The following is a 144,179-nucleotide window of genomic DNA, read 5'->3' as shown; positions in this document are numbered from 1 at the left end:
TTTTTAGAGAAATTTAAATAAGTGACTCCTTCGAAAGAGGACCTAAGGTTTGGGCTAACTTTCATATTACAGTTGCATTTTATAGCCACTCTCATTTGTCCCATGACATTCTAAACAGAAGTTTGAAAAGACCTACTTCTATCTTTGGTCTTAGTCCTAATGGCAAAATCTGTGGTGAAACCCAGCCATTAAAAATAGAGCACATGACAGAACCCAACAACAAGACTAGACCCATTCTGAAGGCCACGGACTCAAACCTGTTTGTTATCTCTTAGGGCTTGCACTGCTTTCAGAGGACTCCACACTAACTGGGATACAGTCTAAGGGAAATTATACAACATAACTATAACCTTTATGAATATTTGGTACCATAAAGTTACCAAACCAAGAACAAAGTACTCAGGTTCACATATAAGATTCTAATAAGCACTGAGGAACTTACCTAGATTTATCCAAATTCCTCCTGGCTTGAGTATTTTCCATATTGTGTCAATATAATCAATGACATTGTGAGCTGTGTCTATGAAGAAACAGGTAGCAATGCAGTCCCAGGTATCTATTCGAGGAAAACCACATTACTACATTCATTACGTTAGGTTGCCTTTTCTTTTAATTACTTCTACAAATGTTACCTCTTACGGATAATGAATATTTCACTTAACCAGAAGAATACAGAAGCTAAACTTGTCCAGTCAACACTGAAGTTAGGGTAACCCAACAATCATTTATGAGCTGCTTTGCAGTTCATGAAAGTTTTTACTAATAATTTGATAATCAACTTGGAAACCATTTTGATAATCTATATAACTAGGTATCTTTACCAAATGTACCTGTATGAGTTTTGTTTGTAAATCTACTCAATGTCTAGCCTTCGTTTCAAATGGGTTAAGATGAAATAATTGTCATTTCAGTTTTAAACTGATTTAAGCCACTGTTAACCACCAATTCTGGCAAGTTTCAGAAAGGCCATATGCCCTTGTTGCCAAGTGAGAAACAAACGGCATAAATATACTTAAACTACTCACCAGTACTTCCGATAATCACCAGTGGAACAGGGGAACGAGGCTGTCAGTGCCCCGTGGAGGCCGTGACTGGGCACAGGGACAGAGGTTGGATTCTACAAATCTCAGCGCCGTGAAGGCACTGATCCCACCGAGGATGACCTTCATCAACTGCTCCCCCAAGCCCTGCTGCAGAACAAGGTCACCTGTACTCGCCTAAGTGATGTCTTCCATTATGTCACCCCTCTCTTGAGAACTCGCTCTCTGGCCTATCCCCAGGACCTAACATTTTCCATCTCTCTCTTTCTACCTTTGGAATACGGGTTTTCAATGTCAGAGTTCAGGGAAAAATAAATAAAAGCTTGACTATCTCATTACTCCCCTGCTCAAGTCCCTCCAATGGCTTCCCACTTCTCTGAGTACAAAGTCAGCCTCACCAAATCCTCCCCGATCTGATCTCCCACTGCGCCACTGCTCATTTCACCCCAGCCAAAGTGGCCTCTTGCTTTTCCTTCAGCAGAACAAGCACGCTCCCCCGCCTAAATTCACCTGCCCTTGCCACTGCTTCTGTGTGCAACATCTCCCCTCAAATAGCTAATGGTTTGCCTCTTCACTTTGAGGTACTCTGCTCAACATTTTTTTTTTTTGAAAGTCTGCTTAGGGAGCCTTCCCTGGTAACTCTATAAACAGCAGCCTCTCCCCAGTCACTCTGTACCCCGTTACCCTGCCTCAGTACTCCTCCTTACATTACTAAATTTGTCACTGCCTCGTCTCCCTATTGGAACAGATTCCCCATGACCAGGGGCTTTGCGTTGTTCACTGCTCTCTTTCCCATGCCTAGAACATACCTGGGAGTTAGGTGCTCCAATAATTATTTGTTGAATGAATGATCTTGCTGACCTCTAAGGATACTATTTTTCTTCTTCCTTTTACTGCCAATCCACTCCCCAACCACCCCTCTCTCCATTACCATCTCCCTTTCTCTAATGCTAGCTAAAACTTCAAGTTTTTCAAGGTGAAGTCCCAACTTGATAGCCTGATTGTAAAGGCCTTCCACAGTCTAGAACCACTCTACCTTTTCTAGCCATATCACCCATTAAACTAGCTAACCAACCTCTCTTTCCCTCCCAGTCAGGCTGTCCCACCATCCCTGATTACCTGATTACCTTATTCATTTATATCTTCCTACCTCTGCCTTCCCTTTTTTTTTTTTTTTTTTTTTTACGTTTTTATTTATTTGACAGAGAGAAGAAAGTGAGTGTGCACAAGCAAGGGAAACAGCAGAGGGAGAGGGAGAAGCAGGCTCTCAGCTGAGCAGGGCCCAATGTGGGACTTGATCCCAGGATCATGGAAGAGTGACCTGAGTCAAAGGCAGACACTTAACCGACTGAGCCCCCCAGGCACTCCTGCCTCCCTATTCTTGAAGTCACGGCCTTCTCTCTACAAAAGTCTCCTTTCCCACTAATCCTTTACCTTTACTGTATTCATTATTCATGAACGTTTTTCACATGTTATCTTATATTAATTGACCCCGCAGAGTCTATATTTCTTAATGGTGGGATCTTGTACTTCGTATTTCCCATCATTTCCTTATACAGGACTTTGAAAATATCCTAACTTGTCAATGAATGACCAATACTTTGACTTAGTATAAAATCAGCTCATTAAATTTAGACTAAAGAACAAAAACTTTTAAATGCTTGTTTTGGACTTACTGCATTCTGAGTAGATCTCCTGAAAATCTCCTGCTGTCATAGAAAAATTAGAACCAGGAGGAAGACTGTGGGGATCAACATCAGGGAAAAAGATGGGTCGAATCTGATCAGCTGACCTCCGGTTATTGCTAAACTGATGGATCCAGGGATAAAGCTTATACTTATTAACTTCGGAACATCTGCAAAATATGAGCACAAAATTCAGTGTTAACTAAATATTTTACCAAGAAAGTCTACTTTAAATACTAAAATATAACCTGATTGAAGTTTTACTTATGTAATTCATTTATACTTAAGGTGTTACCACTATACCCCAACCAATTATCTGAAAATGCACATACAGATGTAGATGAGTAACCAATAGTGAATTAAAAGACAGGAAAAAAAATTAAAGTAAATTCAGAAATATAAATGTGTTTCTCATTCACATTTTAAAAAATGTATTCCCAAACCTCAAACTCAAGTAAAAAACAGGCCAAACTTTTCTCAAACAAGTGGTATGGGTTTTGTTTGCTACCCAACTATTCTAATTCTCTCCATTTTTAACTTCTCACCATTCCCTAACCCATACTGGACAACATATTATTTAAACAAGGCAGCTAGTTATTTTTTCCAAAGCCCCTCTTCTGGCTTTAAAAATAACAACTCTTTTCCACTGTTTTCTAAAAGAGGCCACAGAAATTCTAAGAGATGTTTCCAACTCAGTCATATGAGCATACATGGCCGTCCTATCAGAATTTGATTACGGGAAAAAGTTATGATCGCTACACTGAACTTACTCCACTAAAGAAACAAAGGGGTGAAGAAGTTTAAGGAACAATGAGAAAATACTCCAAAGTCTTGAAATTCTGCACAGGGAGCATTTCAGTTTTGTGGGAGGTCCCATGATTTTCTAAAAAAGTCACTTACCCATCCCATTTCAATATTCTGTTAACTAAGAACTAATTAAAGAGTGGTAATTTGTATAAGCAACTTGATTTTAATTTAAGAAACACTTATGATACATATCATAATTAAACACTATGTATTTATCTTCAAATTCAGAATTGTTCAAAAATAGGTAAGTCAATCTGATTCTGAGAAATTACTATTTCCAGCAAAAAGTAAATTAAATACCTGTTGAGTACAAAGTTGGAAGAAAAGAGCATAAAAAAACTCCATTCATTTCCTTGACAAGCATAACCTAGCATAGCTACTTCCCAGGCCAGTCTTCCTAGTCCAGCACCAGGTACCAGAATATTTACTTTAGAAGGATCCCTGAAATGAAATAAGGCAATTATGTCCAACCCCTCAAAGGAAAAAAAAAAAAAGAAAAAAAGGCAAAATCCACATTAACAACTAGAAACTTAGATATTCAGTAAGAATAAGCTCACTCAAAATTGACTTTTTAAAACTAAGAAATACTTCTAAATATAAATGAAAAATAAGGGTAGGAGGAATTATCATATGTTTAAATATCTGATGAGGGTTTTATGCCCTAAATACTTTTTGGGGAAAAAAAGGAGTCGCCTTATATCTAAAGACTTATGAAGACACTCATACTCCTAGCATAGCTGTCACTTGAAAAACTATCCCAAGAAGACAAATTATCCCAAAGGGAACCCAATACACACAAAGATTGAACAAAATTATTTTATCATAAGACAGTGAAACAAAACGTTATTTCTAAACTCTATAACTAATACAGTAGTTTGTGTGATTAAATAGATGAAATATACGTAGATTTTTATGGGTTAGTTATAGCTTTAAGATCCTGTATATTTTAGCTGGCAAAAGAATTTGGAAAGAAGGTATTCTCAAGAGCAAAATGAGGAATTGCCTTCTAACCGAGCATAAATAATGGCAAGTACATCACACCAAACCACAGACTCACAACCCAACTGCTCTCACTTAGTAGTATCATACTACAGAAACAAATTCTCTTCACTGTAAGATCCACCATCCATTTTCAAATTGCTAAAAAGTCTTAGCAAAGCAAGGGACTTTCTCAGAAATTCCAGCCAATCAATATAATCCTAAGGAAACCAAAATGGAATTCTTATAGAAACCAAAGGCAAATGTATATAATCATCATGTCAATTAAAAAAAAAAAAAACTTCACTATTATCTGTATTCTCCAAATTTAATTCATAAATCATAAACAATTTCCAAACCTTCCCATGTATAATTCTCTTTTTAATCTTTATACTACATGGCCTTTAAATTTGGTGTGCTCCAAACAGCAACAGGGCTTTTTACTAGTGGCCCATACAGTAAACCTCTGCCATTTCCCACTCTGAAATGAAGCACCAAACAGAACTAAGGGGCTTTTGAAAACCGAGTCTATAAATACAGTAACATGGGAATTTGTCCCAGGTCATCCATCTGAACTACGTGTTACTTGAATAAAAACCTTCACAAATTCTATTTAATTTTATTGTTGAATTTTATATATACAGTAAGACATAACCCAAAATTTGTTAAAAGGGACTCCTGACAAATAGGCTCATTATGATTAGGAGACATTCTTTAACACTTGACATGAGGAAACTGATGCCAACCGGCCATATAAAATGCTTTCTTCTCATTTCAGATTACAATGTTTGTGTGTGAATACTTTAATTTTTAATGGACTTACTTGATTAAATTTCTCATGAAGAGAATGGGTAACATCCTCCCATGTGGTTTAGACCTACCTGTATCATTTATCTAACAAGTATATAAAGCATATATATAATTTTAGTATTCAAATTGCAAAAGCTACTGGCCACGCTCTATGCCACCCTTTGTAGGACAGACCTGCCACTGTGGCACCCCGCCGGGGCCTCTCTCTCCTCTTCTACTCCCTATCAGAGTACATAGGGAGTATCTTCTCCCTAGCGAGTATCTTCTCCCTAGCTACTCTCTCTCTCTACTACTCTCCCTACCTACTTCTCCCTTCTACTCCCACCAAAACCCGTACTCTCCCAGAAGTACCTCTTTTCTTTTCTCAGTTCCCATTTGCCCAATCAAAACATGCATTTTTCGCCTTAATGTAAGGCTGTGCTCCCCTTAGATTAAAAAAAGGGGGGGCAAAGTAATGTAACAAGAGTAAATATATTTAGAAGTAAACTCGTAGAGTACTTAAATCGTTATAAAATATAATCACTAACAATGTTTGGATGGCTGATGAGCTGAGTAGAACAAGAATTTTGAAATCATGCTAACCCTAAGGCAAAGTTGTGTTAATATTGGTACTGACCAATTTTTTTTGGTCAACTTATGGAAAGTTAACTTGATGACTACCACTATCAAATTCTCCGTACCCAAACAGGCCCAGAGAACTCTCTACCCCCACCTTGTGGAGGAGAGCGCTGTATACAACTGCTATTAAAACGCTGTCATCAAGCTGAAGAAGGCAGACCGTAAGCCCTTGATTAGTAAAAGTTAACAAAGATTATGATCTATCACCTACATTATGACAAAAGGATTTCTGTGGACATACAAAAGGAGACACATTAAAACAAAAGCCACAGAATTGAAAAAAAAAAAAAGAAAAACTCAAGTAATGAATGAGCAAGATGGAGAGAATTTTTCCCTATGTTTTTGTTCTTGGACTTTTTTCATGGTCATTTTTGAGGGACAGTAACAGCATAATGGAAAATCCCTCTAATTATAGTGTGTATAAAACTAAAGCATTTAAATAGGCAGTTTCTTCTATGACTGCATGTTAACTCTAGGGCATTTCTATGAAGGTATTTCTGGTGGAAAATAAGGGAAATAAAGTCTACAGATAGACCTTTAGTGTGATGGACTGTACATGTGGCTAAACCTTAGAAAACCAGGAATAGAGGCATATAATATGGGGCTCAATGCTGCCACTAGAGATTCTTAGCAAAAATAAGTAAGCAAAACGTTTACCTAGTTATTAAGGTCCAAATATGGAGAAGCAGTGTATCTACTACAAATGTGACATCCCTGATAACAGCAGGAACAATTTCGACAGTTTACTCCAGACAAGCAAGAAGGAAGAGAGTACACCTACACAGACAAAATGTGGAGCTCCTGTGTATCTAGAGAATGTGGGACAGGCTGGTATCGCCGTTCTGTGCTCCAAAGATTACCAGCAGGAAATGATCCTGAGAGAGGCTTCTTTTATTAGACATGGAATGGTTTTTGCACTGCAGATGGAGATTAGCAAGTTCCAACACACAAAATACTCTCTTGAGTCCACATGTTGACGTTTAGCTGACCCCGGGCAGTTCGGTGTGTGCACACTTTCAAGCCCTCCCAGTGTTCAGTTCTATCCAAATCCCAGCAGTTCTCTGTTCAACAACAGGAAAAGCCACTCACCACTTATGGCCACTGAACACGTAAAATGTGACTAGTCTAATGTGATATGAGGGCAAAACAGATGACAGATTTCAGTATAAAAAGGGAATGTAAAATACCTTCTTAATAATGTCACATACTGATTTTATACTGAAATAGTATTTCAAATACACTGAGTTATTAAAGTATATTATTAATTTCACCTGTGACTGAGCAAATTTAAAATAACATATATGGCTTGCATTATATTTCTGTCGACCAGCACTGATCCACACAGGGAAACAGTAAAAACACAATTCTGAGCAAAAGTCAATTGTGAAATGACACCACAACCATTCTATTAATCTTTACACTATAAAAAACAATAAAGTGTTTTGTTTAAAGGTATATAAACATGTAGTTATTATACGAAGATAAAGTTAGAGAAACAACTTCGTATTAGTTGTTATCTCTGGAAAAAGAGAATATACTCAGCGTGTTTTACAGGGCACGGTTTAAACTGTATCTGTAATATTTCTTTTAAAAAATTTATCAAAAACAACCTCACACAAACAAAACCAAACACTGAATGAAGTAAGTATGGCAAAATTTCAAGGATTAACAGAGCTAGGTATTGAAATATTTTTTATTCAAAGTAGTGAATGGAGGGGGTTGCCTGGGTAGCTCAGTCTGTTAAGTGTCTGCCTTTGGCTCAGATTTTGATCCCCCAGGATGGAACCTGGGATGGAGCCCTACATCGGGCTCCCTGCTCAACCAGGAGCCAGCTTCTCCCTCTCCCTCTGCCTCTCCATCCTGCTCATGCTCTCTTTCAAATAAATAAATAAAAATTCTCCTTAAAAAGGTAGAAAATGGGTTAGAAATACCATTAGTGCCTAGTCCCTTCAAAAATATCCCAGTTTACCTCTTAATTAACTCTCAACAAAGCACCCCCATTATTAAACAACTTCTCACCAATTCCTTAATCTTTAGACTCCTATACACCCACAGAAACTCAGTTTAAATTACCACCTTATCTATGATGTTTCCCCAAATATCCCAGGCAAAGCTTGGACTCACTTCTCAATAATTTCAGCACGTCATACCTCTGCTATAGTTTACATACCAAGTTTGTCTATGACTCACAGGCCAGAGACCTATTTTTGTAAATAAGGCTTTACTAAAATATATTCATGCACATACACAAATTGTCTATCGCTGTGTCCCACAACAGAGGTTGTACCCAGAGACTACTCTGCCTGAACAGCCAAAATATTTGCTGGCTGGCCCTTTAAGAAAAAGTTGGCTATCCCTGATTTAATGCATCTTGAACATCTTTCCTATTTGTACACAGAGCTTCCTCACCTGTTTTATAACTGAATCAATAATCCACTACATGACTATACCATATAGTCTCCAAATCCTCTAATTAAGGACATTTAGATTTTTTCCCAATCTTTTATTATAATGTTAAAATCTTTGGCATATATGATCTTCCAAATGCAGGAATGATAGAAAGCTTCTGCAAAATGAATTCCAAGAGTCAAAAGATATGCATTTAAATTTTGTCAGCTATTACCAAGTTGCCTTCTAAAAATTTTACTGATTTATTTTTCCTTCAGCAAGCTATGTTTCCTCATACCTTTAGTTAAGTTATATAACTTTTAAACTTTGCAATGTAAGAGGTGAAAAATGGCATCTTAGTGTGGTTTTCACATTTACATATTCTTATGAGATTGAGGATCTGGTATTTCCTTTTCTGTGAACTGTCTAGTTACACTATTTTTCCACTGAGTTATTACTCTAGATTTATAAGCACTTGAAATCCTGAACTTTAAGAGCTTAAGACTTTGTTTGAAAGATCTGAAATAAATATTTGTTTTGGGCTAAGAGGGCTTTCAGGATAAGGGATAAATCTAAATTTTCAGTCTCTATTCCTGCATTACTTTAGTCTACATTTCCTCCCTTTTCTCTTTTTAAATGGTCTCTTTTAGCTACGAGAATCCTTTCATAAATTACAATTTATATTCTTTAATGTAGGTAGACAAAAAATGCTTCTTTAAAGCTTACCATATAGTTTCCTAATGTCCAACTATATGAAAGAACTGTATTCAACTGGCCAACCATCTATCTGTTTCATTTTGGAGTGAAATGCAAAGACACAATCGATTTTTCTCCTACACACAAAGTATCACTTCATTTTCTTCTAAAGTGGGGTGGGTTAATGAAATTACCATATAAAAATATAGTCCCAACAGTTTTCAGGATTCACAAGAGAATATGGTTCTACACGGCTGTGATTTCATTTCTGGTGGGACTCAAGCTTAAGAATCTCCTTCCTTAGCAAACTATAAACTTTATAGCACAAAATTTTAAAATTCAAATGATAACATGATTAGTCACCTGAAAAAGTGAAACTCTCAATGCATACTGTTCAGGCCATCAAATGAAAAGCTAGTGTGCGTATGTTCATATTTGAGAAAAAGGTTTAAACTTTGAGCTCATACTTCAAGAAAAGTTATACTGCTAATTTCAATGAACTGCTCACTAAAGTATAGTCCTAATCTATTTAAAACCAAAACAGACCAGAGGCTAATAACTACCCTGGTAGTAACTACCAAAATGGTTGTCATTCAGCACAATTAAAATAGCATTTCCTTAATTAGCCAGTAGACTGCAATACAGATGTCAATCTGTGGCTTCAAAGCCACTTGTGCTTGCAAACTCAGGCACTTAAAAACTCTAAGTACGGGCGCATGGGTGTGGGTGGCCCAGTCGGTAGATCTTCCAATTCTCTATCTCCGTGTCATGAGTTCAAGCCCCACACTGGGCATGGAGCCTATTTAAGAAAACTAAAAAGCAGAATAAAGTAAAACTCTAAAAAGAGACAAATTGGACCAACTAATAAGACAAGTGTGTTTTCACAGGAAAAAATACTTTAATGCTCAACAGGTATAGCTACTTCTACACATATTTAAGGATTCTTTCTTTTATAGACAGCTCAGTTAGAAAAGGCCTTCACTGAAATTTCAAAATGAAAAAAACAAAAAGCAAAAAACATACAAGCTGACATAAATGTGGATCAAAACCAGCCAAGTGTAAAGACATCAAATTCCCATATGCTTTACCGTGGCATAAACAGGATCCTGGAAACTTAACTGAGACTCAAAGTTGACCAGGATTTTCCTAAAAATCAATTTGGATGCTGAAGGGCTATTAATTAATGTCCCTTTTTCAGGACTAGAGGTTTACTTCTTTATGGCAAAATTATTTAACACGGACACGAACTTTACTGTTTCATTAGTTTTATTTTTTTTTTAAGTTTTTTGATAGCTCATCCTATCAACTATAAGGAAACCAGTATAAACTTAAAAAGCAAAACAAATGACATAGGAAGAGATAATGAAATTTTTCCATTGTGTCCAAGAATAGCACACACAAAAAACAGTTTGACAGATATCTTGGCACGCTTCATTTAAAGTTTATCTGCCTGTCTACCCTTATAATATGGATTATTTTCATGGAAGGGAAATGGGTAACCGAGTAACAGTTTTAGGAAAGCAACTTTAAATCTTGTGAAGTTTTAAAAATTTGCAACACTGTGGGGGTACCTGGGTGGCTCAGTGGGTTAAGCCTCTGCCTTTGGCTCAGGTCATGATCTCAGGGTCCTGGGATCGAGCCCCACATCGGGCTCTCTACTCAGCAGGGAGCCTGCTTCCTCCTCTCTCTCCGCCTGCCTCTCTGCCTACTTGTGATCTCTCTCTCTCTGTCAAATAAATAAATAAAATCTTAAAAAAAAATTTAAAATTTTCAACACTGTGATGTGCTTTACCTAATCAAAAAAATTAATTTTGTTTTAATTTTAAAATAACCTAAGGGCACCTAGATGGCTCAGTCGATTAAACATCTGCCTTCAGCTCAGGTCATGATCCCAAGGTCTTGGGATTAACTCCCACATGGGGCTCCTTGCTTGGCAAGGAACCCGCTTCTCCCTCTCCCTCTGCCACATCACCCGTTTGTGCTCGCTCTCTTGTCAAATAAATAAAGATTTTTTCAAAAAAATTAAGTAAAATAAAATGAACTATTAAATTCATTAAGAGTTAATTCTTTCTTCACCAGTCCACATTTTATCTGTCAATAACAATAATAATAAAATAGTAGCTAGATAACAGTAAAACAATACTCTGTGTAAGTTCACTAAGTACTTTTAACAATAGCATGCATGGCCTTTGGTACAGCTGACATTGTTATGCTGTTTGGACAGCATGGTAATATACATGATTCAATGATCACCATTCAATGCATAGGAACAAAGTCATGTTTGAAGACGGTAAAAATAAAGCTAACATAAGCATTTGGCATTCAGCCCTCCAAATATCTGCAAACTTTTGTACATTCCAATTACAGTGTCTTACTTTATAATCTACTTCTCAAAAACAGAAATATTTTGAATTTTGAGAAAGACCTGGACTTTATGTTTACAGAAGCTATTCAACTATTATCTATTATTTTTACAGCACAGCACTGAATATATACATTGACAGAGAGTACCAACTAGAAATTTTAAGACTGTAACATCCTACAATATAATAACATATCCCACCATATATCAACATTTATAAAAGTTCATAATAATTATATCATAATTCTAACAGTTGTAGAATATTTAATGTAGGACTACTGATAAAAAGACTAACCTGTAGCATTCATTAAAGCAAATACAGGAGCCTTTAAAAACTGTGTCATTTTTGGCTATTCACTCCAACTAAGGCCTACAGTTTTCAAAAGAAGCATTATTGAGGAAGGCCTCATATCCTAAAGAAAAATTAAAAGCGTATTTTAACATTTCCACCTCAATATCCCATCGTTAAAGACAAAGATGTCTCCCAACAAAGAAAAGTCCCGACCAGATGGTTTTAGAGGTAAATTCTATTAACTATTTAATGATGAATGAACACCAAGTCTTCTCAAACTCCCAAAAAATTAAAGAACACTTCCTATAATTCATTCTATGAGGCCAACATTATCCTAAAATCAGATAACATCTCAGGAAAAGAAAATTCACAAGAATTTTCACAAAAGAAAAAGAGAACAGGTTAATAATACCCTTTATACAGGTGTAAAAATCCTGGACAAAATATTAGCAGATTGAATCCAACGACACATTAAAAGGATTATTCACCATGACTGAAAGGAATTTATGCAAGGAATGCAAGGGTGGTTCAACAAAAGAAAGTCAATCAATGTAATATATCACATTAATCGAACAAAGAAACATGATCATTTCACTTGACACAGAAAAGACATTTTCTTTTCTTGATAAAAATGTTCATGAAACTAGAAACAGAGGGAAAATTCTTTTTTTTTTTTTTTAAGATTTTTATTTATTTGACAGAGAGAGACACAGTGAGAAAAGAAACACAAGCAAGGGGATTGGGAGAGGAAGGAGCAGGCTTCCCACTGAGCAGGGAGCATGATATGCTGGGCTGGATCCCAGGACCCTGTGATCATGACCTGAGCTGAAGGCAGATGCTTAATGACTGAGCCACCCAGGCACCCCAAATTCCTTAATATGATAAGGGGTATTTAAGAAAAACTTACAGCTAACGTCACACTCAACGGTGAAAAACGAAAGTTTTCCCTCGAAGATCCAGAACATGATAAGGATGCCCCCTTTCACCACTGGTATTTAACACTGTATTACAAGTTCTGGCCAGACATATTGAAGGGGAAAAGAAGAGGTAAACCATCTCAATCCCAGATGCTATGAATCTGTATGTAGAAAACTGCTAAGAATTCACAAGAAAGTCCCTCCAGCTAATAAATTAAGCAAAGCAGCAGGGTTACACAATCAAGACATTAAAAAATGTGTTTCTATACAACAGCAATGAATAATCCAAAAGGAAATTAGGAAAACAATTCCGTTTACAGTAACATCTAAAAGAACTAAATACTTTAGGAATAAATCTGACCAAGGTCAAGAAAGACTTGTACACCGAAAACTACAAAACAGTGGTGAAAGAAATTAAAGATCTAAATAGACATTCTGTGTTCATGGACAGGAAGATTTAACATTGTTAAGATCTCAATACTATCCAAACCAAGCTAACATAATGCCTAATAAAACTGCAATAGCCTTTTCACAAAAATGAAAAAGTTCATTCTGAAATTCATATGGAATTGCAAGGGGCCCCAAATAGCCAAAACTATCTTGAAAAAGAATAAACTGAAAGACTAACGCTTCTTGACTTCAAACCTTACAAAGCTACTAAAATTAAAATACTATGGAATTGCTGTAAGGGGCAACATACAGACCAATAGAACAAAGAGCCCAGAAATAAACCCTCACATGTACAGCCAATTGATTTTCAACAATAGTACCAAGACTATTCAATGGGGAAAGACCAGTCTAAAAAATGGTGCTGGGAAAACCAGTTATCTCCATGTAAAAAAATATATCACATACAAAATGAGCTCAAAATCGATCAAAGATACAAACTTAAGAATTAAAACTATAAAACTATTAGAAGAAAGTACTAGGGAAAATCTTCATGACACCAAATTTGAAAAACACTAGTTTGAAAAATACTAGCACCAGAAGAAAAAAATAGATTAATTGGGCTTCATCAAAATTATACAATTTTATACATCAATGGACATCAAGAGAGTGAAAAGACAACCTACATAACTGGAGAAAATATTTGCAAATCACATATCCAATAAAGAATCAATACATACAAAAAAAAAGGGTCAAAGATCACAAAGACCACACAATTTCATCTCTGACAAGTCATCTTCAATCCAAATATAATAAAGATGACAAAAAGCATGAAGAAAAGAGTCAGTGTTATAAGAAATTAGGAAACCCAAGCATACTATAGCTTCACTGATAAAACTGGGAATCATAAAATTTGTTAACAAGTCTGTGGACACTAATAATATAAATTAAAAGCTTCTTAAATGAGTACTATATATCTTAAGCATTTCTAATAGCTGAAGTATTTGAAATGTGCCTAGCTTTGAAGCCTATGAATAAACTTCTGTCCAGAAAAACATGTCATTAGAAACTTCCTAAATTTTACCTTTTTTTAAAAAGTCAGTGAATTATTATTACCACATTACTTCTGAATCTGGTACATCAAATATTTGGACATGTAGAAATAAGCAATGGAAGCACCAGTTTTTTGTTTGTTGTTGTGTTTTTTTTTTTTTTGAGTGATAACGTGGCTGGAAAAATAATTTCACCTGAGCTCTTAATGTCACTCACTACCTGAGTTATTTCTGGGTCTCAGACTCAGGACACTATAAATCAGATTGAAGAATTATTGTTTTTAGAATTGATCATCAGTGAGAGGCCCCTGGATGGCTCAGTCAGTTAGGCATCTGCCTTCAGCTCAGGTCATGATCCCAGGGTCCTGGGATTGAGCCCCATGTTGGGCTCCCTGCTCACCAAGCAACCACCTTCTCCCTCTCCTGCTTCCCCTGCTTGTGCTCTCTCTCTGTCAAATAAATAAAATCTTAAAAAAGCAAGAAAGAAAATCAGTGAAGTGTCACAATTGTCATCAACGATGGAATGAAAATAATGAAAGTTTTAGGTGACACAGGAATCGCACGTCTATAATGAATTATCCCATCGACTGTGTGTTCAGCAGGTTACTATAGCAGCGCATGTCAAAAATGTACTGGCCACAAGTTAAAAAACCAGTGGGTGATTTTCATGGCACCCAGCTACAGATAATCTACATGGCATTCCCATGCAGAGGTCCAAACCAGGTGGATTAGCAGCCATTACCTGTTAAAGGCCAGCTAAAAGATACAAAAGTCCAAATCCTATACTTTACAGATGATAAGTCCAATACACCAAGGGTTTCCTGTGGACACAGCAGTTCATTTACTGCTGAAGAAATAACTATATTTTCATGCCTGAGAGTCTGTTTCTTAACATTGCAAAGATTTTTCTATTACTCTACCACAGGAAAGATACTAAAATCAATGTACAAGAAGTAAATGGTGAGATGCAGAGGAAAACTTAGGAACTACTTCATTTTCTAGAAAGCAACAATTGTTACATTGCCATATTTCTAGATGAAAGGTCTATAGACTATTTTTTCTTAAGTGATTGAAGTAACTAATATATGTAAACATTAAAAATTAAAAACACAAGTACTTACCCCTCCAAGCTCACAGCTTGCAAAAGGAGAATGCCTTTTTCCTAGTTGTCATTATTATTTACTTCAATTTCTGTATTCTTTTACATACATCATCTGGCATTCAACAAAAAATGAGACATGCCAACCAGAACAAAAATGTAACCCACAGATATGAAAGGAAACCATCATCAGAACTGACCCACAAAGAGCACATATGGTGGAATTATCAGACAGGGATTTGAAACTAACCATAAAAAATACATTAAAGCATCAAGGAGAAAAGGTCGATCACACGCACAAATAGGAAATATGAGCACAGAGAGAACACACGCAGAAATGTATGTGTATATGGAAGGCCTAGACATTTTTTTTTTAAAATTTGGCAGCAGAGTTAAGTCTTTCAATGAGTTTATCAATACACTGGGATAATAAACAATCAGTAAAATTCAAGTAAGGTCAATAGAAATGATCCAAACTAAAATATAAAGAGTTAATGAGAAAAGAGTCATCTGACAGGTACCTGAGACACATTGTCAAGCAGTTTCATATACAAGCAACTCAAGTCCCAGAAGAGAAAAAAAAAATAAGAGCAAACAATCTCTGATTTGGTGATACTTACCTACCCAAACCTTCCAAAGTAAAACAAACATCAAACAGGATAAACTCAAAGAAAAACACATCTAGGCGCCTCATAGTTAAACTGCTGACAGAGGTCAGGGGTGGGGTAAGGAGAATGGAAGATCACTACTAATGGGTACGGGATTTATTCTGGGCTCATGCAAATGTCTTCAAACTCTGTAGAGATGATGGATACACAATACTGTGCATCTACTAAATACCATCAAATTGTTTACTTTAAAACCATTGCTTTTGCTCTATGCATTTTACCTCAACTTTATTTATGTATTTTTTAAAGATTTTATTTATTTGTCAGAGAGAGAGCGTGCACGCAAGTGAGCTTGTACAAGCAGGAGGAGTGGCAGGGAGAGTGAGAAGCTCCCTGCTTGGCAGGGAGCCCAATGCAGGATTCACTTCCAGGACCCTGGATCATGACCTGAGCTGAAGGCAGATGATTGAACCACCCAGGCACTCCTCACCTCAATATTTTTAAATGAGGGGGAAAACATGAACATGTATGTAGTTCTCAAAACACATTATAAAATGGCCCTTAAACATATGAAGATATTCAATTTCATTCATAATAAGAAATGCAAATGAGAAGTAGGCCAAGATATGTTTCTCCACCCATTAGATTGGCAAAAGTTCAAAAACTTGGTAGTATGATATCTGGCAAAGCTTTGAGTAAACAGGCACTTTCATAAATAGCTGGCAAGAAGGCAGAACAGTACAACCCTTACAGGCATGTGTGGCAATAACTGGCAGAGACCCGAAAGTGGCCCCCACCTACCGGTGTCCACGCCTATTTATAATCCCCTCCCTTTAGTGTGCACAGGGATCTATGACTTGCTTCTAACCAACAGCCACCCTTTTGACGACTCCACATTATAGAAGACTCTCCTAAAAGCCTGCTTGCTCTAAGACTCTCCTTGCCTGCTTGATGAAGTGACCATTTTGGGAAAGCTCACAAGATGAGGAATGGCAACTGGGCTCTAGGAGCTGAGGCAGGTTTCCAAGGCAGTTAAAACAAAGCCAGAGCCCTCAGTCCTACACACACACAATGAAGTCAAGTCTGCAAACAACATGAGTGAGCTTGGAGACAGGTATTTCCACAGCCAAGCCTCCAGATGAGAACACAGCCCAGGAGACATCTGGATTGCAACCCTGTATAATCCTATGCAGAGGATGCAATTATGCTATGCCCAGACTTCTGACAAAGAAACTGTGAAATAATAAATGTATGCTGTTTTAAGCAGTTAAGTTTGTGGTAATCTGTTGCACACAAAAGGTGACTAACATACCACACTACATATGCATTTACCTTTTAGACTCAGCAATCCCATGTCTAAGAATTTATACTATAGATACACTTCCAACAGTACAAAAATACCCATGCATATGGTTATTAACTGTAACATAATTTATAACATAATTAATATATGATACTGCCAACTACTTAAATAACCACATACAGAAGATTGGTTGAAGTACTTCACAGCTGTAAAAAAGGCTGAGGAACATCTCCATGAACTGCTATATAGCTATTTCTAAGACACACTGCTAAGTGAAAAAAGCAGAGTGCAACATAAAATACACAGAATACTACTGCATTTTGTGCATGAAACAAGAGTTAACTAAGAAGAAAGCACCTGTATCTGCTTACATAAGAAACAAAAAATAGGGGTGCCTGGGTGGCTCAGTGGGTTAGGCTCGGGTCGTGATCCCACAATCCTGGGATCGAGCCCCGCATCGGGCTCTCTGCTCAGCATGGAGCCTGCTACCTCCTCTCTCTCTCTGCCTGCCTCTCTGACTACTTGTAATCTCTATCTGTCAAATAAATAAATTTTTTAAGTATCTTTAAAAAAAAGAAACAAAAAATAAAAACAAGAAGGATAAACAAGAAATTAATGATACTGATTACTTACACGGGATGTGGTATTGAGAATACGGTGTTGAGATGGCTACTAAAGGAACAGGGAAGGGAATACCACTTTTTCTGGATATCACAAGTTGATAACTGATAGCACACAAATCAAAAAGTAAATTTAAATGAACAAGGATGGGGAGTGGGGGCAAGACAGAACCCTAAAAATGGGAAGCAAATAGAAAAATAAACCTCGATATACTGATTTTCAAATAAAAAAACACAACCACACTGAGGATAGGGGGTTGAAGCAAAGCTTATGTCAGTAACTTGTGAAGAATATTTTTGCGAATACTCTTCACTTAGGGGAAAAATAATTGGTAGCAAATCCTAAACACCTGCTGGCAGTTTGTTTCTCAGAGTAGTATGGAGGCAGCAATTCTGAAACCATTATGTGAGTACTACAGGACTGAGTGAATGAGTGAATGTACTGATGTTGTCCCAAGCCAGGCTCTCACTGTGGGAAAAGGCAGACAGATGTAAAGAACAGGGGAAGCCAAGAAGGAAACCTTTGGGGTTGGACTGGAACTGAAGGAATCAGTACGAATGAATGCTTTCCAGTGTGTGTCTATGTATGTGTTCTCTGCCTACTGAAAGGCTCAAAAGCTGTGACACCTTAGTAACAACGAACATGTCTAGTGCCAGATCTTGGTTCCTACATACAATTCCACATTAAAGGAAACAGGTTCTTGGAAAAATATCCAATTCCAGAACTAAAGTAGGGAAGATACATGATGGGACTGAAATACCTTATTGTGCCAGAAAATAAGGACACGCTCAAAAAGAATTGGGCCACGTGACAGGACACAGGGGCCAAATTGAAGGGATTCCCACTTGCTAAATCTGAGGCAGCAATGACAATAAACAAACAAAAGTAACGGATCATAACCCACTGAATAAAACAGAAACCATTTGTCTTTTCAGATAATAGTTTATAGATACAGTAGAATGCTGACTGATAATTATAAATTTAGAAAAGCACCATTCCATAATCAGCACAGGACAGACCAGTTCATGCAAGAATCATCAATGGCTGACAACTCTAAGGCAGACACTATATGACTTTCAATGGGATATCCTGAGAAGAACGATCAATTACATATCAATTATGTATTATTTTGAAAAGGGGCATATAATCCAGATCCAATCATAAAGAAACATCAGATAGGGGCACCTGCGTGGCTCAGTCGGTTGAGCCTCTGCCTTCAGCTCAGGTCATGATCTCAGGGTTCTGGGATCGAGCCCCGCATCGGGCTCTCTGCTCAGTGGGGCCCTGCTTCCCCCTCTCTCTTTGTCTGCCTCTTTGCCTACTTGTGATCTCTCTCTGTCAAATAAATAAATAAAATCTTAAAAAAGAAAGAAAGAGGGGCGCCTGGGTGGCTCAGTGGGTTAAGCCGCTGCCTTCGGCTCAGGTCATGATCCCAGGGTCCTGGGATCGAGCCCCGCATCGGGCTCTCTGCTCGGCAGGGAGCCTGCTTCCTCCTCTCTCTCTGCCTGCCTCTCTGCCTGCTTGTCATCTCTCTCTGTCAAATACATAAATAAAATCTTTAAAAAAAAAAAAAAAAAGAAAGAAAGAAAGAAAGAAACATCAATAATCTTAAACTGATGAATATTCCATAAAATGACTGCCTTATCTTCTTCAAAAACCCCATCATGGTCAAAGAAAGGCTAAGGAACTGTTCCAGATTAAAGACTAAGATGTTATAATGAAATGTAATATAATATCCAGGGCTGAATTCTAGACCGGACAGAAGAGTGTTATAAAGAACATCTTCAGGATAATTTTATAAGACTTGAATACAGACTGTAGATCAGAAAACAGTATTCTCAGTTAAATTTTCTCAATCTGATAAATACACTGTTTTTATGTAAGAAAATATCCTTGCTCTTAAGAAATGAATTCTGAAGTATTAAAAGGTAAAAAAAAAAAAAAAAAATATATATATATATATATATATATATATACACACAAACTGATCTTTCAAATGGCTTAAGTAATAAGTGTGCATACATGTCGTTTTAGACATAATCATAAAACAGGGGAAGGAGGGAGGGAAGGAGGAAGAAATAATAAAATGTAAAACGTTAAGAATTGGTGATTAGGTAGAGTATATGAGCACTATAAAATGCAACTTAACTTGAAGTTATTTTGAAGTTGTTGAGATTCTCAAAATAACACATATTGTGGTATTTTCAAAGATACAGTAATTACACTTGCTGCTAGATCTTATTTAATGCGATACAGGATACAAAGCATGTTCCGGCATAAATGTGCTTTTTAATATTTTGATAACTAATCTTCAAAATTGGTTTCTTTGCAATCTTATGCATTTTATTTGATTCCTTTATAAATGCTATTCTGAAAAGTGGACTGCTGAGGCTTTTCATGGCACAAAAAAGAAACTCTGCTCTAAGCTACAGATCCCTTATCGACTTACAAGTTTGTCATAATGAGGAAAATGCAAAGTCTGCAGCTTCTTGCATTGCCATTGGCAAATTATCAAAGAAAACATCATTGATAATGGACACTCAATCTAACCTTATTAATTTCCAGATGGAGTGATTTCCCTTCAGTGCTAAATCGAGTATTCAAAATATTGACTACAACCTCACACAAAGCATCTACGAACACAGACAACACCACACACCCTTATGTGGAAAAATACAGGCATGCAGCAACTATAAACATGAATCAGGACTGTGGAATTTCTTACAGAGAAACTGAGTGCTTATGTATCTTTAAAAATTGGTTAAAAATAAGATACTATTTACCATCTTTCTTTTGGAAAATTTTTTAAAATTTCTTTAATGATTGGTTGGTAGCAGGCGTCCCTCTCTGCTTTCCCGGTTTCACTCCAGTCTCTCACAAACTGTTTCAGTGTAGATTTTAGTTTATCCATGTCAAATGTAGATGCTGGCATAATCTTTCCATTCCCCTGTTTAAAAAAACAGAAATCAATTAGCTTCTGACCAAGGAAATCAGTCTTGAATATGATCAAACAGACATGCTACTACAGGGCTATATGGATGGTTTAGTGGATACATCACTAGCCTCTCACCTCAACCAGGGTTCAAGTGCAGCTTGAGATCCTACACGAAAAGAGTTTGGGGGTCTCACTTCTACCCTCAATAGATTTAAGGTCCATTAATCATGAAACCACCATATAACTAAGCAGTCTTTACTCAGGGAGGACCAGAACTGAGCTGCTATGGAGACGGAACATCTTTTCTCTCTAAGAGAGGGAAGGAAGTCCCTCCAGGTCATTGACGGGGCAGCATGGAGAGGCTCACACAGGAGTGACCCAACTGTATCCATCCTGTGGATACAAAAAAAGGACTTCAGTCTTTATTACTGCCAGTCCCTTGAGATTTATAAGTGAAAATAACTTCTTAAAGTAAAAGATAAGTATCGATACAAGATACTGAAAATGAATTTAAGCAAAGGAAATTTTACACAGCTAAAGAGTTGGTTGTAAAAGTTAAAGTCACTAACTCTATATGCTAGAACAGTTAGAACACAATGTGAATCAAACAGCAATATGCCAGCAACTACCTTACTACTTCTAGGGGGAAAAAAAAAATCTGTGAACAAATCCAGTTTCTGGCATACTATTCTAAAAAGTCTAATCAAATACTTGAACATGTAAGTGAAAACATTCTCTGAGTAGAGCAAATGGCCCATGCAAAATATAAAATGAAATCCAGAAAGATAAAGACCTCAAAATGCAGAGATTAAACCCTAAAATAAAAATAGAACAAACTTTCACATACATCTTCTCCATATTCTTTATTTTCAAACATATGTATGCAATCATTCACAATGGTCAGTAGTATTTCTTGATTATGATCAATGCATTTCCGAATCTTGTCCAAGTGAAGAAGAAACTGAGGAAGTAGTTTCTGTTGATTATCTGGAAGTGATCGAAATTGTCTTTCTGTTCGGTTCACTCGCTCATGCATACTGGTGCTAAAACATAAAAGGTGTTTTTTAAATTGGCAAAAGAATTCTCATGAGGGCCAATCTTATTTTAAGGTTGTCTTTCTGTACAATTGTTCCTTTATAATGTCGGGATACTGCCTTGTGATTTACAGTCTTTTGGTTTCTTAAATGATATCAACTTAGGAAGTTTTATGTTTTTACCTTATTACAAATTCTCTAAGCAACCAAACAAAAGACAGTTTATAAGAAAGTAAACATTTGCACCACTTAGAAGGGAAAAAGAAAGCATAAAGAGGATTAATGTACAATTAGTTTATTTTTATGATTTTCATTTCCAAACTTAAAATTTTCAGCAAAATAGATGAATACTTTAAATTTCTCCATCAAACAGCAGAACACTGCTCTGAAATTACTTTAGAATATACAAAATGTGTTTTGAAATTAAGAACCAACCAAGATGAATTTTTTTAAAAACACAAAGGATCTTATGTACTACAAAAGTAGTAAACAGAGGAAAAATTGAAATTCTATAGCATTTTACATGATAGTATTCACAATTTGCATTCCAGAAGTTTCCAAATAACTCTAAAGGTCACTTTGGAGATAACCAATTTACAAAACCTGAAAACAGGGGCACCTGGGTGGCTCAATGGGTTAAAGCCTCTGCCTCAGGCTCAGGTCATGATCCCAGGACCCTGGGATCAGAGAACACCGCATCCAGGCATCAGCATCGAACAGGGCTCTCTGCTCAGCAGGGAGCCTGCTTCCCTTCCTCTCTCTCTGCCTACTTGTGATCTCTGCCTGTCAAATAAATAAATTTTAAAAATCTTAAAAAAACAAAAAACAACCTGAAAACAAACAAAAAACCCCACCATTTAAAAAAGCTGATTATTATATTTGTAATGAATGCCATTTTACATCAATCAGATGGGCAAAATCTAAAAGCCTGACTATAGGAAATATTCCAAAAATATTGAGTAACTTGAATATATATACATACTGATTGATGAGAAGTGCAATAAATTAGTACAACCACTTTGGAACATAATTTAGCATTACCCCAGTAAAGCTTAGTATGCACATTCCCTAGCAATTACAGTCCTAGACACATACTCAAGAAACTCTTGCAAATGGGCACCATGAAACATAAACTATCTTCTTATTAGCACAGTTATATATAACAAACAAGAAATCTGCAAACAACCTAGTGGTTCATCACCAGTAAAATGAATGAAGTGCAGTACAATGGAATGCTATTAAATTAATCAACTACAACTATACACAATATGGAGAAAACTCATGAATGTAAATATTTGTTGGAAAAAGCAAGTTGAAGAAAAACACACAATGTACAATTCTATCTTATATAAAAATAATATTACAGGGACTGAACACACATAAAAAATAACTACAAAGAAAGCAAGGAAATGAAAATGAAAGAAAGTGATGTTCTTTCAGGGGAAAGGATTTTTTTGCATACCAGGTGTGGGGTGCATGGGTATTCACTGCATCATTCTTTGCATTTTATATATACAAACAAATAAGTAAGTGTTTGTGTTTCTTCTCAACGTTTTTTGGCATTTACTCCATACTATTTCATTTGGTTGTCCGAATCTTTCTATTCACCCAAGTAACTGTCACTTTTATGCCAAATTACTCTCTAATTTCTGGATAATAATTAAGAAGCTGTGAAGAAGGGGGTGCCTGGGTGGCTCAGAGGGTTAAGCCTCTGCCTTTAGCACAGGTTATGATCTCAGGGTCCTGGGATCGAGCCCCACATCGGGCTCTCTGCTCAGTGAGAACCTGCTTCCTCCTCTCTCTCTGCTTGCCTCTCTGCCTACTTGTGATCTCTGTCTGTCAAATAAATAAATAAAATCTTTAAAAAAAAAAAAAAAAGAAGAAGAAGAAGCTGTGAAGAAGCTCTTGAGTGAAGCAATAACCTGACCAGGTTTTTAGAAGCTTGTGTGTGGTGGCTGTGGTGCTCAGGGACAAGGAGGGAATGGCAGGGTAATGGGAAAAGATTACGTTGCCAGCGGCTCCGTCGATGTTTGCTTTTGGCCCCCCAAAGAGACAGTGTAATAGTGAGCTGTGGAGTCCAACTGGGTTGAAATCCAGGCTATGCCACCTATTGCTGTGCAGCCCTTGGGAAGTTACTTCCTTTCTCTGTGTCCCAACTGTCTCACATAAAAAACAAGGTAATACATAACAAAACTGATGATGATTAGAGAAGCTAACATTTACTGAGATTTAATAAAAGCCAGGCCCACCACTAAGTCACTGAAAATGGATTACTCTGGAAAATAGCCATAAAACCCCACAAGGTTATGTACTATTATATTCTTCTGCCAGTCCAATGGGATGTCATTGAAAATGTAACAAAGTAATGCACACAAATCACTTAGCCCAGGGCCTAAATAACATGGTAGGTACACCTCAGTTATGTAACTAATACATTCACAATGAAAATACAAAAAATGTAGAGAATTAAAAGTACTCCAGGAAAAAAAGCTACTAATAATCCCTCTTTAAAAGGAATCACTTCTAACTTTTTGGCATTATTTCTCCTTGCTATTGTTAAAACAAAGCCATTTAAGTGCCTCTCTAGTCAAAATGTGATACAGAGAACCGCACTTCACTTGGAGATAACTAGAAACCAAGCAGCTCAGTCAGGCCCCACCTAAGACCCCTGAAATGCAATCTGCCGTTTCACAAGCTCTCCAAATGGTTCACATGCATATCAACTTTTTAGAAGCACTTGTAATTCTTCATCTTTATCAAAGAATTTGCCCAGATCAGAAAAAACTTCTCTAATGACTACAGGGCAAAGGACTGTAATGACTGTTCATTATCCCATCTATGCAACCAAAATTTACTTAGTACTTTTCCCTAGGCATCTAGATACTTTCACTTGTCTATATGATGAACTTTTCTGTGTTCCAAATCTGTCTATATTCTAGAAAGACAAAAACAGTACAAATTCCCAAAGGAAGAAATACCAACTTAGAAAGGACAAGTATTGAGGTGCTTGGGTGGCTCAGTCAGTTAAGCGTCTGACTCTTCGTTTCAGTTCAGGTCATGATTTCATGGGCTGTGGGATGGAGCCCCAGAGTGGGCTCTGAGCTCAGTGGGGAGTCTGCTTCTCTCCCTTTCCCTCTTACCCTGACCCTCCCCACCCCCCCACCTCCTCTACCCCACCCACCCCTGGCTCACTCTAAAATAAATGAATCTTTTTTTTTTAAAGGAAAAAAGGTAAGTATTTTTAAGGTTCTTGATACAAACTGATTTTCAGAAGGATCATATCAATTTACATTCCTATAAAATAGAGTAGGACACTAAAGCAACTATTTAAGGTGACCATTATGTGTTAGGCAAACAGCAGAGTCGTGAAGGGTTACAACTCAGAGCCCACCTGGTTAAACAGTCTGCCAGTACTTCATTTCTAGTATTCTTGGGCACTAGATGCCCCATAATCTTCCTCTCAGCATATCTCAAAATTCAACATATCCAAACTGAACTTAGCACATGATCACCTCCTACCCCAATAAAACCCCTGCACTTCTTCCTGTATGGCTGACATTGATGAATGGTATACCATACATCCACTCAAGTCAGAAACAAATGAGTCATCCTAAAATGCCTCTTCTCACAGACCCCACAACCACAAGCTCCAGATCCTTTTGATTCTACTTCATAAACTCTCTGCAAATCACTACCTCTCTCAGGCCCTCATTAGGTTTCTCAAAGATTCCCAAAAGGCCTGCTCCCTAGGAATGCTGTCCCCAAAGTCTACCACACCCAACGAATTCATCTAAAATACAAATCTTGTGTTTGTCCCAACTGAATCTCCAGATTTCAGCCTATACAAATAACAATCAATAAATACTCAGTTATATACCCCCTTGGTGCCATTTTTCATTCTCCATGGGGATTACTTAACTTCCATGATTGCAGCATAGCTGAGATAAGTTATGGAATGGTCCATAGAGCCCACACATATCTGCTGTCAATTACTGGTAACAGAAGTGAGGTAACTATACAGAACAGGGCGAGTTGCAGCACATCCCCTAATCCTTGATTTTTTTTTTAAGATTTTATTTATTTATTCGACAGACAGATCACAAGTAGGCAGAGAGGCAGGCAGAGAGAGAGGAGGAAGCAAGCTCCCCGCTGAGCAGAGAGCCTGATGTGGGACTCGAACCTAGGACCCTGGGATCATGACCTGAGCCGAAGGCAGAGGCTTTAACCCACTGAGCCACCCAGGCGCCCCTCCTAACCCTTGATTTTTAATGGTCCACACAACTGTCCATAACATACATCCACAGTGAGTCTTCTGAAATAAATGAGGTCTTCCTGAAGCTGACACAAGAGTCCACTCTTTACACTATTTTAAATGCGGCTAACTTCACTATTCTGGAAATGCTTACACTACCAATGTAATTTAAGGCAGGGGTGGGTACACTATGTCCCCCGGCTACTAGGTCCATTTTGTAAAGACTTTTACTGGAACGTAGCCATATTCATTTGTTCACATGCTGCCTATGGTTGCTTTCACACAGGGGCAGAGTTGAATACTTGTAACAGAGACCACCTAGTCCTCTGACCTTAAGATATTCATTGCTTGGCCCTTCAAAGAATTTACCAATGCTGCTTTAAAGGAATGTTTTACAACCTTCAGACTCTCCTTGGTTCTGAACTCAATCAGCAGCAAGAGGCCATATCCTCTGGTGATTAAGGGTAGAAAATAGAGTGGCCAGCCATATTTCAAGGGTATCTCTACCTTCGGCTCTCTCTAAAAGGCTGGTCTTTTTTTTTTTTTTTTTAAGATTTTATTTATTTATTTGTCAGAGACAGAGGGAGAGAGAGCGAGTGACCACAGGCAGACAGAGAGGCAGGCAGAGGCAGAGGGAGAAGCAGGCTCCCTGCCGAGCAAGGAGCCCGATGTGGGACTTGATCCCAGGACCCTGGGATCATGACCTGAGCCGAAGGCAGCTCCTTAACCAACTGAGCCACCCAGGCGTCCCCAGAAGGCTGGTCTTGGCAGTGACCCCCAACTCTGTCTCCTTTCATCAGGGTGGGTCTGATACTGGGTCTGAGTCAAGGACCAAGGTCATAGACCCATTTCTTTGCACCTGTTGAACTACTCTAGCACTCTAAACAGGAAAGTGTATCCTTTCGGAAGGAAAATCTGACCCAATCCACTTCAAAATTTATTAAAATATTAAAATTGTCTTACTAGTATTGCTGCTTACTAATGCAGTGAACCATCTTGAATTTCAGGCCAGACTCTACCACAATTTGGTTGTATAAGCCTGGGCAAGCTGTTCACCTTTTTATATGCCTGTTCCTGCAAAAAAACTATACAAAAGGGGCGCCTGGGTGGCTCAGTGGGTTAAGCCGCTGCCTTCGGCTCGGGTCGTGATCTCGGGGTCCTGGGATCGCGCCTCGCATCGGGCTCTCTGCTCAGCAGGGAGCCTGCTTCCTCCTCTCTCTCTCTGCCTGCCTCTATGCCTACTTGTGATCTCTCTCTGTCAAATAAATAAATAAAATCTTTAAAAAAAAAAAAAAAAACTATACAAAAAAACTATATCTCAATTTTTAAAATCTTACCTAACTGCTATTTCTAAAAGTAGGCTGTTTCTGACAAGATGTTTAATTTTCAACTGTAGTATCTTCTAATGTGAGTATCTTCATTCATAACAAGACTGGTATCTTAGGGATGACAACCTTTTTTTTTTTTTTTTTTTTTTACTACTTGCTACAATGCTACAATCATTTTTGCCTTAATCAAAATATGTCATCTAAGCAAAACCCGTAGGCAACACAAAATTAGAAGCCATTGGAAAAATATTAAGACATCTCTTGCCCTGTGACCTTTAAGCTAAATCCCCTATATAACGACTAAAAGGCATTTAGCAGCGAAACTAAGCTCTCCAAAATTTAGAAGTACTTGCTAAAGGTTTAGAATAGATTGTCCATCAGAACTTACTGCAGGGCTTACATGTGCCCTGTCCAATATAGCTGACACCAGCCACATGTGGCTACTGAGCACTTGAAATGTGGCTAGTAAGACTGAGGAAATGAATTTTAAATTTTATTAAATTTTGATTAACTTAAGCTTAAATTTAGCCAGATGTGATTAGTGACTACGGTATTGAACAGCACAGGTCTAGATCAGAAAATGTTGCAATGGCAACCCAGTTTGTTTTCTGCTACAAAATGCTTTCCATATCCCTAGCTCTTCCACTGAGGTTTTTTTAAAGCATATTTTTAATACTATCTTCAGTCTACTGGAAGTGTTTTGTTTTTTTTTTTAAAGATTTTATTTATTTATTTGACAGAGAGAAATCACAAGCAGGCAGAGAGGCAGGTAGAGAGAGAGAGAGGAGGAAGCAGGCTCCCTGCTGAGCAGAGAGCCCGATGCGGGACTCGATCCCAGGACCCTGAGATCATGACCTGAGCCGAAGGCAGCGGCTTAACCACTGAGCCACCCAGGCGCCCTGGAAGTGTTTTTTTAATAACATTTTTTAAAGATTTTTAAAATTTATTTGACAGAGAGAGAGAGATCACAAGTTGGCAGAAAAGCAGGCAAAAAGAGAGGGAGAAGACACGACTCCCTGATGAGCAGAGAGCCTGATATGCAGCTCTCGATTCCAGGACCACCCAGGTGCTCCTATTGGAAGTGTTCCATAAAGAATACACACAAATAAAAAGGATTGTTTTTAAAAAATGAAATTATCCTCAATCTCATATTAAACTGCTAAAGGGGGATTAGAGTATAAGAAATTATACAACCATTAGAACATGCACACAAGCACTCTTCTCTCCACTGCCACACTTGAGCCCTACTTCCAGGTCAAAGGTCCCTATTGGCCCACACAAGGGCCCACTTGATACCTAATCTTAACTATCAATTTTAGATTAGTCTTAATATATTAGAGCCAGCACAGAAACACATCTTAACTATCTGGGTCCACTATCTTTCCCAAGCATAGTCCAGTACCCTTTTCTAGATTTTTCCACAGTAAAATATACCAGACTTTTCTGTATCTACCTCTCCCAGCAATCTAAATCTAGTGTTAGTTGTTTCTCCTCCCTGCACGATTCTTAAGACACAATACTTGCATCAAATTCAAGTCTGTGGTTGCCTGCCTTCCTGCCTCTGTCGATACCAAATAAAGTCCCCACACTAGTTAATTCCCTTTTGGGCTCCACAGGTAATGCAGTCTAGTTCCTATGCCTGGGTTTAGCCAGTAAATTATTTCAAGATCTTTGTACTTCAAAAAACTCATGTTACAAAAATGCAATGAGATTCTAAATCACTTTAGGCTTTAATTAAGCAAGTTTCCAAATTCAAATAGTAACAAACTACCGATTTGTCACAAATTCGCAAGCTATCTGGGAAGGGCAAATGTATTTCTTTGCTACTACTTGTCTTATTTGTTAAAAATAGAGCTTCAACAACATATGCCAAGCACTGGTGACACAAAAATAAATAAGGCTCAGTCCCTGCCCTTGAAGAGGTCATAGTCATTTAAAAAAAAAAAAAAAAAGGTAGTTTGCACTGACTATCACAACAGGAGCCCATCTAAGGGAACAGTTTTACTTGTGCGGGTCCTATCTCATTCCAACTGCAGACTCAACACATAGTCATCGGTGGGCTCAACTCTAACAGGAATAAAAGTGCTCTATTTCCCTGAAAATCTAAGTCCCTTTCAGATCCTGAGATTATAATGTTGCGACTACGCTATTTTAACATCTATCTAGAAAGAAAACTAAAGTTAGGGAGTTTAAAAGTCCTACCACAGTGCCCAGCCCATAGTGAGAATTCGATATATGTCTGCAGAATAAAAGATCATGAAAGCGGTTCTTTACTGTGCCTTCTCTCATTTCCCTCTTTAATAATTAGCAAATTTGAGAACATCCGGACCACCTTCGACCTTATTAGTTTCACCCACCAGTTAAAGACACTGAGCGCCATCATTCACCGCTAATGTGCCTGCACATTCAAAGCGCCAAGGGGGTTGGGGTGAAAATCTGATGCAGCTCTCACAAGAACTGGCAACAGTTTGGGAAAATTCGTCCTACGGCATCCCACGTGTAGGTGAACTTGGGTTCTCCGTGTGTTCGGTTTGGAGGACATCGACAACACATAAAGATCATGCCCAGCACCGGCCGATTTTACCACCGTCATCTTCTATCTGCAATTGTTAACAGCACTTTTCCGGTCACCCCCACCGGCCTCACAGCCAAACCTTGAACGAGGGATGGAAGGCAAGAGAGCTAATCTGATCCCGAGGTCGGAAGACACGAGGCTGGGCAGCAGACGGCGCGGCAGACACGCGGCGGGGCAGGGCCGGGAGGGGCTAAGGTGGTACGAGGTGACTCAGGGGCCCCGAGGTTAGATCTGGCGGCCCGGTCCCGGCGCCCCGGAGGCGTGGCGGCCGAGGGCGAGCGCGGCGGGCGCCCCCGTTCCGGCGGGTCCGCCGCGACAGGCGGGCACCTCGATGGGCTGCGCCGGGGTCCGCCACGGGCTTCTTACCCGTAGTAGCGGAAGGCATTAATGATCTTCCAGAAGTGCTCGCGCTCCAGCCGCTCCTCCTCCTCCTCCGTGCTGCGCGCGGCCGCCGCCGCCGCCGAAACCGCCGCGGCCGAGGCCAAACGCCCGGCGGAGAACTGCACTTCCACCTCCTCGCTCCCGCTGCGGCCGCCGCCACCTCCCCCGCAGCCCTCGGGCAGCTGAGAAGCCGGCGGCGGAGGGCGCCGCCGTCGCTGCATCGCCGCCGCGGCCCTAGGCCTGGCTCGCTTGCGTCTCGCCGCGACTGAGAGCGTGGTGGCGGCTGCTCGGCCTTCCTCTAGACGGCGCCCGCCGCGGACATGCCCCCAGCTCGCGGTGCGCTCCGCCCCCGCCGCCCTCAGGCCTCCATCCGCGCCGGGCTCCGCCAGGTCTTCAGGAGCGCCCGGCACGAGCGCGCATGCGCCCGCGAGGGTACGCCGGAGGGCCGCCGCCGCCGCCTGCGCTCATTTGCTGCGGGCCTTCGGCGACAGCGCGCTGCCGTAACGACGACGCGCCCAGTGGGCGGGGCGAAGGGGCAGGTGGGAGGAGTGAAGGAGGAGATCCCTGCTGGGGTGGGGCTGGCACCTGCGGGAAGCCGCGTGCGTTGGTTTAACAGCTTGAAAGTGCTGGATTCTGGAGCCAAGTCTAAAGGAAGGAAAGGTGGAAAAAAGAGTTCAGCTTTGATGAATTTATTAGGAAGTTTTATTTAAGAAAATCTAGTGGGAAGATTTAAGCTTTATTTTCTAAATCTATTTCCATTTTTAATTACATAGGGAAGAGAATCATCATCATCTTTTCAGTGTTTAGAGGCTTGCGAAAATCCTATTCCCGTCCTGACTGGTGACGGCGGCAGAGGAAAAAGATGTTAAAGCCAAAACCTACCCAGTATCCACGCTTTGGAAGACCACCAAAATGCACAGGAGCCACAGTGCCTCAACACTGGCGCCAGGCATCTCATGGTGGCCCTTAGCAGTGCAGGACTTAACGTCTTCCTCTTCATCTACATACACTTTCTATCTCATTTGTCTCTGACCTCGTAGTTAAAATAGGTGCCTCACACACATTTAATATTATTCTTAGGAAATAACTCATTTTATTCAATTTTATCTACACTCAGCATATCAGTTTTACAAAAAAGTACTTAAAAGAAAAGATTGCTTTATTCAGAACAGTTAAACATGCCCAGGAAGCAAAAATTCCATTAAAAAAAAAAACCCATAAAATCATACTGAAATGGAAGTGGTTTCATATTTTCATAATTTAAATTACTAATTTAAGGGCAAAGCTTTAAATAAACTCCTGTGGTTATGCTATGTTAATATTCCGTTTTTATACAAGATTTTTAGAAAAAATTTAAGTCTTTTTTTTTTTTTTTGACAGACAGATCAGAAGTAGGCAGAGAGGCAGGCAGAGAGAGAGAGGAGGAGGAGGCAGGCTCCCTGCTGAGCAGAGAGCCTGATGTGAGGCTTGATCCCAGGACCCTGGGATCATGACCTGAGCCGAAGGCAGAAGCTTTAACCACTGAGCCACCCAGGTGCCCCTTAAGTCTTTTTTTTAATAGTAATGCAGAAATATGTGGTCCAGAATTCAAAAGGAAACTACAAAGGGTTACAAATGTGGAGTTTCTGTGCCCTTCACCCTAGCCATCTTTATCCCCTACACAGACACAGTGTATCAAATTCTTGGCCATTCTTGCGCATTTTCTATCCACTGTGGATAGAAATAATCCAGTGTGGATTTTTCTTAGAGACCCCTGTGTGTTTGTAAATTATATATATAGTCTCATGCTATTAACTGTTACCTCTACTGTTTTCATATATACATGTACACATCAATATACAAATTATCTATGTAATAATTTTGATGCATTGGTATAGGTCTAAATGACCTAATAAAGACCAAAATGCCATGGATAATTATAATCAGCATAATACTTTTTATCATCCTGGGAAGTATAACAAACCTTTCTTTTTGAGAGAGAGAAAGAAAGATAGAAAGCTGGGGTGATGGGATAGAGACAGAGGGAAAGAGAGAATCCCAAGCAGCCTGCACAATTAGAGCAGAGCCTGACAAGGGACTAGATCTCACAACCCTGAGAGCAGGACCCAGGCGGAAATCAAGTCAGATGCTTAACTAACTGACCCAACCAGGTGCAACATTTTCAAATTAATTTCTTGATCCCGCCTCATTACTAGGTAAGAATCTTAGGGTCTGTGTCATTAAAGTGCTCAACCTTAATCTCAGTTGTGATTTCACAGATGAGGAACCTAGGGAAACAGCAATTAAGTGATTCCAGGGACAGAGTACATTACTGGCACTATACCTTCCTAGCCAAGTCTCCTGCCTATATTTTGTCAGTATTTGGTTATGATACTGACTGAATTTTGCGCTGTTCAACATTTTCCAAATTGTTTTTTTCCCCCTATTGTATCACCTTATTTGTTCACAACTCTGTGAAGGAGGTGTTATTATTGTCTTCCTTTAACAAATGAAGACACCGACTCAGAGAAATTAATAGTCTTGCCAAGGGATACATTAACAGCAAAGCTGGGGCACCTGGGTAGCTCAGAGGGTTAAGCCTCTGCCTTTGGCTCAGGTCATGTTCTCAGGGTCCTGGGATTGAGCCCCACATCCGGCTCTCTGCTCAGCAGGGAGCCTGCTTCCCCTTCTCTCTCTGCCTGCCTCTCTGCCTACCTGTGATCTCTCTCTGTGTGTCAAATAAATAAAATCTTTAAAAAAATAAATAAACAACAGAGCTGACATTCATCTATTCATTCATTCCTTTCAACAAATGTGCTGATTGCCTCCTATGTTTCTTGCACTGAGTTAAAGGCAGCTAGAAGCTGAGCTTTTTAGTCTTGACTTGCCAGTTTGCTAACTATGACTGTTTGAAAAGTAATTTGAGACCTCAATTACATTATTTCTTTAAAAAAAAAAAGATTTTATTTATTTGAGAAAGAGCAAGCACACCACCAGGGGAAGGGGCAGATGGAGAGGGAGAATTCGACTCTTCACTGAACAGGGAGCCTGATGTGGAACTCAGTCTCAGGACCCCAAGATCATGACCTGAGCCAAAGTCATGAGCTTAACCAACTGAGCCACCCAGGTGCCCCTTGATTACATTATTTCTAAAATGAACATATAACCCTTATTACAGGGTCATCAAGAGGAATAAATGAGATAAAGAATGAGAAATGACTGGTATATCTGCTCAATAGATGTTCGTTGTTTTTTTTTTTCTCTTCCTTTCAAAGGTCTTTAGGATAAATTTTTAGCCTTGTTTTAAAACACTTTTAGGACTTCCTTGACCTTATTTCTTTGCAGTGAGTTTCTCCTATAGAAATCTCCCCAAACCAAGGGGTCATTTGGGCTGAAACATTTTCATCAGAAAGAGATCAGTTAATCTCCAGGAATTAATAACCAAAAAGCCATCATTCTTCCTTCAGTTATTCTGAAAAACTATTAGTTAAACAGTTACAACTCACACACTCATATATACATACACTGCTGATGAGAATGTAAAATGGAACAGCCACTGTGGAAAAAGGTATAGCAGTTTCTTACACCCAGTAATTGCCCTCTTGGACATTTATCCCAAGGAAATGAAAAGAAAAATGGGTTCACACAAAAACCTCATTTCCATGAATGTTCATGGTAGCTTTATTTGTGAAGGCCAAAAATTAGTAACAACTCAAATGTCCTTTGGCAGACGAATGCTTAAAGAAACTGGGGCGCACCCATACCATAGGATACTTACTTGGCAATAAGAAAAGGAAGATTTATTTATACACCCAATAAATCAAATGAATCTCAAAAGAACTACGGTTGGTGGGGGGGGGGAATCTCAAAGGCTTACAGATACTATATGATTCCATTTACATATTTTATCTTGAAATGACAAAATTATGGAGTTGGGAGAACAGATTATTGGCTGCCAGAGTTTAGAGATGGTAAGGAGGAGGAAGGGTGGTGTCTGTGGCTGTGAAAAAGAAACTTTCTTTTTTTTTTTTTTTAAGTGTTTCATTTATTTGGCACAGAGCTAGAGAGCACTAGTAAGCAGAGCAGCAGGCAGAGGGAGAGGGAGAAGCAGGCTCTCTGCTGAGCAGGGAGCCCAATGTAGGGCTCAATCCCAGGACTCTGGGATCATGACCTGAGCCAAAGAGGACTATTAACTAACAGGGCCACCCAGGCGCCCCTGTGAAAGGAAATCTTGTGATAGAACTGTATCCTGACTATGGTGGAGGTCACACACATGTACGCTTTGATGAATTGCATAGAAACTAATATACATGCCATATATCATAAATGAATACATACCAAACTGGTGAAATTGAATAAGGGCCATTGATTGTATCAATGTCAACTTGCTGATTGAGATATTATACGATAGCTATGCAGGATATTGCTATTGCAGAGAAGGATATAGGGAATCTGTCTGAATTATTTCTTACAACAGTAAACCGATCTACAATAATGTCAAAACAAAAAGTCTTTAAAATGACACATAAACCTGTGACTTCTACTTTATTCTTATCGATACATTTTTACATTTCAGCCCAGAAGAAGTTTCTAAGTAAATTATGTTTCTTATTTTAAAAAATTTGAATTATGGGAATTTTCAAACTGAAAAATGTAGAGATAAAAACATAGGCAATTGGGGGCACCTGGGTGGCTCAGTGGGTTAAGCGTCTGCCTTCCACTCAGGTCATGAACTCAGGGTCCTAGGATCGAGTCCCGCATGGGGCTCTCTGCTTGGCAGTGAGCCTGCTTCCTCCTCTCTCTCTCTCTGCCTGCCTCTCTGCCTACTTGTGATCTCTGTCAAATAAATAAATAATGATTAAAAAATAGGCAATCTGGGGCGCCTGGGTGGCTCAGTGGGTTAAAGCTTCTGCTTTCAGCTCAGGTCATGATCCCAGGGTCCTGGGATCGAGCCCCACATCGGGCTCTCTGCTCAGCAGGGAGTCTGCTTCCTCCTCTCTCTGTCTGCCTCTCTGCCTACTTGTGATCTCTGTCTGTCAAACAAATAAATAAATCTTTTTAAAAATAAATAAATAAATAAATAAATAGAAAATAGGCAATCTATTATATTATTGTAATCCTTCATCCAATTTCACCAATTCTCAACAGTTTAGTAATCTTGTTTTATCAAACCCCACCTTGTGGATTGTTGCTTTTTCCCCTCTCCTCTTCTTATCATGCCCCTTTTCTGCCTTTTTTTTTTTTTTTAAGGAAGCTAGATCATTTAACCTGCAGAATATTCCATATTTTAGGGGCGCCTGGGTGGCTCTTTGGGTTAAAGCCTCTGCCTTCAGCTCAGGTCATGATCCCAGAGTCCTGGGATCAAGCCCTGCATCGGGCTCTCTGCTCAGCAAGAAGCCTGCTTCCCTCTCTCTCTCTGCCTGCCACTCTGCCTACTTGTGATCTCTCTTTCTGTCAAATAAATAAATAAAATCTTAAAAAAAAAAAAACACCAAAAAGCAAAATATTCCATATTTTGGATTTGGCTGATAGTTTTCTCATGGCACCATTTCTTGCTTCCTTTACTCAATACTATGTTTCAAAACTTTATCTACATTGTATAGAGCCATGAGGTACTCCTTGGGTGAACATATCACAATTTACTTTTTATTAGATGACCTCTTACTTTTTTTCATGTACACCCCAGCTCCCTTATCCATTTTTATTTTTCTTCAGAGCACTTAGCACTACCTGACATTGCACTCCTGTAACAGCTAATTTTAAACATCAACTTGACTGGTTAAGAGATGTCCGGAGAGCTGGTAAAATATTATTGCTGGGTGTCTGGACAACAGATTAGCATATGAATCAGGGGACTGAGTACAGAAGATCATTCTCACCAATGCAGGTGGGCTTCCTCCAATCTTCTGGGGGCCTGAGCAGAACAACAACAACAAAAACAAACAAACAAACAAAAACCAGCAAACAACAACAACAAAAACAGAAGAAGGGTGAATTTTCTTGAGTTGAAACCATCAGCCTCTTCCACCCTTGGACATCAGAGCTCTTGGTTCTCAGCCTGTCAGACTCAGACCTTGACGTACACCGTCAGTCCTCTATTCTCAGGCCTTCAGACTTAATTTGCTTCATTTCCATTTTCTTCTCAACTATGACTCTGCTAAAGGACTTTTATCACTAAGAGTCTGTTGGAAGCTACTCAACCTGAGTCAGATTTCTTAGCTACATCCAACAGAATCCATTTGAGCTGTTTGAAGCAGAAAATGATTTATTAAAATGCTGGCACACAAAATTTTTAGGAAAACCCTGGCAACCCAGCTTGAATACCGTACAAAAATAATATAGCACTATACCTGTTGTTCCAAGGGAAAGGGTTTCAATGGACACTAATCCCACTTCTGCCCACCATTCATCACTTATAACGTTAAGGACCAAATACAAATAACAAAGCCTGTGCTACAATCACCCTGAAAAAAACCAAATGCTTCTGCCATAAGATCAAATTTCCCCATATGCAGCCATACCATGTTCATGTCCGCCTTCCAAGTTAGAATCTTAGTTACAAAGGAGTGTGGGGATTGTTTTTCAGCTTTCTAACCTCTAAGGTAAAGGAAGGAATGCAGGAAAGTGGAAGGAGGTGGTGTTCAGAGAGCTGATCTATGTAACTGCCAGAATGACTATTTGTGTGTCACTAATCAGCACTGTAAATGCTGGCTGACTGGGTCCAAGTGACAAGCAGCAGTGCAGTGTGGAGTCAAAACACCGGATCTGGCTTAGGAGGTGTGGGCTATGATGTTGACCTGACTTGAGTAGGTATATGACCTTAGGGACAGCAACTAAACTCCCTGGACTTTGCCCAGATCTATAAAATGCAAAGACTGGGCAATTGTTCTTTTTTTTTTTTATTTTTTTAAAAGATTTTATTTATTTATTTGACAGAGAGAGAGATCACAACTAGACAGAGAGTCAGGCAGAGAGAGAAGGCGAAGCAGCCTCCCTGCTGAGCAGAGAACCTGATGCGATGTGGGGCTCAATCCCAGGACACTGAGATCATGACCTGATCTGAAGGCAGGAGCTTAATCCACTGAGCCACCCAGGCACCCCTGGACAATTGTTCTTATACCATCCTTCTATGATTCAAAAATAACTTAACAGGCAATATCTTTTGATTTCAAGCAGTCTTCTTCTTCTTCAGAAAAAGGGCCGTCAGTCAACAAGTTTTATATCTGCAGTTTTTTTTTTTTAAGATTTTGTTTATTTATTTGTCAGAGGAAGAGAGAGCACAAGCAGAGGGAGCAGTAGGCAGAGGGAGAAGCAGGCTTCCCACTGAGCAAGGAGCCCCATGTGGGACTTGATCCCAGGACCTTGGGATCATGACCTGAGCCAAAGGGAGACACTTTACCAACTGAGGCATCCAGGCTTCCCTATAAACTATTTTTTAAAATACCTTGGTATCCAGGATAAATCCCTGAACACCATTTCCAAAGCTGATCTTCCACTGATATACAGAGTGGATAGACATGATGAATTAAAAGAAGGAAACTCCATGCTCTACTATCTGAACAGTTTGAACTTGCTTTCCTACTTTTGATAAAATGCTTAATGAAAGCTCTTAGTTGTCCTCGTGTGCCAATGAAGTAACTCCCTCATAATTCTCAAGTCCGTTTCATAATGATTCAATGTTTGAAAATACAGGCTCAAAAATCTGAAGACCTATTCATCTACTAAGCCTAAGTATAGAGGATTATACTTACACAATGAGAAGATATTCCATTGGAAGTTTATATTTATATATTGTATTGGTTTGCCTTTTAATCGGCTGCTTCACCAAGTTTCTTTGAGGGTAGGAGGCATATTTGTTTTGTTCATGCCCAGATCCCCAACACCTGGTACAGTGTCTGGCACATAAAGATTTTCTGTAACCATTTTGTGAAATAAATAAATGCATTTATAACTTCCAGGTTCCATGCTGAACACTGCACATATATAATTGCATATAACTTATATACAATAGTGTTCCCATCCTTTTTTTTTTTTTTAAACAGATGAGAACACTATAAAGACTTCAAGTGACTCTATCAAAGTCACACAGCTATTGGATGGGAAAGCCCTGATTTGGAAGCAAGTCTACAAGTCCCAGAAAGCTACTAACCACTGAGTCTACTGCCTGTAGTGAAATTGGTCTTCTTCTCCTTAGACAAGTTTCATGAAGTCCCTTTTCTTTGGAAAACATTATTAACTTGGAAATAATTATTTACAGAGATTTAACACTCTTAAGTGGGCAAGAAGAGAGACAGATGTTGCTAACCAAAGCTGAGAGACTAGGTTGCCCCAGCAATATGTTTGTGGAGACTTATTCTTAATGTGAAATATCTTGATTTTATATCAACACAGACTCAAATTGCTATTGACCTAAAAATCTTATGGAAAAAGGAAAAGGTCACTTGGGACTTCCTTGGCTCACTAAAAAAGTTCCCATGTAATCATGAACCTTGTTCTAGGATTTATAATTTTTATTCTTGGAATTCCTCTTCTGTTTATTCTGCTCTTTATGGGTCCAGTCTTTATCTTAGAACTAGCTTATTTTGCCTTTGTGTTTGTGTGTTTTTTTTAAAGATTTTATTTATTTATTTGGCAGACAGAGATCATAAGTAGGCAGAGAGGCAGGTAAAGAGAGAGGGGGAAGCAGGCTCCTTGCTGAGCAGAAAGCCCCATGCAGCTCAATCCCAGGACCCTGAGATCATGACCTGAGCCGAAGGCAGAGGCTTACCCCACTGAGCTACCCAGGCACCCATGCCTTTGTGTTCTTTGTTCTAATACTTGGATCTAGACAAAGTATACCATCATTTAGTCTTAAAATAACAAGCACACTCTCCCCTATAAAACTAGAGATATGACTCCTATAAATAGTTTCCTTGTACTTTTTGTGAATTTCTATATTGTTAATCATAGGAGTCAAGAGCCAGTTGTAGTATTTGTATGCACATTTTATTTTAATGTTCCCAATTGTTATTCTCAAATTTGGCATGAAAATTCTATTTCTATTGTGTTTTCATTTTTTAAATAAAAAGTGAAGATGGATTTCTGTGTAAATTGCAAATGGTAGTTGGTTTACAAAATGTATCATAGCTTATCTACTGCTAGGGTCACTCTCTCTTCCCAGGAACACTAAAATGATCCTTACACAGTTATCTTTCCATCCCACAAACTCCAAATCTTTTTTGTTGCTGCCATTGGGGAACACTTCAAATTAAAGAGATGCTTTGAATTGACATTATTCTAAGCTTTCCTATCCAAAAATTTAGGGTTCAGTTACCCTATAAGCTTGCTCATGTCTGATTAAGCTACTAGCCAAGCAAATGTACTTCCAAAAATCATTTGGGAAGAATTATATAACTATTACTTCCAAAGAAAGCATCAAAGTAGTAATCATGGGGGGGAAAAAAATCAAGAGTTTGGACTTCCAAGTGTGTAAACCTGGCAATTCACAGACCTGTTCCCCTGGGGATAAAAATACATTGTATGTTTATAAAAAAAAAAATAAAAAATAAATTAAATTTAAAAAAAAAAAAGAGTTTGGGCTTCCTTACACTTATTTTACTGATTTTGTTTTTGCTGGTAGGAGTTCAAATGACCTACAGTGGTGAAGATGCGAGTGCCACTGAATTTTCAGGGCCAAAGGCCTATACAGTCATCTGAAAAGCTCCACAAGAAGCATGGATTTGTACTTTGTCTGGGGACCTCCCACAAGTAGGAAAGACACCTTCGGCTTCTCTCTTTTCTGCCCGGACAGTCTCTCAGAGCCTGTCCTTGTTCTACCATTTGTCCCTCAACTTTTCTGTGATGATCACGAAGACATAATACTGGCCTGCTCTATTTGAATGATCAGAATCACTATTATACTATGACTTCTGGCTCTCCCTTTAAAAGTCTGTCAGTTGCTGAGAGGTTTCCCCTTTGTCTAGCCTTCAATGAGCTACACCTGTTGCCTACATTTGCCACTCAAGAGCATGGTCTTTGCACCAGCATCATTGACATCTTCTGGAAATTTCTGAGAAATGAAATGCAGTATGTCAGGCCTTACCTCCCGAATCTGAATCTGCCTTTAAACAAGGACCCCAGGTGATTCATAGGCACACGAAAATGTGACAAGTCCTGCTTTAGAAACAACACAGAACATGTATCTATGAATCCATTTGCTGATAAACCAAAAGCTCATATGTATCCTTCTCTCTGGGAGCCTATGTCAGAATGAGCAGAACACCTAATTAAAAGAAGTTTCAGTCATAAGGACATTTACCCTCATAAATAACATGAAGTTCCAAGTTAAGACAGCTCCAGGTTGAGTCCTCCATATCATCAACCCAGTCCCTGCCTTCCTCCCTGTGCTTGAAAAGTATGTCAGCGTATCCCTCACAATCAAAATGGTTGCCACAGTTCCGGGCATCACACCCAGACACAACAAATCCAGCAGAGAAGAGAGTCTGTTTCCTCCTACACCTGTCCCTTTTCTTCAGTAAGTACACCTTTCCTGGAAGTCTCCCAGAGACTTCTCATCAGTGCGTCACATTCCCATTTCTAAAATAATCATAGGCAAAGGATATAGAATTAACTTGACAGGCTTAGACTAATTAGTATATTCTTCATAACCCTGAAACACATACCTGATCTACCTCTTATCAAGAAGAAAGATGAAGCGTGGGGTGGAGATGGGGAGTGCGGCGTTTGCGCAGGGGGTAACTGATAATAACTTTATCTTCAAGTGTAAATGGAAAAAAAAAGAATAGAATGGGGATGATGGAAATCCTCTCTAAGGAATGAATCCTCACTGATTTAATATAGGCCCATGTTAGAAGCATAACTAACTAAATATGCACATAATTAATGTTTGGCTTCAGTTTACTTTATTGCACTCGATGCTCTGTGCCAAATGAACCCCTAATATGTACTTTACTTGCTAATAAATAGGCTTACATAAAAATGATTTGGGGCAAGGCCTGGCCTAAGTAAAAAAAAATAAATCTGGTCTATTGCAACCCTTCTAACTTATCTGCCAGCCTTCAGACTTCCCGCCTGTGTATTAGATATGGAGAGATTTCATGTGATTCTTTTTTTTCAATAAATAATTTTCTTTTCCAAAAGTCAATTGATAATGTTGCTTTTCTGATTCAAATCCCTCAGTGGTGTTCCACTACCCTTCAGATAAATTCCAGGAGCATAACATAACCTCCTGCCCAGTGGGCAAGAGGCAGTCTTTCCTGTCGCGCCCCAGCAGTCAGCTCCCACCTGTCATCCTCACTCCCAAAAGTCACTCCTTCCTTTACAATTTCAGAGTTCTTCTTCCTCTGGTTCTGTGTTTCTCACACGGCTTTGTAAGTAGTTTTAAAAATATCTGGCTGCCCGATGTTGGTTTATGAATATAAATTTAAAAATTTTTAAAAATAATTAAAAAAGAGGGGCGCCTGGGTGGCTCAGTGGGTTAAAGCCTCTGCCTTCGGCTCAGGTCATGGTCCCAGGGTCCTGGGATCGAGCCCCACATCGGGCTCTCTGCTTGGTGGGGAGCCTGCTTCCTCCTCTCTCTCTCTGCCTGCCTCTCCGCCTACTTGTGATTTCTGTCTGTCAAATGAATAAATAAAATCTTTAAAAAAAATAATAATTAAAAAAGAGAGGCATAAATAAAGACTTATCTTTAAGTCTGAATCCCTAGCAGGTTGTGAGCTCATTTAAGGCACAGACTGGCCCTGCTCCCAGGACCATGCAGGTAAATCTAGAAACATTCAATGAGCATATATAGAGCAAAGGTTGGCAAACTTCTACAGAGAAGCAGATAGTAAATATTTTTGGCTTTGCAGGCCATAAAGTCTGTCCCAACTTCTCAGCTCTGCTGTTATAGCACACAAGCTGCCACACAGAACTTGTAAGGGGATGGGTGTTGCTGTGTTCCAACAAATCTTTGGTTTTTATTTTATTTTACTTTTTTATTATTTTTATTTTTTTTTAAGATTTTATTTATTTACCTGACATAGAGAGACCCAGCAAGAGAGGGAACACAAGCAGGCGGAGTGGGAGAGGGAGAAGCAGGCTTCCTGCCGAGCAGGAGGCCTGATGCAGGGCTGGATCCCAGGACCCTGAGACCTTGACCTGAGCTGAAGGCAGACGCTTAACAACCAAATAAGGTGCCCCAATAAATCTTCACTTAAAAAAAAAAAAAAACCCCAAACGGATGACAGTCTGTATTTAGCCCATGGAACATAATTTGTTTGCCCCTGTTATAGATGAATAAATGTTGAGAATAAAGATGTATGTTGCCATAAGGAGTTTTCCTCTTTTTTCCACACCATCTTATGGCCCTTGGGGGCCTCAGACATTATCTCTAGGTCATTCTTTACTGACCTGTCTACTGGATGACAGTTTCCCAGTGTCTGGACCTGTTGGCCCTTTCCCTGTTTCTATCCAAAAAAGTGGAAGGAAGCGAGACAGAATACAACCCAGAGCCCTAAGAAGGGTATTTCCCACACACCAAAGTTGACTCCAAGTTTTACAGACTTAGCAGTTACTCAGGTGCTGCTAATCCTGAGGTCTGAGGTCGGGGAATTGAACCAACCTGTAATATCAACTAGCTGAAACTCCAGATTTAAAATATGAAACACGAAGCTGGAGTCTTGGTTACAAAAGTGCCAGAATTTCACTGTCTTCCTAAAATCTCTAGAAAAATCTGGTTTTTGGTGGGAGGTAATGTTTCTTTCCCACTCTTGATGTGTCCCTCCATGAAAAGGGACTTGAGCCTAGCAGGACCCCCTGACAGTCCCTGTTTTCTACTCACTCTGCCTGGGCAAGGTGGGTTGTCTTATCTGATTGATACATTTGGGAAGAGTAAACTGGGTGCGCTTGACTCATCTCCTGACCTTCCCCCCCCCCCACCCTTGGAAGTAAGTCTGCTTGCAGTTAGCACAATTTCTTGTCTCTTGGGAAAGGTGTCCTGATCCAATGGTGCCTATGACCACATGAGTAAGTCTGACTAATTCTGGATGGAGTTAGAAGGTCTTGTTTGCTTCTCATGTTAAGACGCATTCTCCAGGGTGCCTGGGTGGCTCAGTGGGTTAAGCCTCTGCCCTTAGCTCAGGTCAGGGTCTCAGGATCCTGGGATCGAGGTCCGCATCAGGCTTTCTGCTCCACAGGGAACCTGCTTGCCTCCTCCCTCTGCCTGCCTCTGCCTACTTGTGATCTCTCTCTCGTCAAATAAATAAATAGACTCTTAAAAAAAAAAAAAAAGACACATTCTCCAGCGTAGGCTTTCTCAGTAATAGAAGAAGCATTTTGTCTACCACCAACCTCTCCTTTGTCTTATTGTTCAATGTGTTCTGAACCTGTGTTAACTATACGTTCTTAATTTCTGTATTGGTGATACTCTGCCATCCAGGACCTCCTTGACTGGGGCTAGACTGCCTTTCCAGGGCTAGCTAATTTCCAGAGATAGAAAGTAACTCCCGAGACCTTTCAGATGCAAACGGATGAATCCAGAATCCACTTCCCCCCAACCATCTCCTTTATCAAGCTCTTACACACTAAGCCAACATTCCCCTTCCCTAATCAATCCAGGACCAGGAACCAGATAATTTAGGACAGGCCTTATACCCTAGAGCTCGCTGGAATTTTTCAAACCAGCCAATCCTGAACCTGCTCACTCTGTCTTGCTTTCTTGCTTTGCCTTTCTTTTGGAGACCATGATAAAGACTGTCCCCTTGCTCCTTCTAGCTGCAGAAACCCTCTGTGCTTCTCCACGTGGCCCTGTATGGTGTGGTGTGCCCCCTCCTCTTGGGGACTGAGTAACCAACTATCTTTTCAGTGGCAGTCATCCCCTGATTTATTGGTTTCACCATCCCTGAATAAAAATGAAACCCACATTCTAGAACAGGCAGGTGTTATTGGGCCCCTCCAAAGGCTTGAAGAGATAGCTTCAGAAGTTGATGCAAAGTGTGACTTTATACCACAGTCACCAGTATCAAACCCCCTTCTCTCCCCCCATATTTGTTTTTAATCAGGAAGATGGGAACAGAATTATCCACAGAGCAGGGCTCTGATTGGCAACAATTTTGCCCACTTTTCATTTACTCTTGAGATTCTCACTGTTGACTTCCTAGGGCAAAGTAATTTAACCAAGGATTTATCAGTCAGTCTACATGTTACGTGTGAAACATTCTTAAGTGCTGTGAACACAAGAGAAATGATTGGCCCAACCTTTTAAGCACACCGGGAAAGCAAAACTAGAAAATACTAAACAATGGAGATGATCCAGTGTTAATGGAGTATAGATGAGGTAAAGTGCAGTGGGGATTAAGGGAAGAACAGTCCAGAAGTGGCGTGTGAGCTAGATCTCAAAGGAAGAATTTAACTCGAAGAGGTAAAGAGGTGGGAATGCTCTTTATGGACCGATTAAAGCGAGTTTAACCCCAATGGAAGAAGGATTTATCATTTCTTATTAATGAAAAGATCAGGCATAGGTAGATCTCGAAGCTCAAACTATATCCTCAGGAATCTGTTAGTTGCTGTTTCTTGGCTTTGCCAAATACTACTCTTTTTTTAAAGGTTCCAACAAAAAGTTTGGGCAGGGGTCTCATTGGATAGCTTAGTTCATGTGTTCTATATTGAATTGGCGGTTGTAACCAAGGGTTTGTGGTTTTCTGATTAGCCAGGGTCACACGTCCACCCCTGAGCTGGCTGTGGATTCAGACACGTCCGGAACTATGGACTTGATGGCCTTGATGTTTCTCAAAGGAAATTCCGGGTGATGCTCCTGAAAGGTAAAATCAATTCTGGGCGGGAACGTATGCAGATCTTTGGTGTGGTGGGTGAATAAGAGCTTGAGCAAGGTGGAAAGGAAAGCAAAGACCGTCTGATGATAATCCACAGAGAGAAACAGAAGGAAGTAAATTGCAGTCATTCAAGCAGTATGAAATTGTTAGAAACTTTCAAAGTCAGCCAGAAGAGTTTGGGTGAGCCACTCGGCGACAAAGAGTCATTTCAGATTCTGAAGCACTAGAATGATAACAATGAAAGTAGTATTATGGGAAGATTAATCAGGCAAGAGCCAGAGGATAAACTGCCATCAGGAAGACCAGATGAGGAGATTGTTCAAATAATCCTGAAATGATGTGATAAAGATTTATGCTCGACAGTAATAGTGGAGGAAAGAGAGGAAGGTAAATCCAGATCGCAATTCCAAAGGGGGAAAACAGGGGCAGAGTTGAGTATAGGGAATGAATAAAGAATCAAAAAGGATGACAATTGTTGTAGCTAAAGTTACCAAGATATCACTAAGAGAAATTTATAAGGAGAGTGGATTTCTCCTCCTTCCAGTGCCCCCCCGCCCCGCAAGCCTGCTCTCTTACCCTGTGATTTCCATCAGCAGGCTGGATAAAACCTGCCAGAGATCTAAGTACTGGGAGATCATGGAACCCCTCCTCCAGCACCGTGTGCAAGCCCACACTAAAATAGAAAATGATAGAATAAGTCAGAAGTCCAACAGTCATGATGTGTCACGTGACGACACTGTGATGTTTGCCTATAACCACAAATACTGTTTTACAGTTTTCTTTCACTGGAAATTTACTTGCTGAAACCCTAATTCATGCTTTATTTATGTAAGCTAGCACTGCTTGTAAGTAACAATGTCTTCCTTTCTCACCCTCAGGGTGAAAACACATATTTTTACACTGCACGTGTACTTTGGATTTTTTTTTAAAGGCAACTTCACAATGATGCTCTAAAGCAACGGAAATTTCCCACCCCAGGGGAAATGAAAACAAGGTATTAAAGAGATATCTATAGGTTTGTTACAGTATTGTTCAGAATAGCCAAGACAAGAAAACAACCTAAGTGTTCTTTAGTGGATGAATGGATTAAAAAGATGTGATATGTAGATATACATAGGTCTATATGTATGTGTGTGTATATATATATATATATATATATATATATATATATATATCCATGAACATATACCAATTCTAAAATTCTTATTTATAATTTCCAGATGTTTAAAAATAAAAGCATATCTAGCTAATCTTAGTAGTTAGGGCTATTTGATGGGGTACCAATTATATGTAGACGTAAGGAAAAGAAGAGGGAAGGGAAAGATGGCAAGTGCATTGGGTAAGACAGCCTCATGATTTGGGGGGAGAAGACCGACAGCAGCACTCAAGCAACCAGACTCACCTTCCTCTCCAGTTTCCCCTCTCTGCTCGCTAGATCTCAGAGGATGGATTCTCCTCCATTTTAGGAAACTGAAGAGATTCAGGATTTGGTTGGTAGAATATAGAGAATGTGAGGATCCCCTCCAGGAGTAAAGTCTAGAATGGGGAAGGATGACTGAGTACAAGTTCACAATTTCAAAACTACTGAGGACTGGATTAGTGGGGCACACAGTCGGAGTTATAGTCAACTGTCTCATCATGAACCTTCCACTGTTACAGATTTTAGCTTTTTCCTTTTTGGCTTTAAGTTATAGCTAATGTTTAACATAGCATGTGTCGGATTACTACACTCAACGTAAAGCATTTGCATGGGTTAAAAATTTAACATTCACAGCGGTTTTATAAAGTAAATGTTAGGGCGCCTGGGTGGCTCAGTGGGTTGGGCCGCTGCCTTCGGCTCGGGTCATGATCTCGGGGTCCTGGGATCAAGTCCCGCATCGGGCTCTCTGCTCGGCGGGGAGCCTGCTTCCTCCTCTCTCTCTCTCTGCCTGCCTCTCTGCCTACTTGTGATCTGTCTCTGTCGAATAAGTAAATAAAATCTTTAAAAAAAAAAATAAAGTAAATGTTAAAAAGGGGTTACATTTTTATTTATTTATTTATTTATTTCAAGACCTGGTGAGAGTTCCTGTAAGTTCACATCTTACCCCACGGTACCTGCCAGACATGCATCGATACCCCTCCCCACCCCATGTCTCTCTTCACTAAGCCTATAGTTGATTGGAATTTGATACAAAGGTACTCTCCCTGCCAGTGTGTCTCCTTTCTACCCACCCCTCAAAATGATTGTAGACCTCATTTTTAAAAAAAGATTATATTTATCTGTTTGTCAGAGAGAGAGAGAGAGAGAGAGAGCACACAAGCAGGGGGAGAAGCAGGCAGAGAGAGAAGCAAGCTCTTGGCTGAGCAAGGAGCCTGGGGTAGGACTCGATCCCAGGATCCTGAGATCATGACCTGAGCCGAAGGCAGATGCTTAACCGACTGAGCCACCCAGGTGCCCCCAATTTTTGACTTCAGAAAGGTTGTAAGAGTAGGGCAGAGCAATTTCATAGTCTTCATTCAACTTTCTCGGACTTCAGCATCTTGGGTAATGGTCAACATGAAGAAGCTGCTATAAAAGCATCAACTGTGGAATTTATTTGTCCTTCACCGGTTTTTCTAGTCATGTCTATCTAATGTTCCAGAAGCCAGTCCAGGACCTGGCACTACATTTCAACATCAGGCCTCCTTTGTCTTCACCAGTTTGGGACAGCTTCTTAGTCTTTTTCTGTCATAACCGTGACACTGTGGGAGAACACTAACCATTTGTTTCACAGCATGTCCCTCGGCTTATCTAGAGTTTTCTCACGACAAGACTGAGGCTCTGCATCTCTGACAAGAATACCAGATGAAGGAATGTGCCCTCCCTAGTGTATCATATTAGGGGGTACATGACGTCACAGACTTTTTCCATCAAGGGTGTGGCATGATACGATTTAGAATTTGCAATGACTACTCTGGCAGCTGGGTACAGAATGAGTTGGAGTGGAGGGAGCCTGTGGTCCAGACCCTGGGAAAGAGACTAGGGGTGAAGACAGTCTGAACAAAGGCTCTGGCTGTAAGGGTGGGGATGAACATCTGAAAATGGGATTTCTGAAGTGAAGCTAATAGGATTTAGGAGCTGTTTCCATAAGTGAAGTGAGAAGAGGAACTGAGGATAATTACTGGGATATTAGGATACAGGGAGATGGTTCACACCACTCTCAGCTGGTGGCCAAAACCTTTCTAATTAAGATTTCTTAAGATTTAAAAAATAGTAATTTGCTGGTGTGTGGTGCTGTAAGCGGCTGGTTGAATGTCTGTGGAGAAGATACAGAGAAAGGAGGAGATGCTCGGCCATGCATTTACTCTTGTTTTCAAGCTTCAGGTTTGGAAATTCAGCATCTTTGCTGTGCATGTTTGAGCGGGACAGAAGTGTCAGCATCTCGTCGTGACTCATTTTCTCCGGGTAAAACAGAATTTTCATATGTACTTGACAAATACCTGTGGAGCAGCCCACGAAAGAGTCAGTGTGTCTGAGTCAGGAGCAAAGGAGGGTTTGCAACAGAACGTGATGGGAGCCGCTGCAAATTGTCCCAAAGCCAAGCAGTGGTACATATACACCCGCTTTGTTCTTAAGTCAAAACAGTGAAGCCAAGAGGTAAATTCAAGAGGAAAGTAGTGAAGATGAGTCTTCCTGGCTCGCTTCTGTGTTAGAGACAGAGGGGAGAAGAACACCAGGTCGTCCTAGTGATGGGGCCGCCCACCTGAGCTTCCACGGGCTTAAAAGCCAGTCCTAATTTGTACAGTGCGTGGTAGAGGAAAGAATGCAGTTTAGCTGATTCAAAGCTAGTGGGTTGGGGAGCCTGGGTGGCTCAATGGGTTAAAGCCTCTGCCTTCAGCTCAGATCATGATCCCAGGGTCCTGGATTCGAGTCCCTCATCAGGCTCTCTGCTCAGCGGGGAGCCTGCTTCCTTCTCCCTCTCTGCCTGCTTCTCTGCCTGCTTGTGATCTCTGTCTGTCAAATAAAAAAAAATTTTTTTTCAAAGCTAGTGGGTTATAATTACACATTAAGTATTTATACTTCCTAATAAAATAGAGGTTTTTCACTGCACATCACATTCATCTATAGAGCTTTAAAAAAAAGTACAGATGCCCAGATTCATCCCAAGTGATTCAGATCGATTATTCAAAATGTCTTTGGCAGGAAGTGGCAGAAATGCAACACAAATCACCCTCAGCTGACGATATGGAGTGGGTGGTGTATCATGATCTAATGCTCCGTAACAAATTACCCAATCACCTCAAATGTAGCAGCTTGAAACACAGTGACCTTGTGCAGTTACTCAGAGGGGGTGTTAGGAGTGGGCTCTGCCTCAGAGTTTCTCACCAAGTTGAAATCAAGGTGTCCGTCAGGCTTTAGTCACCTAAAGGCTTGACTGGTGTCCAAAGCCCCATTTCCGGGGTGGCTCAGTACCAGGGCTGGCTATTGGCAGGGGGTCCTACTATTTGCTACATGAACTTTTGCACAGGCCTGCTTGAATATTCTCACCATATGTTGGCTGGTTTTCCTTATATCAAGTAATCTAAGAGAGCAAGGCCAAAACAGCTTGATCCAATATTATGGCTCGGATTAAGGTTTCTTTGAGGAAGGAAAAGGGGATGGAATTCATAGGTCAGATCATCTGCTGTTCACAAAGGCTGAAGACCCTTCGACAGAGTTTTGGGCCTGGAGCAAACCTACCATATGTTCCATTCATTTTTTATAGGGCAAAAGGATTAAAATGTGTCTCGAACGAGGTCTTGAAGGGGAAAGAATAATAATTTAAAAAAACACAAGGGTTATGTGCGACTTGCCTCTAGCCTTGGCTTTCATCTGTCATAATAACATGTTAACATTTGCAGAGCCCCGTAGATTCTGTCACACGATTTTTCTCACACCTTATTTGATCTGAAGAACAACCTTAGGTTTGTAGGATGGAGACAAGAGGTGGGACTGAAGATGGAACTAATAATAATAGTCAACACCCACCAGCTGCCAGGCATTTGACTGGATACTTTAGATGCACTAACTCTTGGCACCAAATACCATGAGGTCGATATTAAGAATTTCAATTTGGAGGGCAGCTTCGCTTCCTCGGGCTCAGAGAAGTTACATGGCAGCCCATGGTCAAGCCTCAGAGCTGGAATGAAAACCTGGGTTTTCCTCCTCACAGTTCCATGTGCTTTCCACGTGGCTGCTTCACCAGTCAGCATGAGCGACTATGGCGGCCACTTCCACTGTGCGCTGCGTCCTTGATTTGTCTTTGTCTCTGGCGGCCTGGAACTCCCCAAAAGCCAGGGAGCCCTGTCACCACAGGCCCACACTTACTGAGCCTTCAGCATGACTTGCATTTTGCTTTGGTGAGCACTTTATCGCAAGCCTGTTAGAAGGAAAAAAAAAGAGGACAGAAGAAAGTACATGGGGTTGGAAAGGAAATCAAGTTTACAATTTATACTGAAATAAATCCAATTCTCTGTGAATGTCTACCTTTGTTTGATTTTTATTAAAAATCTGGCTCCGATGCAGACTCCTTCAGTGGCCTCAAGGAACAAATGAGCACCTCATTTTCCTTTGTTGTCAAGTGGGGTAGTATGTCCTAAGCTCGGACCCAAATTCATGGATGTGGAAGGACAGGTTTGGACATGAATGATGGACATGATTCGTGTTTCTTGTGTTTGGGAGACATAATGGACTTTTAGGCTGTACACATCAGCCCTATTTCTAAAGATCTCAAACTTTCTAAAGGAGTTTACACTTTACAAATAAGCCTAAGTGTGATTTGAGACAAGGTTTCTAGCTGTAAGTAAACATTACTTCTCTATGCTGTTTGTTGTTTACTAAAAGCAATAATAGGGGTCCCTGGGTGGCAGAGGTCGTTAAGCATTTGACTCTTGATTTTGGCTCAGGGTTGTGAGACTGAGCCCCATGGTGGGCTTCACACTGAGGTAGAACCTGCTTTAGATTCTCTCTCTCTCCCTCTGCCCCCCATTCTCTCTCTCCCCCAATCAATCAATCAATCAATCAAAGCAATAATAATATAATAATATCTTTGATTACGTAATATAGATATCAAGGCTCTCATCCAATTAATCTATTTCTGTAGACTAGCTAGGCAATAGATCCTCAGTTCTGTATATGGTAAGCACTCTACAGGTTATTGCTTTTTTTTTTTTTAAGATTTTATTCATTCATTTTATTTTATTTTATTTTATTTTTAAAGATTTTATTTATTTATTTGACAGAGAGAGTTCACAGTAGACAGATAGGCAGGCAGAGAGAGAGAGAGGGAAGCAGGCTCCCTGCTAAGCAGAGATCCCGATGCGGGACTCGATCCCAGGATACTGAGATCATGACCTGAGCCGAAGGCAGCGGCTTAACCCACTGAGCCACCCAGGCGCCCTTATTCATTCATTTTAGAGATAGATAGAGTGAGAGCGAGCCCGTGAGTGAGGGGAAGAGCAGAGGAAGAGAGACAAGCAGACTCAACACTGAACTCTGAGCTCCCATGACCCCGAGATCATGACTTGAGCTGAAACCAAGAGTTAGTCCTCAACCAACTCAGCCATTGAGGCGACCCAATATGATAGCTATTTTTATCATTGAGTGTATTTTCCCTAAAGCTAGGTTACCTCCTAAGAACAACAAGATCCAGGCAAATGACTGTTTAATCAGCGAGTCCAATAAGCATCTATGTACTGCCTACTCGGATTAGCACAATTGGACTAGACAGAGAAGTCACGGAGATCAGCATGGATCTAAACAAAATAGCTTCAAGTGCTGATGTCATCCATTCCTGATGCCTTCGTGCCTTCTACCACATTCCCCATTTGTAAAACAGGAACGACAAAAAGTGAAAACTAGTGTGAGCAAGTCCCACCAGAGTTCCTGCTGGGCATGTCTTTTGCCCAGAGTGGGAGAGCCGCAACTCACTCATGGAGGTAAGTTCAAGGGGTGTGTTGAACGTGGTGTTTTGAATTGCATGGCTAACATTCCCAGGCACTCCTCACCTAAGGGACTATTGTGTTGACTTCTGTGGTATAACACAGTGAACGTAAAAGCTTTCAAAGCTAGAAGGCTACTTTGATTGGTTTTGGATTTCAAACTGTGAAGCCCTTTCGTAGTATGGAAAGTGGGTGGCCAAGAACATGGAGGTGTGATTGCAGGCCAAGTGCAATGGCGCCAGCAAGGCACATCACAGAGTTCTAGGACCAGCCTTGTAGGACAGTAAGGTATGGTGGTCAAGAGCTCCCTGCTTGGGTACCAAACCTGGTCCCAACAAGTGTGAGCCATGGAACTTTGGGTAGTTACTATACCTCTCAAAACCTCATTATTTCTGTGGTCACTAATGAGAGCCAACCCTTGTTGGAGAAGGCACTGCCATGGCTCACGAATGCCTGGAAAGCAGCTCTGGTGCCATGCTGATCTAACTCTCTAGAAATCCATCCTCTGGAACTTTCAGGAATCTCCCTCTTTAGGGTACCATGCCATGAAATGCAGCTCCACAGGGAGCTGCCTCCCCAGAGGTCCTCAGCTATAGTTGCCAACCCACAAGAACCAGAGAAAATCCTTTTCTTCTGCTGTGTCTCTCCAGCGCCTTCTATGCACAAAGCCTAACATCATTCTACCTGGGAAGGGAAAAATATATAAAGGGCCCAGATTAACTTTTGCAGATGAGGCAAAAAGGAAGAATCTGGAGTGATCAATCCAATAACTAGCACATGTGTGATTCTATAATATCTTTCAGGGCTGAGAATACTGATCCTTTCAGGCTGGTAGTGTCCAAGTAACAGCCAGCGGGGCCCGTTCTGGGTCTGTGAGCTGCTGTTGGTCCTCTGTGGAGCAGTCATTCTGAAAGTGTGGTCCCTAGGTCAGCACCATTGGCATCACACGGGAACTTGTTGGAAATGCAAATTCTAAGGGGTGCCTGGGTGGCTCAGTCAGTTAAGCAGTTAAGTGTCTGCCTACAGCTCAGGTCATGATCCCAGGACCCTAGGATCGAGAGGCTCACACTGAGCTTCTTGTTCACTGGGGAGCCTACTTCTCCCTCTCCTTCTGGCACTTCCCCTGGCTTGTGGTCTCTCACTTTCTCTCTCTGTCAAATAAATAAATACAATCTTAAAAAAAAAGAAAGAAAGAAAAAAAAATGCAAATTCTACTACCTTATCCCAGGCTTACTGAGTCAGAAACTCAGTAATGTGTTGAACAGGGCATTGGGGACCTGCTTCTCTGTTTTAACAAGCTGTCCGAGTGATTCTGGTACATGCTAAGGTTTGAAAACCACTGGTATAACAGTAAGTTCCGGGATCTTGTTGTGCAGGTTTGGAGGCAACAGTCAATACAGATTTCTTTGGCCAAGCTTTAACCAACTGAGCCACCCAGGCGTCCCTCTTTGGCCAAGCTTTAGTCTCAGTTTTTAACCTTGAAGAATGTGACCTAACTTCTCTGGAATCTGGAAGCTCGCAGGGAGCCCATTATTCTATCTCCAGGTCTGAGTTGACAATGTGTTTCTGGACTTGTGGGCATGCACATATCAGATATGCTCGCTTTGGTAAGAAAGTCTGTTTCTGATGTTCTCTTAACATTTCTTTGATGCTCTCAAGGTCATACTCCCCTGATTAGAGCCCTGAGCCAACTACTGCCATTTCCATCTATTTCTGCATGTTTGTAAAAAAGGAGCACAATGCCTGTTCTACTTTTCCCATATTCTTGCTCTTCCCTAACTCTCCACCCCCACGGATGGACGGTTGGAGGAGCCGCTAGAGCCTCAAGCCGAGGGTCAGCCCAGCCAGAGAGCAGCACGGAGCACACATTAGCTTCCCCCCTCGTGAGCAGGCTTGCCTCCTTGACCAGGTTCCAACAGCCCAGAGTAGGAAGTTTCACGTTTCCCTGACTCAGCCCTTGTCTTCCCAAGCTCCTCAATTTGCAGTCTTCAAAGGAGAGAGAACAGATGATGTAGTCTGGCAGACGACTTTTCTGCCCTTCTTTGCTTTGAAATTAAAATGTGTGCGTGTGTGTGTGCGCGTGTGGGTGCGCGCATGTTTGAGCGGTGTGGGGATGGTGGCCTGGCTCCGGTCCCTCCACTAACTAGCTGCGTGGGGCTGGGCAGGTCACCAGCTCTGGTTTTAACTTCCATCCTGAAATACAGAAGGTTGAACCAGCTGTTACTGCTCCAACATTTTATGATTCTGTGTACTGCCACAAGCATGGCCTTAAAAGGTTAACTTGGTTTGAATCTTACCCTGTGATAGTCTTTGTGATTCCCTCCTCTGTGTGATATTAAGTATGATGAAGCCTTCCTACAGCACAGTCACCTAAAAGGACTGAGGCTACTTACGTACAGAGAGTGGAGATGTCAGCCAGGATTGCTCCTTTCAATATATAAAGAGCTTGTGCTTTTTGAAGTAGATGTAATGTCTCATCAATTGTGTGGGTAAGAGGAGCTGCACTGTGAAAATACTCAGCCAGAAATCAGAAAGGAGGTAGTCTTCATTTTGAATTCCTGATTTATTTCCCACCGAGAGTAGTAAGCATAAAGATACTTATTGCCTCTCAAAATGATTCGGCTATTTTTATTTTTAATATCCTTTAAGCTTTTTCATCTCCACTTCAAGGTAAAGAGTCTTTCTCTGACCTAGATTTGCATGCTGAAGTGGGGAGAAAAGTCAAGTGTAGTGATCCTCAGTCAGCAGGGACATCCTTCTTGGGGGGAGGGAGGGGTGCCGGGAGAGAGGGTATTTCAGAAAATTCTTGGAAATGATGTTTAAAGAGTTATGTCTAGACTTTTAGTCCTTTTTTTGGTTGTTGTTTAAGATTTTTAAAAAAATCTATTTATTTTTCAGAGAGAGAGAGAACACAAGCAGGGGGAGCAGCAGGCAGAGGGAGAAGCAGGCTCCCTGCTGAGCAAGGAGCCCAATACGGGATTCGATCCCAGGACTCTGGGATCATGACCTGAGCAGAAGGCAGACATTCAATGAACTGAGCCACCCAGGCATCCCTAGATTTTTATATTTAAAAAATAATAATGATAAAATTAAAAAATTTTTAAAAATTCCTACTGTTTTGAAAACGGTAATTTGGAATGTGGAATTAGAGCAATCCAATCTTGATGAAATCATGGCCAGGGAGGGTAGGCAGAGAAAAGGTTGTGGTAGGCACTTTGGGTTGCTCATCTGTTCCCTCCTCCTTCCTTGCTAAAAGAGGCTTGATTTTGTTCCCGTGGCAACATCCCCAGACAATGAATCATAATCAGTTCAAATCTGTCATGACAGCCTCCGTCTCGCCTCCCTTGCAGTGAGAAGTGGCCATGTGAGCCAATCCTGGCTCCAGAGACATCTGAAGGAGTCTGCTGGGGACACTGTTGGGGGATGTTGGAAGACGTGGGGCTATCTGTACCCCCATACCCCCACACCATCTTTCTGCTTTGATAGCTGACAATATGTTGGAAACTTTCAATGCCTTCCTGTGACCTCCTAGTGATAGGGCCACAAGCTAAGGATGGAAAATCTTGCCTTTTCTCTGAATTTTCGAGTTGCTGCAAAAGCAGAGGTGCCGGATAAAACACAGACACCCAATTAAATTTGAGTTTCAGAGAAACAACAGTCTTACATATGTAGTATTTGGGACTTACTTATACTGCAGTTGTTTATAAATAACTCTAGTTTATCTGAAATTCAAATTTAACTGTGTGTCCTCTACTTGTGTTTTTGGGGATTCCCCCCCTAAACCTGACAACTCTATGTTGGACTGCCTGCCTTGAACTTTCTTCTTATGTAAAAAAAATAAATAAATCCCGATGAGTTTAAGCTACTACTACTCAAATAACATATTGGTTGCCTGTGGATTCATTCTTGGTGTAATAGGAATTTACTTTTGTACCCAATACTTCTTTGGGTGCTTCTCATGTACTAGACACTGTGCTGGCTCGCAGGGATGTGTGTGTGACTCAGTCACAGAGGCAAGACCTGCCTTTATGGAGCTTCTGTGTAGCTGGAAAGACTGTTGCTAAATGAGCGATTCTGGAAGTGGTAGTGTGATTCCAGGTGTGATGAGTGCTCTGAAGGACGAGTAGGGAGGCTTTGCCAGCATCTACAGAGGGAAGTTCTCCTTGAAGCAGGACATCAGGGCACTCTGAAGGAGGGGTGGAGGGGGGCAGGCTGATTGGAGGGGAGGGTTGTGGAAGTTTGCTCTGAGCCCCAGGAACAGCATGTGTGCCCACTACAAGGCAGGGAGTGTTCTGGAAAGTTTGAGGAGAGGAGGTCACGGTACTGAACAGCAATGGGTTGAGTGATGGGCAACGAGAATAGAGAGGCACAGAGAAGCTAGTTCAGGCAGTGACTCGGAGGCCATATTAAGGATTTTGAACTTGATCCTCACTCAATACTACACCCATACTAAGTACTGTTGATACCCCCATCTTACCAAGAGGAAATAGAGACTTTGAATTGTTTGCAGTAAAGACTTTCCATAATTTGATCAGAGTCACACAGTTGGGGAAAGAAGTGCCACTTGGGTTCAGGGTTTGTTTTTGTTGTTGTTGTTGTTTGCTTGTTTAGTGTGTATGACCAAAACACCCTCCTTAATTGCCACTGAGTGCAAGCTAGTTAGAAATACAGAAATAACGAGAGCTGATCAAGTGAATCTGTAAAGATCAATTAACGTTAATGTAACAATATATTTCTATTTGTAAAGATTGGGAGGATTGGGAGCAATCTCTTAAAAAATAAGAGGTCGATCAATACAGTAGATATTTAAATTCCAGCGTTGAAGAAGGCCCCCCAAAATTATACAATTCAGATCTTCTGAGTAACCATAAGTGGTTTCTGTGACTTTAGACCATTGGTTTGACAGAAATAAAATAAAACATCAACAACAAAAATACTCCCTATTATAACAAAGTATCAAAACAAGTGACACAATGATCCAGTGGTTTTACACACATGTAAGAAACAGTAACAAAACACACACAAGAAGGACACTCTAGGTAAATTGTTGATCTATTCAATGTGACTGCTACTCTCACTAAAGCCTTTATTTGTAGGAAATAGGCATTGATATTAGATGGTAAAGAATATTTAAAATGAATTTAAAAATAGAAAAATATCGGTGTGCATTGAATCTAAGGTAAATGCTTTGTGATACTTGATAGGTGTGTATACACACACACACACACACACACACAGCCACATTCAAGCACAAGAGATTACATAAATACTGGATTGTGATGAATCTTATTTTGTACTCTGGGTCCCATTCAGAAAAGTTTGACAATCATTGGTCCGGACGAACTGACTCATTGTGAGCTATGCTATCTCTCCGTACATCTTAGAGGAAGAACAACTCATGAAGGTAAATCCCTGTCTGGTGGTGTGTGGATAACCATTTACTGTTCCACATGTCAGAGAAACCACGTGTGATAACACAAACAAACGAACCAGCAGCTGTTATCAGACCAAAGCACTTGTTGAATCTTGGTTAAGGTTCTCAGATACACTCCTTTGAGTTTCCTAATTCATCCCAGGAAGGATTCCGCGCACTCCGACTTTATGTTGTTACTTGCAAGCCTTGGAAACAAACACAAGTAGAAAGAAATTAATAGAGAATTCCAATTTTCATTGTATTAAATCTTGACCTTATCAACAGTGAATCTTAATCTACTATTAAGATGACAGGGATTCTGGAGCCAGAAATGCTGCTTTTCCATCAAGAACTAAATAAAGTCTAAAAGAACTCATTCTTTGAATCCTTAGACTAAATTTAAGCCTATCTTAAGGTATCAGATATCTAACATCATTTGCAATTGGTGTAATAATTGCTGGCTTCAAGGAATGAAATAGTTTGAAAATTAGAAGAATATCACAAAGGGTGGCTGGTTGTAGTAGAATTATTGTTTTAGAGCATTTTCCTTGATCTGGGGAAAGAGCATGGGTACATTTACTTTTTTTTTGCTTAAACCAAGGAAGCCGAGTTGAACATTTGGTGACTTTGGTTTGAAACTCAACGATAAACCTATTGAATTCGTATCATAGAGTTAGTGTTGGAGAAACAAAGTTTTTTAGTGTAGTATTAATTTCTGAAGTATATACATATAGGTATGATTATACTCTTTGATCGTTACTTCTGAAAATTTTTTTTAAAGATTTTTATTTATTTATTTGACAGAGATCACAAGCAGGCAGAGAGGCAAGCAGAGAGAGAGGAGGAAGCAGGCTCCCTGCTGAGCAGAGAGCCCGATGCAGGGGCTCGATCCCAAGACCGAGATCATGACCTGAGCCGAAGGCAGAGGCTTTAACCCACTGAGCCACCCAGGCGCCCCACTTCTGAAAATTTTTAATAAAATTTCAGGAGAAGAAAATAAGTGATATGTGTAAATATTTTTATAGCATGTTACTTGCCAATGTGAAAAACTTGTAAAGGTACTAAACACTCAGCAGCTGTGAAATGGGTCATTAATCCTATGATAATTCTGGCTATTATATCAGATAATTATAGTATTACTTTTAATTGGACATTATATTTTAAATACAAGGTAGAAAAATGCTGAAAGAAAAATAAACACCTTTTACTAAATTTTTATTTTGCAATTTCTTATTCCTTTGATTTGAAACGAGACATGTGATCTCTTTCTTTTGCACTGAGATGTTAATGCCAAGTCTTTTAACTCATTCTTAATGAGGAAAGCAGAACTGGGCCTTCACTCCTTTAATTGGAAGAGCTGTTTAGTTTTACTCAGTTTCATTATATAATAAGCTCTATAAAGCTCCTTTAAGTATTAAATACTAGTGTAAAAACATTGCAAAAAAGAAATGCGTATGGCGATTAACCATGTAATCACGTAAGAGGCTGATGTGAACAGCAAAAATGCTGATTGTGTACTCACTAAGATGTTAACATTGCTGATTGGGGGGAATTCAAGTGATTATTTTCTTTTTAATATTAAAAGTTTTTCATAATGAATATGCTTTTATAATGAGATGGTAATAGACACTCCCTCCCCAACCCCCGCCTTTTCCTCTCTACATGTGGAGCCAATCTCCCATCAAGACTTGCCAGCTTCTATCTCGCTTATGTGGTAGAGTCAGGCTCCCTTGAAAACGCAACCAAGCGTGCCAGAAAGCAAGCCATCACCATGAAAATAAACATTCTCCAAAGGGATCTGAAATTTCTGGTAGCTAGACAGCCTTGTCCTTGTGAGGAGAGGCAATGATTAAATCTTGCCCCAAACACTGAACGTAAGTAAGGATTAAATTAACATATGACTTTATGTTCTTACTCTCTTGGGTCATTTGTTTCATTAATCATTAAATTCGATCTCTGTTTTCCTTCCATTATTGTGACTTGATCACAGTTACGATTTTATGGGCTTAGAATGGGAAGTTGGTGCAGCAGGTTTCGGAGAGGTTCTGAGGAGCCTACAGAGTGGTCTGTGGAAACCTAGGAAAGGCCTCCCTGCTCGCTCAGCCCCTGAGTGTGGGTTAAACCAGGCCATGGTTTAACCCTCCAGGCAGCTCTGCCAAGGCACCGCGGTTGTGAGAACTGGGAAAGGTGGTGGGTTACTATAAATAACACTGTGACTTATTTATGCAACTGGAAAAAAAAAAGCTGATATAGATCTTAAGAGGTAAGAAAAGCAGATCTGCTTTGGATTTTATGTCTCTTCTAATATTTGTTATGATTTTTTTTTTCCTACTTAACTTTATCTGATATCTAGAACCCAAGCAAGAGAGCCTGGAAAGGCTCAGGTGAACACTTCTCAGCGGCCTCTAGGACGTGAGCAAGGAGAGAGGGCTGCTGCCCGCACACGGACGTGTACTCCCTCGTGGGGTTTCGGTGTCTGTCAAAACAGACCTGCTGTTCTCGGGTCTCAGAACAGACGGGAAAGACCGGCATTCGATCTGCAACAAGCTGCGGTCTGAGCCACCTGGCAAGGGCTCCCTTCATCTTTATCAGTAGATGGGCCGCAAGGCCGAACTCCAGAGTATGACTTAGCCACTTAAAAATGGACTTCAGCGCTGGCCATTATCAAGGGATGGAAAGGCATGGGTGTCCAGCAGCTAAAACACCCTGAAGTATCTCATTAGGGTCAGAAAGGGGGACAGCCACTCTCAGCAAAGTGGCTCTGCCTCAGAGCTGGACTCCTCGCTTCACTCTATACTCTATAGCTCTTCACGTCGGCGCCCTGAGCTTCCCCGGGTTTCACCAAAGACACAGACGACAGGGGTGGGGTTGGGGGACAGGCATATCAGCCAAGGACTCTAAGCTCCACTTATAAGAAGCTTTCAAATGGTCCTGAAATTTCTCCAAATGGGAATGGCTACATGAAGGGCTGATGCTGGAATAGGAGTGTGTAGGGTCAGTGCATGGGCTGGGCTCCGTCCCCTTGTAACATAGGAATTTACTGAGAACAAGGGAAATCTAATTCTTTCTTTTTTCTTAGATTTTATTTATTTATTTGACACAGAGAGAGATCACAAGTAGGCAGAGAAGCAGGCAGAGAGAGAGGGGGAAGCAGGCTCCCTGCTGAGCAGAGAGCCCTGTGCAGGATCGATCACCCAGGTCCGAGATCACGACCTGAGCCGAAGGCAAAGGCTTAACCCACTGAGCCACCTAGGTGCGCCACAAAATCTAATACTTTTTTTTTTTTAATTTATTTGATAGAGATTACAAGTAGGCAGAGAGGCAGGCAGAGAGAGAGAGGAGGAAGCAGGCTCCCTGCTGAGCTGAGAGCCCAATGCGGGGCTGGATCCCAGGACCCTGGGATCATGACCCGAGCCGAAGGCACAGGCTTTAACCCACTGAGCCACCCAGGTGCCCCAGGAAATCTAATTCTTTTTTTTTTTTTTTTTAGGAAATCTAATTCTTATTAAGAGATAATTACATCTGGCCTAGGGGAGTTCTCAGGACTCACACTGTCCTCTTCAATGAGCGAATGACTACATTTTGCACATGTCAACTGTGAAAACCCTTTTAGTTGCAATAGTTCAAATACAACAGCAGCTGGGGGGCGGGGTGGGCATCTGGTGGCTCAGTCCTTAAAGTGTCTGTCTGCCTTTGGCTCAGGTCATGGTCCCAGGAGCGTGGGATTGAGCCTCATCTTGGGCTCCCTGCTTGCTAATAAGCCTGCTTCCCCCCCCCCCCCACCACTCCCCCTGCTTGTATTCCCTCTTTCACTGTCAAATAAATAAATAAACTCTTAAAACAAAACAAAACAAAACACAACAAAACAGCAGCTGGGTCTATAGTTTTGCTCTCCCAGCATGCTTTTCCAACCTCCTTCTGGTTTCTACCTCCTGCTGTTTTCCTTCTGGGGAATTTCTTCTGCTAAACAGAAGGCCTTAGGAGAGGCGTTCAAGGACAAGATGAGTCCATGAGTCCGCGATCCAGTCCTAGCCAATCAGAGTATACCATCTCCCTGGTTGAAGTGATTAGGTTAGCACAAGCCCTGCGACCCAAGCAGGACCAATCAAAATCTCCCGTTGGGTTAAAATGCAAAATGGCTTTTTACAAAAGTGTTTAAAATAAAAAATCTTAAACAAATGCTAAAGTAGTGAAAATTATAAACAAGCTCCTTGGAGCCCAACACTCAGCGCTGACATCCATCAATTCCTGGGAAAGCTAGAGAAAGGATGAACTGTCTTTCTCTACTGGGCACGCTGCATCTGGGAGCCTGGTGCTGCCAACAGCCAACGTATCTGTCGGTGGAGAGAGTCTGCCTCCAGAAGAAACCCCAAGAGCAGCGTGGAATTGTGGCAGAGCCTTGAAGGCTACATTGAGCTGCTCAGTGAGGCTGAGCCCGAATCCGCAGCTACCCTGTACTTTCTTCCCACTCAAGCCAGACAGAGGAGGGGTTCCGGTACTTGAAAAATGGGTCATCTAAGATGAAAACCTTAAAGAAACACTCCATAAATATATATATTTTAACATCCTGTGTTTATTTTTGAGGTATCTGGGAAAAATAAGTTCATGGGAAATCTTCAAGAGAACTGAAGCAGAAGGGGAGCTCTAGACATATTAAAAGGGGATCATTAGCCTTTTAACTTCACTCTGCCCAAAGGATAATGTCAGTCCCACTGAAATGACAGCCATCTACTAGAAAATTTAAACTATGTAACATAAGCATCGTTAAGGGCTGTAACGTTGGGTGGGCATTTTCACCCTTAAAAAAACAGCAACAACAAAAAACAAAGCCTCATAAACAAAATAATCAAGGCCTCAAACCCATTCGGAGTCTCTGATTTGAAATTGTCTTCAAAGCAACGAGGCAAAGGAGACAACCGCTCCTACAGGAGCATTCTGGGAAGCCGCTCTTGGGTGTGCAATGAACGCTTCTTCCTGGCTGTTCCTTCACCGTCCACGACACTTACACTTATGCTTTGCTAGTTCTTGTTTTAGCTCTTCATACACTTGTGAAAAGAGGTCCTCTTCTGATTTGGTTCCATCTAGGTAAACTGAGAAGGAGAAAGGAGAGTGGTTCAAATGCCAGGGGGCCTCTTAGCCGTGGATTCTTACTCTGCCATCTGCCATCCCTTAAGAATACTACCAGGTTCAGGTTCAGGGGCGCCTGGGTGGTTCAGTTGGTTAACTGGCTGACTCTAGATTTCATTCAGCTGAGGTCATGACTGCAAGGTACTGAGACGGAGCCCCTTGTCCGGTTCTGTGCTGGGCATGCAGCCTGCTTCAGATTCTCTCTCTCCCTCTTGCTCTGCCACTACCCCCTCAAAAAAAGAGAATATTAACAGGTTTAAATAAAGAACACAGGACCTTAGACACTTAAAAAGAAATTAATAGCCATTAAAGACAGAAATAGATTAGAGTCAGGAATAATAGGTAAAGAAAAATTGGTTTAATAGGGGGAAATCCATATTAACAGGTATGGAAATTATTTTTTGAAAAAGAAAGAGTTAAATGGCATTGGGTATGTGGTCCTTTAGCAGCCCTGAGGAATCATTCCAGGGGCTTGTTCTCCAACTGTCTTATATATCAGGATCCCTGTGAAGCTTTTTTTGGGGGTGTGTACAAAAGGTGATTTTCTTAAAGCACAGGGATAGGACCTGTGGGCAGAAAGAACCATGCAGGGGTCTGGGCTCTGCCATGTTCTCCAGGTCCAGGAGATATGCATTTTTACCCAAACTGGCACAGGTAATTTTGGAGAAAAAGTAGAAGTTATATAGGTTAAAGGAAGAAAAGAACACTTTTTAAAAAAAAATTTATTTATGACACACAGAGATCACAAACAGGCAGAGAGGCAGGCAGAGGGAGAGGAGGAAGCAGGCTCCCTGCTGAGCAGAGAGCCTGATGCGGGGCTCGATCCCAGGACCCTGGGCTTATGACCTGAGCCGAAGGCGGAGGTTTTTACCCACTGAGCCACCCAGGCGCCCTGAAAAGAACACTTTAATCAGAAAACTGGTGGTAAGAGATCAGTTTGCTTGTTCAGCAAGGGATGCACAGTTTGGAGGGGCTAGAATGTGGGAACCAGGGACACTAGAGAGATGAGATTTTAGAGCAAGGCTGTCTAGGCCTTAGTCTTTAGGGGCCTTGAAGCCTGACTGTTTGGATTTTATCCCAAAAAGTTGAAGACTCTTTGTAGGTATTTAAGCAAAGTGGGTGTGTGGTTAGATCTGCATTTTTTTTTAAAAGATTTTATTTATTTATTTGACAGATAGAGAGATCACAAGTAAGCAGAGAGGCAGGCAGAGAGAGAAGGGGAAGTAAGCTCCCCGCTGAGCAGAGAGTCTGATGCGGGGCTCGACCCCAGGACCCTGAGACTATGACCTGAGCTGAAGGCAGAGGCTTTAATCCACTGAGCCACCCAGGCGCCCAGCATTTTTTTTTCTTTTTTAAGGTTTCATTTTAAGCAATCTCCCCACCAAACATGAGTCTTGAACTCATAACCCTGAGATCAAGACTTGCATGCTGCACTGACTGAGCCAGCCTGGCAACCCCAGATCGGTAACTTAGATGGAGAAGGAGAGAGAGGCACCCTCCAAATCTCTTCTCTCATTCTGTTCTATTGAGCACCTGCATCTACGCTCACATAGCTAGGGGAATCTCACTAACACAATAATTTGTTATTTACCATGTCCTTGTTTAAAATCTCTCTGTGGAGGGCTTCCCATTTCTCCTACAATAAGGACCGAAGTCCTTAACTGGCTTATGGCCTTGCAGAGTTTAGATCTTCCTTATGTCTCCGGCATCACTCCTTCCTCTTGGTTCTCTACCAAAAATACACCAACCTTCTTTCAGATGCTATTCATTCCTTTCCTATCCTGGCCTTTTTGTGCACTGTTTGGGGTGATTTGCTGTCCACCCAACCTACCTCCCTTTGTCCAGTGGTTTAAGTGACTTCCTCAAGGAAGCCTTCCCTGGTGGCTGGGACTCGCATAATCCCCCTGGAACTTGGTGTCACAGCACTTAGCATAGCTAGAAAGGGCATGCTCGTGCAGCTAGTGTCCCCAATGCCTGTTTCCCTGAGAGAGTGTTGGCTCATAAGAGTAGTGGCTGGGTTTGTCTTATTTTCCTCAATATCACCAGGGCAGTGCCTTGTACACAGAAGGCATTCAGTTAATATCTGTTTCACGAAGGACCCTCTAGAAGCTGACAGGCTTTGACAAGAGCCTTAGAGAGAGAAACAGAAACCAGGACAGTCCATTGTGGAAGGGCCTGGAGTATTCTGTCTGGTTTAAAGTGTTCCTTTATAATGTAATCCATGAGAAAAATGCCTCCTAAAAATCCTTTCTCCTGCGGACTTTGAGCAACAACAAGCGAAGGCCTTCTGCGGAGGAAGAAAAGGTACTTACTAATCTCCCACGTGATGTTCTCTATTTCTTGTCTGTGCTTCAGATACATGGGCCACACGTGGCCATCAAAGTACCCTGGGACGTCTGGGGGCTCGTAGACCCTTGTACTATCAAAATACAGAGGAAACTTTATGTGGACAGAAACGCACAATTGATATAAGTAAAATAATAATGGTCAGAATAATGGGAAAAATCACTGAGACTTAACTCTAAACAGAATTAAGGGTATACATTTTAGATTCAACACTAGTTACAAAGACAACAAAATGGATTTAAAGTTCTGACCCAAACAAATTACTTTTGTAATTCGCTATCATTCATAATCATCTCCCCTGCCTTCAGTAGAGAATTAAGAGACAAATGTCAGTGTAAATAATGACAGAGAACTTGCTATGTTGGGTTAAGCTTTCAATTAATTGGTGTTCTTTGTGTCTGTAGCAGAGTTACGGCTCATGAATGGAAAATCGTAATCAACATATTTTTTTACTTAAAAATTTTTCATTGTTAATTGAAGTATGGTTGACACACAATGTCACTTTAGTTTTGATCGTACAGCATAGAGATTCAACTTCTCTGTACGTTAGGCTATGCTCACCGTGAGTGTAGCCACTACCCACTGTGTTGTTACAAATAGTACTGACCCGACACCCTATGCTGTGATTTGCACCCCTGTGTGAACTGTCTTTTGAATTAGGATCCACAAAGCTGATTTCAACACTCACCTCCTCCTCCTCTTACACTCTTCATAAGGAATTGTCAGAAAGTAGCTTCTGTTCCACAGAGCGTCAAGGGGCCTAAAATCACAGCATCTTTAGTTCACAAGGTTTCCCCCCCCATTCATTCTGAGTCAGTATTAGGTTGAGGACGCTTACTTATAGTTAAAGAGAAGGAAGCCTTCAATGATTAATATGGGAATTTCCTCGGTGCTACCGGAGTCTGTTGATACCGGAGAGTGTCTTGGGCTTTCCATCCAGCAGGAAATGGCAGACATCATTTTTTCCATGTTAAGCGCTTCAAGCACTTCAAACAAACATACAAGAATATGAAGTCAATATAACAAAATGTTTATGATGTGGCTTTCTATGATGAGTATATCCAGGGCTCTAAAAATATATAGAATAATGCTATTTTACTTACCCTTCAAAATATGGAATAAATATTTTAGACAAATTGGTATGTTTGCAACATTTCTAATATGGAACATTTCAAATCTATATATAAAAGTAGAGAGCAGGGTACAATGAATTCCCATGTCCATACTACCAGCTTCGACAATCATAAACTCATGGCCAATATTACTTCACTTATGATGTCTGTTCCCTCCTGACTATACAAAAGTTCAATATTTTTGGATGACAAAGTATCTATAAATTAGTTAGAAAGATAAATGACACACTGGGGAAAATATCCACTATGTATTTCACAAAGAGCTAAAAAAAATTTCTCTTAAAAAAAATATTTATTTATTTGAGAGAGAGAACCAGAGAGCATAGACAAGAGGGGTAGAGGAGAAGGGAGAAAGAATCTGAAGCCAACTAAGCACTAAGCGTGGAGCCCGACGTGGGGCTCCATCCCAAGACTGCAAGATTGTGACCTGAGCCAAAACCAAGAGTCAGGCGCTTAACCAACTGAGCCACTCAGGCACCCCAAAAGCTAATATCTTTAATATATATACGGCTCTTACAAGTAAATAAGAGAAAAATCATTAAAATTTTATAAAGGACACAAATATGTCCTTTTTAAACTCTAAAATGTACATACTTTTTGAGCTTACAATTATAGTTCTAGAAAATTATTCCAAAATACCAATTCTCAAAGTGTAGGACCTAGACCAGCATTGTTACTATCACCTGGGAATTGACCAGAATTACAATTTCTGGGTGCGTGGATGGCTTAGTCGTTAAGTGTCTGCCCTTCGGCTCAGGGCCTGATCCCAGGGTCCTGCAATCAAGCCCCACATTGAGCTCCTTGCGCAGTGGGAAGCCTGCTTCTCCCTCTCCCAGTCCCCATTCGTGTTCCCATTCTTGCTATTCTCTGTCAAATAAATAAATAGAATCTTAAAAAAAAGAATTATAATTTCTAAGCCTTACTCCAGAACTACTGTATTGAGCCATCTGGACTTAAGAGTCTTTTTAGTGGAAAGTTTATAAATTATGGATTAACTTACTCAGTAGACATAGGACTATTAGGATTTTCTCTTTGATCTGGTGTTAGTTTCGGTAAGTTGCATTCTTCTAGGAAATTGTCAATTTCATTAAAGTTTTCCAATTTAGCTGCACTGATTGTTCATAATATACTCTTTCAATGTCTGTTGGATCCGTGGTGGTATTACCTTTTTTGTTCTTGGTATCTGCAACTTGTGCCTTCCCTTTTTTTTTTCTTGGTCAGTCTTGTTTAATCTGTTTGGGGATCAGTCAGATTCTTGAATTTGTAAGTTTATGTCTTATGCCACGTTTGCAATGTTTTACACACATTTACTTATTTTTATTTTTATTTTTTAAGATTTTATTTGTCAGAGAGACAGAGAGATAGAGAGAGCACAAGCAGGGGGAGCAGCAGGTAGAAGGGGAAGCAGGCTTCCAACTGAGCAAGGAGGCTGATGCGGGACTCCATCCCTGAGCTCTGGGACCATGACCCAAGCTGAAGGCAGATGCTTAATGGACTGAGCCACCCAGGTGTCCCCATTTCCTTTCTGAGGGTCCAATGATATAAATGTAACAGCTTTTGTTATTGTCCCATATTTCTCTTAACTTTTTTTAAGTCTCTCTCTGTTGTTCAGATAGAGTAATTTCTATTGTTCTGTCCTCAAATTTCACAGATTCTTCCCTCTATCACATTTATCCTGCCGTTAAGTCCCTCTGGTGAGTTTTAAAATTTTGGTAACTGTATGTTGTCAATTAAAAAATTTCTATTTGGGACACCTGGGTGGATCAGTGGGTTAAAGCCTCTGCCTTCGGCTCAGGCCATGGTCTCAGGGTCCTGGGATCGAGCCCCGCATCGGGTTCTCTCTGCTCAGCAGGGAGCCTGCTTCCCCCCTCTCTCTGCCTGCCTCTCTACTTGTGATCTCTCTCTGTCAAATAAATAAATAAATAAAATCTTTAAAAAAAAATTTCTATTTGGTTCTTTTTATATCTTCTATTTCTTTACTGAGGTTTTCTAACTTTTTACTAGATTCAACAATGTTCACCATCACTCACGGAAGCCTTTTTATGAATGCTGCTTTTATTATCCTTGTCAGATAATTCCAATATCTCTGTTGTCACGGAGTTGGTGTCTGTTGATTGTCTTTCCTCACTCAAGTTGAGAGTTGCCTGGTTCTTGGTATGACAAGTGTCTTTCAGTCTCATCCTAGATAGTTGAGGTATCATGTTGTGAGGCTCTGGATCTCATTTAATCTTCTTTTTTATAGGCAGTGACCCAGCTTAGCTGTAGTACGCAGGTCCGCGAGGGCGTGGACGGTCACCCCCCTGCTGAGCCTCACCAACATGGAGGGGGAGGCTGCCACGGGAGGAGGAAGAGACCCGTGGAATGCTGGTGTGGCTTCACTTGGTGGGGACTGCCAGCGGCTGATGCTGTTTGGGTGAGGAGAGTGGAGAGCCAACGGGCACCACCTCACACTGCCTCATTCGGTCGCTGCTGCTAGCTGGGTGTGGAAATTCAGTTCGCCATCTGGCTCTACTGATAGGATCACTGTGGGGTTCCCTGCCTGGCTGGTGCCACGTGGGTCTAGAAGTCTTGCTCGCCACGTGGCCCTGTTGACGCCATGAAAGGAGGAAGGTTTTCCTTTTTATGTTTGGCTACAGTAAGCTGGGAGATCATCAAGACGATTTTCTGTTTGGTGTAAGCTGGGAGATCATCAAGACGATTTTCTGTTTGGCGTGCCCCTCTCTTCCCGATCTTTTGACTCCAGGGAACAGTCTTCTTGGGGACTCTTTTGTCTGTACATTGATGACATCATGTTCCACACCCCTTCAGGACCCCTTCCTGGATATATGACCTAGAGCATCACAGCTACATCGTTCCTCAAGTCCCAAAGGTCTAGCCAGTCTGCTTTCTTTTCCTCTTTGAGTCTCCCTTTGTTGCTGTGCTCCATCCAAGATTTTCAGTTATAAGAGGGAGCAAGAGTAAGGGACGGGGCTAATCCGTCTTAGCTGGAACCAGAAACATCATTAGTTCTAATATATTTTCATTATTGTTTAATTAAAAGTATCTTCTAATTTTCACCGTGACTCATTCCCTAACCCACAGGATGTACAGAAGTGCTTTGCTTCAGAAGAAACGTGATGGCATCTGGAATTTACTTCAAAAAATATAGAAGGAGAGAGTGGGTAAGGGCATAGATGAAATATATATAGGTCAAGAGGGCATCATTTTAAAAGATGGATGAGAAATTCATGAGAGCTCATTATACTTTTCTGCCTACTTTTGTGTATGTTTAAATTTTTCCAGAAAAAAAAAAGGGTACTGATTAATTTCCAAACAGGAATTTTCTACTTATTCTTTTGTTACTGATTTCTAATTCAGTTCTCTGTAGTTAGAGGATATCTCTATTTTACTCCAATCTACTGAAATGTACTAGGACTTGCTCCATGCCCTTGTGTATGCCTGCCATTTTAATTACTGTTCCTGTTTAAAGAAAACAAAAATGTGTATTCTGCTGTAACTGGCCACATGTTCTATGTATGTTAATTCCGTTAACTTTGTTAATTGTGTTGTTCAAATCTGCTATACCCTTACAACTTTTGTCTGCTTTTTCCATTAGTTATTGAAGAACTTGTACTAGAAATCTCCCACAATAATTAAAGATTTGTGTATTTCCCCATTTAGTTTTGTCAGTTTTTGCTTAATGTATTGTGAGGTTGTTATTAGGTGCACACGAATTTTAGATCATTTATCTTCCTGCTGCATTAACCCATTTATCTCTGTTTATCTCTAATAAAAGTATCTCTAGTGAAACTCTTTGTGTTTACTTTGTCTCATATCAGTAGTTACACCAGATTCTTTCAGTAGGTGTTCATATGGCAGATCTTTTTCTAGCCTTGTCTACTTTTCTTTGTCCTAATATTTAAATATATCTCGTGTAAGGTACTTATACTTGGGCTTTTCTTTCTTTCCTTCTTCTTCTTCTTCTTTTTTTTAATAAATTTGACAATCTTTGGAGTACTTTAGTTCATTTAACTTAATATAGCTACTGATATGTTTGGCTTAAATTTATCATTTAAATCTCATTTTCTACTTTTCTATCATCTTTCGACTTCTTTAAGTTCTCTATTTTTTATTTCTGACTTTGTCTTTATCAACTACATTTTAATGATTCCATCTCTTTATAAACTTGTCAGCTATACATCTTTAAACTATTCTTATGGTGGTTATTGTAAGGTTTCACCATTACCTTGATTTACTTTAAATTTGTACACTTACCTAAAAATTTCAGATTTTTCCTGGGATAGATTCCTGGAAGTGGGACACTTGACACATGGCATGAGTGTTTTAAGATCTTTGGGATATATGCTCAATCTCCCTTCCAGAAGGGTTATGTCAATTAATATTTCCATCTAAGAGAGTTTTTGTTTTACTGAGCCATCATTAGATAATTAGACAGCTGTGCCATCATTAGATAATCATTGCTTTAAAAATCTGTTTATTAGGTAAGTGAGAAAAAGAAGTAATTTACAACTCTTTGACTACTTCTGAGGTTGACTTTTTATTGTAATATTTATTAATCAAATAAACTTTCGCTTTTATGAATAGCTTATTTATATCCTTGGACATTTTTCAATTGGAATATTAGTATTTTTCTTATCAGCTTATAAGAACTCATTTGAACTACGAATAATTCTTTGTCAATTGTTGAAAACAGTTTTTCCTTGTTTAACGCTGTTTAAGAATCGTCCTCACTAGCCATGAGACATGGGACAAAAAGAAAAGCATATTCTGGCTGGATCTCAAGACACAAGAACAGGCAGTGAGTCAAGGATTTTGCTTCTCCTAAAACTATCAAGTGTCTGTAAGAACTGATTACACAACATTTTTCCTTAAAGGTCGTCGAAGTTAAAAATAACGTAGTTTATGGCTTTTTAAGAGAGATGTTTCTGTTGCCAGTTTGCTTAAGTACTCAGTGATCATTTTGTTCGTCATAAAAGTTGATAAGACCATTAAATATAGTTTATTAGCATGATATTCTCTGTAGCAAAATAAATATCTTCTCATGGACCTTATACTCTTCTGGCTTCAGTGTTAGATTGGGCAAGGGAGAGAGGTGAATCCATCTCAAAAACATCCACTAACCTTTATGAGCAGTGGAAAGAAGAAACCAGCTGTCCAGGGCCCCTGGGTCACTGGGAAGGGAAGCCCAGAGGAGGTGCTTAGAGTTTGCTTCAGGGGAGATTACAGGGACGGGGTGAGGGAAGTATCCTTAGTTCTGTGTGCCCCAGGCAGGGATGAGTGGAGTACCAGCAAACTTACCTTGCTCTACCTTTAGAAGAAAAATCTATTTTTTCAATGTTTTCAGTCTTACACATAAAACCGGGGAAAAGGTTTCATCTATTTAAATAGCTGGATATAAATCAGAAACCTTTACAAAGGTATGCGTAAAGTACAGCAATATATTTAAGCACATTTTTGAGACGGTCTTTATAGACAGAAAAGGTATTCAGGTTTGGAAAAGAAAATGAACATTGGCGAATGAGTCACAAACTCATCTACTTACCGTCATACTGCAGAAATCCGTTTGTATCTGTCTCTATCTCTGACTGTGGCTGGAATAAAGAACAAAGCACCCATCAAAACTGTGCACTGCAGAAATAACACAATTACAGAATGAAGAGGGCAAGAAACTTTTACTAAATACTCTGGAGAAGGAGACCAAATCAGAGCCACGCCAATAAGTAATGCCATCTAGTGGATAAGGGACGTTACTGCATGGAACCGATCTTCGCTACAAAAACTTATTACTCCGCAAACGCTTTTTGGATGTAATTTCTTTTTTCCTTTTTAAATAATGTAATTTCATTAACTTTGCTACTAGAACTTTGTTGTATTAAGTGAATTATCGAAGAAGTTTTTATAGATACCTTAAAGAAATCATCCTGAGAGATGACACTGCAGTTTGGGAGGTGTTTCTGCAACTTCTTAGCCAGTGTTGTCTTCCCGCCATTTGTTACCCTGAATAGAAAAAGGAAAAGAAAAAAGAAATTGAGCATACTAAGAAGGAAGATGCATTTAATATAAAAAGTTTATTTTATTTTTTTAAAAGATTTTTATTTATTTGTCAAAGAGAGAGAGCGAGAGAGAGAGCACACACACACATACATGTACATGCATGCACAAGCAGGGGGAGCCCTAGGCCAGACGGAGAAGCAGGCTCCCCATGGAGCAAGGAGCCTAATGTGGGGCTAGATCCCAGGACCCGGGGATCGGGACCAGAGCTGAAGGCAGACCCTTAACCAACTGATCCACCCAGGCATCCCTAAAACATTTTAAAGTGATCCCAAAAAAGGGTATTTAAAACAATATGTAATACCTAAGAAGAAATTATTTCTTTCATAGATGTGTTGGTAATAGCATAAGCCTGAGTAGATCTACTGTGGTAAATGAGGACAAATAAACTGGAAAAGATGGAGGAGAAAAGTCACTAAGCACCGGGCAAGTAGACTGGGTGATACTAAGACTTAAAATGACAGCTACTGGGTGGGAAGCAAAAGAATGTTCCGTCTATACGGAGCCATTCCCAGGGCTCATGAGCAACACTGAGAATACGAGTAGCATGTTTTAGTGCGAGTCTGTCCACCCGCTCGTGGTCACTGTGATTTTGTTTCAGTGCGCCATGGAGCAAGATGGAGGACGGGCTTCTGACAAGCCAAACAGCATGTCTCCCCATCTCCGCTGTGCGGCTCCCTCCTCATGGAGTCAGTTACTTGTCCCTCCTGGCTGGGCTGTCACAGTGGGGAGAACAGGGATCTTGGCTAACTTCCCTGTGTATCTAGTTTTCCAGAACCACACATGGCACCTGAGAGGGGCTTCTGCAGTCAGTCGCTCAGCCAGAGGTTTTTTTTTTTTTAACCCGGGGCTGCTGCCTCAAACGGTCTGTGGCCCCATCTGTGGACTTTGTGAACTTGAATGGGAAAGAAATTACATCTTTATGATTATTACATTCTAACAGAATTTTAGCTTTCCCTTTAATTATAAGTAACAAACATCAGTAGTGGTAACAGCACCTGTGGCTCTATCACCACTAGAAATCATAGATATTTTCATATCCTGGTGCAGGGGGTGCAGAGATCTTGAAGCATGATTGATATTCACTATTATTTCAAACTGATGGCAGTTTTTAGAGCCACCCCTGGACACTGTTATTTAATAAGCTAACTATGTAAATATCACAAAGAAACAATTTTTAAAAATATATATATTTTTAAAGATTTTATTTATTTATTTGACAGAGAGAGATCACAAGTAGGCAGAGAGGCAGGCAGAGAGAGAGAGAGAGGGAAGCAGGCTCCCTGCTGAGCAGAGAGCCCGACGAGGGACTCAATCCCAAGACCCTGAGATCATGACCTGAGCCGAAGGCAGCGGCTTAACCCACTGAGCCACCCAGGCATCCTGTTTTTTTAAAAAATATTTTTATAACTGTATTTCAACACAACTGGTTTCTTTTGTATTTCTGTATTTTATTTTGTGCATTTAAAACCATTACTCTAAATCAAGATTTCATGATGCCACCAAATGTTGGCGGCACAAAAAAAAACCTCTTAACTGCACATTTTTATGCAGGAACCTGTGCTTAATCCCAGATGACAGGTTGCAATGTATTCATAATCTAGAAAAGAAACAAATACTCATTCATCAAAACTATGTATTGGCTGTAATTCAATTATTACCTAAATAGCTCATACTTACAAAAGTACAAGGAACTTGATTCAAAGCTTTTTTTCATTAATTTTTTAAAAATATTTTATTTATTTATTTGAGAGAGAGAGAGTGAGCCCAAGGTGGGGGAGAAGGGGAAGGGGCAGAAGGGCAGAGGGAGAGGGCAGAGCCTTCAATACCAGGACCCTGAGATCATGACCCGAGCTGAAGGTAGCCACTTAACTGACTGAGCCACCCAGGCGCCTCGTAAAGTTTTTTCACTTAAACTAAGAATACACAATTGGGTAGGATACGGTCCATCTCCTTGAAAAGACAGAAGTGCCTGCGTGACTCAGTCAGTTTAGTGTCTGACTCTTGATTTTGGCTCAAGTCCTGATCTCAGCATCCTGGGATCCAGCAGGCTTGTCAGCTCAGTGGGGAGTCTGCTTCCTCCTTTTCCCTCTCCTTTTGCCCCTTCCCCTGCTCAAGCTCGCTCTCTCTCTCTTCCCCTGCCCCCTCAAACAAATAAATCATTTTTTTTTTTTAAAGAAAAGACAAGGAAGTGGTGGGTATTACCCTTTGCCTTGAGAAAATATTGGTACAAAATTTCTCCCTTTTAACAAAAATGTCTGTAATTCATACTTCGCTTCCATAGTTCAGATATTGAACGTTGGTTTAAAAGGGAGAGTATGGGGCGCCTGGGTGGCTCAGTGGGGTAAGCCTCTGCCTTCAGCTAGGGTCATGATCTCGGGGTCCTGGGATCGAGCCCCGCATTGGGCCATCTGTTAGCAGGGAGCCTACTTTCCTTTCTCTTTCTGCCTGCCTCTCTGCCTACTTGTGATCTCTGTTTGTCAAATAAATAAATAATTTTTAAAAATCTTAAAAAAAAAAAATAAAAGAGAGCAAACAGGGCTAACTTTTTTGAACAACCTGGCCAGAAAATGCGTCATTTTCTAGACTTATCTCTTTCAGATGATATAGTCAAACCAACCGTACATAGATCCCTTCTCACTGACTTAGCTAGAGACAATGAGAAGCAAGCACTCCAGTGTCACAGACTTGGAGGAGACAGACCAGACAGAAGGTAGTACAGGTCAGGGAGAGGAGAGGGCTTTAATGAGAATTTAACAAGTCAGAATGGCGCAAGTTCAAGCCTATGATCTATACTTGGAATTCTGGTCAGGGGACACCTTAAAACTAACTCTTCCCTTACAGCATAAATGCACAAGTCCTGTCCATTTGTTTTTTTATGTGCCAAGAGACAGGAAGGGTGAGTGTTTTCGGAACATGACAGGGGAAGTTAAAAAGGCTGTCTGCAGGTACTTTAGAGACAAATCCATTCTGTAGCAGGTAGGTATTAATATTACCATTTTACAGCTGAGGTAACTACGGACTGAAAGACTATATACTCATAAAACTTGCCAAAGGTAACAACTAGCAAGTAATGGGGATGAGATATAAAGTCTAACTCCAAAGCTCATGGATCTTTTTTTTTCCCCCCAAAGCCCATGAAACTTCTATATTCTAACATCACAGAATTCTGTGAGCCTCTGATGAAGATTATATGTCCCTTCCCCAGAAAAATGAACATCTTCACACATGCATTCCATTTTCGGGAGGATCTTGAATGATCTTGGGATCCTTTGAAATCCCTGTTGTTCCCTGATGTCTTAACTGAATGACCCCTTTGCAGCGTAGCAAGTGGTAAGTACACAAGGAGTCTGGACTCCACAGAGTCTGGACGAAGGAGTAATGGCAGGAGCAGAGGTCACTGTGGTGAGTGTGGCAGGTGCTTCTGTGAAGCCCTGAAAGGAAATCCTGGCCCTTGCTGAGGAAAAGAGAGTGAAGGGGAGGCTTTCTTAGGGAAGTGTGGTTAGCACCTAACGCATGGGGCAAAAAAGCACGAGGCAGGTTTCTATACCTGGAACATGGAAGAGAAGGGAATGCTCCTCCTACACATGCAGAATGAAAGTTGGTTTGGATGCCAGAGTTGACCTGGTAGAATCTGGAATCTCCCCAGATTCTACCCTGGTTTCTGAGGTCTGGTTTGGGCTCCAGAGCAGGGCCAAGAACCTCTGCTAACCCCCTGTACCCCAAAAGTGCAGCCAACTCTAGGAAGACACAAAGAAGAGAAGAAAAGTCATGGAGTCTTTGGTGATACCACTGAGCTCCTGGATCAAACCTTCCCTGCAGCCTCCATGCCACCGAAGCTAATACATTTCTTTTACTATGTATGGATGGTCTTCACACACCCGGATATTCAGATTTTGTTCTAGATAACTGGTAACCACTGTATACTGTTCACTAGGTGAGAGAATATTTAAACATTTCTGCAAGAAGATTCAGCTGGTGGAGAGGTGCCTAGGAAAGGATAAGAGGGGGAGGCTGGAATTAGGGAACAAAGGCTTGATTTACAATGGTGGCAGTGAGCGCAGAGGGGAAAGCCTGTCCAAGAAAAGCAAGGCAGAGAAAAACAGAACTCTGGTTCTGGTTAGATGGGAGAAAACGAGGTAGAATTCTGACACTGGATTCATTCCCTTTTACCTCTGATTACTTGCTATAGTAACATAATACAACAATACAACAAATCACAAATGTTTAATTTTAACAGTCTCAAGTATTTTGTTCATTGGACCATACCTAGTATGAAGGTACTCAGAAGAAAGATGTACACAAAAATGCAGCCAAACAAAGTCCTTTGGAGCTGTTGTTGGTGTCTTATTTGCATGCATACCTCTGGTACCACGGGGAGGGTGACCCTATAATTTAGGACACTTTTGAGAGGGAGGGGCACACAACTAATAATTATGCCAGGGCAATCTGGATGTCAGGATAATAAGGATAAAACATGTCTGGTGTCAACCCCAGAAAAGAAATGGTAAGGCAGGCAGATTTTGCTTACTTACTTACCCTGTGTCTCTGTTTAGGGGAGACTCTCTCATCTCCTGTTGCCATTTCTGTAGCCGGTGGCCCCCTGTTTGATATCCAGTGGCCTGCTCTCTTCCTGAGGACTCAGGAATCCTGACCCTCCATCCCCTACAATACCCCTGGGACATCTGCAGTATCTCCACCAGCTGTTTGTAGCAGAATTACTCACCCACTGATTCCAATGACAAATGTTTTCATAATTAGCTTTGAAAATCACGTCTTCCTAAAATTAAAGACAAAACAAAAGAAAACAAATTGAATTCTTATCAGTGAGATGTTGAAAGAAAAAAAAGAAAGAGACCTACAATAGGAGAGCCAGCTGAGGGGGAAAGTTGACCATGATCTCTGGGGAACCCCTGCTCCTGGATTAGCCACAGTCCGTAAAAGAGCTTTACAAAGTATCAGCTTCTCTCTGCTAGATGCTCTCCCCACTAGACGCCATAGCTAAATCCAACAGAGGTTCTGTGCCCAGTAGGCCACACCACAGTGTCTCAGAACTCTGAAACTCAAGAGTTTCAAGATTCAATCACCTGGGTACACCCCATTTATTTCCCCAATGCCAGGGAACACCACGAAGCTTTCCCCTCTCCTCTTCTGAAATGGGGAAAACATCACTGCTGGCCGGAGCCAAAAGGCAGTTAATTCTCTTTAACGGTGCAATTTCCTCATTCAGAAACCTAAGTCCAGGGCCAGTGCAGGGAAACTCTTTCCAAAAAGGGCCAGATAGGAAAATATTTGAGGTTTCCGTGGGCCCAGAGGCAAACTGAAAGTTACTACAGAGGTACTTATGTAACGAGAGAGAAAACACATTTCCACAATGTTTTTGACGAAAGTCAACGCGTAACCATTGAGTACAATTTTGTTGGTGGTGGTTGTAATAATACACGTCTACTTATGAGAAGAATGGAATTCCTTTCTTATTGGGATAATATTTCTCTTACCGGATTTCAGAGTTAAGTGTTCTCAAATCAAACACGTGACTGCAAATGTTCAGGCTGAGGGCCAAATTTTAGACACAGGCCATTGTTTGTTGACCCCTGGCTCTGGGGAGGTGGGAGGTTGAGGGCAGTTTCACACAGGGCCCCCTGAGGTCCAGTCAAGCAGTCCTATGGATATTCTAATGAACCATTTTCACCTCTTTCTGTGAAAAGGTGGGGCTCAGCTGGAGGGAACCTCAGATCAGACCTAAGGCTGCTCTTTATTCCAGACTGCTCCGGTTGGGTGATCAGGGACCTAAGCTGGGCCTCCGGGGTGAGGTGAGTGGCTCCTGGGCTGGAGACCCCCAGCGGCCCTCCCAGTTCCTATCCCTGACCTGTGTCCTAGCGAGTTAATTTCTTTCTTCTTTCCAGCCTGTTAAAAAGCACTTTATTGCCAAAAGCAAAGAAAGGATGCTGCACATGGGCTGGCTTAATTGTGAGGCTCTCATGTATAATGGATGCCATTTTTATTGATATATTATTAATGGTTGAGCACACTGAATGGCAAGGACTAAGGGTCCCCCTGCTTCGTGCCACATCTGTGCACACATGGGAGGAGACCGAATCAGTTACATAGTATGCAAATAACGAGTGTGGCTGTGGCACTGGAAACATCCTTGAGGGGGGTTATTTGGGTGGAAGCTAGCAATTCTGAAATGAAGACTTAAGGAGAGTCAAGAACCTACTTATAAAATTGTTTGGGTTCAGGAGGGAATTCCTACCATCAAAGGCAAGTTTTTAACCGAAACAGGAACCCTTGGTCCTATATTAGTTAGCTAACAGAGCTATTACCCAAGACAGGGTTTGGGTAAATACTGGGCACAGTCTATTAGCCCTAAAGGGGTGACAATTGTGGGGGAAGGGGTAGGGAACTGGGAGAAGCCAAAGCAGGGCAGGTGCTGGGGTGACCGCAGGCCTAGCAATCCCAAAAGTCATTCATTTCAAAAACCTTGCCGGATGCACAGGGCAGCACCAGGCGGACTCCAAATTCGGGACTGGAATCCTCTACCTCCATACTACTTGGTGCTATGACACCCTCTGTTGCCCTCTCAGGGGACTATTTCAAAAGCACACTTACTGAAAAACTTACAACCAGGAGCTGTCAGGTTCCAAATACATGCAACAGACTCCATGAGGCAAAGACAAGCTCATCAACTACACTCAATCACTGGGTGTCTCCAGAGACAACCACCTGAACTTTGCAGTTTCATCAACTCGGGGCATCTGATTACTTGGAATATAGACACCCCCCCCCATCTCATGGGATGTTTATGTACCTTATCCTCCCCATAAGTGCCAAGTTTTCCTCCACAGCAGAGTTATTTGCATAGAGGCAGGAGAACAAGTGAAGATCGCCAGGGGCAAACCCCAAAAGGAGTATTTTAATTTCTTTTTTAAACCCTAAGTAAGAGAGGTTGTCCAGTCCTTTGTTTCTTATTATGCGGATTCCTCTAATAAACAAGGTACGTTTTGGACTTTAAAACGGTCAGGGGTGGTATGTGTGGAAGTCAGCAGATGATAAGGAAGCCAGCAGCCCTCTAACACAAATGAATGACAACATGCTAAGGAATCGTTGTGCTTGTCCCTGACTCCACAGAGCAGCCTGGTATTTTTAAAGCAGTGAAGTGTTTCAGGACTTCTCACTCAATTGCCTTACTCAACAGGTATTTTGATTATCTTCTTCCACCCACCAGGCAACTCTTTTCCTACTATTGTTTCAACGTTGCCCCCTTTCAGTAAACAGAAATCACCCACGGGTAGAATTTCTGAATCCCTTAACCCATGCCTCTTCCCCGTGGAATCACTTTTATCTCTCACTGATCCCTAACAAAAACTTGTAGGCTTCATTTTTAGGTAGACTCTCACGTCAAGGTTTTTCCATTTTGTCTTCCCTCGGACATTCTACGGGTCTGGAACACCGAGCCATCTCGAACCGAAGGCGCGCTGCGTTTCTGGGTCGCTCCGGCCCTCGCTTCCCCTTGGAGGACCGATCTGCTGGGTCTGGGGTCGGCCGACCTCGTTTGAGTCAACGTTTTAGGCTTCGAGGGCAGCGTGTTGGGAAGAGCAAAGCGGCCATAAGCAAATAAGCGCGGCCGTGCTCTCGCAAAACTTTATGGACACCGAAATTTCAATTTCTTATCACTCCCCGTGCCACAAAAATCTTCTGATAGCTCTGCAACCCTCTGAAATGGTAAAGCCATCCTCAGCGGGCAGGCCGTCCGGTCAACAGGTGGCAGGCGGTCGTACTCGGTGCACCCTCCTACTGGTGGAGCAGAAGCCTGCCTCGTCCCGCAGGGATCAAGACCTGACCCCGAACCCTGGCGACTTCTCTCCACAACCCGCACCGTGTCTTGGAGGTTGCCTCCCTTTTTCAGGATCGGTACCGGGGGTTAAAAGCGCACACACTCCCTGGCAGGCCTGCCATCAGCCCGCTCAGAGCGGTAAGAGTTCCCCCCAAGGCTTGCAAGACGCAACCCGGTTCAGGCTCCAGCGCAGCCGCACGTCGCGAGCACCTCCAGGCCTCGGCGAGGCGGCGCCGCGCGACCGGGTCGCGCAGGTACTCACCGGGCGCGCCAGTTCGACCCGCCGCAGCAAAGCCGCAGAAGCGCTGGCCGAACCTGCGCCTCTCGCCCACCCGCCGCGACCCCCGAAGCTCCTAGCCTAGAGGCCCACAGGCCCCCCACTCCGCGCCCCTACCGGGTCAGAGGCGGCCCCGGTAGAAGACGCCAACCTGGGGGTGGATCCGTCCGACCCGGGCCGGACGCGGTGCGGGTTGCAGCGCCCGGGTGGGGCGGGGCGAGGCGGGGCGGGGCAGGACTCCAGCGACCGGGGCCCCACGGGCGCGCCCCCGCAGGGTCTTGGCCCTTTCTCGTCGGGGGCGCGCGCGGCCCGGCCTGCCCCGGCGTGAGCTTGCTGCGCCCTCTCTCGGCTCCGGCTGGTTCCGCCGGCGTCATCGCCGCCGCGCGCGCTGCCGTGCGCGCCGCCCGCGCTCCCGCCGCGCCGAAGCTGCCCGCCCGAGAGCCAATTAGCGCTCGGCGAGACGGCGGCCACTTCCTCGTCGCGGGGGCGCGCGCTCGGGCGGCTCGGGCGGCGGCGCGGCGGGGCGGGGCATCGCGCGGAGCGGCTCTGCCTGCGTCCGCTGGTCCGACGGCCAAGGGTGGGCGCAGATCCCTGCAGGCGCTCGGCTGCGAACCCGGCAGAAAGAAACTTTGGGGCCCCCGGAGTGCCGGCTGGCGGGGCGTTCGGCCGGCTTCTCGTGCTTGGTCTTGAGGCTCAGCCGCTCCAGGAAGCGCGATGTCGAAGCCGCCACCCAAACCGGTCAAACCAGGTAAGGGAGGCGCTCGCCGGGTCCCCTGGCCGCCGCGGGTCCCCTGGCCGCCGCGGTGCCCCGCGCTTCCTCTGCCGCTTGGCAGGGCGGACCGCGCACGTACCGGGCCTGCAGCCCCGCTCTCGGGAGCCGACCCGCCGGGATGGGTCGCTTTGTTGCGTTCGCTGCAGGGAGGGATCGTTGGGGATAGCAAGAGGATTTCGAGGATTTTTTTAATTTTATTTTATGTTTAAAGAGGAGTCGCCCTCGATATTGCAATATTGTCATTCGCGGCAACTTTCTAGTGGGTGGGATGGTTACGTCCCATTGAAGCTTGACTGGAAGACGGGGATATTGATTCCCTTAGGGGGGAAAATTATATATATGCCTTGAAATGGTCTTTTGACCACTTCCTCTTTTTTTTTTTTTTTTTCGTGTATGTGCAGTGTCAAGTTAGAGTTCTTGACCGGCCGGAGCGAACGGGAAGTGCGCTGTTTGCAGGGTGGGGTGGGGGAGTGAGTCTCCTTTGGGACTTTGGAGAGGAGCCGCGTACGGCATTGCCCTCGGGATCTTGGGAAAAGCGTTTGGAAAACTCTGTGCGCGAGCCCTCGCGGCGAGAAAAATGTAGGCTGCGGCAGAGTAATCTCGGCTTGTTGCTCTTCGGGAGTGTCCCTGTAGCGTGCATTGCAAGTCCTTTGCCTCCGCTTCCCCCAGGGAGTTTGCCCTGCGAAACTGGAGAGGTCGAGGTGACCAGTTCCCTCAAAGCGCTGGTCGTGGCGGGTAGTCTGTGCATTTTTTATTCTATTCTTAGCCTGTTTTCTGTGATAGGGAAACTCGAGAATGTAACAGAGAGTGACGTATTTCGATTCAAGACTGTAACAAACTCGTGCATTCATTTGGTGAGTAATTACGGGAAACGTAGGATGTGGAAGATAAATGGCTTTGATGCACTTTGGGGCGTTTCCTTAGAATCTCCCCTAATTTAAGTATAGCACGAGCTGAAATGTATCCACTTAACATCAAACTTCGAAGTGACCGTGGTTGCAGGCAGTACACCTTTCATGATTTTCTAGTTTTCTTTCTTCATCATCACACAGTGGCCGTTTCAAGTCATTTTATATGAAAATTAAGTACATACTCCTATACTTGACAGTCATTCACTGGGGACTGAATTTTTTTTGTTGGGCTGGGTGTGAAGGAAGTTGCGGGGACTTTGGCTTTGCGGTGAGCAGAGATGGGGTGTGGCTAGTATTGGGCTCCCTGCTTTTTTATAAGTGGAATCTGATGAGGGGTTTGCTTTTTAAGTGCATGTATAGGAGGTGGCAGCTTTCTCAATTTGGATGTAAATCAGGACCTCAAGCACCCAACAAAGCAGAGTTGTTCTTTGCTGGCTAAACAAAGTACTTTATTTTGAAGAATGACCCGAGAAGTTAGCTGTTCAAGAGGTTTTTCATCTCCAGACTTTAAGTGATGTCAGTGCTGCGGCTGGAGGGGCACTGACTGTGGTGTGCAAGCGTGTCCATGACTTGTGCGTACATTGGTTTGGTTGAAGGATCGGATTGTTACCAGTTAGGGATACACACCCAGAAAACCATCTTCGCGGTTGGACCCGGCTGCTTTCTCCTTCTCTTTAGCAAATCAGAAAGCAGAGGGTTGAAAATGTCTCGTGTTTTAGAGATGGTTTTGACCCCATACTGATTTCTAAATGAGATCCAAACTCAAGGTCAGCGTAGACATCAGTTTGTTAGTTTACGAATTTACAATGAGAAATACTACTTTCAGCCCGCCTGGAAACGTTGGGTGGCCTGGCTTAATTGAAAACAAAACTGTCCTATTACTGGTCTACATTTACTGTGTGCCCGGCACTGATGTAATCACTTTACATATATTAACTCATTTGCTCCTCCTCACCCTGTGAGGTCAGGACCATTATTGTTTCCATTGCACAGGTTGGGAAATTAAGGCATGGCACAGAAAGGTTAAGTCACTTGCCCAGAGTCAGTGGCCCAGTGAGGGAGGAACAGGCAGGATTAGTAAGCACTCAAGTAGTCTGATTTAAGAATCTGCATTCCTGGGGCTCCATGAAGGCTCAGTCGATAAGCATCTGCCTTTGGTTCAGGTGATGATCCCAGCGTCCTAAGATCTAGCTCCACACAGGCACCCGGCTCTGCCAGAAGCCTGCTTCTCCCTCTCCCACTCCCCACGCTTGTGTTCTCTCTCTCTCACTGTCTCTCTGTTAAATAAATAAACAAAATCTTAAAAAAAAAAAATCTGCTTTCCTAGTCATAATGCTCTTCTGCCTTATATCACCATTCCTGCGTGAGGTCTTACGTAGTTTTGAACTAGTGAGTGGAAGTGGAAAGGAAAATGCCTCTCGTCCTCAGTCAGATCTTGTGGTCAGAGATGCACAGAAAGGGTTGGTAGCCCTGAGGAGAGTAAGCTTGACTTCCTTGTCCTGCAGGCAAGATGCATGGGTGAAAAGTGTCTGAAGCTATTTGGAATTGGGAGTAGATGGTTGTATTAAATTTTTGATTTCCTGGTTTGTTTATACTGAGCCTCATCCCAGATGAGAGTTTAGAAAGAAGGGAAGAAAAAAAGAAAGAAAGGGCCAAATAGAGGGAAGAATAAGAGGGAGCCAGAGAAAAGGTTAACTTACAGACATGTGTGTCCTAAGGTCCGCCAAGGTTTCTGAAGAGTAGTTATAGATTTGGCTCTTGGCTTCCTGCATAAAGGTAAAAAAATCAATTATAAGATTCCTACTCTTTGTAACGATAAAATGTGTTACTTTCTCCAAGAAGAGATATGTTGATGGTACTGAGATCCAAAAAGCTTCCCATGCGGCCTCTCAAAGTGTTGGAGCGGACTGCCCATCTCTGTTAAGAAACACAAGCAGGGCATCCTGATGGTGGTCCCTCTAACTTCCTGCAGGGCAAGACCCGGGCAAAACAGCATGGTTCAATTCCATCGGCTGTGCTGAAGAGTAGTGTATCTATTGGGATGATTGGCATATATCCCATAAAGAGACTGTTTTCTCTTGTACCTTCCTAAGGTTATACCAGACTTTGGGTTTGTAGCCACATCCAAAATTCATTTGCTAAACATTTCTTGATGTATGCAGCTAATGTTTTTGGCCTTGTGCTAGACATTGGGGTTCCTGGGAACAATAAAATAAGGTCTCCTCCATGAAAATATTGAGTCTGATGGGGGAGATTTAGGTATCTATAGATAATAACTTAAGTTGACCCCTATCGGTAATTGGATGGCTGATCTTTTACCCGTTTTGTTAGGAAAAAATCTTGTCATTAAAAATAAAAGTAATATTTTTTTCTTTCTTCTTTTCTTCAAACCTTGTAGTACATTTTTAATGGGAAAGTTAGAAAATACATATAGAAAAATGTATGAAAATATAAATTTTATCCCTACTTATCTGGTGATAATCACTGCTTTCTATCAGGTGTTATTTTTCTTCATCAAATTTTCATTAAAAAAAGAAAATACAAGCAATTATTTTCAGAATGGAGTCTCAGTTTCAATTTTCAAGTGTTTTACTGTTGATTGGCTTGTTTCCTATAGTGGGTATACTGTTGCCGAAGCTCTGCTTGAAAAATCAATTTTCATGTTTTTGACCTTTCCTTGCCTACTGATGTCTTTTTTTTTTTTTTTTTTTAAGATTTTTTTCATTTATTTGAGAGAGAGAGAGAGTGCAAGAGAGCAAGAGTGAGAGAGCATGAGCGGGGAAGAGGGAGAAGTAACCACCCCATCGGGCAGGGAGCCCAATGTGGGGCTCCATCCCAGGACCCTGGACCATGACCTAAGCCTAAGGCAGATGCTTAACCCACTGAGTCACCCAGGCGCCCCTCCTACTGAGGTCTTTCTGTAGGGTCACTTTTGGCCACTCAAGGTCTGTCATTGAAACTCTCCCCTCTCATTGTTAGATGTGCCACCAAGGTGCTCAGCTGCTAAAAAATGTCATGTTTCATGGTCTTCAGTTCATTCATCGTGGGACCCTCCTCCTTCTTCGGGACCAGTGTGGCCTCTCAGGTTTATCCATCAAGCTCTTTGGTTCTTGTCGGCTACCCTCCCAAGCCTTGCAGTTCAATTAGGGTGAACCCGCAGGGCATGGTAGAGTGTAGATGACACCTTGTGTTCTCACAAAAACTCTTCTTTTTAAAAGACACTTTATTCTGAGACTGTGTCCTATAAAAATGGCCAAAGGATATTGAGTGAGATTTGGACTAGAATGCTCTCCTTCTAAGTCAGTTTGATAACCCTCCACTGTAGTTGGAAGCCAGAGGTCTGACCTTGACCAGTTCTTTCAAATGGCTTATTGATTTTGGTGGTGGAAGTAAAGCAGCATAAATATTTTATGTGTCTTAGGAAAATAAATTCATGGGACTTTGAAGAAGCAAATGCCAGTATTTTGGGTTCTTTTGTATTTACAGTAAAAACATCATAAGCTTCAAAGATGTCACCCATATGCTGCTTATATAACATTTTTGAGAGGAAAAAAAGGCTTCTTCTAAAATGATCTGAGCTTTTGTGTATTTTTTTCCGCTCTGAATAAATGAATTAGTCAAAGGCGAGAGTATGGGATTGGCTGGAAATACACATATGGGTAGTGTCCTTCTTAAACTTCATGCTCCATGGATGCCTGGTGGCATCAAAGTTCAGGAAGCATTTTGGAAATTCCAGAATGATGGTGATGATTACAATAGGAATACTTAACATTTATTTGGCCCTGAGTGTCATGTACTGTGCAAAGTGCTTGATATGCTCCATCTCATTTAATTATTCTAACTTCCCTAGGAGGTAGGTCCTAATATCCCCATTTTTCTGGGTGAAGTAGGACTTAGTGAGGTTAAGTAAACCACTTAAGGTCTCAGAGCTAGGAAGTGGTTGGTTTGACCTGGGAATGGAACACAAACTTTAAGTGGAAGCTGTGCTTTTTGGGCAGAGAAATCTATGAAGACTCCATTAGTTTGGACTGACTTTTGTTGGGCAGTCAGCTTCATTAACTTACGCGATTGTATTATTTGCAATTTTGTTGTTTAACTCCCCTCTTTCAGTGCATCTGTATTAGGCTATTAGACACTTTTTAAGAGTAGAATAACCTTTAGTTTTCTTGTACCTTTGCAGCAACTAAACTTTTTTGTTCATGGCAAATAAATACAAACTCTTGATACATAACCAAGTTTTTGTCTGGAAGAAGGTGGGATAGGCCAGGGTTGGGTACCTCTTAAAGCTTTACTATAAAGCAGCAAAGGCTGCATGCAGTATCCATTAGCTCTAGTTCTGGAAATAGTGGGGTCAACATTCACACAGCTTGACTCCCTCTTCTTATGTTTCAACATTCACACAGCTTGACTCCGGTGTGACTAGTGCCATGAACTTTTCTGACATACTTGTGTAAGGGAGGGAAAATAAAACCTTTCCTCTCTACCCTCTTATGTTCTGTTTCTGGGTCCTGCAAATTAAGCTGACACAAAATCAGATTAACAGGAAGAAAAGGCATACAAGTTTAGTTGATATTTTCAGGTTTACCTGCACAGGGGCTGTGCAGAAAAGAGGTGAAAATCCAAAGAAGGGGTAGATTTGGAAGATTATTGGCCATTTTAACAAAGGGTGATACATTGTGGAGAAGTGATGAAAGGAAAGAGGGGTTTTGTTTTCTAGAGGCAGTACATTGTGGGAAGGTAAATATATGGGGAAACTAGTGGAAGCTAAGGGTTATTTTAGTAAGGTTTCTTTATGCAGACACATTTAGATGTCATCTCCATCTGATTGTAAGAGTTGTTCTCTTGTATGGAGCAGAACTCCTTCACAAGGGGAATTTATGCCCTGCTTTTAGGCAAGTGAGGGGAAGGTAGAGAGTTCTTCTGTGTCTGCTTTTTCTCAGTAGAGGTCATTTTGGGTCAGAATAATTCTTACACCTAGTGGCATACTAGGTGGCATATTGTGATCTGCATTTACTTCATACCTCATGTCCAGTGAAAACCATTGCCAAAGTAGTACTCAGTTGCTTAGTGCTTAGGGGAAGACAAAATACATGAGAGAAGTAGACTGAGAGAAAGAGAGAGGCAGAGAGAGAGCAGGAGAGGGATGCAGAAGCAACTTTCAGTGGACTGATGGGAGCTGTCACATCAAGATTGTCATATCACTTTGGGTTGCCAGGGTGGCTCAGTCAGTTAAGTGTTTACCTTTGGTTCAGGTTTGGGATGGAGCCCCATATCAGACTCCCTGCTTAGGGGAGAGCCTGTTTCTCCTTCTCCCTCTGGTGCTCCCCCTGCTTAGGTGCTTGTGTGCACTTGCTCTCTCTGACAAATAAATAAATAAAATCTTAAAAAAAAAAAGATTTTCTATCAATTTGTCAATACTTCAAAAAAGCTGGGCATGTGGGTGCCTTAGTCAGGTAAAAGTCAGCCTTTGGCTCAGGTCATGATCCCAGGGTGCTGGGATCGAGCCCCTTGTCAGGCTCCCAGCTCAGCGGGGAGTCTGCTTCTCCCTCCTCCCCTCTGCCTGCTTATGCTCTCTCTCTCTCCCTGGCAAAAATAAAGTCTTTAAAAAAAAAATTCAAAAAAGCTTAAAAAAAAAAAACCTTCACAAAAAAGCCCCCTCCCTCCGAAAAACATACTCAAGTATATTAAAGGAGTTTGGGGACAACATTGCAGATAACAGCACAGAGAGAGTTCCCCATGTGCTTTTGAACAAGGCTTGACAGTGCATTGCGTCTGTTTAATCAGATCCCCATTGATGCACATCTAGATTGTTTCCCTGGTTAGTTAGTTACAACAGCCTTGTTCCTTACTAGGGTGGGAGTAAATCCCTGAGGGACGGTCCTGGCAGTGGATTGTTGTAGCAGAGTGTATGGGCAATGTCGTTTTCTTTCTTTCTTTCTTTCTTTCTTTCTTTCTTTCTTTTTTTTTTTTTAAGATTTTATTTATTTATTTGACAGACAGGGATCACAAGTAGGCAGAGAGGCAGGCAGAGAGAGAGGGGAAAGCAGGCTCCCGGCCGAGTAGGGAGCCCGACGCGGGGCTCGATCCCAGGACCCTGAGATCATGACCTGAGCCACTGAGCCACCAGGCGCCCCGCAATGTTGTTTTCACAGACGTTTCCAAAATGCTCTCTAAAGAGGGTTTTACCACTAGACCTTCCTACCAAAAACGTGTGAGCATGCCTTAAACAGAAACTTCACGATGCATGGGCTGGGAGATGGGAATCGAGAGGCTGGGCCACAGTCCAAGGCAGAGAGTTCGAGGAAGCTGGGAGGGTGTCATCTAAGCGGGGAAATTTAAGCAGAGTCTGGAATGCTGTGTCGGAGTTCGGTAGGCAGAAGAGGGGAGACCATCTTTGAACTCAGGCAAAATGAGATCACTTGATGGCCTCTTCTCTTCCTTTGCTTGACTGCATAGGGCTAGTCTTCTCTCAGAGAAGCCAAGGAGACAAGGTGGACGCATGTGGAAGCTGTGACCTGGAGAAGTTTGTTCCGAATTAAAGAGAAAGCCATTTGCCTTGTGCTAACAGTTTGTGGAAAACCATACTTTCCACGCAGAAAGCGAGACTTGGGGTGCCGGCCCGTGGGTCCTCTGGGTTCGCATCTGCGTATCCGTCTATCAGGACGTCAACGATAGCTATGGTGTTTGGGGGAAGCCATGTGTTAGGGTCACAGCTCAAAGTCACTTCAGTCACTGGTGGGACTGCTGTGGCCACTTCCTCCTAATGGATTCTCGCTTGTTGTTTCCCACTTTATGTTTGGGCAGCTGTCGAGTTTTCAGAGAGTCACAGGGCAAATTCCTCAACTTGCTCTTAGGGTCCGAGTTGGGGGGGAGAGTTTTGTATTTGCATTTTGGTTAGCGTGGGATTTTAAAACTCATTAGCATCCCTTAGAATTTGATAAACTACTCTGATTTAATATTCTTGGGCCCAAAGAATGCCCTGAACAGGAGTCCTTTCCTAGCCTCTTGGTCCTGATTTCCAGGGAGCCTGAGGTGATCTGAATTTAAATTAAGAAAGGCCTTAGAGACTAGCTGGTTTACTCTCCCGCTGGAGGGTCTGTCTCGGGCCCCTTACAAGGGTCTGGAGGCAGCCTTGAAGTCTTTCTGGCATCCCTACACTCCAGGGGTTTTGCTTGATTCTGGGAAACTTGTATATTTCTATCAAGGGAATCCCTCATCAGGGCAGAGAGACTTAAATCAACTCACTTGCATGAGACAAAGAAATGACTTCCTCCTGGAGAGTATTCTGGGGTGGCTCTGTCTTCTAGAAACCTCTTGACCCAATCCATTACGTGCGGACACCTGCCTCCAAGTCCCAGGTCTCCGAGCATGCTAGGGGCAGCCAGGCAGAGCGAAGTCCCTTTTGCCTTTTGCCACAGTTGGCAGGTCTCTCAGACTCCAGATTTGGAAGGTTCCAGAAAGTCTTAGATTTCCTTGCTTGAAAACACCAGAATCTGAAGACGTTCTCTAAAACGTTGCTTACGCAGGTTTACAGGATTCTACGGCTGCATTTGGGCCTCTTGTTTTGATGAGTCAGTGTGAGTTTGTTGATAGTAACCCAGAGAACAGAAGGTATTCTTGCTGGTTTTTTTTTTTTTTTTTTTTTGGGTAAGGAAGCTGGCTGTGGAGCATTGCAACAGAAACCTGTCCCTCCAGAGTTCATCTCTGAATGGTGCGTCAGGTCGACATTGTCCTCAGCCTAATTTTTCTGTTAGGGAATAATAATAATAACGACGATGATGATGATGTTAGGGATTCCTCCGCACTCAGGTTCTTCATTAGAGTCACCCAAGCAGCTGCCCTCTGGGACCTGGGCCTCTGAGAAGTGGGAGTCACGGCTTAGGGGGACCGCCTACTTGGTCTTTCAGGGAGCCTGTCCCCTCGACAGGGCTGCCTCTTGTCCTTGCCCAATGCCTTCCTACTCTCAACGACCAGTTCTGTACCTAAGTACTGGGGCTCTGAAGGGTGCCCCGCACTTGACCCTGGCTTGGTAGGAGCTCTGTTCTCCACAGTGGGCTCCTGCCCATTTCCTGATTTCTGCTCGACACCAGGTCTCTCCTGTGTCTTGACATCTGGCCCAGCACTCTGTGTTGAGCAGCACTGGGAAATCTGCTCCTTAGTCTCTCCTGAGTCCTGGTCATTGGCTGCTTTTTCCCTTCTTGGATACGTGCTCCCTGTCACACGGACCTTTGGCCAACACATCGGTGCCTTTCTGATGTACTGTGTCCGAAAGACTAGTATGGGTCTGTGTCTACTGTTTTGTTTGTTTTTAAATTTTATTTATTTGAGAGAGGGAGAGAGAGTGAGAGCATGAGCAGGGAGAGGGGCAGAGGCAGAGGAAGAGAATCTCAGGTAGACTCTGCACTGAATGCTGAGCCTGTTCTAGGGCTCCATCTCCCAACCCCAAGATCATGACCTATGCGATCATCGTGACCTGAGCCAAAATCAGGAGTCAGATGGTTATCTGCCTGAGCCACCCAGGTGCCCCACCTGCTCTGATTTCACTTAGACTCGAGCTACCAAGGACAGGGGAGTTTGTTTTGTCTGTTGTTTCTGCTTTTTTTCTCAGTTGCCTGGAGCAAGATGACCTTGGGTGGCCTTGCAGAAATGTGTCCCATGAGATTCCAGTTGGGACAATTGCAAAAAAAAATGTGTGTGTGTGTGTGTGTATGTGTATAATTCATGAACGGCTATTGGGACGTTGAGGACTTTTAATATTTGGAAAACATGTAAAGTTAACTCTAACTCAGTAACATCAAGCCTGTAGATTGGAGCTCTAAGAATATATATATTCTGCTAGTTTTTTGAAATTAAGTCTCCGTAAAATATTGTTCTTCCATCTTTTTCCTGTCCGTTTGGGAGGTGACCGTTTTAAGCCATGGACTCAAGTTCAGAGCTTGCTTGGTAGAAAGTCTCAGGAAGGTTTCAGAGCTTCTCTTAGCCCACCCATCACTTTGTAAGTTATGTAGGGCTCACACAGAAACCAGAAGCCTTTTTTAAAAAAGCAATTGAGAGAGAGAGATTGAGGACGAGTTTATGTGCATGAGTGGGACCGACCGAGGGAGAGGGAGAGACCATCCCAGGCAGCCTCCGTGCTCAGCGTGGAGCCCCAGGTGGGGTTTGATCTCACAACCCAGAGCTGCAACCAAGATTTGGATGCTTAACCAACTGTGCCACCCAGGTGCCCCTCTTTTTTCTTTTTTTTTTTTTTTAAAGGAAGCAACATTTATATACTCATAGGGTTATAATGACAAATTTAAGAATGTAGCATTGTGATGATGGGAATAAATGTGATTGCTATAATTTTAGAACTCAAAAAGAATTCTGTTCATAGTGGAAAACCAAATGGGAAGTTACTGTCCCCGAGAGCACAGAGTTTTCCTCTTCTCTCCCTGGGGGCAGAAGTGATTTTCACTGTCATCGCATCCACATTGTATACAGCAAATGTTTCTTCGGGCTCAAGGGTTTGGGAGGGGGCTGAGTTCTTCCTAGACATTTTAGGGAAAATTCCAGTGTCTCAGTCCCCTGCCTTCCCCCCACCGATGACCCCACGTTCAGAGAATGATACATGATCTTCTGGACATCCGTTAATGAAAAAGAGTTAACAACACACACAAATTCCGGGAGCTCATTGCAGCCCCAGGAACAGGTGTCGAAGGTGCTGTGGGTCTTTCTTAGAGCTGCTGAGGTTAGTTGTTGAATGTGAATGTATGACCCTGGGGAGTGCCATCCAGGCTCCTGCCCAGAGGTTAGGGAGATTTTCCTAAGAATGGTCCTGTAATTACCCTGTTTTAATTACAACCCAAGAACGCCACAGCTTTTCATTTGTCCTGCCTTGCCGCTCTTCAGGGGAAATCCAAGTTCATTCTCTCACATCCTTCTTCCTCCTCCCCAGGCCCAATTCTGGGAAAATACCTGAGCATTTCTTTGGGTCTAACATTCTCCCCTGGCCTTTTCTGGAGTTACTTGGACTCCTTGGGTTTTCCCAGACCTCCAGACCTCTGTCTAGCCCCTCCTTCCCATAAATAGTCTGGACTTTGGGGACCCAGGCAAGTTGGGAGGAAGAATGGGTCAATCACCTGGGCCATCGCCCTGCCTGGGCCACACCTTCAGCAAGGTGCCACGTGCGTGGGGCCCTGGGATGGCGGTGGGTGGAGCTTCCACCAGCGTGTTCTGGCCCGCGTGTCCAGGGCCACTAAGTGAGGCTCAGCACTTTCACAGTCCATCAGAATGCAGCCCTCTGGAACACTTAGTGAACCCTGGGAAGGGGCACCCTTGTGTGTCTTGAGAGAGGCTGAAATTAGGGAAATAGTTTCTAATTTAAAGGCTGTTGTCCTAGTAAGTAGCTGATGAAGAAGTAACTATCTTAGACCTCTTGTTGGTTTCCTATGGGCGTCCTCTCTAGACCCACTCCCTAGTTTCGGTTCTGTTGTAATTTGGGATTTTTTTTTTAATTTTAAGATTTTATGTATTTATTTGAGAGAGAGAAGGAGAGAGCATGAGATGGGGGAGGGTGGGAGGGAGAAGCAGGCTCCCTGTGGAGCAGGGAGCCGGATGCGGGACTCGATCCTGGGATTCCAGGATCATGACCTGAACTGAAGGCAGTTGCTTAACCAACTGAGCCACCCAGGCACCCGGGATATGGGTTTTGGCAGAGTTTCTTATATGTGTTGCAGAAAATTTGAATCCTTTTGTTTCCTGAATGAGGGGAGCTCAGTTTCAAGGTTATTGCTTATTCATTGCTCTCTACTTAGTTTTTCCTGCTGTGTTTGATAATATTTCTCACTCATCCAGAGTTTGTATTAGTATACGAGAGCCTTTGTATTGAGTAGAAATAGAAAAATGCCCTCAGCTACAGCTCTGTCCCCTGTGTGTCTATCAGGTAAACTTCAAGTAAGCACCTTCTTTAAGCTTGGGTCTATGTCTCTAGAGAGTTTCTCTTTTTTTGTTCTTAGATACAGTGTATTTCTTTGTCCCTATATCCAGTTTTAAAGGGATTCTGTTTTAAATAAAGGAGACATTTTTATCATCCTGTTTTCTTCCTGGCATGAGTCTTTATTAGAGGGCTAAGACCAAGGCCATTTTTTTTTTTTTAGCAGCTTTTTATTTTCTAAATACAACTGTAATTTTCCAATGAATTGGGCGTTCATGAAGTCTGAAGTTTAAGCTTGTCCATTTATTATTTGCTCAAATTAAAAAAATTCTCTTGAATTAAAAATAATTTCCAGGGGCGCCTGGGTGGCTCAGTGGGTTAAAGCCTCTGCTTTCAGCTCGGGTCGTGATTCCAGGATCCTGGGATCGAGCCCCACATGGGGCTCTCTGCTTGGCAGGGAGTCTGCTTCCCTTCCTCTCTCTCTGCCTGCCTCTCTGCCTACTTGTGATCTCTGTCTGTCAAATAAATAAATAAAATCTTAAAAAAAAATTTCCAAGGCCATTTTTAGTATTTTGTATTCAGAGAGTGTTTCATTTTTGCCATGAGTACCAGATACCTAAATCTGAATAAATTCCCATTTGGTCTCTGGACAGTGGTTATACACATAAATTAAATGCTCTGGCCTGCTGTTTTTTTTTTCAGACTGTGAGTGGTGACCCAGTGGTAGGTCATGAAGTCTATATAGTTTGTCACGACTAGCATCTTTTTTTTTTTTTTTTAAGGATTTATTTATTTTGGAGACAGAGCACACAAATGAGCACCGGGGGTAGGGACAGAGGAGAAGAAGAGAATCAAAAGCAGACTCAGCAGAACACAGAGTTCTTCGAGGGGACTCACTCTCACAACCCTGAGATCATGCCCTAGACCTGAGCCAAATCCAAGAGTCACATACTTAATCGACTGAACCATCTAGGCACCCCTGTCAGGACTAGCATCTCAATAAAAAAAGAAGGAAAGAGAATAGAGCAAGAATAGAAAATTTCAGAGGGGATCATTCAAAGTAAGGATAAGCATTTTTTTTTTTTAAAGATTTTATTTATTTATTTGACAGACAGAGATCACAAGTAGGCAGAGAGGCAGGCAGAGAGAGAGGAAGGGAAGCAGGCTCCCTGCGAAGCAGAGAGCCCAATGCGGGGCTCGATCCCAGGACCCTGAGATCATGACCCGAGCCAAAGGCAGAGGCCTTAACCTACTGAGCCACCCAGGCGCCCCAGGATAAGCATTTTTTCGTGAAACAGTGTTTCATTGTGTGTGTGTTTCCTAAGCCCTGATGTACAATATGTTTCTTAATGTAGGTCTCAGAAATATCTGAGAAACCTGTGCCCTGTCTGTGCTCATGTCAGCATTTCTCCCACCCAGCCTCAGGCACCTGTTTCCTTCACGCTCATCCTGGTTCCTCCGCGCTGGTCTTGGTCTCCAGGCGTCTGGGCCTGTATTCTGGGTCTGCCCTGCCCCTCTTTCATTGGCAACTCCTCTTATCCTGCCAAAACCAAAGTGGATGCCACCTCTGGTACAGCCTGCACTGTCCTACGAGTCTCCGCACGGTCGGCATGACACACACTTTCCTCCATCTGAATTCTCACCCCTCTAAGCACAGTTGGCAATGTGGTTGCTGGTCTCCCCAGAGGTTTTGTGTGTGTGTGTGTGTGTGTGTGTGTGTGTGTGGTGAGATCAAGGAGACAAAGAGGACTCATAATAAAAAAATACCCTGCTAGGGTGCCTGAGTGGCTCAGTCGGGTAAGCCTCTGACTCGGTTTTGGCTCAGGTCATGATCTCAGGGTCGTGAGATCAAGCCCTGCATCTCAGTGGGTTTGAATTCTCTCCCTTGCATCCCCTCCCCATACACGCATGCTTTCACAAATAAATAATATCTAAAATATAAAAAAAATAAATACCCTGTGGATAGAGTACAAATAACATGTAACTTACATTTCAATAGGGCATTAAAAGAAAACACGTTTTCCTGATAATACATGGAATTCGTATTCTTTATGGGCAACTGAGAAAATTAAGAAAATAAACATGGCTCATAGTAGTATCACCCAAAGTAATTGTTAGCATTTTGATATTTTCTTCAACTGTTTCTTCCATGCATATCTTTGTTTTGCACAGGTAATCATAAATGTAATAATACTACCAGCCTTTTTTATGTAACACTAAAGCATAATCACATCCCCAAAAAGCTGATTTTTTTTTTTTTTTTTTTTTTGAGAGAGAAGGGGTGTGTGTGCGCACGTGGGCTCTGGTGGTAGGGGAGGGGCAGAAGGTGAGAAAGAATCTAAAGCAAACTCCCCAAGAGCCCCCCCTCCCGAAAAGCTGATTTTTCAAGGTCACAATAAACCTTTTTAAATTACTATTGTTGGACGTCTATTCCAACATATGTACACCTTTACATGTTCTTTCTATAATTCTATATTCATAGGTGTTGAATGTGGGCTGAATGTTTATGTGCCTCCAAAGTTCCTGTGTCAAAGCCCTAACCCCAGTGTGATGGTGTCTGGAGACGGAACTCGAGGAAGCATTAGGTTTAGAGGAGGCCATGAAGGTGGGGCCCACGTGGTGGGGTTAGTGGTTTTGTAAGAGAGACTCTCTCTGTGTGTCCTTGCACACAGGAAGGGCCGTGCGAGCACACGGTGGGCGAGCAGCCGTCTGCCTGGCAGGAAGAGGGTTCTCACCAGAAACCAAATTGGGTAATATCTTGATGTTGGACTTCTCAGCCTCCAGAATGGTGAGAAATTAATGTCGTGGTGTTCAGACCACCCAGTCTGTGACATTTTGTTATGGTGGCGTGAGCAGATTAAAGACAGTAGCTGTAGGGTTCAAAAATGACAATTTTAAACTCACATTGAATCCTTGTATTGTCCATAAGAGGTATAAATAATATTACATATCATGCTTTGTTGGCTTAACAAAAGCATGAAGATTTCTTGGCTGGGGTGTTGTAAATGTTAAATTCTCAGATCTAGAGGAATGGGATTTGGGTAAATGCCTGCCTTGATAGTGGGGATAAAGACGCAAGGAATAGCCCCCCCCCCCCACCAGATTAGCTAAAGATTTGTAGCAGTTTGTAATAGCTAACACTTGTGGGCACAGAAAGTGCCTCAGGAACAGCACTCAGTGCTTTATGTACATTGATTTGTCTTGCTGAATCCCAGCATGTGGGCATCGAAAGCTCAGATCTCTGAGCCACATCCAGAGTTCAGAGCATGAGCTCTGAGTCAGACAACCTGGGATTACACCCATCTCTGCCCCCTTGTTAGCTGTGTAGACCTGGAGTAGCTACTTCACTTCTCTAACCTCAGCTTTTTCATCTGTAAAATGGGCTAATGAATACATAAAGTATTTTCGGCCCAGGATTACTTTGAGGATCAAATGAGTTGTGGCAAGTCAGCACTTTGTATGGTGCCTGGCACATGGTAGGTGTCCCATAAAAATGAGTTTAGATGGGTAATACCATTTTGGATGAAAGATTTTAGTGTCAGAGGATCTTCTGTTTCAGCCTTGGGTGTATAGATGACCAGTCATTTCACATAGGATGGGGCTGAGAACCACACTGCTTGTGGTCTGTGAGAGACCGATTTGAGCCCTTCATGCTGTGATGCTCCTGTGGTCTGACTTGTTACCAACAGGAGAAGGGACCAGAGGAGAGGGGGGCGCAGACTTTCTTCGGTAAAGGTCCAATTGGGAAATATTCTAGGCTTTGTGAGTCACAGATGGTTTCTGTTGCAACGATTCAACTCTGTCACCGCAGAGCGAGAGCAGCCATAGATGGTGTGCAAATACGGGCTCCGTTCCAATAAAACTTTATTTATGGACACTGCAATTTACATTTCAGATAAATTTCATGTGTCTTGAAATAGTAATATTCTTTGACCCTCCCACTTGCCCCCAACCATTAAAAAATGCAAAACCATCTTAGTTCCTGGGTCACAGAGTAACCAATTGTTGGCTGTCATGGGTCAGCCCTCTTGCCTTTTGCAAGAAAGTGGCGTGACCAGTGTTGCCTTTTTTAGTTAAATTCCAAGGATTGAAATAAAGATTCTTCTAACATTCTTTGCCGTGGGTCTCCTCAGAGTGACTTTGGAAGCAGTTTGTCTGGGAGCAAAAGGGACTTCCAGGCCACTGCTCCCTCTCTAATGTTTAGCCAGTCAAGACATACATAGTTGACAATGAGCGCGTCATTTGAAATTTTGCTCTTTGGGACTTTTATATTAGACCACGAGAAGAAATAAAAATAACCAGCAGTTATGGCTCCTGAAGACATAAAAGTCACCACATTTGCTGAAAGGCACTGAAAAAGTATAAGCAAAGGAAAAAATGGATAAGAAAGGCACAGTGTTAATAAACAGAACCCTCTTGTCAGAAAACACACTGGCTACTGTTTTTAACGAGTATGCCATTCCTGCAGCTGAAATCAAGACACGTTTCAAATTCTTCAGTTTTTTTTTTGTGGTTTTTTTTGGAGGGGGGTCGGATGAGGGGAGGCAGCACTGAAGAGGTGGTATTGGTGTAAGGAGGGATGGAAATATTATGTTCATAATCTTTTTTATTAGTTATAATCCTTTAAGGTATATATGCAAATGGGATTCATTGGATTTGATTTTATTACTCCAAGAATAGAAGTTTGAGGGAAGAGACTTACCCTTACACTGGAAACTCTTAGGCATTGCTGTGCTCACAAGATGGTTGTCTCTGCAAGGCTGATAGCTTCTGGGTTTTATCTTCAAGAGCAGTGTACTTTTGTGGAATGACATGAATAGAGATGTTCACCCAGAAGCCTGTTCTGAGTTAACTACCTCCTTTATGGGTGTTGGAATCCACAAAGCCCAGGGGAGCCCATGTTGGCCCAACAAAGCACACAGCTGTTTCCTCTTACCGCGCAGTCGAAATGATGGCCTTGACTCTTGGATGTTATCACATTCTGTTTTGTTTTTGAGCAGAAAACATCCTGTTTCATCATGCATGTTTAATAGAATCATTTAAATATGTCTAGTAGAAATAGCAATATTTTTATTTGCCCTGAGAATATTCGAAGGGGATGACGGGTGTTTCATACCGAGGGGGTATAAATCAAGAAGCAACAGTCCTTTCTCTTCGACAAATACGAGAACTCTGTGTGGTAAATTGTACCTTTCTCTTCGACAAACAGGAGAACTCTGTGTATGTGGTAAATTCTTATTTTTCCAGGATGTTCCCTTGTTCAAAGAATTCTCTTCCTTTCCTTTCCTTCTTTCTTTTTTAAGATGTTATTTATTTATTTGACAGACAGAGATCACAAGTAGAGGCAGGCAGAGAGAGAGAGAGAGGAGGAAGCAGGCTCCCTGATGAACACACACACACACACACACACACACACGACCGTGAAGTTCACCTTAGCCTCAAATTTCTTGGTAAATCTGCCAGTCAGCTTCAGCTAACTGGTCAAATGGTGGAAAGCCTCACTTCAGGGTTGGTTCTGGTACGCCTAGACTTGAACGTGAACAAGGATTGTAGACTGCACAGGTAACTCTCCTTTCTCACCATGTAAGTAAGGCAAATGGGGCATGCCATTTGGATTTGTTACCGTAATATTTGCTTTGAAAAGCAGGTAGATACTCTAAATGTAACTGTGGCGGTGTCCCATTTTATGCTCTGTGTATGGAAATTCAGTCAACTGAGAGTACCAATGTCTAATTTTTATTGGGGAGTAAATATTGCAAACATTGATGATGGTGAGGCACTCAATTCTATGTGTCTGAAAATGATGCTATAAATATTAAAAAGTACAGGTATAGAGTGAGAATTAGCCTTAAGAGAGGACAGTTGCTAATAATTTGGGGGAAACCGTTGTCTCCTTTGTGGGATAGGCTTCAGTGAAATTGCATCATCAGCATTAAGCAAGTCTTCAGGCCCAGAAGGTGAAGAGGAGGGACGTCTTGACCTTGCTCTGTTTCTGTCAGGGAGGAAGGAAGGCTTGGCAAGTCTCTGGCAGAATCCTTCCAGGCAACAGCTAGGCTGGCACCCGAACATCTTGCTTTTACACAGACCTAATTTTTAAAACACTTATTCAGTTTTGCAGAAGTCTCATCAGGCCACAGTTGGTCATGCTGAGGAATTACGGCTCCTGCCCTTTTATGTCAAACGTTTAAAATGGGTCTGCCAGAATTTTTAATAATAAAATTGTGATTGTAATGAATTTTTTCAACAACATTTCAGAATTCTTCTTGTTTCCCAGCAGTCCCTTCTGTAAAGCAGTCTCTGGCTTCGGCAAATACTGATTTTCTAATTTTGGCCATTTGGCAGTATGCCAAAAGGTGTGTTTGGTAAAATTGCTAGAAGAAACATGAATCTCTCCATCCATCTGTCCAGTCCCCCACGAAAGAATCTCACAAAACCATAATTGTTTCTGTCATGTGCACTGTGCCATGGTCATTTCTGTTCTATTTAATATTTTTGAAAGCCACTAAATCAGTTTCTTGATGTGCAGTTAAAAAAACGTTGAGACTTCCTGTCCTCGGTGGTGGGGGGCGGGGGCGCTGACACCGTCCTGGAGGGGTCATTTTTGTATGTAGCATCTTATCCACAAAGGATGAGACGAGGGTTTCCTAAGTTCCTTTCCCAGAAATGTAATTTAAGGTGTCAAAGGCATGTGAGGACTTCCAAACAAATGAATGAATGTCAGAGCCAAAGAATTTTCTCCAGTGGTCGTACCAGTTTAGACACCCACGCAGACAGTATGTCTGAGAATTCCGGTTGTTCTGTATCCTCCCGAACACTTAGCGTTGCCACTATTTTTCATTTTAGCTGTCATGGTGGGTATGTAGTGGTTGTCGTGGCCATTTTATCTTTTATTTAATTTTTAATTTTTTAAAAGATTGTTTACTTGAGAGAGGGAGCAAAAGAGAGTGAGTGAGCAGGAGCGGGGGCGGGGGCCGAGGGAGAGAGAGAGGGAGAAGCAGACTCCCCGCTGAGCAGGGAGCCCCATGCAGGACTTGATCCCAGGACCCTGAGATCATGGCCTGAGCCAAAGGCAGATGCTTAACCGACTGAGCCACCCAGGCACCCCCTGTCATGGCCGTTTTAAATGAAGTCCTTCTAAGATGTCTTGGGCCTTCGAATGTCTTTAAGCAGAATGTAAACGAAATGGTCGATCTGTCGTGGATCACTAGGTTTGGGTATTTCGAACGGTCATTCCTTTTGGGGTTGATGGTATGTCCACTCATTATAATAAGCGGTCCTTTGTCCATGCTGTCATCGCGGCTCACTCGGCAGGCTTCTCTACCCCGTCACCAACAGAGGACACACTAGACTGGAAACCGTGTTTGAGTTTTTACATCCCAGGTCCTTCAAGTGCAGTACGAGGGCCGCAGGAGCCGTAAGTGTACATATCTGTTGGCAGACTTCAGACACAGAAGAGTCACGTACCCTTTGCCGGCACAGGGCCCTGTCCCACCCAGGGTCCCTGCTCCCTGCCTTGCTTGCTGCGGACTAGGATTCCTTTACTGTCGCCGGGGTCAGCCTTCCGGTGTTTGGCTGCTGACCCGCTGACCCGCGCTCTCATCCCTGCTCTGCAGGGCCAGGGTGGGTTTGCAGGGAAAAGGGAAGGGTGTGGCCCGCGAGGGGAGGGGCCCACGAGGGGAAAAGCCAGCAGGCCCGGCTGCTGCCAGAGGAAAATGGGAATCTGCCTATCTTGTTGACGTCAGGAGGCCAGTCCTCCTGTAACTCTGAATACCATTCACTCGGGATTCCCTGAAGACATTGGACAAAAGACTGGGTCTCTTCCCAGTCTCCATTCAGGGTGAATTTCAGGGTGAATTCCAGGGTGATGTCAGGTAACGCGGACAGTCGTCTCAATTCCACGTTCTCCTTGGCACGTCTCCAGGCTTCCATGAGAATATGGTCAAGGTGGAGGGTGCCCGGAGGAGGCGTCTGATTGAGCCTCCCCGCCCACCCAAGAACACCGTGATTTTACATTTCTGAATCTGCCTTCTTTACATATATTTTGCAGTGGATCAGTGCCTGCTTTTGATGATTCGTGATGTTTACGAATACTTTTTTAGATGTCTGCCAGGACATACGATAGAAACCCAGAGTACCCTGATTCCTTCCCTTCACGGCTCCTTGTGAACCCCTGCCCCCACAGAACAGTTAAATCAAATATGATGTAAAAATGCACCGTGAATTATCTCCTATTGATTATTACTCTCTTGAGAGACCATCCAGGGTTGTAGACTGTAATCATGAAAGTCATCTGTTTTTCATCTGTATGCAGTTCTTTCCTATCCTCTGGCTGTTTCTTTGGCATTCTTTCATTTCTGTTTGAGTCAGGGTTGAGAACTGAATAAATTAAGGCCCAGAACTTTTATAATTTAAGGATTAAAAAGGAGTCTCACGAGGCTAATGTTCCAACAGTAGTCGGTAAATAGGATAGTGGAGGTGAGAGTGTTTTCTACAGCTTCGCACAGAGAACGTTCCCTTGCGTAATGGCCTCAAAGAGTGGCCTGATGTTCAATGTGTAGTAGAAGTCAAAATGTAAATAAATCTCCCACTTCCTTTTAGCTGTGAACATTTTAAGTTGGACACAAAAGATATAGTTACAAAAGTCGGCTTAGATACACTCCTAAATATTTACTTATTTTAAAGGATTATTTATTTATTTGAGAGAGGGAGGGAGGGAGACGAGAGAGAGAGAGAGAGAGAGAGAGAGAGAGAGAAGGAGCAGGGGGAGGGACAGAAGCAGATTCCCCACTGAGCAGGGAGCCCAATGTGGGGGCTCAATCCCGGGACCCTTGGATCATGACCTGAGCTGAAGGCAGACATTAACAGACTGAGCCACGCAGGCAACCCAAGGATGTTTTTTTCATGTTCTTTAACTTGTACTGAATTTTATCTAAGTCCATTAAGTTCCTATTGGATCTGGTTTCCACAATTAGCCATTCGTAGGCCATCTCATTGCTTGCCATTCCCTCAAAGCAACAAGAAAGTTCTGTCATTATTGATTTTGGTCACCAGGATCTGCTTCCTTGTGTAACTTCTCTTTGGAAAGTTTGAAGTAATCCAGATAACGGATCTCCCCTCTCGGAGAGGCAGTCAGGTCAGCAGCTATCTCTCCTGGCAGCTCTTCCTTCCTTTTGGTGTTTCCTTTCTCAGGCCTGTGGTGTGTGTAAAAAACATACTCCAGAAGAAAAAAGGTTTCACATTTGCTTCTGCCTCCCTCCTTCCTCCTAGAAGAGCAGGGAAGGAGTGGCACTAGAACTCAGATCGCAAAAATCACGTTTTTTTGCAAACACGCTAAGTTAAGTCACAAGGGATCTGAGCAGGGGATTGACTGTATAGGGGGCATTTAGGAGGAAGAAATGATTGCCAACCCCACATCCCCCAAACCCCACCGCCTGCCATGAAAGTATCTGTTTTTATTGGTTATAAAAGTAATACGTGCTGAACATAATAAATATAAACAGTATTTGTAAAGTAGAAGGTTCCCCATAGTCAGTGCTGTTCTTTGAGGGTTATATGTGCGTGTATATTGTCAACAGGAATGGAATGAATGGTCCTTGGCATACTGTTCTGTAGTTGCTTTTTTCCCACTGAATACCTTGCAGGATCTTCTCTAAGGTCAGGGTCTGCGGATCTGTCTGCAGCATTCTTAGGATGAGTCAGAGTTGATTTGCATAATCCCGCTCAGTGGACATTGTGGTCATTTCCTGTCTTCTAATATTCTAAACATGGTTCCATATGTAGCCACCAGCCACCTGTGACAATTTAACTTAATCAAAGCCAAATAATGTTTAAAAATCAGTTCACAGTTAGACTTGCCACATTCCAAGTGCCCGGTAGCTGTACGTGGCTAGCACCGAGGAAGAACTTCCCCAGTGTGGGGTGAAGTTTATATTGGACAGCACTGTTCTAAACTGCTGGTTTTCAGATTTTTTTTTCAAGTACATGTTTCCATTCCTTTATTCATCCATTCAACAAATGATTCCTGAGTGCCTCCTATGTGCCAGGCGCCGTGCTTGGTACATGGATGTCTCACTCAACCAAACATAAATACCTGTCCTCATAATGCTTGACTTTCTACCAGTGAAAGGTTTTGAGTGTTCACTCCCAATAGCTACATATGTATCCTTTTATGTTGTTTAAAGATTTTATTTATTTATTTGCCAGAGAGAGAGATGGCGAGAGAGGGAACACAAATAGGAGGAGTGGAAGAGGGAGAAGTAGGGGCTTCCCACTGAGTAGGGAGCCTGATGCGGGGCTCAGTCCCAGGACTTGGGAGCAAGACCTGAGCTGAGATGCTTAAGGACTGAGCCCCCCAGACGCCCCCTGTTTTTTTTTTTTTTCCCTACATGTAGGCTTTTTCCTACAGTTTGAATTTGTTCTTTTATTTACATATTAATTTAGTAAGCATTTATGAAGTTCTTACTGTATGCTAGTGGATGCCAGGAAATGGAACAGGTCAGGATTCCTGCTCTCAGATGAGACAGGCCAGCAAAGCATTTATTCTAATACAAGGTATTATGGAAATGCAAGAAAGGGGCGGGCATATAATGAGAGGCCTTGTTGGTGAGAATGGAAGACAGCTTTCATGACCACCTCTTTGCTGAGTTACTGCACTCTGTTTTGGGACTTAATGGAATCACATATTTCTCCAACAGATACCATGTTTCTCCATGGTATTTTCTTTCGAAAAATATAAAATTCTAAATCATCAGTTTAAGGATATTAAACCGCTGTCGACTGTCTTTATGTTAAATGCTTACCTTTCGATTTTTAAACTTAGATCTTAGGGTTGGAAGGGCTCTCTATAGGACAGAAACGAAGTCCAAATAATTTTGTAGCTCCTGTTTGAGAAGGGGAAACAAATTCAACCTCAGAGATATGTGTTGATTCATGCCTTCCTTTAATACATATTTACAAAATATCCTCTATGCAGAAAAAAGCATTTTAATTCCAAAATAAATTTCTCACATGGGCATTTAATTAGGGAATTCTGAAGACTATAATGGATAGTATTATTTAGAGTAAACTTAAAATGAAAGAATTGATCATGTGTTGTTTATTCCCTCTCTTTTAGGGCAAGTTAAAGTGTTCAGAGCTCTTTATACGTTTGAACCCAGAACTGTAAGTATTCAATCTTTAACCTCAAAATTGGCATAAAAACTTAAGGTGATTTTTTTAGATACTTCCTCTGGCCTAAATGGCCTGTCTTTTCTCTGATAGCCGTAAATGATTCACCAGAATGGATGGTCAGTCACTTCCCAGGCGGTCCAGAGGTGTGAGAGCTAAGTCCCTTGGGTTGACCTGAAAGTGTTCCCCACCTTGAGGTCATGTAGTCCATCCTATTTTGCCTTTTCCCCTAGGGTGACATCATTCACTTTAAAAATCACCAAGTGACCCACATGTAAAGCACATGACCTTGTCTTAGTCATCCTTCCTGTGAATCTCAACGCTGACCTTCCTCTTCTTCCTGTTGACCCTCTACCTCAGCCCACCTCATAATGGCACCTTTAACCAACTATCTAGAATAATTTTTTCTGTTTTTGCTCTTTCTGGTGTCCATCCATCCATCTACACATCCATGCTTGGTTTAGTGAGCACTTACTATGTGCCAGACCCTGACCCAGGTTCGTGCTTGGGGACAGTGCCACGTCAACAGAAAGGGTGGCCCCATGAAGCTCCCCTCCCAATGCGGGGAGACAGACAGTTAGCAGACAAATGAACATGGCTGTCAAGGCCTGATCAGTGCAACGAAGAAAAATACAGAGGGTACGGGGCCAAAAGTTTCATGGAGAAAAGAGTTCTTTTCAGCAGGGTGTTCGGGGATGAGCTTTCTATAAAGGTGACATTCGTGTGGAGACCTGAGGGAAGTGAGAGAGCCATGGGAACAGCAAGGAGCGTCTTTGGTGGGTTCTAGAAACAACAGGGAGGACAGCAGCTTAGAAAGTTGCGCATAAAGAAGAGGGAGGTAGGAGATAGGTCCAGAGAGCCTGGGAGGAGGAGGAGGAGGGCAGATGGCGTAGGGGCTTCGTTGGGGGGGATGGATGGTGTTGAGTCCAGGGTTGACCAGACAAGTTTTAGAAGAGCCACTCTCCTGCGGAGTGGGAAACCATCCCGCAGAGTGAGAGTGGGAGCAGAAGGTCCAGATGGTTAGGAGGCAGAGGAGAGAGACTGAGCAAGGAAACCCACCCTCTCTACTTCCCCGTCCTACTCACTAGCGACGGGAGCCTTCGTGCTGGGGGTAGCTAGCTTGCCACTGGCTTTGTCTGGTTTTGCCCTGGACACTGACCTCCCCAGAGCTGAGCATCTCAGAAGGTAACACAGAACCAGACGGTGCCAAGCGTTGGCTCATTGCCTTCAGGAGGCGGCCGGCCCTCAAATTCCAGATCTCTGTGGCCATCTGTGTCCTCATCAGCCATGCTGCAGAATTTGGCTGTGAGTGGGGAATGAGATCGATATTTGAAGTAGGGAGTTGTACACTAATACGGGATGTGCTCGTGCTCCGATGAATCCTCCCAAGACTTAATAAACAAAGTGTTCCTGGACCAAGAAAGGGGTGGGGTGGGTAGAGGTAGATCTTAGGTTTTCATTTTTATTACCGGGATGTTCCAGTGGCATCTGGCCTGTGTTGGAGGAGGCGGTAACGAACGGGCCACATGTCAGCTGGCTACGGCTACAGAGCAAAGTCCTTTGCTTAACCGACAAAAATTTTTCTTAGAGGTTCGGAAGCAAAGAGTCACATGGAGGTGTGGACAGGGTTGGTTTCTTCCAGAGCCTCTCTCTGTGGCTTGTAGATGACTGTGTTCTCCTGGTGTCCCCAAGTGGGTCATTTTCCCTCTATGCTTGTCAGTTTCCCAGTCTGCTCTTCAAAGGGCACCAGTCCTATATGGGTTAGGGTTCACTTGAATGACCTAATACTAATTTAATTACCTCTTTAAAGAATCTGTCTCTAAATACTCTCAACATCCTGAGGTATGAAGGGTTAGGACTTCACCATATGAATTGGGCGGGGTGGAGGTGCACAAAAAGGTAAGGAAGTATGAGCCCCAGAAGTTGTTGTCTTTGTGTTTGTCCCTTGCTCACAGGAAGGCTGTCATTTCCTGCATCTGGTTGTCCTGATCGATGGTTTCCTAGGTTGCAAGCCCTCTGAGGCTGATGGAAGTGGGGGCTGGGGCGTGCGCATCAGCTGCCCTCCTGGGCTGGTCAGTGAATAAATACTAGATCATTCTCTAAAGCCTCCCTCACTCTAGGAAGGGACCTGCATGTGCTCAGTTTGAGACCAGACATGAGTCCTGACTCTCCCCCCAATATCCTGTTGGTCATCACCTTTGTCCTTTGTCACTGACCTCCTCCTCCTTTGGTTCTCTTGTGCTTTTTCTTGCTTCTGGCTCAAGGACTCCAGCTTCTCTCCATTCCTTCCGCATTCTTCTTCCTGATGATTTTCCTAAAATGTAGCTTTGCTCCCGTTATCTGCTTCACCTCTTTATTTGACTTGGGAGTCCCCTAGACTCCAGCGTGTTTCTAGCCCCGCAATCCTCTGCTCCTTTCCCTTCTTAGACCATTCTAGCCTGGATTTGATGCACAGCAGAACCCATCTCTGAACCCTTTCTAGACTCATAGTATTGCCCCTCTCTAGGCTCTAATAACATACTTCCTTTTCTATAAAGACTCTCTGAGTAACCCAGCCAAGAGCGGGTTGCCTTTTACACTTGGCATTTCTGTCCAGCTCCCCATAACACGTGTCTGGGTCGGGGGCAGAACACAGGGCTGTTCAGAGCTGGCCATAGGTTTTAGGACCCACTCTGCCTCGTTAGCATCTGTGTGACCTGAGAAATTTGGGAATTCCCTATCTTTGTACCCCGGCGTGCTCCTCTGTCAAGTGAGAATAATAATAATCTCACGGGGTTTTAATGCAAAGTAGGTGAGATTAATGTGTGAAGCTGCTATTATGGTTAGGAGGGATCGTGGGTGCTATCTTTATAGACATTTAGCTAATAGTTTTGGTGGGTTGACATATTGATTATTTTAATTCACCTCCAGTTCTGCTGCAGGATGGAATTCTCTACAACTTTTTTTTTTCTTTTTTTAAATCTTCGTTATTGGGGCTCCCGCATGGCTCAGTTGGTTATGCATCTGCCTTTGGCTCAGGGCATGATCCCAGGGTCTTGGGATGGAGCCCCACGACTGGCCCCCTGCGCAGTGGTGGGGGGGGTCTGCTTTTCTCTCTCTCCCTCGGCCCTCCCCTCCTGTTCTTGCTCGCACTTTCTGTTTCTGTCTCTCAAATAAATAAATAAAATCTAAAAAAGAAAAATCTTTGTTATTATTGAATGTGCAGAAGGAAAAAGATATTTAATTCACTAGGGTTTTTGAAGAGTCCATATTTAAAATGTTTTTGTTTTTTTTTTTAAGATGCCTGGTCCCAGGGATCCTGAGCTGTGGTGCAGGCGCTAATCCACCCGGGATGTACTGCGTGCTCAGTAATTAGTATCCCGCGCCTGGTGCCCCCGCAGTCTGCTGTTTCCCACCTCCCCTCGATGCAGATGTTAAAGGGGAGGTGGCTGGCTGGGCAAGGAGCCTCTAGCTCCCGGCCTTCCTTGCTGCTTAAGTGCCTGTGCTAGACCAGTTACTCGATGTTCTGAGTGTCATCCCAGTGCTAGTTTAGTTTTACATTCTTTTTCTGAGTAAGGAGTTCTGTTGGATGATGCGGGAAGCTCAGTTTGTCTCTCTCTCCCGTCTCCCTGAGTAGCCACGCCCGGCAGGATGGATGCGGACCTGGCCTCCTCAGAGTCACTGGGACCAGGCAAGATGCAAGGGCTGAGCTGGCTTCTGTGGGACACTTGCTGACAAGTGCGGCACCCCGGGAAGGCCTACATCCAGCTTTTAACTGCTCTTCTCTCATCAGGGAATAGGGCTGGCAGTGCCAGCTTCAGTCTCGGCAATCTATGGGACAGCAAAAACACTAGGCAGTTTGTCACTTCTGGTTCTTCCTGCCAACCCATTTCTGTTCAGTCTTGCTTGAAGGCAGGGGAGTCCTGGCACCACCCATACATGTTTGGTTCTTCATTCTTGCTCAACCCCCCGTCCAATAAAGTCTCATACAGAGATCTGGCTGGACTGGATAGACCAGTGTCAAGATGCACCAGGAGAAAGGGAACAGCATTTTCTGTGTGTTGGTGGTGTATTGGGAAAAGGGAAAGCAGCAGGACCCTGCTCTGTTGTATCCCATTTTCTGGGCTTCACTAGGTTTATCACACTCAGCGGAGAGGCAGGAACCCTAGAATGGGGACTGCAAAAGCTGAAGCAGGAGCCCAGCCCCGCCACTCTCTCACTGTGTGGTTTGTGGCAAGTTCTTCAACACCCCTCTGAGCCTGGTTATGAAATGGAGATGATACCCGTATTTCAGCCCTGCCCTAATTAATGGGTCATCATGAGGATTAAACGAGGTTAAGCATGCTTTGCAAGTGTAAGGGGTTGCTGTTGGTTCTGTTGTACTGCATCACAAAGGGATTGGGAGTAGCGGCAAACCACAGATGCTTTCCGTGGCCACCACGTTTTAACCTGGTCTTGATACCGAGATGACCAGTTATGGCTATACATGACCCTCCCGTAAGAGAGCAAGCATAGGTGCTGGTGAAGATTCCAGACTCTAACTGTCGTGGTTCAAGTCTAGTGTCTACCATATACTTGCTCTATGGCCTTGGATAAGCTTCTCATCTACAGGGTGTTGATAAGAGTAACACCCACCTCATGGGGTTGCTGGTGAGGATTAATGTGTTAATATTTGCCAGGCTAGTGCCTGCACTTTGTAGTCCTATAAAGTGGTAAATAAAAATATCCAGAGAAAATTTGATTTGTAAAAATATTTTTATCAGTTCTTGGGGTTCCAGGTTGACACACCTGAAAAGTTTCATAAGGATGTTATAGTCTCTAAAATTTTTCATAAAATATATTTTTTCATAAACCAACCGAACGAATGCCTTGGGAATTACATGTCACCAAGAATACATGAAACAGGAATGAGAATATATATTACCAAGTTTGTACTCATCACTCTGACATTCCAGTGGCCAACAATTTGCTTGTCCTGATACCTTGTGGTTCTTCAAGGAGAGGGGAAAAGAGGAATGTGGTTGAACACCAAAGAACAATCTAGAAATAAAGTGCTTGCTTGATTGTGTCACTATTTCCCCATTTCTTCTCCATGAGTATAATGCCAGGAATTTAAAAGTAGACCCTCATCAAATCATTCAAGTGCCCTACAGGCAGTTTCTTAAGGGAAAGTGTGAATATTGTAGGTAAAATCTATTTAAGTTCTAAAATCATGATAATGACCTTATTGTCTATATAGCTAGTAACAGTGTGAAGAATTCGGTGGCTAGATTAGGAAAAACTGCCCCTGGTTCCTTTGGAAGAAGCTATTTTATGGGCAGTAGCACTCTCCGTCTGGGAGCTATTGATTAAAAAGAAAATAAACTGTCCACTCTCCTTTCTTAGTATTGAAAAATAGTGAGACCTTTTTATCCCCTGACTGAAATCGGCGGCAGTTGTCATCCCCTCAGCTGAAAAAAAAAGTCTCACCTAATAGGTGGCTTGTGGCAGACAACAGTGTTTGAACAACAGCCATTATTTTAAAAACCAAAGCAGCACTGAGAAGTATCGAAATGACCGTGCCGAGTGACATTTTCCAAATGATCCGTTTTATCAAACCGCAAAGGACGAGAATTACTTAAAAGACAATAAGAACTGTAACTGTTCTGGGTTTTTTATTGCCTCTAAATTTATTTTATTTTTTATTGCCATTTGAAAAATTGAGGTAAAAATTCACATAACATAAAATTCACCGTTTTGAAGGGAACAGTTCAATGTTATTTAGTAAATTTATGGTGTTGTACAACCCCCACCTCTATCCAGTTCGAAAACATTTTCATCCTTCTGAAAGAAAATCCTATACCCATTAAGCACTTATGGTCCATTGTTGTGGGTTTTTTGTTTTTTTGTTTTGTTTTGTTTTTTGTTTTGTTTTCATGAGAAGGTCTCATCACAGGGTTTTTTGTGTGTGTGTGCTTTTTTGAACCTGTTTGTTCGGTTCCTTTTCAGAACACACCTTTTTGGTTCAAGGGTGAATGAACTTACTGCGTGTTGAAATTTAGGCAAACTTGACTTGTGGTTTTAAAAGGAGGCCAACACCATAAGTAGATCTTTAACTTCCGTGAAAGCCCCTTGCTAGACATAAGTGGCAAGGTTAGGTCTTGGAGAGGGACGGGGTAAGATGTGCTTTGGATGACTCCAAGACCAGAAATAGCTCTTAAAGACGTTGCACTCTTTCGAAACTCCGGGAAACTCAGAGTCCCTCCGGAAAAACGCCAAGCTTGCACATGTATTCTGCTTTCCTTCCTAGTTTACATTCTCCTCATTCTCTCCTCCTAACCCATATTGTCATCTCAAGGAGACAAGTCAAAGCATGTTGAAATGGCCAGTGAAGGTGGACCCTCCTATTATAGGGATGGCCAGTGGGTCCAGCTGGGGTGCTGGGTGGGCAGTGTGAACCCTTTACGGCCTCACTGGGAGTGATCCAGTTTGCAGCAGGGAAATACTTAAAAAAAAAAGTAGTACGTTTCCCTAGTCACTTTCTATATCTATCATAATTGGTAGTCTGTTGATCATAAATCATCAGAACATGATAGGAAAGGATTAGGGGACTTTACTTTTTTTTGCCCTAAATGTCTATTTCTAATAATCTTATAAATCTATGTTATTGAGTCAACATAGGCTCAATTAATTTTGCATAGCTTGTGCTGTGTGTTAAGTCTGGATTCAGTGAATGCAACAAATACTTCAGGAGGTACCTTTTAAAGGAACTAGGCAGAGCGCCTGGGTGGTTCAGTGGGTTAAGCATCTGCCTTCAGTCCAGGTCATGATCTCAGGGTCATGGGAGCGAGTCCCACATCAGGCTCCCTGCTCAGCAGGAAGTCTGTTTCTCCTTCAGTCTCTGTTCTTCTTACTACTCATTTTCTCTCTCTCGCAAATAAATAAATAAAATCTTTAAAAAAATAAAGGAACTCAGCAATTTTTTAGTATCATTAATTACCATTTGGTAATTTTTATATTTGAATGCATAATGTGCCTGAGTGATTTATGTGTGTGGTTGGTTTCAGCATGGTGTAGCTGATCTAGTCTTCATTTATATTCAGGAGGATATAGTTATAATAATACAGATCAGCTTAGAAACTAAGTAAATTAGTAGCTCAGAGTCATATTTGCCACTGTGGTCTGTAACAGAGAGGAGATAAATGGAAAAATCAGTCGATGAAATTATTTGTTTGAGTTTTATTTGTATGGAACAGTAACTATAATCAGAACTATCAAAGCCTGTTTAAAAAATATTTTTCCAACCCAAATTATGAAAGTAACACAAGCTCATGATAGAAAATTTGGAAAAATTTTTCTACATATTTCATATTTCATACATAATTGTGATCTTATCCTACATCAAATTCTGTGCTCCACATTCTTCATTCAACATGACAACGTGACTATATCCCAGTATCTGAAACTTGATCCTAATAGGCAAGGTCCTATATACTTACAGAGTCATGCTGGTAAGCGTTAATTTCGTGATAGAAAAAAGATGCTTATTAAAGCACGTGGCTGAATTCAGAGCATTTGCAGGACAAGCTGGAGTGCATGTCGTCTGTGTGGTCAGCTAAGCCCTGAGAGCTGCTTATGATCTGGACTGACCGAGTTACTGCTTCCTGTTTTCCCCACTCTTTAGCCTTATTAATGGTTGAATTACATATTAACTATTCTTTTTTTTTTTTTTTTAGATTTTTTTTTAATTTATTTGACAGAGAGAGATGACAAGCAGGCAGAGAGGCAGGCAGAGAGAGAGGAGGAAGCAGGCTCTCTGCTGAGCAGAGAGCCCGATTTGGGGCTCGATCCCAGGACCCTGGGATCATGACCTGAGCGGAAGACAGTGGCTTAACCCACTGAGCCACCCAGGCGTCCCCATATTAACTATTCTTATATAGGAAATGTTCATTCTCTCTGAGCATGAAAAGATAGGATAATTGTTTTCTCAAAATAAGCAGGTAGCAGATGTTGATCTGAAAGTGTATTTAAGGGGTGCCTGGGTGGCTCAGTGGGTTAAAGCCTTTGCCTTCAGCTCAGGTCATGATCCCAGGGTCCTGGGATCAAGGCCCCTATCGGGCTCTCTGCTTGGCGGGGTGCCTGCCCCACCCCCCGCCTCTCTGCCTGTTTGTGATCTCTGTCTGTCAAATAAAAAAATAAAATCTTAAAAAAAAAAAAGAACGTATATTTAAGGATTGAACCTAATCCCTTAGACAAGAGCCAAGCTCCTGGCTATTTTGCCTGGTTTTAAATTCTAGACATTTATCCTCTTACGAAAAAATGTGTATCACCTTTTAGACTTTTTATGAGAAAAGTTTTATTAATATTTTATTTTGATAGAAAATGCTTTGCTTTCATTGTGAAAGAATGTAAGATGTGTGCGTAGGGGGAAATCTTATATGTCATGTATGCAATTCTTTGAAGTTCATCACAGGAAAAATTCAGCTTTCTATACATATGTTAGTTTGTCAGTGATGTTTCGTTAAGTGGTCTGTGTGCAGATTTAAGTATTTAAAACCACATTGTCTGTAAGGTACTTTAGTATTTGAAATTTGTGTAATTATTAGCATCATCATTATATTCTAATTCATGAAAAATCACATGAAGTCAAACTGTGTATATTTTTTTTCTTTCAGCCAGATGAGTTGTACTTTGAGGAAGGTGATATTATCTACATTACTGACATGGTAAGCCCAGCTAATATTTTGTAATACTACATATGAACTAAAGATACATAAGGCTATTTTGTGTAGCTGTAATATTGTACAGTGTTTAAATGTTTATTTGTATAGAAATGCATATGCCCGTGTTTGTTCATTTTAGCACAATTTGTAATAATAGCATAAAATTAGAGGTAGCCCTTATGTCCACCTGTAAGAAGATAGTTGAATAAGCTTTGATATATCCACAGAGTTTTATGCATTTATAAAAAAGAATGAGCAATATCTCCAAATGCTATTATAGAGTAATTTAAGTGAAAAAACTAAAGGTAAAAAAAAAATGTGAACAGTATGCCTTATTTACCTGAGAGGTGATATGTGTAACTGTTTTCTTCAGTTTAAAACAAAAGGTCAAAGGAGGAATCATCGAGTAAAATTTAAAAAAATAGTTTCTTCTATGTGAGGGAAGGCAGATAGGGTAAAGGAAACATGGAATATAGCCTTTAAAAAAAAAATCACACCTTATTTTGGAGATCTGACTTTGGAGTCATATACACTTTTGCATAGTTATGAAATGAAATGGCAAAAAAGCAGTCCTTGAAATTTAAAAGCAGAATGAATCAAATGAAGTTAGTTACACCCCGGGGAATTGGCACAACCCCACAGAAAGGAACTGTTCCAAGTGAACTTAAAACCCAGCAGTCCGAGGGAACATCTCCAGTAGAATGAACCTGAAGGACAAAAAGGCCTGGCAGGAGGAATGACTATGCCCTGCTTTCAGTCATGGTCCTGTAGCAGAAGCATTGGCGTTTCTGTGCTGAGATTGCTGCGTTGTATTGTGGTTGAGAGTAAATGAGTCATTAGGTCAGTGATACTGACACGGGGGTTTTCAGCCGGCAGGAAAAGGTACACAGACGTTAGATCAAGGAGGCTAAATGAAAACCCCGTGGCTCTGCACCTGTATGGCAAGTACGTTGTACTTCATCTACAGTAAAATAAAAATAGGTCCTGCTCTGTCTTTTGTAAAGGCCTAGAAAAAAGAATGACTGGTTAAGCGGCTACCTTCGACTCGGGTCAGTGGGATCGAGCCCCACCTTGGGCTCCCTGCTCAGTGGGATTTTTCTCCCTCTCTCTCTGCCTGCCGCTCTGCCTACTTGTGCATGCTCTCTCTCTCTCTCTCTCTCTCTGGTCAAATAAATAAAATCTTAAAAATATAAAATTCGGGCGCCTGGGTGGCTCAGTGGTTAAGCCGCTGCCTTCGGCTCGGGTCATGATCTCAGGGTCCTGGGATCGAGTCCCGCATCGGGCTCTCTGCTCAGCAGGGAGCCTGCTTCCTCCTCTCTCTCTCTGCCTCCCTCTCTGCCTACTTGTGTTCTCTCTGTGTCAAATAAATAAATAAAATCTTTAAAAAAAAATATAAAATTCAATTAAATTTAAAAAAGAAAGTAGGAAAGCCTTCAAAACAAGGGTCACAGTAGAAGGACAGGAATGAAGTCGAAGAGGCTGCTACTAGTCAAAGATAGGACAATTCGAGCAGTTAAATAGGGCAACAATCCCCTGGAATTGAAGCACATTTACTGTGTTTAAATCCGTGAGCTGTCAATATACTTCCAAAAACCAAGCATCCTTCTTCACCCTGAGCAGATGCTAGGGAACCAATGTTTTATTCTGTTCAGTTAGGGAAAATCATGAGCATTGATTCTGCCTTTTCTCTATGAACTTCATCTCTGGGTAACCTGAGACTTGATGAGGGAAAATTGTTCTTTAAAGAGATACTCTGATTGTTTAAGTGAGAAAGGAGTGATAGAATGTTACCATTTTGCAGCTCCAGCAAATTATGGACCCAGCTGGTGCTCTTCAGTGGCTAACTAACCTTACAAAAGGAGAGACCATAAGACATTATGTGTCTCTTGATGGAAGAAATCGATACTACCTATAAAATAGTCTTGCCCAGAAAACTGAATCTGAATCTAATTAAGCCTCTAGAACTAACAACCAATTTATAGACAATAGGGGGAAGAAAGGAACACATTTTTGGTAAGACAGAGAGAGGGAACAGGCAAAATCCAGACTGTTTGAAACTCAGAGGACCAAATAAACTGGTTCCTTCAACAAGTGTATAATCAAGGAGTGAAGAAAAAAAAAAAGAAGAAAAAGAAGAAACCTATATACTAAAAGAGACAAGAGACAAATCAATCCATCATATTGTATGACCCTTACTTGAATTCTAAATTGTGGGACAACTGGAAGAGTTGAATATTGATCTAGATATTTGATGATATTAAGGAATTATTGAAATAAATTTTATGTGATGATAATGGTTTTATGTCTTCGGAAAAAAATCATCTTACTGAAATATGTACAGGTGAGCTAATACAATGTCTGCCGTTTATTTCAAAATAATCCGAAGGGGAGGGAGGTTGTGGGTTCGATAGAGGAAACAGTTGGCCCATGAGTGAATAATTGATGCAGGTGGGAGCTGAGTTTATGTAGGTCCATTATCCTGTTCTTCCTACCTTTTTTTTTTTTTTAAAGATTTTATTTATTTGACAGACAGAGATCACAAGTAGGCAGAGAGGCAGGTAGAAAGAGAGAGAGGAGGAAGCAGGCTCTCCGCGGAGCGGACAGCCCGATGCGGGGCTCGATCCCAGGACCCCGGGATCATGACCTGAGCCAAAGGCAGAGGCTTTAACCCACTGAGCCACCCAGGCGCCCCTCTTCCTACCTTTTATAGGTTTGAATTTTTCTAAAATAAAGTTTCCCTCCAAATGAAACTAAAATAAAGATATGTTTAGGGGCACCAGGGTGGCTCAGTGGGTTAAAATAAAGATATGTTTAGAAAAAAAAAAATCTTCCAGCTACAAGAAATTAGACTCTGGACAAAAAAATTCTATGAGTAGTTTAGCTATAATTGTTTTCTTCCCTTTCCCATGATCTCTGATGTGTGTGGTTGTTGAGGGTCTGTGATGAAGTGTATTGTGTTATGTCGCAGGCCGATGGGGGTACATTTGTACTTTAATGAGAACGGTAACAGGCATCCGTAACTAGGGGGTGAGGAAACTTGATGTGACCGGGGCCGATGGACATTCTGTAGGGCAGGGCAGACCATGAGCCAGATAGTTTTTTTTTTGTTTGTTTGTTTGTTTGGTTTTTGTTTGTTTGTTTGTTTTAAAGATTTTATTTGCTTATTTATTAGAGAGAGAGAATGAGCGGGAGGGGGGGGTTGTGGAGAGGGAGAGGGAGAAGCAGGCTTCCTGCTGAACAAGGAGCCTGATATGGGGCTCGATCCCAGGACCCTGGGATTATGGCCAGAGCAGAAGGCAGATACTTTACTGACTGAGCCACCCAAGCGCCCCAAGCCAGATGGTTTTAAAAGTGATTGAATATAAATTTGGTGCCACTTAATCTAACTCTTCTTTCACTAGAGTGATACCAATTGGTGGAAAGGCACGTCCAAAGGCAGGACTGGACTCATCCCAAGCAACTACGGTAAGCTTGGCTGGGTTGGTTATTACTTCGTTTCTACTCTGTGGACTTCCAGTGTTGCAGTTCCTGAAGCCTTTCTGCTTGCTGCCCTAGCCGAGCCTCAGTGGAGTCATTGCCAGGATAGGACATTGTGTACTCCATGAAGCTCTCCTTAATAAAAGGGGGAATGGGCACTGGAGGCACTTGAACTTGACTCTTTGGCTTAAGAAAATGCATTGTTGCACTCTCAGTAGAACCCCAGGTCTCCAAGGAAGTGCGTATGGCTTTCCTTTATCTAGTTCTCAGCATGTTGTTTTTTGTTTTTCTTTTTTCCCCTTTTCCTTTGCTGTTAAACCAAATCTCAGGTGTTTTCTTGGCCTAGCCCTTTCTCTGGTGACGGAGTGACCTTGCCTTGTTCTTTCACGTCTGAGGCAGTTGTGTTCACTGGGTGGGTGTCCAGGCAGTGTGAGGAGCTTGGGGAGTGAGAGGCGGCCTCTGCCTTGAAGCCACTATCAGTTGGAAGAGGACAAAGTATTTCTGCAGAAAATGGCAAAGTAGAGTAAAAAGAGCCCGGGATGGGTAAACAGGGTTTTAATCCTTTTTCTTCCACTTCTTAATAACAAGGGGCTTTAGCCAAGGCCCTTCTCCACTGTCCCTGGGACTGTTTCCCCTCCGTGTCGTGAGAGGTTTGATTTCAGTCACTTCCGGGATTCCTTTTGGCTTCAGCACGGGATGAGTCTCAGGACCACTGGGATGGTGTCAGGCCGAGTTCCAAGCACTGGCACAGGACTTAGAAACTTTCAAGGAAGAGACTGTTGCAAAGTCTGTGGGGAGCTAAGAGGGCGAGGGGAAGGGCGGGGTGGGGAGGGCCCCACGGAGGGGCCCCGCTTGCCCTGGTCTAAAGGTGATACCATTCTGGGTTAAAAAAAGACTCGAAACATTTCTACCCTCCTGCAACCTTTGCACTCCATTTCCAGCGAGTCACAGACAGTGAGCATGTAAAATGCTCCCCCCTGTTGCTTTGCACCCTCCAGTAGCCAAGGGCATGTCCCGTTTTAGCTCTTGATGGCGGGACGGTGCGGGTCTGACATCTGTTTTGAACCGCAGTCTGCGTGTGGTCGTTCCCGCTGATTGTGGGACAGCAGAGAACTCTTCACCTTCCTCAGAGGCAGGTAGGGACGCCGCTCGCCCTTTGTGAATACGGGAAGTGAACTCTTTCCCCCTCCTGCGTGCCCCCCACGTGCACACACACACACACAAGGGAAACAGTTATTTTCGACCGTCTTCGAAGTCGGGTGTTTTTACAGAAGGTACAAATGAACATCGAATGGTTTCCTTCGCATTTCTGTGACTCCGTTGAGGACAGACTTGGGTGTGCTGGTGTGCAGGCTGTGATCTGCTTGTTTTTGCTTATCCTTGCCGTTCATTACTGCGTGTGGCTTTGTTTGTACACCAGTTCCTTGCCATGGTGTTGCCTTACTGCTCAGTTTGGTTTCATTTGCAAATAATTCAGTTTCTTTTAAAGCAGGAAGCATCTGTTTGATTTTCTGCCTTTTTTTTTTTTATTTAAATCCGCACCCAAAGGGCTGCCATGTGGTGAAAGGCCCTGGCACTCGGGGAGCCAGGGGGCTGCGAAGTGGCTTTAGTGAGTCATGAGTCACCGGGGTGGCACTCTCAATGTTGCCTTTGCTCTTTCTGTTTTCAATCTAGTGGCTGAGCAGGCAGAATCCATTGACAATCCATTGCATGAAGCTGCAAAAAGAGGTAGGTGTGATTGTTTTTGATTGAGATACGCAGTAGAGCAAAACACAGATTTTAATTATATCGTCTGATGACTTCTGACTGGTATATACAGTCAGAATACTGGTATATCGCCAACACCCAGAGTAAGATCTAGAACACTTGTGTCATCCTAAAATGTTCCCATTCCAGTTAAACCCCCATGTCCTCCAGAGGCGATCTCTGTTCTGCCTTCTAGCACCCTCGAGAGAGAAAATGTGATTAATTTTTTTTTTTTTAATTTCCTTAAGTAAGCCCTACACCCCCGTGTGGGGCTTGAACTCACAACCCCGAGATCAAGCATCACATTCTCTACCAACTGAGCTGGCGGGGTGCCCCTGTGATTTTAATTTTTAAAATGTCAGCCATCAAACACTTTTGAGTCCTTTATTTAGTCTGTGCTCAGTGGCAGGTGGAAAGGCATTGCTTGTAACTCCCGGAGCCCAGAGTCTGGCCGGGGGTGCCATGTGTGTAACAGATCATCACAAGATGATGTCAGAAGAAAAGCAGTTGAAGTATGTTTAAGTTAAGCAGGTTATAGAGGCCTCAGTGAGTAACCAGAGGGCAGGAGGGTGGAGACTTCTTGTGGGCGTTAGCATTTAGGAGAGTGTTGTTGTGTGGGATGAGGTTGAGGTTGGGGAGGAAGCAACAGGGATGGGCCTTGGTCCCATGCATCTGTGGTTTCCTCCTCCAAACCCTGAGATATTCAGCAGTGCCTGGAGACATTTTGACTGTAGACTTGGGGATGCTCCTGGCACCTTTTGGGTAGTAGATGCTGGGGACATTGTCAAACTTACTATGGGGCACCGGTTAGCCTCAACAGCAAGGAATTCTGCAGCCCCGCCATCGATAGGGCTGCTGTTGAGAAACCCTGCCATAGACAAGGGGAGTCGCTCTCTTCCATTCTATTCCAGATCTTTCTGAGTTTTTAAAATGATTTTATTTATTTATTTGAGATAGAGAGAGAGCATTAGAAGGGAGAAGGTCAGAGGGAGAAGCAGACTCCCTATGAAGCTGGGAGTCCGATGTGGGACTTGATCCCAGGACTCTGGGATCATGATCTGAGCCGAAGGCAGTTGCTTAACAAACTGAGCCACCAGATACCCCAGATCTTTTTGAAATGTGAATGTACAAAAGGAAATCACTGGTTTAGAATGGTGCATACGTTATAGAATTGCAAAGATGACATTTAAAAATTCATTAGTACCTGAACCGAATATTACACTCTTTGTTAAATAACTGGAATTTAAATAAGCCCATAGAGACCCCGGGGAGCTCTCCTGCCTTTTCTGTCCAAGGGGTAGAAAGACAGTGTCCATGAACCAGGAAGCAGGCTCTTACTGGACACTGAATCTGCCAGCACCTTGACTCCGGGCGTCTCAGAACAGTGACAAATAATTTGTGCTGTTTAAGCTCTTCCAACCCTCCCCCTACCCCACCCCCAAGTCATTGTCAATGTTTTTCATTAGCAAACTGGAAGCAAAAATGTACCATAATGAATGCATTGTGGGTTGGGTCTTAATTTCAGACTTGCTAACAAATCCATTGTAGATGGGAATTTGTGGAGGATGAAATTGATTTTGAAGCAAAACAAAACAAAACAAAAAAACCCTTTTTCTCATGTTTTTATCAATTTGAAACTTTCTCAGGCAACTTGAGCTGGTTGAGAGAGTGTTTGGACAACGGAGTCGGCGTTAATGGCTTAGACAAGGCTGGAAGCACTGCGCTCTACTGGGCCTGCCACGGGGGCCATAAAGGTACTAGCTTCTGTGTGCTGTCCTCACCGTCCGCGCTACCAAAGCCATGCACCGCAGAGAGGAGACGGATTTACAGAAACAAAAAACAATCGATTCTTTTCAAGTCCTTTAGAACTTCGGCCAAAGAGCCTTGTTCCTGGAAGGTCTGGGAAGCAGTCGGTAGAATACTCACTGCGTGGACCTCCCTCACTGGAAAGCCTGGAAACTTCCTTTCCTCTCCCGGGCTTGGAAAGGTTACAGGAAAACAACAGTCGTGTAAAAACAAACCCCACGATCTGATCTTACAGAAGAAAGGGGCAACAGGGACTCCTCCAGCTCAGTTTCTCCCAAGATACGCTTTCTTGATTTACATTTTAAGTTGAATGCACGCTGTTAGATGTAGGGGAAGGACAGCATTTGCTTAAGTTAGTGATCAAGTTGATAAACTTCTCCATTAAAATCGGTAATAGGACAAGTGGAATTTCTACATGTGTTTCAGCCTGACCCACACCCATTTACCTCTCCCTACAGCACACACACAAAACAAACAACAACCAGAAACAAAGCATCTAGCAGATTAATAAATAGCAGAGCCAAAGGAGAAGTTTCTGGCTGTTTCCCAAAAGGAAGCCAATCTTATTTCAGCTGATAAACACAGATTAGTTAAATGAATATAAAGTAGCACAGCAAATGTAGAGTTAGTTCTACAGTGGTTGCTGTGTCAAAATGCAGAAGCCAGATTATCTGAAAACAACTTTTCCCTAGATAATTCTCCTTTTTAGGTTCTTAAGTCCTGTACTTCCATACATTTAAACAATTTTGTTGTACAGATGTTCTTGAAGATTCTTCTAAAGAATCCTCTCTTTCAAAACTATTATGCCTAGCCTTATCAGCCTTTTCCTTTTCATTCTTAAAAAATATCTCTCCTTTTAAATTTCAGACGTAGTGGAAGTGCTGTTTACTCAACCAAACGTTGAACTGAACCAACAGGTAAGATCGTTTACATGGAAGTCAGTGGTCATAACATACCTACCTTGTTCTCGGCTGCTTATGGGTGGCTTATGGGCGTGCAAAGGCCTGTCTTGGTGCCTTGAACTGACCTCTTCTCATTTCATATCTTCCATACACTTTTTTTAAAAGATTTTTATTTATTTATTTGACAGAGAGAGACATAGCGAGAGAGAGCACAAGCTGGGGGAGTGGGAAATGGAGAGGGAGAAGCAGGCTTCCCGCTGAGCAGGGATCCCAATGCAGGGCTCGAACCCAGGACCCTGGGATCATGACCTGAGCCGAAGGCAGACACTTAACAACAGAGCCACCCAGGCGCCCCTTTCATACACTTTTTAATCAAAACACTATAAACACGTAGTTAAAAAAGTACTATTGTCCTGAAGTCCAAATTGTTTAAACCCAAAATGCGTATCGTACTCCATCCTACCCACTCACTCCTTTTGGCTGTTAGCGCTTTCCTCTTGCCGTCATGTTATTAAGGAAGATGCCTACAGAGCTGTCCCCTAAGTCAGTATCTTCATAATGCTCTGGTGTCCTGTCTGAAGGCTTCTGCTTCTCCCTGCCCCCACTCTGATCTGCCATCTCCCAACCTTTGCTCCTCTGGTCATCTGCCAAGTATCCTATTAGAGTTTCCGGTGTGCTACTCTGTAGAGTAACATTGTAATGCTTACAAGTATTATGGCTAAATATTGCTCACAGTTTGTGTCATTTCTGTTTCTGGCCTTACTTATTCAGCTGGTTTTTAGTTTTTGTATCTCACTGGAGACTTCTACACTGTTTCATGTTCTCTTGACATGCTTTTCCAAAATGTGTAAGATAACTGTTTTCTCCCCGCTGCTGGCCCCACCCCGCCCGGGAATGTACTGGCACCTCCCGACATCCTCCTCCTCATTCTTTGATCTGAGCAGCTTGGTCTCTGCTGCCCGTTGCTGTCTTCCTGCGAAGCCTTTCCTTCCCCTCCCTCCTGTGATATGCCTTCACCTGTTTGCATTCCGCGTTTGTCCTCCTGTTGCTGAGAACCTCTTCAAGCAGATTGCTAAGAAAGGGGTCCAAGGGATTGACTGGGCTGAGAGCATTCCAGGTTGAAAATGATTTCCCTTGGAATTTTGCAGGTAGGCCTCTAGGGTACTCAGGTTTTAGGATTGCTTTCGAGAGGTTTGATGCCATTTTGATTCCCATTCTTCTGCGTGTGGTCTGCTTTTTCTCTCACCCAGAATTGTCCCTGTGTCCGTGGTGGTCTGAAATTTTACCATGATGTGGGTCTCTTCCCAGTAACAGTGGTGGACTCTTTCAGCCTAGAAAAATATTGTCTGGTGTTTCTTTTCCAGCTTTTACTGATGATTGTCTTTGTTCTTTGGTTCTGGAATGCTTGTTCGTAATGAGGTAGGACCTCTTAACATTGAGGCTCCAGTTATTTTAGTTTTGCTCAGAGATCTTCTTACCTTCGTGTTTTATCTTGGTTACCTCTTTAGTTCCTTTCTGTCCTGTGTAAGTTTTCTGTTGCTGTGTAACAAAACACCACAGACTCAGCAGCTTAAAACAACACCCATTTGCCTTATACTTTTGTAGATAGACCGGAATTCTGGGTGTGGCACAGCTGGGTTCTCTGCACAGGGTCTCAGGGGCCAGAATCAAGGGATTAGTTGGACTGGTTTCTCCTCTGAGTTGGACTGGTTTCTCGTCTGGAGCTCAGCTCCTGTTCCAGGCTCACTCAGGTTTGCCAGGAGGATTGAGTTTCTTGCGCCCATAGTGCTCTGGCCCTTAGCTTTCAGTTTCTTGCACCTGTAGTGTCTGTGGCTCTCTCCACAGACATTTCACAACATGGCCGTTTGCTTTCTTCTTGAAGGCCAGTGGAAGATTGTGTCTCCGATGCTCCCCCTTTGGAAAAGGGCTCACCTGATTATGCCAGGCCCACTCGGTATAATATCCCTTTTGATGAAGTCAGCATCAACCAATTAGAAACCTAATTAGGGGAGTGATATCCCATTGTATTCCTTAGTCTCACCCATACTCAAGGTGGAGGGATTCTTCAGGGGGTGGATCCCAGGAGGCAGGGACCTTAGGCACCGTCTTAGAATTCTGCCCACTAAAAGCTTTCTCTTTTACTCTGATTATTATTTTCAAGTAGCAATTTTTTGTTCCATTATGCTCTTTCATGTTATACCTCAGATCTATGAATTGGAGCTTTTTAAAACATTTTCTGCCATTCACTGTGTCTTTTTCCCCTGAGCTCCATTAATTTTGGTTTGATCTTTTCTCAAATAATGGAGGCTTTGCTAGTACCTAGTATTTCCAAATACCTACTGTCTGAAGTGTGGTAGATGTTCTGCCTGCTCACGGGGCTTCTCTGTAGGGCGACGTAAGATATTGGCTGTTTCGCTGGGTGATAACCAGATGTCAGCATGAATACCCTCTTCCTCCTCTGCATGTGAGGCTGTTGAGCTCCACTGGAGAACTGTCCTGCAGCCTCCTGCCTGGGGGTAGATGCTAGACCATGCACTCTGGGGCAACTTACTGCTCAGCTTGTCGGTTTCAAGCTTAGCCACTGCTTTTAGCTCCTGGCCTCATTGCCACCTTACCTTGTACCTCTACGTCCCATGGGCTTGGAAACGATCTGGTTAATTTCTTGACAGGGTAAGTCTGCCATCTGCACGGGGTCACCTGACAGCAAGGAGTGAGGAGGGTGATCTAATTACTTCCATAATAAACACTTTCACCCAGTCCTCTTGTTTTCACTCCCACGCCTCTTGCCCGCTCCAATGTCTCCGGGCATCTCCAGTTGCTAATTCATGTAGGGTTTCTGCAGAGACAGATCTGCTTGCTTCCTCCTGGTGTCTCCTGCGGGCATCTGCAGGTCGCCTGGTGTTCTTCCCAGTCGGTTTCTGCTCCTCCAGCCCATCCCCTCCCCCCACATGACTTTTCTGTCATCTTCTGACTCTTCTTTCTCTCTCTGGAATTTTATATGATTTTGTGACTTGTTCTTGTTGTAGGTTTACTTGGGGTGAACCTGAATTCGTGCACATTTTCTTTTCTTTTTTTTCTTTTTAAGATTTCATTTATTTATTTGACAGACAGAGATCACAAGTAGGCAGAGAGGCAGGCAAAGAGAGAGGGAGGAAGCAGTCCTCCCGCCGAGCAGAGAGCCCGATACGGGGCTCGATCCCAGGACCCTGAGATCACGACCTGAGCCAAATGCAGAGGCTTTAACCCACTAAGACACCCAGGTGCCCCTCATGCACATTTTCAATCCACACTCTATTTTTAAAATGCTGCTTTCTCTCTCTTAATTCACTGTAGAACAAGTTGGGAGACACAGCCTTACACGCTGCCGCCTGGAAGGGTTATGCAGATATTGTCCAGTTGCTTCTGGAAAAAGGTAAAGGGTGTGCCCAGTTTATCCAGCCTTCACGTACCCTGGAAAAATAGGCTACATTCAATTATATTATTTGAGATAGTAGGAAGAATAATAGTCTCTGTGTTTTGAAACTGGGATTTTAACTCACTCTGTCTGTATCACAGGGTTGTTACAATAAGATGAAATTACAGTATTGAGGTGAATTGTGTGAAGCTTTTAGTATTAAATTGAAAGTTTGGTAAGCTTTAAGGTTACATATATTACTTTCAGGACTTGTTTATTGTATATTTCTGCAGGATTAAAGGGCCTTAGAAGAAAGGTATGCGTGTGTGTGTGCCTGTGTGCGTGCATGTGTAGAGAAGATTCTATCTCGGAAGGCTGTGTGGGTAAAGTTGCTGAGGTCTCTGTTCACACAGGAAAGTCTTGAGAGATAAGAAAGCAAGCTGTAGCTATAACGTTCAGCTTTGAGACGGACGAAGAAAGAGAAGATCCCTTGATTCCCTATTTCTCTACAAGTCAGAGGAGACAGCGAAATTATGGGCTGACCATCCATCTGTCCATCCACTTGTCCCGCACATATTCATTATAACCGTTTCAGAGGGCCAGGCATCCCCCCCACCCCAACCATGCTGTACCCTGGTCCAGAAGGCTATAAGTAGCTTGAATTCCAAGGTGTCCTATAGGTGCGCTGTCATTAGGGCTCCTCGGAGCAATGTTGTGGGATATATGAGGAAAAATGTTAACTGGTTTAAAGTGTGTTGATGGTGTAAACCTCAGGAAAAAAAGATCAGCGTGAGGACCACTATAGCGCCCCCTTAAGGTTATGCCTAGAACTGCGCCTTCTGTGCCTCTGCCACTAAGCTGGGAAAATGAGCCTCGTCTGAACTGAGATGTGCTGCATGTGTAAAATGCACGTCGAATGTCAAAGACTTGGTGAAAAAAAGATGTAAAGCATCAGAATCATTTTTATGTTGGTTCTGTGATAGACCAGTAACCTTTTGGATATACCGGGTTAAAGAAAATGTATTACGAAAACGAATTCCTCTTTTTTGAAAATGTGGCCACTAGAAAACTTAGAAATGACATATATGGCTCACATCGCATTGCTGTTGGGTAGTGTGGGTGGAGAGGGACACAGGAAATGGTTATTTCTTCTCCTGCAATGCTGGCTCTGAACATTTCCTGTCCTGACAGAAATCATGTACATGAGTTCTAAAGTGTAATTTAATGTAGGATACAATTAGCCACAGTACTCTTAACCCTCAGGATTTTTTTTGACCTGTAGCCCAACAAGAAAATGAGGTTTCTAGACCCTTCGCTATAGGTAGATCGGGATCTGCTCATGAGGGAGATTTTTATACACGTCGCCATATTCCTAATTAAATAGGCCAAGCTTTCTTAACTATTTTTGTGCCTTTGAGTTTCATACACTTATTTTTTTGTTTATGGAAGAGGATGTGGTTACAAAGAGAACGGCGCTCTCCTATACTGTGGCAGAAAGTGCAGATGGGTAAAGCCTTCTTGGAAAGCAATCTGACAGTACCTTGCAGAATGAAAAATGTACATATCCTTACATTCCAGCATCACTTCTAGCAAACCAGACCTCAAAAAAGATGTTCAAGGAGGTATACAGCAGTGCTGTTTGTAATAAAGGAGCAGCCTAAGTGCCCCTGGTGATTAAATAAATTTTGCAGTGTCCACAAAATTGAATACTTAAACAAATGTTTAAATAGATTGAGTTATAAGGATGTGTATTAATAAGGAATAGTATGAAGGAATACCACTATGTATTGTTGGGTTAAAAAATCAGTTTACAGGCCAATGTATGTGCTATGAATTGGTGTATATATACATAGAAGTGTGTGAATGCATTCACGCACCTAAGGGAGACGAGGGTTGATGCCCACTTGCTGGGAATGGTTTCCTGTGGACGAGCTAGAAGAAGAGGAAGGGATGGTGAGTTGGAGGATGAAGTGGGACTTCAGCACACTTCTATGTTTCTAAATCTCTAACAACGAAAATGTACTCTTGAGTCCTGATGTGACTTACCATCGTGAAGACAAAGAAAAAAAGCAAGTAGAAGCTGGGCTGTGGGAACAATGGATTGCCTCTAGGTTTTATTGGGTGACTTTTCTAATTTGCACAGGAGTCCACTTACAGATATAAAATATTAATCCCCTCAGGCACCAGCCATGTGTATTTTTTCAAGAAGCAACGGGTGTATTATACTGAGTCTCCAAAAACTAGTGCCAAGACACTGTGGAGTCTGACTGGCTCAGGATTCACCTTGGGGAGGGCCCCCTCCCTGCTAAAAACTCACATGCAGTATTCTAGACACTTGAAAGGAAAGGGTAATTTTAATGGTGCCTAATTATCAGGAGTACAGCAGCAGGCCCCTGGATTAAAGATGCCAAGTGGGCTCTTACTGTTCTGAAAAAGCTGACTTTAGCACCAGAGGGGTTTTCTCGTTCGTTTGGGCCCAGCTGATTAGTTCGAGTGGAAGGAAGACTGTCTGCTACTCTAGATTCTTCAGAAACACCTGATGTGCTTTTCTTGTGTTGCGGAAAAGGTGCGAGAACAGACTTAAGAAACAATGAGAAGAAGCTGGCCCTGGACATGGCTACGAATGCCGCCTGCGCGTCTCTCCTGAAAAAGAAACAGGGCACAGGTATTCAGCTTTCATCCTTTTTTTTTTTTTTAAAGATTTTATTTATTTATTTGACAGAGATCACAAGTAGGCAGAGAGGTGGGGGGGTGGAGCAGGCTCCCCGCTGAGCAGAGAGCCTGATGTGGGGCTCCATCCCTGGACCCTGGGATCACAACGTGAGCCTAAGGCAGAGGATTTAACCCACTGAGCCACCCAGGCGCCCCTCAGCTTTCATTCCCTGTTCTCCTCTGGCACCATCATGACCAAAGGTTATCATCTTAGAATGGGCAAAAAAACACTCTTCTCAGGAAACTCTTCATGTGGTTCTGAAGTTAGGTTTTATCTCCTGGGTCTAATTTGGAACGTTCGCCTTAGAAGAAATACCTTCATGCAAATAAGTTGAAGAGACATTGACCTTTTAGTATTTTATTGTATGTTTCCTTTGTTCCTTACAATCAGGTTGTAATCACCCTGCTTTCCATTAGAGCCCTTATCAGAGAGCCCTGGTCTCCATATCCTCATTTCAGAGAGGTTTTTACTATCTCTAAATATATTTTTTTCAATTAAGCACTAAAGAGCTCCATGGTTCTATTTGGTTTTTATTTTAAATGAGAGTATCAATAAACGATAATCAGAATATTCTAGACTTGGTAAGCAATTTGGTGTTTACTTAGAGACACTGGGTGGTTTTTAAAAGTAAAGTTTAGGTATATATCCTTAAAGATAAAAATATCTGTTGGTGTGGGAGAATAGGTTCGAAAGAAAAAAAAAAATGAAAGGTTTGTGTGGTTGTTTTGAAAAGGTGTCAAAGAAAAGGTGTTAAACGCATTTGCGTCCTTCATGATTACTGTTCAGAGACCTCTCAGCACATAACCTACTGAACGAACCATTCTAAGGAACATGCAGACATCTGTATTTCTTAGAAATACTGGCGGGATGTGTTTTAACTCTTCTTCCCATTCCCCTGTCCTGTCTCTCCCTTTCATCTGCCATCAGCCTCCTGACCCACGAGGAATTCAGAGGTAGAGAAAAGAAAAGTAGGAGATGATTTGGTTGGAGGGCACATTCACTCTTCCTCCTCTGCTTCTCAAGCCTTCCTCTACTCCTGTGTTTGGCTCTTTAATGCCACTTTGAAGGAGAAGCCAATGATTGATGCATCTCTCCCACCATTTTCTAGAATGGATGCTAGTATAATGGAGAACTTACTTTTCACAAGTCTTCATTTCACATCGCTACTCACCATTCCAACCCTACTCTGTGTTGCTTTGGAGATGGAAGTTGAGACTGATTCATGCTGGTGCAGAATCACCAGATCAGCTTCTGATGCATTTCCGATATAGAGGCTCCGTCCATTTGTTTCCATTTTAAGCTGAGTCCGATCACTGTCAGAGTTCTGAGCTTGTGTAACGAGGTACTAATTTCTGATCCATCACGTAAATCACACTCCCATTAATTTTTGAACTTTGGGAAAGCTTTTTTCTTCCTTAGCTAAGTACCCTTTGTTTTATAAGAAGAGGCAACGTTATCTTGTCTTATATATAGCCCAGTTCCAGCAGAAGCAACAAAATAAAGTCAGTCCTCTGGTTTCCTGCTTTAGTCGATCAAAAATCGCAAACAGAGCTTATCTCTTCCTGACTTACCAAGGGAGCCACCAGAATTCTCCTCCTTGTCTGTCTGTCACCACATTCCCCTCCTAACCCTCCTCACGAATCTGCTGTTCCTTTGTTCTTTATTCCATATAGGTCTTTGTTCCAGATTTTTATTTCTTTTAGCTTTCAGTTCAGATATAGTGCAAACCATTAAGCCATTAAGAAACTTGGGTTCCTTAATTATTTAAGCCATGAATTCTCACTGGCAGAGATAGTGTTTCTTTAAAATAATTACTCATGCATAGATGGATTGAGGGTCTGCTAAGTGAGTGAGAAAGTATTTACCAGCTGAGGGGTGCTCCTTAGCATCCTACATTTTGATTGAGAAGCCATATATGTACCTACGAGGGAGAAATACTTTTACTTGGAGCCTGTCTCTACCTTCCTGCTGCCTTGGTTGGTTCTGGAAGTCGGACTATGGCCTAACTTCTTTTTTCTGCCGCTGACTTCCTGTTGCTCTGTTTGCTATGTGGGTCCCTTCAGAATGTCCTGATCATGGAGTAAGACTTCTTATGAGCTGAAGGTTATCAGAGACTCATGTACACTATAAGCTTGATCATGGTAGACAAGGAAAATGCCACACTTGCATTAGACCCCAGCAAGCTGTACCCAGAAGCCTCCACGTGGGCAGCAGGAGCTGGGGGAGGCAGAAGGCAAACTGCTCTTTTCCGCCTCACCTTTCTACAGTCCTTGTAGAATGGGGCTGGGAGGAAAGTCTCTTTTTCTCTGTTCATGCCAAGTGTCTTTAGGCTACTTTCCTAAATTTGTATTGATTAGATAATGGACTCATTAATGAGGTAATCTGGGGGCCTGGCACACAGAGGCAAGAAATGAACTTTCACATTTTAGTTTTCATGTTACCTTTTTCCTCTCTTTTTTCTTGCTTCATTCCATAATCATCCAGTAAAATATTTCAATTTGTATTGTGATCCTAGTTGGAATCAGAGTTGACTCTTGGGCCATACAGGTAATTATCAGCACAAACTGCACTGAAAAAAGTATATCCTGATGTTTCTTGCCCACTTTTAAGAGCACATCTTGGATTTTTGCAAGAGAAAAAAAAGTTCCATTTTTGTAGTTACCTTGGGTAACTTTGGGATATGAGTGCGGGACCAGGGTTCAACCCCACCTTAAGAGTTCCACACTGTTAATTCTTTTTCCAGTTTTTACAAATTGGGGCATAATTTATATTAAGTAAATATATAAATCCCAAGTTTACATCTTGATGCATATGTGTGTGTGTGAGTGTGTATGTGTTTTAACTGTGCTCACACCTATTTGCCGCAACCCAGATCAAGGTAGAGCATATTTTCCATACCCAAGAAGCCCCTTCCGTATTCTCCCTTTCTCTCATCATTTGCCTGTGCTTGAACTTGATATAAATGGAACCAAACAGTATGTACTTTTTTGTGTTTAACTTCTTTTCACTTAATACTCTGTCTGTGAGATATATTTAGCTTACTATGTCTTTCTTTCTACCACTTATTTATTTATTGTTTGTTTGTTTGTCTTAAATACTGGTGCGTGATTTGGAATGTGCAGTTCCAGGTCAGTGACACTGGGGAGAAATGGAAGTGACGTAGGAAAGAAGGGGATGCATCACTAGGAGATACATTACTATCATCATGGCCACGGCCCAGGATGGGCGGGCTGTGAAGAGATACAGCTCCTCAGCACTTGGCCATATGAGAAGTTTCCAGAGAAACTGCCTGAGCGCGATCTGTGAAAGGAAGGAAGGTGGAGGAGTTTATTTGCCTGGCTCATTCCTGTCTCTTGATTTCCTGTCAGTAACGTTTGCATCATGGCGAGCCACCTTCTCTTGCTAACAGGAGAAACGAGGTTGAAATAAAAGGCAGAAGTAACCATGGAAGGACAAAGACTATCTCAAGTGGCAAAACATAGGATTGTAGTAATGAAGTAGAGTAGGAAAGAGCTTTGATATTGTCTTTTTGTCTGTGGCTCAGAAGGCTTCTTTTCCTAAGTTTACAGCCAATCTGAAGGTTGTGAGTATGTGTGGGATAGGACAAAGTATATTCTATCCAGGACTCCGAATTTCTCATAAGGTGGATGGAGACAAATACCGAAACCTGGAGACTTCTAGGAGTTTGGAAGCTGCTGTGAAATCTTTGAAGTTTGCCTCTGTTCTGCTTATATCCACTTGTTCCTTCATGTTTCCTTCTTGTAGATAAATCCATTTCAACTTCCCTTGTACCAACTCTCCCTTGTCCCTTCCTTTTTTGCAATAATTCTAAATTTATAAAGATAATGACTGAAAAAAACTATAGTATCATCAGCATGCATAAAATTAATAATGCCTTTGTATCATCAAATAAATCTTGTCATTGCCCAAATTTCCCCTTTTTTTCCATATATGTTTGTTTATGCTTTATTTACATATTTTTAAAAGATTTTTTTTAAGATTTTATTCATTCATTTCACAAAGAGAGAGAGAGAGATCACAAGTAGGCAGAGAAGGGGAGAAGCACAGAGATGTGGGGCTCGATCCCAGGACCCTGAGATCATGACCTGAGCTGAAGGCAGAGGCTTTAATCCACTGAGCCACCCAGGTGCCCCCGTGTTTCTAGCATTTAAAAAAACATTTCTACCCTATTTACTATTATTTATTTATTTCACCACTGAGTCACCCAGGCGCCCTTTATTTACCTATTTCTATGTTTACTTACTTTTTTATAATTTAAGTCAGGGTCTGAATAAGGTCAGGCTCTGATTGGTAGGTACATCTCTTAAATCATTGCTTTCTCTCCCTCTCCACTTCCTCTCTTTTGCTAGCCTGGTGATTTACTTGTTAAAAAGCTGGGTCACTTTTCCTGAAATTTCCAGTCTAGATGGCATACGTGCATATGTGCCTCTCCATAGTGCTCTTTGTCATGTTCCTCTTTCCTCTGTATTTTTGTCAGTTGGTGTTAGATCTAGAGCTTTGATTAGATTTTCCATTTTATCCGTCTACCTAAAGGATAGAGGGAAACATACTTCATGAAGACAGTTGTTTCATCAGAGACACAGAATATCTGTCACTTCTCCTGTGACATTACCATTCATCGATAATCATTGTCTGGATCCACTATTTCACGGACAGTTGCAAAATGGTGATATTTGAATTCTGTCACTCCTGTCTCAGTTATTAGCCGGAACATTCTGTTAAAAAAAAAAATTCCCTTCATCCATGGCTTGATTACTCAGAAGTAATAGTTTGTGCAATAGGGGCAGAATAAAGGCTTGATTTTTATCCTTTGTTAATGAATTTTCAAAATAAGGTACTGGTTCCCTATTATTCTCCAAAGACGTCTGGTGAATTCTCCTTGGTGTATGTCGAAATATGTGCTGTGTTTCAATCCACTATATTAGTCCTTATTTTTTTTTAAAACATTTTATTTATTTATTTGACAAGAGAGAGAGATCACAAATAGGCAGAGCAGCAGGTGGGGTGGCAGGGAGGTGGGGGAAGCAGGCTTCCCACTGAGCAGAAAGCCCAATACAGGGCTTGGTCCCAGGACCCTGAGATCATGACCTGAGCTGAAGGAAGGGGCTTAACCCAACACTGAGCTACCCAGGCGCCCCAGTATCCTTATTTTAAAAAAAAAAAATTTGAAGATTTTATTTATTTGCGAGAACACATGAGCACAAGCAGGGGGAGTTGCAGAGGGAGAGGGAGAAGCAGACTCCCCACTCAGTGGGGAGCCCGATGTGGGGCTCGATCCCAGGATCCCACAATCATGACCTGAGCTGCCTTAACTGACCGAGCCCCCAGGCGCCCCTAGTATCCCTATTGATAGTCCCTCTTTGGCTGGTGGAGGCCTCTTCAGGTTGGATCATGAGTCTTTTTAAAATGATGCTCTCTTTGATAGCATCCGTGCTTTATGCTGGGTTCCAGGTGAATCTTTTACATTTTCTGCCCCAGACTTGGAATCAGTGACATCTCCAGTGAGCATAGGGATTGAGTGTTTAGAAACCATGATCACATACATTTATTGAACTCTAACAGCTCTTATACTTCCATTTCCTTTTCCCCCTAAAGTGATACCTCATGTAACCTGTTGCTTATAGGCATTTAACTAGACACTTGAATAGGTGAACAGTTAAAGATCAGATGCCTTCTTTTTGAACCCTGTCCAAGCCTGATTTAACATATGGTGGGATACTGTTCTTTCTGTTTCACACTTTTATTTATTTTGTTTCGTTCTTTTGCTTCTGAGCCTACTTTATCCGTAGTTTTAAAAGTGAAACTAAAGCTTCTGTGTTTTCATTCTCTTTCTTTTCCTTTTTCCCCCACATTAGTTATCTTTCTACCCAGTGACCTTGCCCTCAGGTAAGGCCTCGCGGGTTGTCGACTGACTGAAGCCACGTGTGTGCACTTGTCTTTGGGAGAGGAGGTTGGAAGTACACTGGTCAGAGTGGAGGGGCTTCCCGTGTGTTCCATGCTGGTCATGGTGCATGGGGCTGGTTGCATTTTGTGCAAGGTAGATTAATGGTGCATTAGCATCACATGCTTTATTTTTTTGCATGTCTAAGGAACATGCAGACATCTGTAATTGTCAGCCTCTGTGGCAGCAAATCCTCAGCAGTTAGGCAAGAAAGCAAAAGTTGAAAAAGATCCTTGGGGGCAGTACAGGGTCTGAGGAAAGATTACAGTTTGTGGAGCTATCAGGAGCTTTGAAAGTGAAAACAAAATCTGAGCAATTTGTAATGTCTCTGTTTTGCTCTTGCTCTGCCCTCCATTCTGTTTAGATGCTGTTCGAACATTAAGCAATGCCGAGGAATATCTTGATGATGAAGACTCCGATTAATTCCCTTCTGGAGATTCGAGAGCTAAAACATCTGTTGCTTTTGCCATTCCAAAACCTTTGTCTTTGCCAGAAGAGTGTTGGTAACTGTTTTTTGTCTTTTTTTTTTTTTAAGTCTATATGAACATGGAAGTATTGCACTGCGTTTGCATAGAATGTGTAAATGGGTAGGTTTTCACCTTCAGTTTGCCAATAAGTGACTGGATACTTTGCTGTATAAAGTACATTTTTGTTCGCCAGAGTAGAACAAGAAGAGATTATTTCTATTTATCAAGTTTTAAAAGGAATTAAAATTTTTTTTTCTTTAAAAAATCAGAATGGTTTTTGGTTTTGTTTTTTTGTTTTGTTTCGTTTTATTTTTGTTTTTTTAAGTTCTTTACCTCAAGGATTGAAATATTTTGAATGGATTTTTCAAGGGAAAAATGCTTATTATAATAATGAACCAAAAGACTTAACAGAAAGTCGTCAGCTATTCTGACAAAAATAAACATTTAAGAGACTGTATTCCTTTTGTCTGTTTTTGTGGATCACTCTTTGCTGGTAAATAAAGCTCTTTATATTTAGGTAAAGGCTGATTTTATTTTTTAAGCCCTATTTCATATTTATTAGCACAAAGGAATCAAAGTAGCCACATTTCTGTTCAACTTTATATATTTGCTTTAACCTGATTAAAGTCGAGACAATAATCATGGAGAAGATACATTTATAATGAAATATATAACTTCAGTAATTATTAGACTCCAGTTTTATCTCCAAGGTTATACATAGTATGAAGAAATCCAGCAACTCATTACAGTTTGCTTGTGGTCTGAAAGATTAAAAAAATTGATTTCCTTATCATGGAAGATGTCATCATTTCCTGTAATGGAGTAGCCAGGAGCCATGAAATTTTTTTGTGGTAAGCTTTTCACTTTGATAGCATTTGTTTTCCCAGAGTGTGCCTCTAGCTCATAACAGTTCAGATTCTTTTACTAAAACATCAATTAATATTGCAGGAAGCCTTCTGTAATATTGAAGTGACCCTTGATTTGAGATTCGAGTTCTAATTTTGTCATCACTCTTGGCGTTTGCCTAGATTCTAGGCCCTCGGCCCAGAACCCTATTTTGTAAGAAGACTTAAATGCTGATTTCAAAAAAACACATTGGTGCGGAGAAGGAAATGTTTGAAGAAGGAAGTGGGTTAGCTCAGGAAATGAATAACTGTAAGAGGTTTCTGTCTGTGACTGTTTTTTTTTTTTTTTTTTCCTCTTTGGGTGCCTTGAGGAAGGGTATCCTGAGAAGCCTGTTTGAGGTCTTTCAAATACCCCAACCGAATTTTTTTTTTTTAAAGACTTTTTATTTATTTGACAGAGAGAGATCACAAGTAGGCAAAGAGGCAGGCAGAGAGCGGAGAGGAGGAAGCAGGCTCCCTGCTGAGCAGAGAGCCTGATGTGGGACTAAATCCCAGGACCCTGAGATCATGACCTGAGGCAGCGGCTTAACCCACTGAGCGACCCAGGCGCCCACCCCAACCAAATTTTAATAGAAAGAAATCTGTGTAAGTAGCGACAACAGAGATAGAAAACAAAATCTGAAATTGATATCCTCAAAATAAATTGATATCCACAAAATAAAACTGAACTTGAGTTAAGGATTTGCATTCCTTCATAAGCACAAACTTGAAGACAGGAAATCCTTGTTGAAATTGTGTCTGTTTGAACCATAGAACCTTTAAGGATTCATTCTTTATTTTTAAACTTTTTTTTAAAGGAAGAGAGCACAAGCCGGGGGCAGGGGTTGCAGAGGGAGAGAGAGAATCCCAAGCAGGCTCCATGCTCACCACCGAGCCCCACACGGGGCTCCATCTCGTGACCCTGAGACCATGACCTGACTTGAAATCAAGAGTAGGATGCCCAACTGATTGAGCCACACAGGCGCCTCTAAAGATTCATTCTTTAAAATGGGGTTTGTGTGGGGCTCCTGGCCGGCTCAGTTGGAAAAGTGTGACCCTTGATCTTGGGGTTGTAAGTTTGAGCCCCATGGTAGGTGTCAAGATTGCTTAAAAATAAAATCTTTAAAATGAAATGATAAAATACAGGGCTTCTGCCTTAACAAAAAGCTTTTGGAAATCTCTGACTTCTTGTTCCTGCATACTTTAGGACTGGTGTGATTAGGATAGATGCCAACTAAACACTTTTAATTTTTCACATGGGCAGAGATAATACAGTTTATATGAATACAGATAATTTTTATGAAAATGCTGTGTGCTTGATGTAGGTATATTATTTATGTCTTTGAAGAAAAGAATAGTGAGTGGCATCACTAACATTGCTTTTAACATTACTGAACTTAATGAAAATTCTAGAAAGTTGGCCAACCAGAATTTTTGCGGGGTGGAGGTGGACTTAGGTATATGCATGAGTTGCTGGTGAAACAAAAAAAGGACAACACATTTCGCCGTGGTTGAAACTTCATGGGAAAATTTACTTTTGCTTCTTGTTTCTTTAGCCTTGCTGATCTGAGCTTTTTCAGAGATGTCGAATGCTGAACTCAGCAACAAAAATCAGTTCTAAGAACGTGTCACTCCTCTAATTCTGTGCAGAGGAGAGCTTTGATTATGTTCTGGAAATGACTTTGGAGGTTTTGCTGTAATCTGAGCTTTCTGACAGTCCCTGTGGCCTGAATGCCTTCCCAGTCCATTGTGTGCTTTAGATAGAAAATGGCTCCCAGCCCGTGGGGGCGTGAGATAGACCAGCTTTACACCCAATAGCCTCATGCAAAGAACGGTTTTTTTTTTTTTTAAAGGATTTTATTTATTTATTTAACAGACAGAGAGCACAAGTAGGCAGAGAGGCAGGCAGAGAGAGAGGAGGAAGCAGGCTCCCTGCTGAGCAGAGAGCCCGACGTGGGGCTCGATCCCAGGATCCTGAGATCATGACCTGAGCTGAAAGCAGAGGCTTTAACCCACTGAGCCACCCAGGCACCCCCAAAGAACGGTTTTTATCAGTTTCCCATTTTAGCTTCCTTTCTGGGACTAGTCTGTAGGCATTACATTTGTCAATTTCTGTATTTCTCTGGTGAGCTCACTCCCCCCATTGTCTTGTTTTTTTCAAGTGTGGCCATGTTGTTACCCAAAGGGAAATGTTGAACAAACTGATGATGACCCTATTTTTTCTTAACTCTTAAAAACCGAATTGGAAATAATGCTGAAAATGAAATCTCAGATAATTTTAGGTAGAGGAAAATAAAAATTTTCTATATAAGCTTCCTTCATAAGGTTTCTTTATCGTGTAATTTCTAATTTACTGGCATTTCTTCTTGTGAGCCCTGTGCCTCTTACGTTTGTGAAGGGTAATTTCTTCTCTGATAGGCTGTATGGAGTCTAACGCTTAACATCAGCATTTCCCTGTTGGCTTTGATTTTGTGCTTATTCCCCTGAATTTTATGTTGAAAATAGGTTGATAGTGGTAATGCACAGACAACTATACATTGGACAGCCGAACTGCAAAGTCTGTACTGAAAGTTGAGGTTTTGGGGAGAGAAGGATTGCAAAAGAGTCTATTCTCCCTATTCTAACCAAAAATACAGCTTCAGTGAAGTTTTCTCAAGTGAAGGAAAAATTGCAGACCACAAATTTATGGTTGCTTTCCCCTTATTTCTTAATAACAAGCCTTTACATCTGCCCGTCCCTTCAAATGACATAAAATTAAATAAAACTACCATTTATTAAATGCCTACCCTGCCCGTTCCTATGCCAAGCAGTTTCGTAGACATGATGTCATTTGATCTTTACAGCAACCCCTGGCAGGGAACATTAATGCCCCTATCTTTTTACAGAAAGGCTGAGTTTTGAAGAAGTTAAGTAACTAGCTCAAGGTCACACTGTGAAGTTGGAAGTGCAGGTCTGGTCAACTCCTGAGCTAGTGCACCTGCAGCCCTACTGCATCTAGCAAGTGATGCCTTTCATGTTCGGCCAGAAAAATAGGCAGAAACGAACCAGCTTCTTTCCTACTTGAGCCCTGGATCTAGCGTCTAATAAATTCAGCATATCTGCCAATTTACTTAAATGTGTTATGTAAACCAACCCTAAGAGATTTTTTTCTTTGTTTTTTTAAATGAAGTATTTCTCCCTCCCCTCCCCACCCTATCTCATCCCGGAAAATTTTGGCAGAAATTTTTGGTTCCCAGTAATCCTGAAGAAATACAATTTAATGAACAAGTTTCCCAATTTTCCTGTCTGCGCAAAACTATAAATAAGTGCCAAAGGAGAAGAGCCTCAACCAGCAGCTGATCACCTTGCTCAGAGTTTGTACTGCTAACTTCAGCATTTCCCTCAGATAGTCCAAGAGCTCCTGACTCGTTTCCATGCAATCATGAAAAGAACTGTGTGTCTGGGAAGGGTCAGGGAATATTGTCTTACCCAAGTCTGGGAGCTCGCACGGACGTGTCGGTTCCCTCCCACTTCCCAGGGAGTTCTGCCGGTGTCTCCTGCCAGCGGCCATCTGCGCGGGGCTCCCATCACGCTCAGCCCTCCACCTACACTCCACTGTTGCCAGTGGGGGGCCGGGGTGAGGTCAGGTTCCTGGCTGTGGCTGAGAAAGAAAACTGAAGACATCCAAAAGTATGAGTTTGAAAGCCTTAGAGGGAGGAGGAAGGAAGGAAGGAGAAGAGAGGAGGAGGGAAGAGGGCGAACAGCAAAGGAGAAATGGCGCCCCCCTGTGAGGTACACATGGTCGTGATATGAAATCCTAAAGCTTCGAGAAGTGGGTATGGGCTTTGGGGAGGAACTGTGGATTCGGGTCAGGCTCTGCAGCCCATTGCTGAGTGGCCTTGGACAGATTATGTAAAACATCTAGATCCATAAGCTGTACACAGGTAAGTAATAGTGTCTATTACTTATAGATACTGAAGTTAAGAAGATTAAATGTAGTGATCTCCGTAAATGACTTAAGAGAGTGCTTGTCAGAATGATCGCCTCATAAACATTGGCTGTACCCATAAGCCCAAAGGAGGACGTTTTCATTAAATATGTTTGTATGAAGGTTGGGTCAAACATGTTTTTTCAAAAACATGGCCATCATTTTAAGATTTCCTAAAATACATTAAAAATGAGTAGAGGACAGTGATACTTCCTTCCGCTCCTTTAGGTATGCTTACATGCGGTAGAGCATTTTTCAATATAAATCTACTTATTGGGGCACCTGGGTGGCTCAGTTGAGTAAGAGTCTGCCTTTGGCTCAGGTCATGATCCTAGGGTCCTGGGATCCAGCCCTGTGTTGGGTTCCCTGCTCCGTGGGGAGGGTGCTTCTCTCTTTCTCTCCCTCTGCTCTTCCCCCTGGCTGTGCTCCCTTTCTCTGTCAAATAAATAAAAACTTTAAATAAAAAAATTAGAAAAATAAATTTACTGATTGATTGAGAGTTACAGGGAAGACGTATATAACTCAAAAAGACCTTATTATTCAAATAATTCAAGGTCAAGTGGGGAGAATGCTGGCCACCATTTCAGTTTTACATTGTTGCTCTGTTGCTCTGGAATAACCATTCCAGAGGGAGGGCTTGAATGGGCTTGAGCCATTCCAGATGGGGGGCTTGATGGGCTTGAAAGACCATGGATGGGTCTACTATTTGGTACATTATGATTTCAAATTGCCCTTACATGTCTTCCAACTACGAACAACCCATCTTTTGAATGGATCAGGTTCCTAACTTCATACATTTCCCTGACAAGGTCTAAGTTTCAAGACGTGGGTCTGCGGGTGTTAACGACACAAGAATCTAAGACATGAGAAGTTAAGTGTCATACAGTCCTCCCTCACTGTGACCAAGAAGGCTACAGAGGAGGAATTCAGTTGGCCATTTCATTTGCCATCTTAGAAGGAAATTTGTGGGGCCCCATGAAAATGCTTTCTTAGAAGTGAAGACTAAGGGCGCCTGGGTGGCTCAGTGGGTTAAGCCGCTGCCTTCGGCTCAGGTCATGATCTCAGGGTCCTGGGATCGAGTCCCGTATCAGGCTCTCTGCTCAGCAGGGAGTCTGCTTCCCTCTCTCTCTCTCTGCCTGCCTCTCTGCCTACTTGTGATCTCTGTCTGTCAAATAAATAAATAAAATCTTTAAAAAAAAAAAAAAAGAAGTGAAGACTAAGATGAGGACGTGAGGCCTGTTGGGACACAGGCTGGTGTGAAGGTCACTGACTGACTGACGAGAAGTAGCTTCAGAGAAGCCGACACCTCTGCAGGGCTCTTCAGTAGAGGGTTTGCACCACCATGACCCCATGGCTCAGGAAAAACCCATCCTGTGGCTGTTACCCACCATTTCGGAGCCCGGTGACTGGCCAGGCCTCTTTGTCCTTTTGATGCACCAATCATGAGGATCGGGGGACACTGGTTTCTGTGAATTCAAAGTGGTGTCGCTCCATCCATCTTTAAGAGGAGCTCGATCAGGGGCCTTTTCCCAGGACCTCAGGTTAGAGCTTAAGCCACTGTGTTGCTGGGTCAGCTTTCCAGCACGGGATACCTCTCGTCTGCAGTTGGACGTGTGATGAACCCCGCCTTTAATCTCAGAACGGGGGTTCAGATAGCAGACCTTGGTGGGGAAGAAGAATACTTGGGGTTCCTCCACGTTGCCCCTGTGGGATTTTTGTGAGTGGGATGGGGTACGGTGGGAGGTTTTCACTGTATCTCTCCATCTGCCTTTGTCAGAGCTGTAGGTTTTGCCCTTCTGTGAGTCAGACGCGTTTCGTTATATTTTTAACCTTTGGGTTGTCACAGGTAACGGCACGAAACTTGTGGATGCCGTTCTTGTCTTAAAATTGGAAATGGTGCCTTATTTCTCTCTTGCTCCATTTTTCCTTATTAGTTAGCAATGTCTTTCTTCTGAACTGTTACATGAATTCATTAATTATGCCTGCTGCTACTACCTCAAGCTATTGAGCATTTATTCCCCGCAAGGAAATTTCAGCAAGAACAGTGGAACTGCTAATATAAGAATTGTTCTTAAACTTTGTCCTTGAACAGTCCTTGGATGTGATTTATTCAGTCTAATATCTGGCCCGTCTCCTTTTTAAATAGATAGAGCCCGAGGTCCAGAAGTGGCTGGCTTTCTTTCTTTCTTTCAAGATTTTATTTATTTGAGAGAGAGAGAGACAGAGACAGAGACAGAGACAGAGAACGACTGGGGGAGGGGCAGAGGGGGAAGCAGGCTCCCCGCTGAGCATGAAGCCTGATGCGGGGCTCAATCCCAGCACCCTGAGATCATGACCTGAGCCAACCGCAGATGCTTAACCAACTGAACCACCTAGGCACCCTTTTCCCTGTTGACTTTCTATTATAAACATAGCAAGGTCATGGCAGAAATTGTCATTGATGAGAAATCAGTCTCACAGGATTTGAGATCATTGCCATGGGGCTTGTCTTTCCAGATTGTGTTGTTTTGTGAGAAATTGTTTTCCCATTGTAGACATGCTTTCTTTTTTCCAGGTCCTGTATATTCTTCTCTCTCACCATCTTTCCTTTTTGCCCCTCCCCCCCCCCTTCAACTGCACTTTAGCCACACACAGGGAAATGGGAAAGGTCTGATTGCATCAACTAATTTTTTTTATACTTTTATCTCCCACTAAAAGGTTAATAGGGGGAGAAATTGAACCGCTAGCCAAAATAAAATTTGAAATGACTGAGTTTATTAGCCCTGTTTTGTGGCTGGCCTCTGTTAGCTGTCCTAGATGAAAAGGAGTTGAAATTCTTGTGTCCTAATTTTTCTAGTGTCTAAGTCACTACGATAATAAGACGACTGCATTCTGTGGAGTATGTGCAGTCACAGTGTGTCCCTGTTCATTGTGCTTTCTGTCTCGTCCATCAGCAAGGACTGTGGCTGGGTATTTAGGAAATACCTGTTAACATTTGTATGCCAAAGGTGCCTTCTCTTTAAATTGAAGAATAATAACTAACTATGTTCAATGGTTTGACTTAGTACTAGTCCAGCAGCCTCATCATTTTGACCCACGGACAAATCCTAAGAAATGAAACTGTGGTAAGTAGGCAGTGTTTCACTCAAGGCTTGTAGCTCTTGTGTTTTCCTTTGAATGATGAGCCCTGTAAACTCAGTAATGACTTCAAATGAATAGGAATGCAAGGCTCGGTTTTCATTGATGTGCCTTGCTTTTTAAAATGGTTTGCATATATTTTTTATTGCAGTGTTAATAATGACTTCATATATATTCATACCAAGAGGTATGTTCAAATCAGTCGGTGGGTCGCTTGTATTGCATACAGTTGCGGTTTAATACTAAAACTATAGCAATACACATTTTCCTTTTTACTACAAGCTATATAAGAAACTTTATTCTCTGCATGTTATTCTCATTTATCTTTCAGCCTAATTTCCTTACTGTGAGAAAAGCTGATTCTCATTTTTAAAGAATTCTTCAATCATATATTATTTTCTTTCTGTCTATTTTGTAAAATCCATGATAATTCTTTCCTTCTCTCCATGCCAGTAAGGAGTTTTGTTTGTTTGTTTGTTCTTAAAGATTTTATTTATTTATTTGACAGAGAGAGAGCGTGTGCTCCAAGCAAGCAGAAGGAGAGGAAGAAGTAGGTGAGACTTGATCCCAGTACCCCGGGATCATGACCTGAGCTAAAGGCAGTTGATTAACCAACTGAGCCACATAATGTCCGCCAGTAAGGAGTTTTTAATTGTGATGTGAAAGATGGTCTATTATTTGATCTCTCAAAATTGGATTACATCATGCTGTTGCTTGAAATACCTTTAAGTTTTTATTTGAAGTTAGAATGGTCTATTCTCAAATATTATTTAATTGCCCGGCATGTATTTCTTAAATGAAGAAAAATTTCATTTATAAATATCGATTAAGGCAAACTAATATTTAAATACAGTTGTTTGGGGCATCTGGGTGGCTCAGTTGGTTAAACATCTGCCTTCAGCTCAGGTCATGGTCCCAGGGTCCTGGGAATGCATCAGGGCTCCCTGTTCAGCGGGGAGCCTGCTGTTCCTCTCCCTCTGCCCCTTCCCACTCCCTGCTCATGCTTTCTCTCAAATAAGTTAAGTCATTTAAAAAAAAAAATAAATGCAGTTGGACAAGAATAAAGCAATCAAGAAACTTTCATTTCCTTTAGAACTTTGCTTCCAAATCTGTTTGTTTTCTTCCCAGCTCCTTCATCCCTTCCATGCAATTTGCAACCCAGTCTTATTAGTTAATACTAACTCCCAACCCATGTCCCTTCAAACTGTGCTTTCCCTCCCATTCCCGCTACAATTGCCTGGATTCTCAAGTTGGGAGTTTGTGTCCCTTTTTGGGGGGCACCATCTGTGCAGAGGTTGGTGGAAAATAACGTAAGCTGAGCAGGGACGTTCCTACAGATTTCAGGATATACTGCAGATAAGAGGCAGCATAATTACAATGAGGAAGAGCCAATGTTGTAGCAAGGAAGATGAACATATGCCCTGTATTTGTAAATGAGGCCCCAAAACTTAAATGGTGGGAATAAAATGTAGAAGTGAACCAGGTTTATTTTCCACATGGTTTCTAGGTCCCACCTATAGGCCTGGGGGGTGGGTTCCACTCCCTGCAAAGCCTTGTTGTGCTAGACTGCCAGCACCCCAGCTCAGGCTCTCCCCAAATGCCTTGTCTTCTAACAAGGCACATTTTCTGTCCTCAGGTGCTTCTGTCCCATCCCTGCCGCACACTGCTGACATGACAATATCTCTAAATAATCAGTTGCCTTCTGCTCTTGAAACAGATCCAATGCCATCTCTGCTCTGAAGCATTTTTAAAATTTAATTTTATTTACAATTAATTAACATAGAGTGTATTATTAGTTTCAGGGGTCGAGTTCAGTGATTCATTAGCTGCATATAACACCCAGTGCTCATTCCTTCGCGTGCCCTCCTTAATGCCCATCCCCCAGTGGCTCCATCCCCCCCCACCCCTCTCCCTGAAGCATTTTCTGCTCAGTTAAACTAGAGATTTCTTTCCTCTTTCATTGCTTATAACATTTGCTACTTTTATTTTTCAGTTATCATAGAGCAAATATGTTTGCGCCGTACTTTGTGCTTATATCTATGCCTTATTTTATGGAGCTCTTTGATGAAAACGGTCCACCATTGCTTTTGCCTCACATAGCATAATGCCTGGCGTAATGCTTACGTTAGAAAAAACAACAACAGAGTTCTGTATAAAACAGACCCCCCCTTTTCTGTGTAAAGTTCTATGAATGTTAGCACACATATAGAGTTTTATAACTATCACCATGATCAGGATACAGAGCAGTTCCGGCACCCCAAATAACTGTGTGCTCCCCCACTCCCCAGCCCTTCCCAATTCCTGATCTGTTCATCCCTCTAGTTTTGTCTTTTCCAGAATATCCTATAAACGGAATCATAAAGCATGTAACGTTTTGAGACATACTTCTTTCCCTCACCATAACGCCTTTGAGATTATCCAACTTTGCTGCTGATACTGCCGCCTATGAATGGAACACGTTTTCTTGCTGAGCATTTGGGCTGGTTCCAGTTTTCAGCAATTATGAAAAGCGATAAACATTTATGTACAGGTTTAGTAAGTCCTTGTTTAATTAAATTACTTTTTTGTTGTTGTTTTTCCTAATTGAGAGCAAATCAGATTTCCCTTTATTTCTGTTTTTGCCCCCAGGGTGAGGCTGCGGGAAAGGTTTCGGCGCCTCCCACCTCTGCGTGGACGGTTTCCTGCACCCGGGCCTTGCCTGCTTGTCTTTCGGGTGTTTGTGTGTGTGTGTGTTTCCTTCCCCGGGCATCTACTGTGGAAGCCTCCGTTGCGTCCACAACCCAAAACCCAACCACGGCGCAGGTGCACAGGATCCCTGCCGCGGCGTGAAGAACACCGAGCTCTGCCTGCAGATCCAGGCACGCACCTTCATCACCTGGGAGACCCCGGTCGCCCCACGATCAGTGTCGGTGCTCCTCCGTGCCTCTGCAGCAGCCCGCATCCCTGTTGCGTCAACATTTCCCGTGGCCAGTCTCCCGGATGCGAGCGTCCTTCCTGCCTGCCCCAGCCCCCACCCCGCTGGGCCTCCGGACCCAGTGCCAGCCCCCGTCCCGAGCGCTTTTTGCATAAGCTGGTGAACACAGGATTGGTACAGGTTCAACACTTGGTCTTATGGACTGCATAGGTAAGCAAAATTTGTGATAGGCCTCAGTAGAGAGTAAAAACCCCTTCTTTCTCTACTGTCCACGCATCTGACACCGATGTGTGGAGTTTCTACAACAA

The 144,179-nt window shown here is 42.2% G+C and overlaps 3 protein-coding genes and 1 non-coding gene across 19 annotated transcripts in view; 1 reads left to right on the top strand and 3 right to left on the bottom strand.

Annotated features, from left to right (window-relative positions):
• Positions 1-30,503, bottom strand: part of CARNMT1 (carnosine N-methyltransferase 1) — a 51,878-nt gene extending 21,375 nt beyond the window's left edge. For both annotated transcript variants that reach the window (XM_059143577.1, XM_059143578.1), the window contains exons 1-6: positions 30,154-30,503; positions 21,446-21,641; positions 20,447-20,610; positions 3,833-3,973; positions 2,717-2,895; positions 443-556 (exon numbers count right to left, since the gene is read on the bottom strand). In XM_059143577.1, coding sequence (XP_058999560.1) covers positions 443-556; positions 2,717-2,895; positions 3,833-3,973; positions 20,447-20,610; positions 21,446-21,641; positions 30,154-30,389 — 1,030 coding nt within the window. In that variant the 5' untranslated portion in view covers positions 30,390-30,503. The remainder of the gene's footprint in view (positions 1-442; positions 557-2,716; positions 2,896-3,832; positions 3,974-20,446; positions 20,611-21,445; positions 21,642-30,153) is intronic.
• Positions 30,504-56,596: 26,093 nt separating this feature from the next.
• NMRK1 (nicotinamide riboside kinase 1) lies at positions 56,597-80,496 on the bottom strand. Of its 14 annotated transcripts, none has more exons than XR_009346269.1 (10): positions 77,054-77,395; positions 76,693-76,746; positions 76,236-76,354; positions 71,822-71,912; positions 71,458-71,506; positions 65,621-65,768; positions 65,471-65,542; positions 64,749-64,875; positions 62,316-62,399; positions 56,597-57,515 (listed from the first exon to the last, which is right to left on the bottom strand). XR_009346269.1 is itself a non-coding variant. In XM_059141159.1 (10 exons), exons 1-10 carry the CDS (start codon positions 77,066-77,068, stop codon positions 57,496-57,498), a joined length of 759 nt encoding a protein of 252 aa, XP_058997142.1. In that variant the 5' UTR covers positions 77,069-77,324; the 3' UTR covers positions 56,597-57,495. The 14 variants fall into 14 exon arrangements, 13 of the variants coding, with proteins under 13 accessions (XP_058997142.1, XP_058997146.1, XP_058997154.1 ...); XM_059141159.1 differs by having other exon boundaries at positions 64,749-64,855; positions 77,054-77,324; XM_059141163.1 differs by lacking the exons at positions 56,597-57,515; positions 77,054-77,395 and adding an exon at positions 80,198-80,496 and having other exon boundaries at positions 61,863-62,399; positions 64,749-64,855.
• LOC131813404 (small nucleolar RNA SNORA12) lies at positions 58,970-59,083 on the bottom strand. The gene has a single exon (XR_009346804.1). It is a non-coding gene; the product is annotated as a small nucleolar RNA SNORA12 (small nucleolar RNA).
• Positions 80,497-80,650: 154 nt separating the features above from the next.
• On the top strand, positions 80,651-133,505 carry OSTF1 (osteoclast stimulating factor 1). 2 transcript variants are annotated; one of them, XM_059141174.1, is made up of 11 exons: positions 80,651-80,828; positions 103,789-103,835; positions 112,475-112,525; positions 115,924-115,987; positions 117,674-117,727; positions 119,392-119,499; positions 120,419-120,468; positions 123,787-123,865; positions 126,414-126,512; positions 132,437-132,467; positions 132,887-133,505. In XM_059141174.1, the coding sequence occupies exons 1-11, from the start codon at positions 80,795-80,797 to the stop codon at positions 132,924-132,926; spliced, it is 657 nt and encodes a 218-aa protein (XP_058997157.1). In that variant the 5' UTR covers positions 80,651-80,794; the 3' UTR covers positions 132,927-133,505. The 2 variants fall into 2 exon arrangements, with proteins under 2 accessions (XP_058997157.1, XP_058997158.1); XM_059141175.1 differs by lacking the exon at positions 132,437-132,467.
• The last annotated feature ends 10,674 nt before the right edge of the window (positions 133,506-144,179 follow it).

The sequence above is a fragment of the Mustela lutreola genome, chromosome 12 (genome assembly GCF_030435805.1).
Source record: "Mustela lutreola isolate mMusLut2 chromosome 12, mMusLut2.pri, whole genome shotgun sequence".
Taxonomy (NCBI): domain Eukaryota; kingdom Metazoa; phylum Chordata; class Mammalia; order Carnivora; family Mustelidae; genus Mustela; species Mustela lutreola.
This window is presented reverse-complemented; position numbering and strand designations above follow the sequence as displayed.

What these genes read in the sequence shown, in the direction of transcription:
- OSTF1 (XM_059141174.1), top strand. Translation starts at nt 80,795, where the DNA reads ATGTCGAAGCCGCCACCCAAACCGGTCAAACCAG. An exon ending in ACCCAAACCGGTCAAACCAG is followed by an intron (nt 80,829 to 103,788) that starts GTAAGGGAGGCG and finishes CCTCTCTTTTAG; the next exon opens with GGCAAGTTAAAGTGTTCAGA. An exon ending in CCCAGTGACCTTGCCCTCAG is followed by an intron (nt 132,468 to 132,886) that starts GTAAGGCCTCGC and finishes CATTCTGTTTAG; the next exon opens with ATGCTGTTCGAACATTAAGC.
- NMRK1 (XM_059141159.1), bottom strand. An exon ending in TTTGTCATTGGAATCAGTGG is followed by an intron (nt 76,355 to 76,692) that starts GTGAGTAATTCT and finishes CCTAAATTATAG; the next exon opens with GGTCACCCTCCCCGTGGTAC. An exon ending in TTCCTTCTCTTTAACTATAA is followed by an intron (nt 65,543 to 65,620) that starts GTAAGCGTCCTC and finishes CTGTGATTTTAG; the next exon opens with GCCCCTTGACGCTCTGTGGA.